Here is a 142,009-nt window from a genome sequence, read left to right on the forward strand (position 1 = left end):
ATATAAAAATTTATTTTTAAACATGTTTAACTGCGATTTGAACTAAGAGGAACGAAAAAATTACATTTGAGAATTTTTTTATAACGTTTGCATGACAGATAATTTTTGTAGGCACATTCCTAAATCTACCCCATTACCCTAAAAAATCCTACCCCCATTCAAAAAAATTGGAGATCAATCGCTCCAACCCCCCTCCCTACTTAGACTGTTTCTATACGATGATTTTTGTTTTAATTACTCAGTTGGAGACTGGATGTTATTAGAATTAGATAAAAGTAATTCGGTTCTATAGGGTTTAAATGTGGTGTTTAGCAATAATTCTTTAAAATGAGCTCTGTATCTAACAATGGACTCTTTTAATTATCTCCAAATCACTGATTATATCTTGATCATTATTAATATTATCCACATTAAAAAAAACATCTTCTTTAATTAATCAAGATAAACCATCAGGAATTATCTGATCTTTCCCCTTTCTATAATATAATTTGTTTAAAATTATATCCGGTTAAACAAAAGGCCATTTTTGTTACCTTGGTAGCATTTCCGGATGTACATCAAATAAATTAACAAGCATTTGTTATTTATATAAATCTCAAACATCCTACCAACTAAATATTCTCTCCAATATATACTTTCAGCATTTGATCATACTTTGAATATGAATTCAATAGGTCTCACGGCCACCTTCTTCTACATGGAACATAACTTCTCCCATATCCTTATTTGATGCATCAGTCATAAACAACTTCCTACCTCTATCATAGGATGCTAAAATAGGTGCATTTCACAATCTTCTTATAATCTCACAAAAGATTACTCTTTCATTAATCCCCAGTAAAAATGTTTTCTCTTCTTAAGCATATCATATAAATTATATGCCAATTTCGAAAAATCTTCTATAAACCTGGAATAATAACTCATGATTCTCAAATGGTTTACTAATAGGCTGAAGTTTATCTTTAATTGGTTGTATGTTTTTACTACTTATTAAGTAACCCAAATACTTAATGTTTTCTTTATCAAATTCAATCTTTTCAATATTTCATATTAAGCCAAATTCTACCATTCTTCAGAAGCATTTTTCAATTTTTTAAAGTGATCCTCAGAATTCTTACCAAAAATTAATAAATCATCTAAATAATAAATGACCCCATTTATATCAGAAAATATTTCGTCATGGTTCTTTGGAAATACGGAGTTGAAACTGTCAGAGACAGCTTACGAAATTTTATAGATTCCTTAGAGTTAGTGTATTTGTAAATAAAGTGAAGATTTGTGTATTTCCGAAAATAACTTACCATTTACAACCTTAGCAACAATGCTACTTCTTATCCTTGGTTCATAAAAACTTAAGATGTTGATTTTTTGTTAATCTTTCTGCAAAATAGTAATTATCCGATCGATGATAGAAATATTTTAATTCTGTAAATTTAAACTTTCTAAAAACACATCTCCTTTTACGATTAATTCTATGCTGCGGTATTTCCAGCGTCTACATGACAGGATTTTCACTGGATGCAAACCCCCTTCAAAAACCTTTGCCTACCCCCCCCTAAAAAATTCCCACCACTTCGGCGGCGGTGTCTCTTTATCATTATTTTCACCTATTTATTTATTGATACTCTTTTCAAATAATTTATAAAGGATAACTTAAATTAATCTATCTCTACTACCAACTATCGATATTTTGTGAATATAAAGAATTTATTTTTTAGATAATAAATTCAATTATAACCTCCATTATTTACAATGAATTAATTATTATGGCATTATGAGCTTGCTGAAATATCTAAACCTTTTAAATGTAATTTAAAAGGATAGTTTATTTGGAAAACAATGTGTATGATTGTTTGCAATATATAGATTTGGTAGATGAATTGTATTATAATAATACTATAATAAAAGTATTAATTTTTACAGCAATAAATTTGTCCTATTTCATTTCAAAATTTAATAGATAACCCCCAAAAAAATTTATCCTATCCCCATTAAAGCAGCTTACCCCCTACCCCCTCAAAAAAATAGGATGCAAACTGTTCCTACCCCTCCCGCTCATGTAGACGCTGGGTATTTCAGTTCCATGCATATGTCATCGAGTGTCATCAAATCGGTAAATTTATATTGATAGATAATACATATTTTGAATTTTCATATATAATGAGAGGAATATAAATTTTAAAGAAAATTTAGAATTTTTATTATTTTCTGGGCAGTTAAATTGTCTATGTGTTTGATAAAGGCCGAATTATTTCAAAAATTTTCAAAAATATTTGTGCCGTTAGCTATTAAGGATATCTATATATGTTTTCTCTATATTTAATAATCTATATCAGATAAATTGTAGATGCTATGATAGAATGAAAAGATCATTAATAATCATTATATTTTAAGTTAAAAAATTAATAATGCACTCTATTCTAACACAAGAAAATCCTTAAACGTTTACATTGGGTTATGTTATATGAATTTAACAAAACTTCTATTTTCCATAAAACTATACATAGCATGTATATCTAAGCGGAAATTTTTTTCCCAGAAAAGTGTTATTTCTACAACTTTAAATCATTTTTTGAGTGCGTTTTTTAAAATTAAAAATTTTGTTTTTAACGGAAATGTATTACAATATGTTTAGAATACCTATTTTATGAGTTGTAGATAATTTTAACGTCAACCTTTAATTTATAGTTTATATAAAAAATATAGGGGAAAACTAATATAAATTATATTAAGTTCAAAACTTTATGGCATTTATTTGAAATTCATAGGGTAAATATTCCAAACTTGATGGAATACATTTCCAGTAAAATCAGATTTTTAAAACTTAAAAAAACGCGCTCATTAAATGATTCAAAGTTAATAACACATTGCCGGAAAAATCATATTATCGCTATCATATATATTTATATAAATTAATTAAATATTTAATTACGTATAGGCAATATCTCTAGGAATAAAATGTTTTCTCTATTTAATTTATTTATTTTGGATTTACATTATAAGAACTAAAGAAAATAAGCAAAAGGTTTTGTTATTCGACTATTGAGTGCAAAATTTAAATCCAATTTTTTTTTTATTTCTTTAAATAGTGCTTATAATTCCACCCAGGAAATTAAATTAATATTCAATAAAGGTTTTAAATTTAAAAATATTTAGAAATTATTTTGTATAAATAAATATTTAAATTTTATACCAATTTTACATAATAAATATATTTTTTTTCTTCCTAAGGCCCAAAAATTCCTTCTTAAAGACCCCAAAATTTTTTAAAATCGAGGACCATTTAGACTTATTGGACAGTCTGCCACTGATGATAATTATAACCATAGGCGTAGCCAAAGGGGTGCAAGAGGAAATTCCCCCCCCCCTTCAGAAATTTATCACTTTTTGTAAATATCATTTTTAGCTAATAAAAAATATCCCCCTTAGTCTTTCCCCCCACCCCCTGACCCTCAAATATGTATGCATATATCTTAAATAATAATTTGAAAGAAAGAATGTAAAAGTTGATATTTTTTTATAAAACTATTCATCATAATTTATAGATTTTTGGGAAAATAAATTTATAAATATATAAAATGAACCAAAAATGTTTTTTAATAAATGGAATATAAGCTAAAGATAAGTCTTAAGACAGAAGTGAAATGTATTATAATTATTAATAATAGATCAATTAAATTACTAAATAATATAAAATATAAAATATTATTTTTTATATTTAATTTATTTATCTTAATAAAAGTAAAATATAATTATAAAACTATTGATAAAATTAAATCATAAATTAAAAAAATATTAAAGCACAATACAAACAGTGGAATATTATATGTCGTAGATTTACAGTATATCTAATTATCAAATGTGTTGCGTTATTCCTTTATTTTATTTTTTGTTTTTTTGCATTTGAACTTTTATTATTTTTGTTATAATCTAATTTTATTTTATAAACGGCGTAACCTTACTTTTTTAATATTATTTTACTTTTTTATATTTGTTTATATTCTAATTTATATTTTATAAAAACGTATAAATACTTTAAGAAAAGAAAAAGAAATTAGTCAATAAAGTTAATAAAATATATTTTTACTGACTCGAACCAATCAAGTAATTTTTACCAATATAGCGAATTATATATTTTACAGAAAACTATAAAATATTGATAAGGACATCAGAAAATATCTTAAGACATTGTGGGATGGTGAAGATTAAATATTTATATCATTTTTACTTAAAATAATTAGATGGCGTTAAATAATTGAATGCAAATTGTTGCTATATTTAATATCAAGAGCATTAATTAGTAAAAATTGTTAAATTATTAACTGTAATATATTCTCTAATTGTCAAATATGGTAAAAGTGGAATTTTACCTAGTATTTTATAACTAATTTTATATAATAGAGTAAAATCAACTATATGTCTACTTACTTTTTATAAATAAATTTCTTATAATTGTTTGGAATAAATTATTACCATGCTCTTCTTATATTAAGGTATATACAATACAAGTAATTTATTATATTTTTATTTTATATAAACTAATAAAAATACAGGCTTATTTTTTTTATTAAAATTTGTAAAAATATTTTATGACTATATATAGACTAAAGTAATCCCCAAAAGGGGGTCTGGAGGCGAAGCCCCCAGTAATTTTTTAATCCCCCCCCTTATGAAAATCCTGGCTACGCCTATGATTATAACAGATCCCGAAATTAAACAAATCATAAATAATTTAAGCAATGGATTTTAAAAATATTTAGTCACATCTTAGAAAAAAAATCAATTTAAGCTTGATTTCTAATTTGCTTTTTTTTGAAGATTGACTATAACAGTCTTTTAATGTTTTCGATATTAACCAGGTTTTCCTTTTTAATGCTATAGTGGAAGTATAGATATTTATGTGATTTCAATTTCATTCTAAAAAAAGTTTAAAAATAATTAATACGAATTTGAGTTCCCATTATTCCTATATGGGAACAATAATAAAATTATTTATTTAACAACAAATTTAGTCATATTTTTTTAAATAATAACTTGATACAAATCAGAAATTTTACTTAAAAATATATAAATAAAATATTATATATAATATAGGCGTAATGAAAAAAAAAACTTAAATATTAAATAGAAAAAGATAAGATTGAACACAAACAAATATGATAAAAATAAATATTGCAAATTAAACATAAAGGTAATAGTAGCATTTTTCCATATGTATTATAAGAATTAAGAGTGATAAGTAATTTTTCATAGAAACACATGCAATATTCCATCTTAGCATTTCTAATTGTGTTTTATGCTTAAAATATTTAATATATGAAATATTTATCAGACCCTATTAATTTTAACTTTTACAAAATCGTTTTTATTTTAGATTATATATTTTTTTTAACATAGGCTGCCTTTGACAATTAGTATTAGCTAAATATGAAACAAATGACTATATAAAAATCCAATATTTATGTAAATGTAGAAAATTACATAAAGCGACATTGATTATCTATTATAAATTTAAATTAAAATCCCATATTAATGTTTTAATTATTTTTTTTAAGTAAATTTGATTGTTTATAAAAATTACATTGAAATAATCTGCTCCTAAAATATATTTGCAAAAAAATAATAAAATATAATTATGAGTATTTATCAATTATATAATATATATATATGTTTGTACATAATGGCTCAGTTTTAATAAATATTTCTAAGATAACTTTATTTAATGTTGTTAAACGGCTCAATTTGAATCGATTTTTATAAACGGCTAACTCAATATTTTAGTCAGAAATAATTTTTTCTAAGCCTCGAAATTTTGCTAATATATGTTTAAACCTTTAGGGCATCTATGAGCATAGATGATATTTTTCTAGTTAAAATGATGAGTTAGCCGTTTTTAAAAATAGGTTAAAATAGAGCCGTTTAACAACACTAACTTTATTATGCATATACTATATTAATTTAATTGTAAAATTTTAAACAATATTCATGTATCTTAGGTTCTAGTGATCAATTCTCTATACAAGCTTTCATTTTCCAATTCGTTTAATTTGTATTTAAACGTAAAATAAATACTTATGTATATGATATACGTATTATGTAATGCTACATATAATAATCCTGCATAATTTGAATGTTAATAAGTCTGCAGAAACTCTTTATATAATTAGAAAGGTGAAAAAATTTCTACACAATAGAAGTATTAACTGTTAAAATAAAATACAATTCACATGCTAAAAAAACAAAAGAAAATAAAAATAAAGAACAAGAGTCGTCAACAAATTTAAAAAAAAACAAAAATAATTGATCATGCTTTTAACATCGAATATATTCTTTTATGACAAATGTCCATAAATTTCAATTTCAAACTGACAGTTACAATAATATATCAATTCGGGAGCCAGGTTATCCAAAAAAAACTAACTCCCCCAAATATAATCTTCAAAATGATTTTTTTTTGCGTTTTATACCCTTTACATAAATTTAAAATTGAATTTTTGATATAAAAGAGAATGAATACTTAATATTATAGGGGTCAAATACAATATTACATAATTATTTTCATATTCTAATTCTAATAAGATTATTTAGGAATCCATAAAGATCGACAGAGATTCAGAATAAGAAAGAGCATATGGGTAAAGCCCCCCCCCATTCCCAATTCTTACGTTTACCTCAGTAGGTTTTAGCTAAAAAGGTGTAAATTAAATCTAGAGCCCGGCCGGATTTGCAGAGGTTTCTACCATGTACGCATTACACACAAAAATAATATTCTAGCCATAGCTATAATATATAGTCTACTAAGACCTTTATTCATAGAATACAAGTATATAGGCATTGATTTAATTTTTTATTGATATATATCAGAGACCTGCAGGCTAGGCCCTAAGCTCGACATAAGTACCCATCGGGCCATATTTTTTTTTTTAAATATACCCGGGCCGGGCCTGAAATTTTTTTAAAAATATCCGGGCCGGACCATATATTTTAAAATCAAATATTTGAAATCCTATTATTAACTATAATAAATCAAAAATAAATATGATATATTTTAAAAAATACCGGGCTAAACCTAAAATTTTTTTTAAAAAAAAAGCCAGGCCAAGCTTGAAAATATAAAACCTGGGACAGGCTTGGCTGAAGAAAATTTATGAAAAAAGAATCCGGGCCATGGTAACTCTGCGGGTCCCTGCTATATTTCCTTTAATTAATTATTGTTATAATTTTATTTAATCGCATTAATTAACTATTTAAGAAAGGGGCTTGTTGCACCCTATTTAATTTTAGCCTTACGACTTATAGTCAACAAGTTAAATATCGAAATAAGAACATTGCATTTTATGCTTGACGAATTTCTCAGTATTTTTATTTTGGCAAACTCAGTAAAGGTAGGATTAAGGTATTTTTAATAATATTACTATAAGAGCCCTTACCGTAAAAGTCAACAATGTGTCTGCCAAATTTGGATCTGGTAGACTAGAACCTATTTTTTTTTTTAAATACTGAAATGATTCAGATTTAGGAAAAGTTACCAGTGTAAAACTCATTTATATTTTTTCTTTTTTTCTTTCTTTCTTTCTTTTTTCTTTTTTTAGTTATTTCTCCGTTTTATTATCTTGCCTCCATTAGATGAACCAATATTAAAAGCACTTGACATGATAACTGATATATTAATTATATCATGAAATAAAACTAATTTGGGATATTATTTAAATCAAGCTATCTAGAAAAGCAAATTAATAGTTTTATATATTTTTTTCCCAAGTTTGGGTATATAAGATTTTGTTAATTTGAAAAACTGATTATATTTAGGTCAGTTGTGATCTTGGTATGTGATATCTAAATAAAGATAAGCATCATAGAGATTTTAAATAAACCCTCTTGAGAGGTGTGAATATTATTTTTTTTATAAGTGGAAATTATCAGCTTCTATATCTATTTTTTAGTTAACAGAATGACCTCCTTCCACATCCCTTATAGGTTTTAATACCTCGTTGACATACAGTAAATTTTAAAAATTTTTTACAGAGAGTCTTTCAATCCTCTTCATCATTCTTGTAATCCGAACCACAAGAAGCCGAACCACTAGAAGAACCACTACCAGAAGTTGAATCGATACCTGATATATTAATTATATTGAATAATAAAATTACTCTCTAATTTTAGTTACATCCATTAATTTCTCAAATTAAATTTTTTTTAATAATTATATTATATCCTTGTTCGGTATAAGATTTTATTAGCATAAAAACAGGATTATATTTATGCTAAATAAATGATCTTGGCACGTGTATAAGAAAGATAGGTCCCGCTTAGGCTTTTAATCTAATCTTTGACCTAATAAGTTTCATTTTTTTTGTAATCCGAATTATTCGGGTTTATTTATTGTTAACAAAAATAAGAGAAACCTCCTTCCATATTGCCTACAATAGGCTTTAGTGCCTCGTTGATTGATAAACATAGTGAATAATTATTATTTTACCCAAATCATCTTTATCATCTTCATCAGTATTATAAACCATATTGCTAAAATCTGATATATTGATTATATTAAACAATAAAATTACATTTTATTTATATCTATTAATCTCTCAAATTCAAATTATATAATAGTATCGTATCCTTCCAAAGTTGTTGTTATAAGATTTTATAAGCATAAAAACCGGATTATATTTAGACTAAATAAGTGATCTTGGCCCATGTCTAAGAAAGATAGATCCCGCTTAGTTTAATCTAATCTTTGGCCTAATAAGTTTCATTTTTTTTTGTAATTGGAATTATTCAGTTTCAATATTTTTAATTTATTGTTAAACAAAAATATTGCATATTTTGCCCTTTTCATCTTAAAATGTAATTAATAACTCCCCGTATAAGATTTTTTTTTAGCATAAAAACCTCTTTATAAATTATGTGATTTAAAAATGGATAACCATTATTCCATAAGCAAATACATATTCATACCACAATATACTTTATACTACTTGTAAATAAGAGTGGGTTTTTTTTAATTCATGTTCTAAAATATAATTAATTTACATTCACAATTTTTTGATTGCTGGTAGTAGAGCAATGATCATATAAACTATTCATTTTAAAAATATGTGCAAGGGACCATTATAATTAACTTGCAATTAATATGTAAAAATATCGTTGAAGGCAAGAAATTTTTTTAGGTGGTAATTATTAAGGGGAATGTGGTTTCCAGTGAATATACTGTTATGTAGACTCTTTTCATTTACAGATAATTCTTATTCTCTTTATAAGTTATATCTCAAGCCGAAACAATAGAAACTCTTGAATAGCTCATATATTAATTATATGATGAAATTAAATTATTTTGGGTTGTTATAAACAATCTATTTATCTATAAAATTAAAATTAGCTTTAGTTAAGTTATATTATATCTTCTAATCGTTAGGGATGCAAGATATTATTAGCTTAAAAACCTAAAGCCAGTCATCATCGAACTTTTTATTTTATTAAAAGATGTACTAATTTACGACCCTCAAAAATCTAAATTCATAATATAAATTTATTGATATAATTTAGATAGCTTTAAAACATGCATACTAAAATAAATTCGTATAATCACACGAACCAATATTAGCATAACTTGCAGGGTTAGATGTTTTAATGGAAATGTGAAAGTTAAATTATTTTATAACACAATTACAATTCTGGCAATCAGACAAAGCAAATTATAAAAAATTATTTCATTGTCATGTTGCGAGTAAGATTTCAATATTAAGCTGCAGCAGTGTTTAATTTTTTCAACTGGGGGAATGGAGGCAATTTTTAAATAATTTTCTTTAAATTATCAAATAAATGAGATACTAAAGTTAGTAAAAAAATATATTTAGGAGGAATTTACTAAAGTTTTGAGGTTTAAACCTCCTACGCCCCCCCCCCTAACAAGGCTACTGCCATTCTTAGAATAGAAATAAGCAAAAGATTGGAATCAGTTTACTGAAGTTATCAATGGATTAGTTATTATATAAGAATAAGAATAAATTATTTTGCCTTAATTTTATTTAAAATATTATATTCGTCACACTTGTGATATGTGATAATCTGGAGAAAATTAATAAAAGACTACCTAATCTGATAAAGTATTTTGATATTAGTTGGTGTATTACTTAATAAATTTTGTTTAACAATCATTTAAGGAAATTATTAATCATAATAATTCATTTTTTGTTTCAAATCGCATAATTTAATTAGCCGATAGACGCATCAATCCTATTTTGAAATTTTTTTTACTACCTAAGTTCTCCTCATTTATATCAGTTGCATTTTCATCCGAAACCATAAAGATTATAAAATAAAAATCAATTTTAATTTTATATTGTTAATATTATTTTTTCCTGGTTATGAGGGTGTAAAAATTTTGATCAATCTAGAAATCGACAGAGGATTGGTATATATTAAATTTAATTAACTCATATTATCCTCACTAGAAGCCGAATCACTAGAAGTTGAACCACTACTAGAAGTTGAATCGATATCTGATATATTAATTATATTAAATAATAAAATTAATCTCTAATTTTAATTACATCCATTAATTTCCTAAATTAAAATTTTTAAATAACTGTATTATATTCTTCCATAGTTGTTCGGTATAATATTTTATTAGCATAAAAACCGGATTATATTTATGCTAAATAGTGATCTTGTCACATATCTAAGAAAGTTAGATCCCGCTTAGGGCTTTAAATCTAATCTTTGACCTAATAAGTTTCATTGTAATTCGAATTATTCGGGTTCAATATATTTAATTTATTGTTAACAAAAATAAAAGAAAGCTCCTTCCATATTGCCTACAATAGGCTTTAGTGCCTCGTTGATTGATAAACATAGTGAATAATTATTATTTTACCCAAATCATCTTTATCCTCTTCATCAGTCTTATAACCCGTATTGCTAATATCTGATATATTGATATACTAATTAATAAAATTATTCCCTAATTTTATATATATAATCTCTCAAATTAAAATTTTCCAAAGTTGTTTGTTATACGATGCATAAAATCCGAATTATATTTAGGTTAATTAGGGGATCTTTGTACATGTCTAAGAAAGATGGATCTCGCTTAGGCTTTAAATATGTTTAAATATTTTTATTATTATTTGGGTTCAATATATTTAATTTATTGTTACAAAAATATTAAAAAAAACCTCTTAGAATATTACCTCTAATTAGTTTTAATGCCTCGTCTCGTTGATAAATATAGCAAATTGGAAATTATTTTTTTTACCGAGATAATCCTTTTCCTCATTCCAAGCCGAACCATTAAAAGCCGAACCACTACTAGAAGCCAAACCACTTTTAGAACCTGAACCTATATCTGATATATTAAATATATTAAATAATAAAATTTTATATCATTAATCTCTCAAATTAAAATTATATCATTATATTATATCCCTCCAAAGTTGTTTGGTAATATTTCAATATTTTATTTTATTGTTAACAAAAAATACAATATTTTGCTTTTTTCATCTTAAAATGTAATTAATAACTCCCCTTATAAGATTTTTTTTTTAGCATAAAAACATCTTTATAAATTATGTGATTTAAAAAAGGATAACCATTATTCCATAAGCAAATATATATTCATACCAAACAATATACTCTATACTACTTGTAAATAAGAGTGGGTTTTTTTTAATTCATGTTCTAAAATATAATTAATTTACATTCACAATCTTTTGATTGCTGGTGGTAGAGCATTGATCATATTAAATATTCATTTTTAAAATATGTGAAAGGGACCATTATAATTAAAACTTGCAATTAATATGTGAAAATATCGTTGAAGGCAAGAAAATTTTTTAGGTGGTAATTTTTAAGGGGAATGTGGTTTTCAGTGAATATACTGTTATGTAGACTCTTCTCATTTACAGATAATTCTTATTCTCTTTATAAGTTATATCTCAAGCCAAAACAATATTAGAAACTCTTGAATAGCTCATATATTAATTATATGATGAAATTAAATTATTTTGGGTTGTCATAAACAATCTATTTATCTATAAAATTAAAATTAGCTATAGTTAAGTTATATTATAATCGTTAGGGATGCAAGATATTATTAGCTTAAAAACCTAAAGCCAGTCACCATCGAACTTTTTATTAAATTAAAAGATGTACTAATTTACGACCCTCAAAGAAAATCTAAATTCATAATATAAATTTATTGATATAATTTAGATAGCTTTAAATCATGCATACTAAAATAAATTCGTATTATTACACGAACCAGCAATATTAGCATAACTTGCATGTGAAAATTAAATTATTTTATAATATAATTACAATTCTGGCAATCAGATAAAACAAATTATAAAAAATTATTTCAGTCATGTTGCGAGTAAGATTTATTAAGCTGCAGCAGTGTTTAATTTTTTCAACTGGGGAGAAGGAGGCAATTTTTAAATTATTTTCTTTAATTTAGCTTATAAAGAAGATTCTATCTAGTTAGTAAAAAAATATATTTAGGAGGAATTTACTAAAGTTTTGGCGCTTGAACACCCCCCCCCCCCCTCCACCTTTCATGTCCTTATCCTCACCTAAAAGTCTATTGCTACGAAAACTTGTTTAGATTAGAAATAAACTTAAGATTGGAATGAGTTGACTCGAGGTTATCAATGGAATAGTTAATATATAAGAATCTTAATAAATTATTTTTTTGTATAATTCTATATATTCGTCACACTTGTGAAACCTAGAGAAAATTAATAAAAGACTAACTAATCTGATAAAGTATTTTGATCTTACTAGTTGATGTTTTACTTCATATATTTAGTTAAGCTGGCTTTTATGGAAAATATAAAATCATTTTTGAAATCGCATAATTTAATTAGCCGGTAGACGGGCTAAATAAAATCAATCATTTTTTTTACTCCCAAAGTTCTCCTCATCTATATTAGTTGAATTTTTATCAGAAATGCCACCACTAGCAGCGGTTGTTGAACGGTTAACCCATGCTGATCCTTAAATATTTTAAAATAAAAACAATTCTCTAATTTTATATTGTTAAAATATTATTTTTTTTGTTATTAGGTGTAAAAATTTTGATCAATCTAGAAATCGACAGAGGATCGGTAAATATATTAAATTTAATTAACTCATCTTGATATAAATAATACCCAAAGTATTTAAAAAATTTTTACGGCTTATATGTTAAATTTATTATCTAGACAACTGTCGAAAAAAAATTTCTCAATAAGACTCTAATAGGAATATTACTATACAAACATAGCATATAAAAAAAAATTTTTTCGATGTAAGGTATCATTAAAAAGTTGAGAATTGAAGTTATAGAAGAGCTAGCAATTTCTAAAAAAATATATGAGATAAAAAATAAAATTATTTCATTCATAATGGTATTTAAATAGCAAAAATTAAAATTAACCTTATTATATCCTATCATATTTGGAGTTGTGAAAATATAACTATCATAAAAAACCATCCCCAAAAACCCTAATATATTTTAGTTTGATGCTTGCCATATAAATATTAAAAAATTATTCTGAATTTTGTCATGCTTTTTAAGGCTTTAAACATGGACCAGGCAGGCATGTCTGAGTGCTGGGTTGGACAAAAATTCTTTATATTGATACTATGAACATTTATTAAAATTTATATTTTATGAGAAGAAGAAAAAAAAATCATTTTTACTACCATTTTTTTTATGGCCACTTTTTAAAATAATATTTTTTTATTTTATAATGATCATAAATAGAGGCGAGATTTTTCATCCTTTGGCACACTTGCAATTTTTTTAACAGAAAACGATCATTTTATAAATTAGCGACCCTCTCTTTTCCAAAAAAATGATGGAATTGTATAAATCTCATTATACTTCTTCTCTTCTCTTCTCTTCTCTTCTCTTCTCTTCTCTTCTCTTCTCTTCTCTTCTCTTCTCTTCTCTTCTCTTCTCTTCTCTTCTCTTCTCTTCTCTTCTCTTCTCTTCTCTTCTCTTCTCTTCTCTTCTCTTCTCTTCTCTTCTCTTCTCTTCTCTTCTCTTCTCTTCTCTTCTCTTAAAATATTACGTAAGTCTGAAGATTCTGCTTATATGAACATAGATCTAGACATATATTATCGAAATCTCGAGGCTTAGGTAATATTTTTCTGGCTAAAATATTGAGTTAGCCGTTTTTAAAAATCGGCTCAAAACGAGCCGTTTAACACTAATTAACACCGTGGCGAGGTATACAAAATATACTGTATTTTTGTTCAATTTTTATATGCCTCGCCGCAGATTCATCGAGCGAATGCAGGGTAAGATAATATATAAATTTATTCTTCGTAAAAGCAAGCTTAATATATTCAAATATCAACTCTACTCTAAACATTATTATTATTTTTTGAAATTAATAAAAAATTATCTTAGAAGCTAACTCCCAAAGCCATTAAAACTCTGACACACCCGAGTGTACTTTTCGATTTTTATTCTTTATTCTTTTCAATGTAAATAAAACGCTTTTATAATTTATTCAAGCTACATAAAATAGACCTTCCAGCTGTTATAAGATTAAATCAGTAAGTCACATTGGCTTTGAAAACAAGCCAATAAAAATATTATATTTTTTCATCTTGAACTACTTATAAGGATGAAAATTAAAAGATAATGAAATTTATATTAATTATTTATGTCGCATAATTTTACTAATGCCACAATTTTGTTTTACCTATAGAATATTATTCAATTTAATTTTTTGATAATATTAATGACAGTTAATACTAAAAACGGTTCGTTTATCAAAAAGTGTGTGCACATTGAAATTAAATAGTCAATAGCATTAGTTGTAATAAAAGCCATTGAAGGGTATTTGCCTCTCAGTGACTATAATGTATTCACACTTTTTAATGTATTTAAGTGAACGATTCTTTAGCCTAGTTTAGTATTATATGTCACTAGAGATTATATAAGTTTGAAAAAAACTATATTTAACCTTTATTAATTTGGGGATTAGTAGACACATCACGATATAAGAATGAAAAAGTCATAGCCAATAGATACAAATTGATCATGGTATTATATATATTTTTTTATAGTTATAATATAAATATTTTCTTAAGCAAAAAAAATTTTTTTTTTACCTAGATATTTTTTTTTCCAAGAAAATAGGTGCAAAAATAATATATTATACATAACTCAAATATTAACAGATCATCAAATTTTTGAAAGATGGTTGTTTAGGTTATTAAAATTATCATATTTGTATTGAAATAGTTTATATTATTTTATTATTAAACATTTAATTTTAAAACAAAGGTAGAATCACAAATTTGCAAGTTTTCATAAATATCATTTTAACAAAAATTACTCAGCCTACCCCACCCCAAATCCGTCCCTCCATAAAATATTAAATAAATAATATCCTTATAAATATTAATTTAAGTTAATAATATATTTTTTTTAAAATATGAGTAATTATGTACAATCAAATATAATGTAAATTAATATTTTAATCATAGCGATCTAATGACTAACTTTTTTTTCCCCATCATGTTTTATATTCCTTTTCTAATATAAACTAATCTAATTCCTTGTAGAGTAATCCAAGGCTTATATATTTATATATATATGATTTGAGTAAAACCCAATGAGGCAATTTAATAAAACATGAATAAAAAAAAGTACCATTCAAGTGTAATTATAACGTATTATTCAAACTCATACATACAATAATTTTGACAGCAATAGGTCTTATCATCTTTTATTACATACTATTCCTTGAAGGCACCCGGACCTTCATTCTATATAGTTTAGGTGAATAAAAGAAGTAAAGAAAAAATAGCCATTTAAATGCTGTATAACTCATACAATATTTATGGAACTCGTAAAATTTAAAAATTTTTAAAACATTATCTTTGACATTTTTTTCTACAACATGTAAGACATTGGTTAAACGATTTCCTCTGGCATATAAAGTAAATCCTTCGAGCGTCTACAGAACAGAAATTTTGTTGGAGGCAAACTCCTCTACAAAATATATTCCTTTCCCCCTACCTCCCTTACCTCTACACCCTAACCAAAATCCAACCCTATGTTATTAATCAAAAAAATTCTTATAATGCGCCACAATTTATAACATCCCCTCGATGAAATTCTAATTAAAGAACCTTGAAAAATAAATTGTCGGTGATCTAGTTATTATTGAACTTGTTATCAGTCACGATTGTGAATTTAATAATTCAAACTGTTCTAAAATGTTATCTGTGAAAATGATTATATAAATAGTCATCTCTTCCCCCCCCCCCCATTCTCCCACCAGATTTTTAAAATCATAATTTCTGACGGTTCGGGCCCCAGAGTTAGAACCGAGCTAGAAAGTCACTGTAATAAATAATGATCATGAATAGAATTTAGTTTATATTTAAAAAAATAAAACGAACTCATAGATTATGTAAGTTTTTTATTTCATAAAACGTATTTACAAACCTCACCTCGTTATTAAAGTTATTCTCAGATCTATTCAAAAACGAAGAGAAAAAAAAAGATATGACTCTTTTTTTTATTAGATTAATTTAATTTAATTACGTTTACGAAATATTTGCATTATTCAATTCTCTATCAAATACTAATAATTCTTCATAAAACTAATAGTATCATTATAAAATTCGTATTTGATTGATGTAATTTTACGAATAGAAAATTATTCGATTCGTTCAAAAGACTCAAATACGAATAATAATTCATTTTTCGTGTATTCATTTTTTTAAATATGTCTAATTATTTTAGAGCTATTGAGTTGTGTCATCTTTAAATATAATTTGTCATATTCTTTCAGTTATAGGAGCTAATTAAGTTTTGACATTGATATTTGTAGTTATAAAATTCCGAGTATTTTCATTTTCAATTCTTCTTTCTTAAGAAAATATTTGGTTCATGTACGTTTGATTTCTTAGTTAATTTTTTTAAAATAAATTATACTTAAACCTGTTAGCCAATTAGGAAGTAGCATGATGGCGTGTAGAAATTAATTAACTTGAAAAAATTATTTCATTATTTTTTAAACCTTATTTCATTATTTTTTAAACCTTATTAACCACATAAATTAAGAATTTATTGAAACAATTTTGATCAATTTGATATTTATTATTATAAATAAATATATAAAAAAATCAAAATTTTTATTATCATAAGATATAATACATCAAAATAAGTAAAAATAAATTAGCTAAGAAAATTTTGGATGCGTTTACAGTCAAAACAAAAATAAAAAATAAAATGGTACAAATAAAATAAATGGGCCATTCTCAATTTTACACGTTTGTTTAATTTTATCAGATTTCAAAATATTATCTCAATAAATATAAATAAAATATAATATTTCATTTATTACATAAAATGTTTATGTTTTTTATATTTATATTAAATAAGAATAAGGGCAGCATAAAACCAAAAATATCTTTATAAGAAAAAGTTAAATATAATGAAAGATGAAAAAAAAAATAATTTTATAATTATGAATAATTTTTAATAATGAATAAAAATTTTAAAAAAATATAAAATTTAACAATCAATAAGGGCAATAATAATATATAAAAAATTAACTTGAAAAAATTATTTCATTTTTTTTAAACCTTATTAACATATAAATTAAGAATTTATTTGAAACAATTTTGGTCAATAGATATTTATTATTATAAATAAATATATAAGAAATCAAAATTTTTATTATAATTATCATGTATAAAGATATAATACATCAAAAGTAAAAATAAATTAGCTAAAATTTTGGATGCTTTTACAGTCAAAACAACAGTAAAAAATAAAATGGTATAATAAAATAAAAAAAATTGGGCCATTCTCAATTTTACACGTTTGTTTAATTTTATAGGATTTCAAAATATTATCTCAATAAATATAAATATAATATAATATTTCATTTATTACAATGTTTATGTTTTTATATTTTATTACAAAAATATAATGAAAGATGAAATGATAACTACGATAAAAAAATAATTTTATAATTATGAATAATTTTTAATAATGAATAAAAATTTTTAAAAAATATATATAATTTAACAATCAATAGTAAAAGGGCGAAAAATAATATTATATAAAAAAAGAATGCCATGTATGTTGAAGTAAGGTGAAAAAGGGAGTGTTTCGAAGAAACACTTGTAATGTGATTTCAAACCGAAATTTTTGTTTGAAGGAAAGGGACTCGACTCCCGTCCTTATTGAAATTTTAATACCCAATTGATTTAATTAGGGATTGGGGACCTGGGTTTCCCAAAACACTAAAAATTAGAGAGATAAAAATAAAAGAATTTAAAAGGGACATATATTTAGTGGATTTTTTGATTTCTTGGAGTTCTAAAGGTCAGAGTTTCTATTAGCAGGAAATGAGGTAACACATGACAAGTCTTTTGCCGAGAAGCCAAGATGTTAAAGACATACCATCGGGTACCTTACCATCCACATTTAGGAGACCTAACGGCTCAAAACTATTGGAAAACTGGTCTAAATAAAAGATTTGCAGATCTATTTAGATTATCATGTCGCATAAAATGGCCACTGACTTTAAGGCAAGAGAAATGATGTCTAAAAAATGGAACTACTTGTTGCTACCAGCACAAATGTCAACAGAGGGGATAAGACAACCTAGCCTATTGCCAATGGCAATTTGAAACTCAAAGTTTATGTGTAACATTTCCTTTTCTCCACTCGGGATCGCGTTTCCATTCATGATCGTTAGGATTTTTTTTTCGATTTAAGGTTAGTTAGATAGGGGCACAAACAAAGTTTTTTAAATGCACATTAAATCATGGGAACTAGAAAAATCTTTAAATGGCTGGAAATGGGGTGCTGGGATACTTGGAGAAAAGCCAAGATTGTTTGGCCGAAGTTAAAAGTGGATCGTTCAACTCTATAAGCGAGGAAATATAGTCGTTAAAGGATATCCGTGAAGAAAAAAAGCAGGCAATTGCCATTAAATTGGGAGGCTGAAAATTCAAGTCCTCCCTGGCAGCAGGGGAGGCAAATGACCAATTAAAATCAGAAAACTACTAGAAGGGATTCGATAAAATGTTAAAATTTTAATTCGAAGGACTTAAGGAAGGAATTATATTGGAAAGTCGGGGAAGATTTTAAGATGTGCAAGAATTTAGGTAAGAAAAAACATTTTTTGGTGAGGAAAAAAAAACTGATGCTTGGGAAGATGAGAAAGATTCTTTCATGAATTAAAAAGTGATTGAATCAGTCAAAAAAATTTAAAGGAAGTTGAAAAGCCGATAGGAGAACCTACTGGGGGAGGGATAAAAACATTATTGTCGAGGAAAGATATTTCACTTTTTTTCCTATTTAAGGAAAAACCAATTTTTGAAGCTTCCATTTCAACGTACTCATGGCCAACAAAATATTGGGTAAAGATCCGTTAAAAGAGCCATTGTCGAGAATATCATAAACCAAGTTCTAATTTAAAATAAGGTTTAAATTTTTGATCAAATCCTGACTACCTATGGTAAAGAGCAAGGGACCTAGTGAATCATTCTGATTCTCCTCTTCAGAGGATATAGGAAATTCAGCTTGAGTAAGGACCATAGCAGGAATTAAGGAAATTCGAATCTTTGGGGAAATGTTGTAAGAAAGAGCGTAAAAATGATTTACTAATGCTGTTGAAGGCATTTTTGAAGTCTAACTTGCAGAAAACCTTATCCGCTTAAGTGTTTATAAGATATGCACTAAGTGTGAGGTCACTTCGCACCCACTTCTAACTCCAAAACTGCGAGGGAAAACTTTAGACAGAATTATCCTATTTACTATAACATTGGCGACTAATCTATGAAAAAATGAACCCTATGGCTATGGGTCTAATGCCACCATCCAGCTTGGTTAAAGAAACAAGACGTGCACCAAAAACAATAGGGCGTATACAAAGAGGAACTTCGCCTATGAGGATATTATTACAAAGTTCTGTTAATAAAAACCATTATCAAAACTTGGATTAAATCAACAAAAAAATCTACAAAAAATTCTTTTATTTTAATTTGAAGGGCCTAGTGTGAAGATCTTCTTGAATTTCTAGTAAGACTAGCGACTGAAAAAAAGCGTTCACTTGGAATGTGCTGGTAATTGGGATAATAATATTATTCTGGCTAGCACTGAAAGTCTAGGGAAGCTCTAATTTTCTCTTTTCCAAACGTATAGAACATTTTATACCCTTAAAATAGAAAAGACTATAAAAATGAAAAGTAAAATCTTGTTCTAAATCTTTTATATCCTTGTTTTTAACCTGAATATTTAGGCTTATCAACTAATTTTTATACATTATTTTCTTCAGAATAGATGTTTCTTCTCGCATTTTATCTTTTTCCATATCTTTATTAGCAATAATCCGTTGACATAATGATATAAAAATTGAACGGGATTGAGGCATATTCTTTATTATAATATTTTACGGTATTTAGCTTTTGAAACCTAGAGTTTAGTATGGCTAATACCTTGTAAATAATTTTGTTAAAAGGCTCGATTTTTAAACCTAGCCCAATATTTTAACCAAAAAATAAGACACAAGCCGCCAGATTTTACTAATAGATCTCCAAACATTTCTATCATCTATGAGCAAAATCTATAAGCTTGCCAAATATGCTTGGCTAAAATAATGGGTTAGCCGTTTTTAAAAATCAAGACGTTTTGACAATACTATTTTTGTAAAATATTTTTAAAAAATTTGCAAATATAATACTAATACTACTAATTGTCATTTTATTTCTGAAATTAGCTGTTTAGGATCATTTGGAAACTTTAAAAAAATCTTCTTTCTTTAATTAAATTTTTCTCCATTTCCTATCAAGTTTGAAATAAGGAGTCAAAGTATCAATAATCAATAATATTTTTCGTCATCTAAAAAATTTATAATATTGTATTTTAAAAATATTAACCAAAAGTCTCGTATGTTGTGCAAAATAAAATTTATATTGTTTTTGTTTTAAATATTAATTGTAAAAAAATAAACTCTAACAGATATTATTTAATACAAATAATAGTATTATTAAAAAAATAATAAGATAAAATGGTATCAAAACATATCTGATAGTGGTTGTTAAATAGTTCGTTTTGAGCCGATTTTTAAAAACGGTCTCAATACTTCATCCAGACATATATTACCCAAGCCTGAAGATTTTGCTCATAGAAGGAACAAAGATCCAAACATATATTGTCGAAATCTTGAGGCTTAGACAATATTTATCTGGCTAAAATACTGAGTTAGTCGTTTTTAAAAATCGGCTCAAAACGACCTATTAACAACATTAATCTAATTTAAAATATATTCAGGAAAAATCTTATCTATTTACAAAAAAATAAGAAGATATCATAGATTAAGATACCGCTGTAAATTTTTCAGACAATTTTACCATGAAGTTTTTGTTTTATATAATAATTTATACGAAAAATTTATATAATAAATATAAATATGAGAAGTTAAAGACTAAGGTGTCCGAAATTTTGTCTATGAGAGAGGACCAATCATAAAACATTTTAGCAATAACTAACCTCATCCTAAAGAGTTGGTTTCAGAGAAAAAAAACAATCCTTCCATAAATCGAACCAAAAACTTTCTACCCCTCCATAGTTTTCATATGTCTAGTCCTTTTAAATCACAGATGTCTTTCGAAAAACGGTGATTTCAATTGCGTTTATATTATTATTTTTGTTAAAAATTTAAAAAAAAAAATTGAGAACCATTAATCGGTATTGGAAAATAAAACAGCGACCAGTCGGGCCTTTACCACGATTAAAATTTATTAGGGTAGATACCTGCAAAGGCCAGCCGTACCCTGCCCGGTCCGAACAGGCTTCGGCCGGGTATAATATTTAAAAAAAAATTGGGTAAGGGCTAGATCGGGCCTAATATTTTTTTAAATTATTCGGATCGGGTCGGGCCTTGGAATATTTTTTAACTATACTAAATTTATCAATGTTATGTTGAATTTATGTAAAATAAAATTATGTGATTTTTTTTATTTATAGAAACTAGAGGCCGTATGACTTATTTTGAGTAATTATAATATTTTAAAAGAATTCAATTTCTATATTTAAATTTCGGGCCAGGCCTGTAAAATTTTTCTAAAAAATTTCGGGTTTGGGTCAGGCCGGCAAAACTCAAAAAAAAAATTTCAAACCGAGCTTGAAAAATTAGGCAAGATGCAGATGTCTAGTAGGTACTATGTTGAAATTTTTAGGTATTTAAAACTAATATAGATGATTTAAAATTGAGAGATTAAGAATCCTCATTGATTCCATAATTTAATTCCATTATAATATAAATATTTTTCCTTTCACAATGTCAAGTAATTTTTAATTTTATATAAATACGTTATTTTATAAGAGTTTTTTTTGAAAATAATAATATTTAAATCTCAAAATAATATATTGAATCAGAGTGCTTAAACCTAAATTCTGTACGTTTTACATCACATAGATTAATTATTGGTATATTTTGCCGCGACAGGTCCTGTTCAAGTACAATACTCATTTTTTTTCTTATTTACATAATATTGGGATAGATAGGTTTAGTCGGCTATCACTTGAGATATTATATTAGTTAATTATTTTTAATATAAGGATATTGTTTCTAAATTTGGATAGATTTGCTTACGTATATTATATTACCGTAATATTATTCGGGCCTAATTCTTTTTAAAAAAATCGGGTTCGGACCGGGTTGGGCTTAATATTTTAAAATAAAATCCTGGCCGGGTCGGGTCTGGCCTTGGAAATTTTTTTTATAGAATACTTAAATTTATCAATTTTATATTGAATTTTTTTTATGTGAAATAGAAATATTTGATTTTATTTATAGAACTAGATGCCATATAACACATGTCTTTTATTTTGAGTAATTATAAAAATTAATTTCTATATTTAAATAAGTTCGGCCAGGCCGGTAAATTTTAAAAAAATTTCGGGTTCGGGCCGGGCCAGCAAAACATTTTAAACAAAATTTGAGCCGGGCCGGGCTTGAAAAATTAGGCCCGATGCAGATCACTATTTTAAATGCCCTAAACATTTATATTTTTATTTTAACGTGTCTTGAACAAATTTTATTTTCGGCTAACCAAATGTAATACCTCCAATATAAAATCAGGTTTTTTGAGATAAAATATTTATCAGAATGTTGGAACTGTTAAATCGTTTCTTTAATGAAAAGGCAAGATATGATCGAAAAATAAGATATTTAAAAAGATGAAATAGATGGTAAAATTATGAAATATTAAAGTGAAATGATGGAAGAAAGTATTAAGGCACTGGGTTATTAGAATTATAAATTTTATTTTTAAAAAAAAAATTCATATAACGAAAAAGAACAATTAACTGAATTATATAACCTAAAAATAAAAAAAAATTGCATTTTAGGAACAGAATTAACTTATTTTTAAAAATAATATTTATAATTAAATTAATTTCCCAAAGTTTAAAAAATTATGATTTAAAATTTTTCTTTTGTTATATTATCAATTTTTATTAATTTTATATTAACTTTATAAAAATATAATTTTATTTTTATACAAATAAATATTATAATGAAAATGAAAAATTTTATTATTCCCCCCCCCCCCCCAATATAAAGTGGATCCTTTATTTTATTGTTTTTAACTTCAAGATTTACAACTGAAAAGAGAAAAAGAATACAAAATTTACAAAATTATTGAAAAAAAATTAATAAGATTTGTATTTTTCTTAAATTAATTATTTATAAATTAATTCTTTATATCGTGTTAAATCATAGATAACTTACTTTAAGTTTGGATTTAAAATATTATTTGCGATTGGGTTTATTATTCTTTGTAAATCATTTTAATTTTAAAGAAGAAAAATATAACTTCAATTCATATTAAAAAGATTTATTTTGGGAGAATTTTTTTTTTAAAATTAATAAATATAATTTAAAACATTTTAAAATATAATAAAATTAACATTTTTTTAAAAAATAATTTAAAAAAATATAAAATAAAAATAAAATATATTATATTATATTATATGAAAACATGTTAACTATTTTTCCAGTATTGGTCACTTTTATTGCTGTATGGATTTGTAAGCATTTTATAAATTTATATACTATTTATTTAAAAAAATTTTTAATTTTAAATATAATATTATTGTTACTATATATATATTTTTTAATTATAAACAAAAATTAATCAAAGGCGTTAAAGCAGAACCTTCTTCTTTGGGTCGGTATCATGAGGGTCCTTCCTGGACAAAATCTAAGATACTAAACTCATCCTATGATTCCGTCCGTAAACCTTCAATTAAAAATTTTTCTCATTATCAAGTAGTCCCATCTTACCCCGAAGAGCACGATAGTCAAACCGATGAAGAAAATAGAAAATCAATTAAAACCAACGAAATATCGAGGAACCAGGGCATACCTGAAGGGTTGATCATGCTGCAAAAAAGGAGAGTGGCAGCTGCCAAGAAAGAAAACCTTCAAAAGAGTGGAAGTTTGGATGAGGTAGCACTGAAAAAAAATTACAAAAATTTCTATACCCCCATCGAAAGCGAGAATAAACCAACACATTCTTATCAGGGAAGAAAAGTGTTCCCTTTCCAAGCGGCTTTCGAAAAAATGAGTAAGGCCGAAGAGCAAACTTCAAACCAAAAACGATTCGAAAATTATCGGAAAAGATTGCTAGACGGATATTCGGCCGCTAGCAAGGTCAAGCATGCCGAGGCAATTGCTAAAGTTGTAAAGAATGATATAAAGGATTACCAATTTGACATAATTAAACATATCAAAAATAGCCAAGAGAATAAGGTAGGACGCCTCTCGGTTTCCTCCCCATCCTATATGGGTGATGTTATCTTGAACCAACCTCAAACCCAATTCACTCCACTATCAGTTATCGCTAAGCTGATGCCACTGACATTAGCATCTCACGCGGGTAGAGACTTTCGTTCGCCTTATAGCACCAAACCCAAGATTCAACGCCTGGGATACATGAACGAGAATCAACCCTTCGAAACAGTCTTCAATGTTGATAACAATAATAATCCAATAAATTTACCTCATTTGGCTTCCTCTTACAACTCTTACATCCACGAGGATAGGTTTTTTCCCAATAATATCAATATTATTTTAATTGACTATTTCTTAATACAGAGCTCGCTAGACCACTACCCCCCCCCCTGTTTTTAAATTTTAAGAATGCCAGTCATTTCATTCCTCTTCCTCATGCAAGAGGGTTCCTGTTTGAATATGATAATAAGTACGCTTATTTAGATTTTAAAGATATAAAAATTCCCGATTCTAATAACAATTAAAGTCCCATAGAACATTAATCGATCAATTTACATAAAATTTATCACGTAATTTTATATAAAAAAAATAGACCCCAAGAACAAGAGCAGGATCATATTCCAAGCGAATCCCAAGGCTATGACGGGGGAGTTCACCGTAACACGCATCCACATCTCAATATTCATCATAATGGTGGGCATGAGAATAACAATTATAATCACAAGACATCAGGTGGAGAGGCCGCAGTCTACGACAGAGGTCACGGCCGGGACTACGCTAATTATGACGACAATCATCAAGGCGTTCGTCCTCACATTAGTCAGCACGGTGGTCAACACGTTGCGGATAGGGGGCAACAACACTCCTCCAAACCTCGCTGGGAAGGAAATCCGGTCGAATCGCACGGCCAGGACGGACCTTTTTATAAAAAATCCCCGGCCGTAATCTACGACGCCGAAAATGGGTATGGACACGATTCTCATGGTCTAGTGGATTCTTACGAAGTAAAGGAGTTTGGCGGTTAAACAATAATGTATATATATATACTACTAGATCGTTCATTCATTAAATGCATTTTAAAATGTCCATAGATCAGCTGTAGCGCCATTTTGTGGTTTGCTCGACGATTAAATGACATTAAATTGCGTATATTTTTCTAATTCGTGGTAACTTAACCGTATAAAATTATACTTTTATCAAAATACAACATACATTTAATTAAAATAACCGACGAAAAAAAAATATTTCAAATTTTAATTATATTTTTAAAAAACCAATGCATAATATAAAAATTATAATTCATACTTATAACACATATAATGATAAATAAGGATAATTAATCGAATCAAAACTGCGCTACAGCTGAGTCCTATTTAAGGACACTTTTAATTAATGAATCGTCAATCTAGCAATAATACATCATTGTATTTTAACCACCTAACTTAAGTCTTTTTTTTGAATTCTATTTAAAATCGTATATAAGGTAGAATGTATTTAAAACGGTTTTTTTAGTAAATATATAGAAATTATCATAAATTAATGAATTTTGAATATACAACCCAATTATTTCAATAATTCTTGCCCAAATTTAATTAGGTTGCTGACTAAAAATATATATAATAATTAAAGCGAACTTCTTAGTATATAGTCTATAAATAAATATTATATAGGCATCATATTCAATTTTAAAGCTGATTTTTAGGCATTATTTGATCTGGGCATTCAATGTAATCAAGGATTTTTTTTTTCTTGGATGTTAAAAAATTTATATTTTATCTAATCTAAATATAATTCTTAAATCACTAATGAAGAAAAAAAACATATTCAAAAATTTTCGCTCAAAATGATCTTAAAGCTATTTCCAGGCAGAATGTTTTTTTTCCAAAGCTGTTTTTCTAGGCATATTACTCAGATATTCCAAACAAAGGATAATAATCTGGATTCTTTTTAAAAATTCTAATTAAGAATGGGGTCGTGTTGTTATACCTCTAGATGAGTCGATTTTCAAAAAAGGATAATTAAATATTTTATCCAGAAAAAATATAAATGTGATAATAGAAGACTATATATCAAGGAATTTAAAGTTCGAAAATTTTGCTCAAATATATAGCCCCAAGGTTTGAGACATCTATCAGAAAAATCTCAAGACTTAGGCAAATATTTTCCTGGTTAAAACATTGAATTAGCGGTTGTTTTTAAAAATTTAGCTCAAATCGAGCGATTTAGCAGCACTATTTTTAAATAATATTATATTATAGACTAAATATTATCTTTTTGTATGGGAATAAATAAATTGTTCGAAACATGCCTAGAAAACCGCCTTAAAAACGTTCTGAAATGGCTTTGGGATATATAATCTTATAATATTATATTTTAGAGATTTCCCCAACCTTTTAGTGACGCTATTGTGTTGATTTTGTTAAACCTGATAAATGCTTTTAAAAATAAAAATCTAATTCATCTCTGCTTGCCTCAAACTCGGACAGATCTTCTTTTGGATTCCGTGTTTTTTAATATATTAATTCGTACGGGCTGGACTTGAACTTCTATATTGGTTTTATTTTATTCTCCTAATCTTATATACAAATATTTCCTTGACGAACAACACCAAAGGATCTTATCGAAGTAAGATCTATTTCTAAAATTTAAAATACGCATCGGGTTTAAAAAAATATATATACCTAGAGTGAATAAAATATAAACTCGGATTTGAATCGGTATAGGACAATACCTTGGCAATTTTATCAGATTCCTAATGCTTGTGGTTTCAAAACTACATTTGATAAAATACTTGCTAATTCCAAAGCTAACTCATCTCTAACAACCAACCAATTTATCCTGTTATGATTAATGCTTTTGGATATAATTATTTTAACTGAAGAAGCCATTTTTCTTAATTTTTCCCCCAGGGAAGTTAATTTTGTCATATATCAACGAAACCTCACGTTAAAAAAATGATTAATTCAATTTCTGCACAAAAATAAGGTAATTTTTTTTTTATAAACAGCGAATATATTGGCAATATTTTTTTTTTATTTATAAAAGTTTATTTTTTGAAGAAAAATAAAATTACATTAAGTTTTCAGTTTATAATAAGTAGATATTACTTCCTAGTTAAGACTGAGAAATAAATGTAGAAAGGGTGAATGCAAAAGTTAAGAACATGATGGGGCTGCTAAATAAAATTCCAAGCATATATTTCTATACAGCCTCAATTCTATTTGCCGTAAAATCTTAGCGAAAACCCTATAAGCCATTGATGTCGGGCATTAAGTTTAGTTAATTAAATTTTCTTCCCGTTTTAAAATAATAATTCTTCATAAGATATATTTTAGTAAAAAAAAAAATAATTTCTTAAGCCTCAAATATTTAGAAAATAACAAAATTTTATTTCAGTAGAAAAAAGAAAAAAAACTGATTACTATGCGAAATATTTATTTTCTTACAAAAAAAACACTTTTTAATAAAAACTTTCCATTAGAACGTAATGCTGGAAAAAGATTTAGGATTCGGTGGATTTTGCAACGATAAAGAAAACGGATTATATGCTGACCAGGCCACGAAATGCCAATTGTTCTATGCCTGTGAATGGGGCCGATCTCATCAATTCACGTGTCCTTATGGAACCGCTTACAATACCCTCAATTATAAATGCGATTGGAATTATAACGTTGAATGCTAATTTTTACCACATTAAATTCTACATTTAGGCACAAAAACTAAAACCAAAAAAATTTATTATTTAATTTAAAATTAATTAATATTATACATTTAATTTGATATTTCATTTGCATGTTTGTATCTTTTTTAAAAAAAAATTATTTTAATCAGCGCAAAGTTCTAATTTAATTTTCAATTTCAAGTGTAGTAACCTTGCCAAAATTTATGACAAATAAAAAATAAATAAAATATGTTTAGATAAATAAAATTAAAAAATAAAATATAATATTAACAACATAGATTATTTCTGTCATCGAATATTTAATGAAATGCAAAAGGGTAAATCAAATAATCCTATATAACAAAAAAAAATTCCATAATTACCATGAGCCTAATCAAATGAGGCCAAAATTCGTGAAGAAATAAAATATATATAAAATCCTGTGTCTTCGCTCTACTGCCTATTTATTTGTTGTATAACCCTGCATTCACATTTAACGCGCATTCTTGGTGAAGTATGCAAAATACGATATAAAATTTAAATAGTTTGCCTTAATTTTGGTATACCTCGCCGTGAATTCGCGGTTCTAACTGTTTTTCTTATCGCTAAAAAGGGAATCCTTGCGAAGGATTTTCTCCCCTCTCCCCAATATTTATCCCTATTTAACATGATGCATGAATAAAATATTCTAAAAATTGGTCTAAGTGATACATTTATAAATAGTTTCAGGCTGTGGGGACGCTTGGATCCTAGGCTATTCAGCCCTTTGTGCCCTTTTCCGGTTTATTTTTGTACACATTAAATAATATAATATACTCGTTATTTATATTTTTTTCTTCTGTGTACAAATAAAACAAAGGCATGGTAAATCATAATAGCCGTTTTTCTTCATTTTTTGGTGGGAGCAGGCAATATAGACGGCTAAACAGACGGATGTTTAGATATAATCCAATAGTTAATACGACTTTCGATTATTTTAGCATGTTACTATGTAAATTTATTTTCTTGGATAGACGTGGTTTTGAACTGTATATGGATAGAGATATTTTAATAAAGTCGCATTTGATTAATAATATTGAAATGTATTACGTTTATTAAAATAATGTATTTATAGCCCTAGTCTCAACCTCGTTTGAAAATAGTTTTGTCTTTAAAAATGTAATTTTTTTATGTACTGCATTTGTTCAATTTTAATATTAAAATTTTTGAATTACTTTAAACTTTATAAGAAGGACTAAGGCCTGATGCCAGATGTTAATATGGAGGGATTTGATTTATAAAAAAAAGGCATATCTATAATTTGACATTTAATTTATAATATAAAATAATTGGTATTTGTCTTCTAGTTGAAGTTAAGTTAAGTTAAAGGGCATTCATTCTTTATCACTAATTTGCACCTGTATCTAGATATTAAAATGTGGTATCTGTATCTGTATCTAGATAGATTTTTTATTAAATAATCTGTATCTAGATCCATTTAAAGAGTATCTTTTAACAACTCTGCTGATTTGGTTTGCTTGGTAGGAAAAATTGGATTTAATTTCCAAGAGTTTTTATGAAGATTGTTGAGGGAATTAGGGTTGTAGATATGAAAGTTCAGTAGGTGATCTGTAAACGTTATGTCCATCTGAACCATCTCATCTAAATTTAAAAAAAATATATAAAACTATGCAAGAAGAAAATTTAATGATTGGTTTTTGCATCTTAAATTGATCTAACATTTTTTTTCCAAAATGTACTTGTAAATAGATGATATATATTTCAACCTAAAAAATAATATTATTTTTAATATTACCAAATATTAAGTAAATGAAAATAAGGATATACTACAATTTTTTTTTCAATAAAATGTCACATTCTACAAATTTATCTATTATTCCACTGACCTGAATGAAATTTCAACAATAGGAAATTTAATGTTTGGGTGAATGTTGTTGTTGATCTTGTGAGGATAATTTTAAAGATTTTTTCAAAGCCATATCAGGGGTCTAACTTAGGGTCCAACTGAAGGGAATCGCCATTACACCCCGGGTGATCTATCTATAAGTTTATCTATAATACCATGACATGTTTGATTCGGTCGATGGTATTTAATACATACACAACCTAAATGTCAATATGAAATCGTTTTCTTCTTCTTATTGTATAATTAAAAAATTTTAAAAGACTACAAAAGTAAAAAAAAAACATTATAAAATTAACATATTATATTAATAAATAATAATTATGAATATATTTTTTTTCGGATAATTAAATGGAGGTCATTATCGTATCTTTTATATTAACCAAAAAATTTTTTTTTGTATTGATTAATTAAGAATTTGGAATAACCATCAATATTAAACGATTCCTGAATTTTTATCTTCGGGGGTTTAAAATCACTAATTTTTTTTTAAAACAAAAAAATCCTTTGTTTTGCAATTATTGTGATTGCGGGTAAAAAAATAAAATAAAAATAATATTAATAAATGTTATTAAAAAGACACAATCAAATTTCTTTTTAATTATAAATGGGGAATTCGATTTATCGACCTGATCCCGATTCACCGTGGTCATATGTTGTGCTTGTTTGTTCAATGTTAAATCACTTCGTATTATACGGAACAGGAATGTCATTCAGCGTGTTTTTTAAGGCTCTTATAGATTCTTTCCAAAGTAGTAGAGCTACAACGGCCTGGTTTAATAGTATTCAATCTGGGGTCTTTAACTTTTCAGGTACACACACATATATATAGATCTAAATTTTTTTTTTCGAATTTAATTATTTTTTTTAAAAAAGAATAAAATATACACTTTTCATATTTAATCTCTTTTAGATGCAAAAAAAATTAGAAGTATAAAATTAATTTTCTGCATATTATATGGGATAGGTTCTAAATCGCAAAAATTGAGAATCTTGCTGAATTTAAAATTAGTATTAATAGATGGTAGGTTTTTTTAATAAATCGCTAAAAATGAAGGAAATATAATGAATGCTCCCAATTTTGTTCCCATGAGTCAGGATCAATGATGACGATATTTCCTCTATTTTTAGCCATTTTTCAAAAAAAAACTCAATTTGAATACAAGTGTTTACTTCTCCTAGCATCGATTATTATTACAAAATTACTTTCAAAATTTTCCAGGGGATATAAGCGAAATTTTCCAATTTTTAGTGAACTGAGACCTTTTGCATTGAGAGGATGTTGTTAAACTGCGCTCAATTTTTTAAAAACGGCTAACCCAATATTTTAGCCAAAAGATATGCGAATCTGGAGATTTTTGCTTATAGATGGTATAAAGGTTTGGACATCTATTTAACGAAGTCTCGGGCTTACGCAAAATTATTTTTTGGTTAAAATCTTAATTTTAATTTAGGGAAACCGAGCCGTTTGATAACACTATTTGCGCTTACATAATAACTAAGGGATAAAAATGTTAATATTCTAATATCATTCATTTTTTTATGCATAATACCCCACACGAAAGAAGAAGAAAAATAATTATACTATTTATTTCATTAAGGCCAGTGGCGTAGCTACGGGGGTGGTTTTCGGGTTTGGACCCCTCCCAGAGCAAAATTTTTTTTAAATTATACGTTCAAGAGACTTAAAAAAAGTCACTTTATATCAAATAAATACCATTAATATTTATATTTTTCTGGTTTCGATGTATGTGGAAGGATATTATATTACTATTCTGGATAATATTAATATAAAGTCATTGAGAATAATCTACTAAATTATAACAACATATTATTGATGCATTTAAAAAATAAATTTATTATATATTATCGATAATATGGTGTAAGATAAACCCGGCCGAAGGCCGGAACAAAAGGGCCAAAGGCCCGTTAAAGGGGGTCTGGGAGGCGAAATTCCCAGGCTTTTATATGTATGGACCCCCTCTAAAGAAAATTCTTAGCTACGCCACTGATTAAGGCTATAATTCGAAATTTATTTATTTTTTTTAATTATAAAAGTTTTAAATACTTTCATAAATTTTAAAATTTTTACATGAAATTTCATAAGTTTAATTTAAAATATTTTTATGTTTTGGACATTTTTTTATTTTTATAATTAAAATATCTTTTATATATATTTTCATTAAAATTAAGAAAGTTTGTGAATTTAATTATTTGATATTCTGGACAGAGCCTTAAATCAAAAATATAATTCAATCAGATTATCAATCATTGACGTCGAACAGGAGACATGATAATTGCTAGTTTTGTTTTACCGGTACATGTCCTTGTTGGTTTATTTGCAAAATCAAAAACTCATATTCCACATTAAAAAAATATATAATTTCATTCCAATGAGGAAATAAATTGTACTATAGGGAGACCCCAATAAATAATTTTTCCTTTACTTCCCAAAAACCTGCGCATCTTAACTTCCACTTGATCCACAGATACTCACTATCCTCGGGAGAGGTAATAAAAATCCCCAATAATTTCTTAGAAAATAATTCTCCGGAACTGATTTTCTCAAAATTTTTAAACATATTATTTTTTTTATCCCATGGATATATTTATAGAGAATTTTTTTCTCCTATTTTTATTAATTTTGTAATTTTTAATATCTTAAAAAACGGGGATTTTTTTTTCGGGGAATTATTTTCCTAGATTCCTCGGGGGAGGGTAGGTATTATAATATTTTAATAAATTAACTAAGTAAAAATTATTTACAAGAAGAAGAAAAAAAAAACTATTTCAATTATTTCTGATTTTTTTTTTATTTATTAGCACTTAATTTTTTTTTTAAATAAAATAAAATATTTTATCTATGATTGCCTCTAAAAAAATATATATTTTTATAATTGTATTTATAACTCCCACATACATTAATTTAAATGTTTTTAAAAAGGTTTTAGATTTAATAATTTTTTCAAGTTTAATATGCATATTTTTATTTAGTACATCCATAGTTTTTTGGTTGGAAGGCATTTGCTTATTTTAAAGACTTTTATATAAACAAATAAAATTAATTAAATTATATTTACCGTTGTTCGAAATATAAATGAAATTATTTATGGGAAAAGGAGGAAAGGGGGTGGAGGGGGGGGGGGGGGTGGGGAGGGGGTGCAATATTAGGGTTCCCACCATTCTTCGAATTCTAAATGGAAGTGTCCCGGTTTACCTGATGTTTTTAAATCCTGATTTTTTTTAAAAAAAAATAATGGTCGAAAAAAAGAAATTTTTATTTTTTGACAGTTATATATAGAGGGGGAAAAAATCAAATTTGAATTTTTTTTTTGTCTAATATATTTAAAAAAAATTCTTTGGCTTCATTCGTAAAATCGAGAACGTTGCCTAAGGCTAATAAAAAAAATTGAATGTCATTGGCGAATGGTGATTGGTTGAATTGAATAAACGTTGACCAATGAAACTTCCAAGACTGACGATTTATTCATTTAAATGTGAATCAAAACAAATCACGCGATAACACGCCATTTTGGTTTTCCGTGTAAATTGATAAAATTAAAATTTTTGTCAATTTAAAAAAACTTATATTTTTGAGTATCATTTATTTATATTAAAAAAAAAATTAATACGGAAAATAAAATAGGGTGTACCATCAGCTGATTTTTAATTAACGGTGCTTCATGCATTTTTAATAAATGAATCACCACTCTAGGCAGACTGGTCATCAAGGCAATGCAAAAAAAGGATCTATTAAAAGTCATAATAGGTCTCCGCTATGTGCGTCTCACTAGTTCTTGTAACCAAATGCGAACAACTAGGGCTTCTTTGCCTCAATTATCTTGCTAATATCTTCATATACTGTATCGCCGATAATTGGTAGATATGAGACTATAGGGCTAAAAAAAATATATATAGCTAAATTTTATATGATTTATTTTCTCTGAAATAAAACAAGGTAACATTTGAAGGTAATGCAAAACATAATCATTCCAAAAATTAGTCATTTTTATGATGCCCAAGGAATTTCTAATTAAGAACTCCTAGACCTATAATAAACGTATATATATACCTCACAAGTTTTATTTTTCTTATAGTTGTTATCTACTACATTATATTGAGTTATTTAAATTTGAAGGGTCATTTTAATTGGTTGGTATTATGCTGAATTAGCTATTTTCCTAAAATATTCATTTTAATATTTTTTTTAATAAATAATTTATAATTTTCCTTATAGGTAAAAGCGTTGCAAGTTGTATTGTACTCAGAGGATAAAGTTATCCCTATAATGAAGGTATGGAAATGGGTGTTTGAAAGACGATTAAGTGATGTAGCATGCTGTATATGGGTAAGGACTTTACTAGAAAGATTCTGGGATAAATAAAAGGATAGTTTAGAATGATTAGGCGAGACTATATACCAGAAGTCATTTTCTGATATTTAAAGAAAAGGCATAGGAAGAGCATGTAAAGGTGATAAAGATTAAGGAATATGTATGATATCAACGAAAGATAATTGGGAACACAGCAGGGATATCTAGATGTTTTAAGATTTAAGTAATTTTTTTTAAAATTACCTTTTATTTTTGCATTTCTCAAGGTTAAAATTACCATAGAATTTTTACCGATCATTGTATTTTGTGTGATAGGGGAAAGTCAGAATTAGAAGCATATTTGTCATTATTTATGGTTTGAAGGAGGACTATAAATTGTAGACGTTTTAAGTCCACTATTTCAGTGTAAATAAACGATTTTGGGTAACTTTGTGATAAAATAAAAACGACCTGAATTTTGAGAGAAATATGCAGTGTTTGGTAGATAAGAGATTATACCGGAAATTGTGGCCTAGAAATTGGGGGTGATGTACTATTGACTTACTAAGACGAGGGAAACGTTGGTAGTATAATGAATACTTAACACTCTGTGCAAGACCCAGAAATATTAGAAAGAGACAAGGTGAATAGGTTGAGTCTGAATTTATTTAGAGATCGTAGGTAAAGGTGGAGAGAAGACTTCCTGAAACAAAAAGATGAGAACTTAAAAACAAATGATAAAATTATTCAAGATTTGAGATTTCTGAATGGAGCTGAATATGATGAGAGATATTAATGAGTAGAGGAGAAGAATACAGGTGTAAATAGTTTCTAATTTATGTTTAAATGGATAATATCAAATTTTCAATATGATTTAAGTATATAAATTTATTTTTTTGATATTTTAAAGGTCCAATAGTCAGCTTACTACTGAAACGATACAATTGGAGGGTATTGCTTATTTCTGGAGGTCTCCTTAATGGACTCGGTCTTTCGCTTTCCTTTTTCGCTAACTCTATATATTTCTTGAACATATCAATAGGATTCTTAGTGGGTAAGAGATTATACTTTATTATTTCATCCGAAAATTTTAGAATTGAGTTGTTTAACTCCTATAATTATATATACACTGTATATGTTACTACAACCTACAATGTTTGTAATCTAGATAAAAACTTATATTGTCTAAATTCATATTTAAGTTAATCCTTGCAATTTATGTATATAATTCAAAAATTCTTGAATAAATTGTCTGAAATATTTATAGATAGCTCTTTTTCCAACATTAGAATACAGTAGTGTTGTTAAACGGCTAAATTAATGTTTTATTCAAAAAATATTATGCAAGTCCAAAGATTTTGCTCATAGTTGACAGGATTTGAACATCTATTAGCGAAATCTCGAGGCTTAGGCAATATTTTTCTGGCTAAAATATTGAGTTGACCGTTTTTAAAAATCGGCTCGAATCGAGTCGTTTATCAACATTAGAATACAGCGTCACCTGAGAATTATATTATTCTATCTCCATTTCATTAAAGGAAAAGATTCACAAAATGGCTATTTTTCGTCTTTAAATTATTTATTTAACACTTTTTAAATTTGATAAAAAAAATTTGAAATTGTGTTATTTTTTTTATCTTCAAAATTTATAAATTTCGTCGCCTGAGAATTATATTATTCTATCTCCATTTCTTTAAAGTAAAAGATTCACAAAATGGCAATTTTTCGTCTTTAAATTATTTATCTAACGCCTTTTTTAAAATTTGATAAAAAAATTTTGAAATTGTGTTATTTTTTTTCAAAATTTATAAATTTCGTCGCCTGAGAATTATATTATTCTATCTCCATTTCTTTAAAGTAACAGATTCACAAAATGGCTATTTTTCGTCTTTAAATTATTTATCTAATACTTTTTAATTTTGATAAAACTACATCATTTGAAATTGTATTATATTTATTTATCTTCAATATATAAATTTCGTTGCCTGAGAATTATATTATTCTATCTCCATTTCTTTAAAGTAAAAGATTCACAAAATGGCTATTTTTCGTCCTCAAAAAGCGAACCTTAATAATTGTGATCTAAAAATTTGCTATTTGATATTTTTTGTCTGAATAAATATAGAAATTCTCTTGGTTTATTTGTGAAAAGTCGTATTTTATTAGCAAGATTTCTTTAAAATACAAAAATGTTGAAGGCGAAAAATGCCCGTCTAGTAGAAGTCATCAACTGGAGTGAATAAAAAGTTTTTAAAATTGTTTGTATTTGTTTATCTTTTATAAATTTCAGCCTGTGATTATTAATATTGAAATCTCTATGTCTTGAAGGTGAATGATGCACAACACATGTGCTAGTCTTCATATGAGTGATTTGCCTAAGGCCTTCAAGGTATGGTTGTCATACCATTTGAGGTCTTAAACCATCTATCTTCGAAATGTATAAATTTGATGGTTCGAGATTGTTTAGTCTCCATTTCTTTAAAGTAAAAGATTCACAAAATGGCAATTTTTCGTCTTTAAATTATTTATCTAACGCCTTTTTTTAAATTTGATAAAAAAAATTTGAAATTGTGTTATTTTTTTTATCTTTAAAATATATAAATTTCGTCGCCTGAGAATTATATTATTCTATCTCCATTTGTAAAAGATTCACAAAATGGCTATTTTCGTCTTTAAATTATTTATCTAACGCCTTTTTTAAAATTTGATAAAATCTTTTAATATTGTGCTATTTAATTTTTTTTTCAAAATTAATTAATATATTTTTTAATAAATTTCATCCTTTGAGAATTATATTATTCTAATCAAAAAATCTTAAACTTTTATAATATATAAAATTAACTATAGCTAGACCTGTGCGCCGGCCTGCCGTTGCTAGGCCACCAACCATTTTTGGTTACGCCGAAAACGCCGCCGTTTGAGAAAATCACGCCAGCGCGCCGCCGATTTTTATGTTGGCGGCGCACGGCCGGCGCAGAAATTTCTTTCATATTTTACTTTTTATTCCATTAATTTTTTAATGTCAATCAGGATTTTGATGAATTTTTATTTTCTACTATTTTAAAATCATAATTATATTGACTCATTATAGAAATCAATCAATCAAAAATCTAAAATTCCAAAAGTTACCATAATTTTACATATTTTTAAAATGGATGTATCTACATTTAATAATTCTATAAATAATTTTAGTATCCAAACTGATAATAAAAAATCCATAGTCTGGAAATTTTTTGCAAAAGAATTAGAGAAATTATTACTGCTCTAAGATATAAAACTGCAGAGGTTGAATTTGAATTCGAGGAATATCAAAGAAAATGTCTAAGTACAATAGATTTAACATTCGGACATGTTAGATCTTAACCGTTTTCAAATTGGCAATTCCAATTCTAATGATAATAATAATAACAATAATTCCACAAATGAAAACCTTAAAATTAAATGTCCCAAGCCCAACACATTGGCATAGTATATTAATTATGCTAGAAAACATATCTGGATTAAATAAGGATTTAATTAATAATGTTTTGAAAAGAATTGGGAAGCACTTTCTCAAATTATGAATCTGAACTGGTAGAAAAACTATTAGCATTTCTTTCAAAATTTTCAGTATAAAAAGGGCCTCTTTAAACTTGACGTTACTTTTTAGAAGTGAAATTGAAACACATTTAATAGTAAATGATAGTGATAGTATTGAAATTATTTTACTTAAGGAAAATATACTAAAAAAATTTGCCTCACGATTTCCGGTTTGTAATCTGCAAATAATATTATATAAGTATATTCTTTTATTTTTTATTTAAAATTATCTAGGTATTGACTTCTCTTTTAGATCCAAGATTTTAAAAATTGACAATTGTGTCAAAGTATTTAATAGAGCAAAATTGCTCAGCTTCAGAATTTTCAATAAAACATCTTAAACTTATAGAGAATGATGATAATCAGGTAGTAAATATAGCTAATGAGGATGAAGATGAATTATTAAATTCAAGTTATTGGACAAAATTGGCAAATAAACATTCAACAAATATAAATTATGATTCCAAGTTAGGTGATTTAGAACAAGAATGCCACAGTTTTCTTGGAGAATGACATTCTCAAGATATGGACGTTCTAAATTTTTGGAGAGAAAAGATGAGTGAACTTCCCAATCTTTCCATTCTCGTCAAAAAAATTCTTTGCATTCCGGCGAGTAGCACACCTAGTGAAAGAGTTTTCTCTACCGACGTTAAATTCAAGGAGATCATCATTATGTCCCAAATAAAATAATTTTTTACACATGATAATTATAAAATTACAAAATAGATTTTGGATATAATAAGTTTTCTATTAAATGAATATTAAAAAATATGCCGAGATATCTGTAGAATAGCGTATATTTATTTGTTTTTTTAAAAAAAATTAATAAGCAATTAAAAAATTTATGTTATAAAAATTTATAACTGCGCCGATTTACGCCGTTCGGCGCGCCGCCAGCCGTCGATTAGATTTTTGAAAAATAAGATCTCCTTATTTTTTTCCATTGTTAAAATTGTATAAAAAAATATCATATATTAAACATTGTGCCAGATAATGATAAAAATTATTATTTAACATTACTTATAGAAAAATAATATTTTATACACTGATAATCAATTTTATAAATTAATTTTTTATATACTCCATGAAAATCTTATTTTTAAATTTGTAAGTTAGAATTTAAGTCTGTTGTCTTGTTTACATTAATTGGTAATTATTGTTATTTTATTATACAATAATAATTTTGCATTTAAAGAGAATTTGTTTGAAGATGGAATAATATTTCTTAAAATAATAAAAATAAAATTTAGTATTTATTCTATCTCCAGTTTTATGAGAATGAAAAAAAACGATTTAAGAAAAAAATCATGGTAATTTACATAATAAAGTGCTTAGGAAATAGCAAATCTACACATGCAAATCAAAACATAAACAATACATTTTTAAAATTAACTTTCCTGTAAAGTTGGAAAAAGTGGAGATAAAATAATATGATTCTCAGGTAACGATTTATTATAATTCATTTAACAAATCATTATCATACCAACTTTTAATATTTTATTAAAACAAGATTTTTTTAAAAACTATTTCAGTCTGATTTAGTCGTTTTATAAAAAAATTTTTTTTTTAAATCTAATAAAAATTAAAAAGGATTTGGATATGGATGCATGCATGTATCATCCGTAGTTGCCTTGGGGGCCTATTTTACCCGTCCAGCTGAACGTAGTTTTGCTCAGGGAATGAATTTGGCCGGCGGTGGTCTAGGTACCCTTGTAATGCCGCTTATATCTTATAAATTGATAGCTAAATACGGATTTAGAGGAGCTTTTCTTATCATTGGAGCCCTCATGTTTCAAACAATAGTTTTTAGCTGTCTTATCCTGCCTTTTACCGCTCGTAGTTTACACTCAATTAATAAGGTTGTGGCAGCAATATTCTTATATATATACATTTGCTAAAACCATATGGTATATACCAGTTAGCAATTTATATCCTGGAAGGATTTATATTATTACATTATCCTTATTATTCAAATAAATTGCATGAATAGTAAAATCTTTTTGTAAAAACAGGTCCGAATTCCTATAGTGATAGGTGAATCCCAACCAATCATCCATCACTATAATTTCATAAAATTTAATATCGATTATTTAATGCCAAAACACCCCATCAAGTAGAGCTTATAAAATTAACAACTATAAAGTAATTAATATTCTAAGGTAATAGAATATGATTGTGCTGGTTAGGGCATGTTTAAGAGATAAAAACTATGATGCCATATTTGAACCTCCAAATTTTAAATTTAATGGGAGAATGAGTTGCGATGAAAAATATCATATTTTATTTTTCTTTTTTGAATTTTGTTCGATCAGCTTTAATGTTAGTTACATGAACGCTTTTAATAGTTTAAATAAATTAAAGTCTATTTGGTTTTCTTTTCAATATTATAGGCAGAGTTGTTAAGGAGCGGTGCTACAGAAACGGCGCTACATTTTTTCAAAAACACATGGAGCACCCCTCCTTTTAGAATTGGAAAGCGGGAGCTAGCTCCTTTTAGGGCTGGAGTGGAGGAGCGCAGCTCCACCGCTCCTTTGAATTTAATGTATAAATTAAATTATTTTTTAAATATTAAATAATATTTATTAATTAATGTCACAACGACAGGTTTGTCATTGTGCATCAAAACCTAAATATAAAAATAGAAAACAAATATATATATATATATATAAAAGAAATTAATAATAATTAGGAATCACGAAATCATAAAATCAACTTTAATTCTTTATTCAAAATTATAATAGTAAAAATCATAAAAAATTAAATAAAATAAAATAAATATAATTAAAAAAGTTAATAATTTTAAAAAAATCAAAGATTTCTTGTATCGTAAAAATTTTCTTTTTTATACTCTTTTCAATTTTCTTATAACTAATCATAACTATTCAAATATAATCTTTTTATCACGCGTTATAACAATAAATCCACAAAAATTCTTTATGCAAAATACATATAAAGTACAACAAAATCCAAAAGAAATCTTTATGCAAATTAAATCTAACATTTACAACAATTAAAATTCAATAAAAATGAAATTTTATTAAATTTAAATTTATCCATTATTAAATGTTTAGCCGAGTTTTATATTGGTTTTTCATCTAATCATTTTAAATATTAAACATCAAGTTTTCCTTTTTATATTGAAAATTTTTTGGAAAATCTTGTAAGTCATATTAATATTCGTTTCATAGATATATAATAAAAAATAGTTTTAGATATTATGAATTTAGATATCATAGATGAAGAAATCGAATTTCCACTTCCATCATACAAAAAATATTTTAAACTTCTAAAAGATGTTAATCCAAATGATCAGACAAATTACGGGCAAAATGTCTTTTGTGTTTAAATAAAACTATTTAATTTTTAAAAGTGAGCAGCTTCAATCTAAAAAGGAATCTAAAAGTAAAAAATCTATCTTTTAAATACAAATTAATTTGGAAGATTTTTTTCGATTCCATGAAATTGATCATCAGGAAGATAATATATTGGAAAAATATTTTTTAAATAATGATACCAAAATTACTATTTTTGATATATTCCCTGAATTAAAAAATATCTTTATAAAATACAATACCCTGCTTCCCTCTAGTGCTCCTGTGGAGTGCCTATTTAGTATTGCAAAACAGGTCTTAGGGGAGAGGCGTGGATGTTTGATAGATTCTAATTTAAATTTATTACTTTTAAAAGATAATAAAAGGTTACAAATATTTTGATAGATAATTTCATATATTGATAAAAAAAATAAGATTTTATTTCATATAACCTCTAAAAAATGAAAATCAAAGGAGAGATTACGGAGTGGCACTCCATTACTTGAAGCGGGAGCTAGCTCCTTTTAAAAATGTAGTAGCGAGAGCGGGAGCTAGCTCCTTTGGAGAAGGTAGGAGCGGGAGCTAGCTACTTTTAAAAAGGAACGTTAACAACTCTGATTTATCGGTTTTTCTAAACGCATAGGAAAGCTGTTATACAGATTTATCGCGATAAACCACATGTTTTGTTTACTAATTAACTTTAAACTTTCCTATATAAATTTAAAATGTTTGTATACTAATAGGTTAGCCGAGGTAGAGGGTAGTTGGAGGCAAGGAAAATATAAAAAAAATCTTAGTTATTGTAATGTAAAATGATTTATTTAATAATTTAATTTTAAATGAAACAATATGGTTTATCGGGCCATTTAAAATTTCAATTTATCTATTAATTAATTTCAGCATATTTGTATAGAAAAAAAGCATTTTTGCGATAACTTAATAAGATTTTAATAGAAGATCTTGTTTTCTATAAAATACTTTAAGTTTAAATAAATTAATAAAATATAGAAATTATGTCGATATAATACCAGGAAGTGATCTTGTTAGGTATTTGCTAAATATCTAGTAATATAAATGTCATAACCATAATATGATTAAGTAGAGTATAGTAGTTAAGAGATAGGGATTTAGGAAAGATTGAATAAAGGGTGACTTAATAATCAAAAGGATGCCATATTCAAGATTTACTGTGAATTTAATATAAAGTAAATAATGAATCTATAATTATTTTTATATGATTTATATTTATTTTGATTGTATTAGAGAAGGGCTAATATAGATATGTTAGAATCATTTTAGAGCTTAAGAACTGAGTTAATTTGGCTGATGAGTATGTACTAAATTTGGAGGGGGTGGAGAAGGCTTGATATGGATTAGTGCGAGTTCTTAATATTTTAATAGATATGCGTCAATGGGGCTAGGTTTATTAATACATATTAGTTGACTATTATAGTCATTCTCAATAAAACTATCATGTATTAAATAATCAAATAGGGAAAATTAAACACTTCATATATTTATTCTAGACACTGACAAAACCAGCTCATTTAGGGCTAAAAATAGACAATCAATTAAATTTAAATTTATTATTAGTGACACCCGAAGTATTGTTAAAGTATTTTGATCTATCAAATCATATGTTTCTTATCTATATATCTTTTTTTTGTAAAAGTTTTAATTTTATTCTATAAAGTTGCATTGTCAGTCAGCTCGCATAAAAATTAGTAGGATTGTTTTTCTATAAAAATAGAAACTAGACTTAAATTTTAATATATTTCTTACCTTTCATTCGTAGTTAGTGCGAAAATACTTTTTATTTTTGTATTCTCCGTCGCGAATTCGCACAACTGTGAATGAAGAGTTGCATTGCTTACAGCAAGGATTCGTGGACAAGTATACGAGATATGCTGTATTTTTCGTATATTTTTATATACTTAACCGCGAAGCAATAACAATTAATACAGGGTTAGGCTGTGATTTATAGTGAGTTTTTATTTTAAATATTATCAACAACTAGATTTTTTTTATATTTATATTGAATCTTTTAACATTGACGCCATTCATTATCATTCCAAAATTTATGCGTTCGAAAATGTCATAAAAGTTATCGCTAACCACTATAACTTTTCTTAATAAGTGATTGGTATCAATTTTTAAAAAGATACAAAATTTTAATAAAATATAGTTTTTGTTAATAAAAAATAATATTAATGGTCGATTTTTGAAAACAGCCCGATTAAGATTTTAACCAATATAATATTATGTAAAGCCTAGATATTTGGCAAATAGAGGTCGAATCCTTTCTACCATCTGTGAGCAAAATATCCAGGCTTAAATTTGATTAAAATCTTAATAGGTCTGTTTATTAAAATTGACCTAAATCAGACTGCTTAACAACATTTCCTCAATTTAAAAGATACAAATAAAAATCGAACCCGATTTTTGCTCTAAAAAAATCCCTACACAGAAGTTATCTTAATGCGAATAGATTCAATTAGTTTGATTTATATGTTTTTATATAAAATTATTTATTTAATATTCAAAAAGCCTAAGTCTCCATCTCGAAAAAAGTTTTTGAGAAACGCGGATGATATGACGGAACCTAAAGTTCTTGATGGAATTAAGAGTGGTACCAACGGAACAAATATAGTCAAAATTGCACCCCCGGAATTGAATAGCATAACTGACGAAGCAACGCAGGCAAATATAGATGAAAGCGATTTAGAGGATATTGATAAAGATCAGGTGGTAGATTTGGGTGACACTAACTCAATAATAAGTAACTAGAGATAACTTCATACGAATTAGATTGTATTGGTAAAAAAAAAAACTTTAAATCTTAAATATTATTTTTAATGAATATGATATTCAAAATGTGGTTAAAGGTTTTAGTTCCAAATTTATAGTAAAGTAATTTACACGCAAATAATATATTTAATCAATTTTTTTAAAAAAACATAATATTGTGTTTCTAGACCTTTCCATACCCTTCCCTACTTTGCGCTCGCCACGATTACTTCTTTACATGGCCCAATCAGCTTTTTGGACCGCTTCCGTATTCATAGTCGTTCACTTGCTATTCGATTTTCTAATCACTGATCGGCACCTTCGTCCCCAGGTCCGCGCCGCCTTTCTTTTCACAATCCTAATGACCAGCATGTTCGTGGGCAATATAACTGGGGCCCTTTTAGATACCTGTTTTATGTTTTGCAAAAAGGGTAAGGGTGGCAAGGAAAGAATTTCCTCCAGTATATGTTCTTCAAATACTTTCAATTCTCTTTCGAAACGTTCCACTGAACTCCAACGCCCTAACTTAACTAAGAGCTGGATATTCATTGTCTGCACTTTAATCCACGGGGCTATCGCCACGCCTCTTTTTTTGGCCACTCGCAGGTATGTTTATTATAAAACTAGTCTACTAAATAATTCCTATAACCAATAACATTCTAACCTTATTTTATAAAAATTTAAGGTATGACCTGCTTTGTATTACGGCGGTGGCCTTCGGAATCCCTTGCGGAATTAAATTAGCCTTAGTTCCTACTATCTGCGTGGACCTATTTGGATTGGCTCATCTATCTCATGTTTATGGATATAGCATGATGGCCTCCGGAGTGGGTATTTTGATAAGCCCGCCTTTAGGAGGTCTTCTTATTTTAATTTTTTTTAGTAGTATATTAACTCAATATCATTATTCTATGCTATTATACATGAATCTTGAAATCATCCTATAAATAATTTCTAATTAGAGCTTCTATTCATTCTATTGTGGATATCTCTTTCAAATACTCCATTATTTAAACATATGCTTAAATTTTATTAACTTTAATTTAATTTGTCTTTAAATAGTTATTTAATTTAGATATTCTTTATTTTACTAAACACTATATAAATTTAATTAAATAATTCACATTATGCAGGTTTAACAATTTTTCACCCCTGGTTCAAAATACTCTATTCTTATATGTTGTATAAACTTGCTTGACATAAGAGATTGCAAAATAGCTTTAGGCCGGGTCTGGTATGGTCTTTTTTTTAAGAAAAATAAGGTCAGGTCTCTATCTCTTTTTTTCTTTCTCTTTTACCATAGATATCTAAACATTTATAGAAGTTAAACTGTATCACTGACTTATATATTTACATTTGAGTTTTATATGTTAATGAATACTAATTATAAAACACCACTCAAGTCTAATTATTTATCTATTCAGTATCTTTTCTCAATTTTACATCCGATCAAGGTACGGATACAAATTAGAAACAATCTCTGCCTTTCCTGCCTCAATAAATCCTTCTATTGGATATTATTTTACCCTATTTCATTTTGTTGTATCTTTCTATTAACTCGACTATCTCGTCTAATCTCACACAACTTTCAATTAAATGTATAATGGGCAATTATCACGTGAAAACATTGCTCTTCCATATGCTGAAGCATTTTTACATTCTTGTTTCCACTCTTTTATATTGATAGCTCTTGTTATATTTATTCAAAATATACATTTTCTTACAAGATTCTCGCAAGTCATAATGGATTTCATTTTTAAAATTTAATATGTTCATCTTAAATTTCTTTCTTCATATAGATCACCTTTATCCACATCACATTTGATAAAATTTTAAAACTTTCATTTATGATAATTAATATTATTTCAGGGATTTCCTATATAATAAAAAAAATATAATTTAATTTTTTTTAAAAATATTATTAATTTTTCTTTACTATGTTTTCACCTCCTTCAATCAATTTTATAATATTTAGATTTGTAATTACTACAACATATTCCCGAATTTGTTTGTTTTATATTGGCATAACAAATAATTTACTCGTATTATATTTTTCCTCCCAACAGGATATTTGGTCGATAAAACCAAGAGTTATCATGTTACATTTGCTCTGAGTGCCATTTTATCCGTTATATCTGCCATTTTTTTTACCATTCTTTTGATTATCGCAAGCAATCAGAGGTCCGTAAGATATTTTAAAGTTAGTATCGTACCAAATGATGATGAAAATTTTAAAGTTCAAAGAAGTTATAATGATGGTATATCACGACAAAGGTTATATTTATGATTTAATTTTATAATAAATAAAAAATTTCTTTCGGGGATTTATGAATTTAAATGTATATATAAAGTTAAGAAATAAATCGTAAGAATAATTAAATCAATTTATCTCCAATGACTATTATCTTTTCATCAAACCTCTTTTTCAATTTTTTAGTTGGTTTTCTTTACTAAAAATCTCTCACCTCGATATAATTAGGAACTACTTTTCTTGTGTCCCAAACACTATAACAGACTTTTCATCAACTTTTTCTTCCTCACAAGTCGCAACCCTTCAACCCTGCTAGCTTTTATCATTTGCTAATATGATTCCTTTTTCCTAATACTGTCCTATTTTTTTAATAGTCTAGCCCTTTCCATCACTTCGTCTTAGTATAGTCGTTTAATGGCTAAATATCGGCTAATTTCATTATCTAGTAGTGCGAGCCGCAGAAATTGTTAATCCGTTACCTTAAGGCATTTTAATTCATATTAGTTTCTTTCAAATTTGAACTGCCATATTTTTAAGAAAATAAAACCCAGAGATTAAAATATTTATGATTATATCACGATTTTCTACTATTATCCTCTTCTATTTATTAATTTTTATGAATACTTCTTCATCATCTGATATATTTGTAGAATTTTATTCCCTAATTCTTTTCCTACTTTAAATTTAGTTTTAGTTCCCGTGATCGAAATATATGTATTTTCAATCTACCACGTTTCTTATCAAGGTTTTCAACTAAAACGGGAGACAGGGCTATTCTGTGAAATTTTTGTCAAAAACATCATAAGTCCTAAAATTATTGTTGTAAATGAATTTACAAACCGTGAGATAGTCCAAACACCTATCTAACCTTATATATTGATAAATTTCTTACAAATTTTATACTTTTTTTTCTCAAGATTGACTCTAGTAAAAGTAAATTTTTTGCCAACAAGCTCCAAACCAAGGCTTGTAGATTCAGTTATTTTATTAGGTATCCCATAGGATTGTAAAATTTTTAATAAATATTTTTTATTTTTTCCTAATTCTATTTCATTATCATATAAAATTGATTTCAGTATATAATAGTAGCCAATGAATACTTATTATATATTATTATATAAATATATTATAATATAATATATCATATTTGTAAGCATTTGATCCAACTAGAACACTACTAACCCCTAGATATTAATATCATTAAAACATGATATATGAATATGAAACTTTCTGAAATTCTAAAAGAGGGTTTTAAATTTCATATAATGTCAATTTTATTTTTAAACTCTTTATTTACTTTTACCTAAAAAGGCACATTTTATAAATAAAAAGATTAAATATCTGAGGGGTATAAAATATTTATCGCCTCAAATATACATATTATACAATGCTATTACATGATTAAATTTTGAATTTCTAAACATGTCTGGTTTTTAAATAAAATTCACTGAACCGACAAGCTCCTTGCGCCTATTAGCCCTGGTTTCCCCTAGGTTTACTTAGATCAATTTAGAAGTATGCCTTACAATACCTTTTGTATAGTTAATTGTATAAAATCATAACCAATCTTTTCTTTTCATTTATTTTTTAACAAAACTCTAATCATCATGGTTACAGAAGTAGTCATATTTTAAAGCCCCCAGCATGAGTATTCTAGTCTCCTTCCAACAGTATTTCTTCTGTGGATACTAACATTTATTTCCTGCCTTATTTTTTTTCTATTATTTTATGTTTTTTTTACAATATAACATAAAACAAGCGAGGTGCTTTATGCTGCAAAAGCCTTTCTCATTTAGAACATTGCTGAATTCTTTATAAAAATTCCATTCCTTTTATTCAGGACCCATTAAAATGGAGGCAAAGAGCAAGTATGGTGCATTTGCTTCATTGAAATTTCAGGAGGGGTTGGGAATACACTCTTAGCTACCTCTCTCATTCCTTTTCCATTTTGTAGAATTTTTAAAAACATAAACATCCACTGACAATATAAATTTACCATATTTCTTGCATACTCAAATCATGTTTTTTAAAATATCTATTAACAAGGGTTTGGAAATGGAGTGCCCCACTTGCGCAAATGTTTAAAATGAGAAAATCAATATTAAAGTTTAAAATGAAATGTAGGAAAAATATTTGTCAAGAAATAATTTATCATAATAATCAATTATAGCTTAAAATATTTTGCACAAAATATTTGAATATAAAATTTATTTGATAAAAACAAAATGTAAATGAATCAAATATAAAACGCATTAATTTATTATATGTTCAAAATGCTCCATTTACATTTTTTTTAATTAGAAATAATAAATAAATTCAAAATAATAACATCGAATCATAGAAATTAACACTATATCTTAATTTTTTTTTCTAATTTATTCATATAATAATGATATTTACAAGAATTCATCATAATTCATCGTATTTTTTAGAATACAAACCATAAGGTATTTTATAATTTAGACTTTCCTCAAACTACTAATTTGAAGAATCTTTTGGCCTGTATAATGTGAATAGACTCTTGGAATGGTGTTTATGTGAACAATGATAAAATCTTTATTATATGATAAAAATCTTTTTTTAGTAAATTTATCCTTTCAAGGAAACTAATATGTTTATTACTTATGTCAAGTATTTGTAAAAAAAAATATTATCTGCAAACTCTAACTTTAACATTCACCCCTACAAAGATATTAAAGTATAGATAGTTTTTTAATTTAAAGGATCTTTTGTCCTTCTCTAACATGGAGTCCGAATCATAAATTTACTACAGAAGCTTGCTACGCTCCAAAAAGCCCTCCTGAATAATTTTACTCTGATCAACATTAGCATGACACTGAAATATACATTTATTCGAATGATCATTATGAATAATTCTTGTTCTTTTTATATCTTTAATATTAATATAGGTCTCACCCATTTCTCTTAATTTTTTTCCTATCAATGGCTTTACTTCTATAAGTTAGAGAGCTATATACAGTGTAAAATTTAAATTCAATTTTTATATCAATATTTAATGAACAATACAATTGCTTAAATTATATTTAATTAATCTATATTTAAATTATGAGTAAGTAGATTAATAAAAAATTGTGATAAATTTTAATTAAATACAATTACTTAATTTTAAATTCAATTTTATGTAATCTTTATTTAAATTATGAGCAAGTAGATTATTAGAAAATTATCATAAATTTTACAATTATTTAATTTCAAATTAAATTTTTATAACTTTATTTAATAAGCAAGTAAGTCTTAATAAAAATATTTGATAAATTATACAATTCAAATTCAATTTTAATATCTTTATTTAAAGATTACACATGAAAAGAAAACTATATTCAGAATACTAGAAAATATTATAAAAATTGCCTTGACATTATAATACTTTGGGAATAGATATGGAATAAAAATATTTTACGATTCAATATGGAAAGCAAAAAATTATAAAAGAGGGAAATACAACACGTGATTAAATAAGATAAATAGGATAGGTCATGCATATAAAGCAAAAATTACATAATTATTTATGTGCAAATAGCACAAAATTGACAGAGCCATACCTTCGGAAAAAAAATTAATATTTTTCAATCTAGTTTTTATTTTTATATATATGGGGAATAAATAAGTTTTTATCCACTTCTAACTCAAAGATTTTAAAAATGTAGAGTGAAGCACTCTCTAGACAAATATCTGCATTTCTCATTTGCTATTCTAATGTTTGAACTAATTTTTCTCAGCTTTCTATTAATCATTTGATGCTTTAGTTAAGGAATACGTAATAATTTAAATTATTCACTTTCTATAAAGCACCTAAAAAAATTAAATATTTCGTTTTAAAAATTAATGCTAGTCAACCTCTCAATTAGCCACAATTAGCCTAGACTTAAACTTGATGGTTATCGAGCTCTTCATTTGGAAATTATTTATTTATATATTACACACCTTATTTTCCTACATAACAAATAATAATTGAAAACATGATTATCGCCACAAAATATTTTTTACATCATTATAGCTAGAAGTCATCAGATTATCAATTTCTTTATCTTTTAAAATTGCAAAATAATATATATCATAATTAATTATTTCTAATAATAAATAAATATGAGAAATATTTTGATTCACTATATTATGGATTTCAAAATTCTTATAATATTATTTATAATTTTCTATAGTTGGAATTTTTTTTTACGTTTCTTTTGAACCCATTATTATAATATTTATTTATCGCACGTATATAAAACCTGTTGGTTCGCAATGTGTTTTAAAATTATATTTTTTTAAAAATTATTATCCAAAATTAAAAAACTTTATATTATATATTTTTTAAATTATTATAAATGTTAAAATCATTATTTAATATAAATTTTTTAGATTATAATTTTCCTCGCCAAATATTATGTGACAAAAATTTTTAGATATTGTATTTGTGAAAGGTTTGTTTGTTCTAATCATGTAATAATATAATCAAATTATATAAATAAATAGAAAGAATTAAATTCAAATTTTTATCCATTGATATATATATAATAAATGTAGTATCTATAAGATGATCATGATTAAATTAAATATGGCATTAAAATATAAAATTTGTGTGTTAAAATAACTTTTAACTCGTTACTTTTTTGAATGTAACAACAAAAATTAACTAGTCGCTTTTCAGGTTAAAATATCTTAAATATTTACAAATATCTTGTTCATTATCTTTATTTGATGAATTCTAAAATTAAAATTACTCTTTATTAAATAAAAATCTCACTAACATCTAAAACCACTCTAGAACCTTTGTTTAGACAAGGAAACCTTATTCTTAGAGATAAACTACGAAATTAATTCAAATATAACCATCTTTAATATAAAAAAATATAAATAAAATTATATCTAAATGTATCACTAAAATAAGATTCACTCTAGATACTTCATTATATGTTGTATAATTAATTTTATTATATATTATATAGGCAGAGCTAAAATAAAATACATAGTCTTAATATAACGTCATTAAGTATTTAATCTTAATAATAATTTTATTTTACGCTATGAAACCTGTTCCACTATATTTTTTTATAAATAATATAATATATATTATAAATATAAAAAATATATATTATTTATTACTAAGTAAACATTTTATGAAAAAATCTTAAAGAGTATCGAAAATATAGAAAAATAAAAATTTAAATATTATTTTTCATTAAATTATAAAAATATAAAAACTACAAAACAAAAATTAATTTCAGGCACCCCGAATATTTATTTTTTTAATTTTAGGCCGGACCCGGCCCAAATTTTTTTAAAAAATAAATTTTTCGACCCGGTCTGGATTATTTAAAAATATATTACGGCCTGGCCCGTCTCTACTCCATCCCTCCCCTACCATATATCTGGTGGCTGAGACTTAGGACCGGATTTGTAGATCTCTTATAAACTCGTTTTTAGAGTATAATATATTTAAATAAAGAGTTAATTAAAAATATGCGTTTTTGTTTTAATAAATTTATAAATATTTCATCCAGATCAAATATGATAAATAGTGTAAAACATTGATGATTATTGTGTGTTTTTCCTTAAAATTACAATAGCGTAATGATGACGTGTTAGTTTTCTTTATTTGCCTTGCTCAAGTTATTAAATAAATATAAATATTAATTAAATGAAGCCAAATATTTTGTGTTGCGTTTGGGGCTACGACCGCGAGCGGTTCTACCGTGAGATAGGGTGTGGGATCGACAGAATTCGTGGGACCGGGATTTTCAGGTTGGTTGACGTTGGGACCGGTTTTTATCTTAGTCATCATTCAGGATAATTTTAGTAATTTACTTTATTGTTTAAATGTCACAATTCACAAAATAATAAAAACTGCGCACAATAATTATTCATAAAAGAAATGTATTTTAAATTTCACAAAAACAGAAAAATCATTAATGGTCAAGAAAAAGGTATTTTTCCAACCTCTATAATTTTTAAAACAAAGAGAAAAAAATAAGGTTGTTATATAATCGTGATACATTAGAACCAGTTTCAAATGCAATATAAAAATAAGGTATAATATCAATTTCATAACAAAAAAAAGGAAGATGGGAAAACAAAAGAAACAAGTGGAGAAAAACGTTAAGAAAAGAAATAAGTTATACGGGACAAGTGGGGAGATAGAACATAACACTCCTCCCCGCTTAAATACGACTACCCCGGGCGTCTGCGCCGATTTAATTCCCTAATCGAAAAAAAACCCGGCATCGCCGCACCGCTGAGTTAGAGTGGAGTTACTTACGAAAGTAAACCCTACCTTAAGTCAATAAAATAAACAAAATGGCATTCGCCGCACCGCTGTGTCAGAGCGGATTTTATTACGAAGGTTAACCCTAGCTTAATTCCAAAAGAAACCAAGACGGCATTCGCCGCATCGTCGTGTTAGTGCGGATTTTAATTTAGAAAGTAAACCCTACCTTAATTTTAAAAAGAAACCAAGACGGCATTCGCCGCACCGCTGTGTTAGAGCGGATTTTAATTACAACTAAATTTGAAACACGTGGAAGAAATAAAAAAAAGGATTTGTTACATAACAGGTGGATGACCACAAAAAAAAAATTCATGTAAAATACAAATAAAATGATTAAAAAAAATAAATAAATAAGGGTGTTTTATGGAAATACAGCATTCTCCTCCCCGCTTAAATTCGGCTACCCCGGGTAGGGGGTCTAAACGGTCATGTGGGTGCCTCCTCGTATTTTTGTGGGTTTTTTTGGTTCGTAATCGATACGTCTCGTCCTTTGGGTTGGGGAATCTGAGAGTTCTTTCTTTCCCTTCGTGAGTGAGCCGGTTGTGATGGATTTGTAGCCTTCTGGAACAACTTCGTACGGAGTGTTGTGGTTTGGGTGGTCGTCTATCTTAGCGGGATTTTTGATGGCTTTGTGACGATAGGGGATTAACGACTCGATCCGCTGTTGACCAAGGTGATACGGCGTTTCGGACTTTTTAGCGAATAAATCGTCTCAAGGGGTCTCGGTGCTTGGAGAGTTTGTGGGGTGAGAACCTGATATTTCCCGAAGGAGGTTTAACGGACGTGACTGTAGAGCAGGTACGTTTCTGGGTTTGGCGGTGGGAAGTATTTTTATCTCTATTTTACTAAGAAAGTTCCCTAAGGTATCCGAATATCTTTGTTCTAATGGTAGCTCTTTTATTTCAGGAGTCTCGGCTGTAATATCTTGTATGATTCTGGGTATTTCATTTAGTATATCCTTTCCGATTATGGAGGTGTGGTTGTCATTTGTTACTAGTATATTACCCGAATATGTGCTGTCATGGTAGTTTATTACCGCAAGGAAGTGTCCTATTGGGTGAATGGCGTGACCCGAAAATGATTTTAGTATTATGTTAGTGTCTTTGAGCGGGATAAATTTGAAAATCAAATTATAAGTTTGTTTACCAATAATGGATACTTCTGAGCCAGTATCTATTTCCATTTTCAACGGTATATTATTTACTTTTATCGTTACCTGGAAAGAGTGGTTTTCATCGACATCTGTTTCCTTTGTCATTACATTTATACGTCTGTATTCTTTATTCTCGTCCTTCTTAACATCGGGTAGTGCTTGGATACCTGGTGGGTAGGATATCGTCGAGACAATTGGTTTTGGGAGTAACATTTGTGGTGTATAATGTGATGGGTTATAATAGTTTATTGTTTGTCTCATGGGGCAATTTGACCTGTAATGTCCCCCGTTCCCGCATTTGTAACAAGTAGGGTTATCATTACGTGGGAAATTTTGACGTGGGGGTTGGTAGTAATTATCATATGTTTGCGGGGTGTTTTGTATATGAGTATACTTTATGGGTACGTTTTTTTGGTTGCTGAAGGCGTTGTTCGTTGGATTATTTTGGTTAAGAGCTTCGGCCATTTCCCAGGTTTGAGCAATTTTTAATTTTCCTTTAAAAGTTTCATTATCGGATGTGATCACCTGACCACGTATTCCGGTGGATTGTATCCCTGCTCCGAATTGAGAGGACAAGAAGAGGTCCCAGCTGGGGCCTAGATCGCATTGCGAGGCCAAAGCTATCAAAGCTTCTGCTTATTCAGTAATCGTTTCGCCATCTTGCTGGATGCGTTGACAAAGCTTGTTGATCGATAGTCCTTTATTGTTATTATTGTTCCCCAGAATCGTTTTTACGTCCTCTATTGAAAGTTCTATCATAGGTCTTGGTGCAAAAGCTAACTTTAATTTTGTATATAGGCTGTGACCACACGATGATAAGAATAAGGATAATAAATTTGACTCAGGCTGATGTCGGTGGATGAGCATAAAACGTTCGGGGTAATGGTCCGTTGGCTCTTCCGGGTCGTAGAATATCGAAAGCACGTTGGGCGCCAGTGTTGCGTTGTTACGATCGCGAGCGCTTCTACCGTGGGATAGGGAGTGGGATCGACAGAATTCGTGGGACCGGGATTTTCAGGTTGGTTGACGTTGGGACCGGTTTTTATCTTAGTCATCATTCAGGATAACTTTAGTAATTTACTTTATTGTTTAAATGTCACAATTCACAAAATAATAAAAACTACGCACAATAATTATTCATATTAGAAATGTATTTTAAATTTCACAAAAACAGAAAAATCATTAATGGTCAAGAAAAAGGTATTTTTCCAACCTTTATAATTTTTAAAACAAAGAGAAAAAAATAAGGTTGTTATATAATCGCGATACAATCATTCTTGAAACTGGTTAGAACCAGTTTCAAATGCAAAATAAAAATAAGTTATAATATCAATTTCATAACAAAAAAAAAGGAAGATGGGAAAACAAAAGAAACAAGTGGAGAAAAACGTTAAGAAAAGAAATAAGTTATACGGGACAAATGGGGAGATATAACATGACATTTTGTGCCTAATTTAACCCAAATTTCTAATTTAAAATGAAATTAGTTTATTTTTGTTGAAAATAGTAGGCTTTAAGTTTAAATAAATCATGGTACAATTTTATATTTTCTAAATTTCCTTCAATTTAACATCACACTTATAATAATCTTAAAAATTTTTAAAACTATATATCAAAATTTAACGCGTTAATACAATTTTAAAGTAATATAAAACTGGATATAAAAATTTTAAATGTGTTATAAAAAAAATAATAAATATAAATTGTAATTGAAATTGATATAAAACAAAAAGTCAATATATTATCAATTTTAAAGAATATATTTTATTATTCATACAGCACTTTATTACAGTCTAACTCTTACACATAAATAAAGTTAAAATGAAGAAAAAGCAAGATTTAAAGTATATATCTATATATATTATGAATACATAATTTTATTATTCATGGAATATAGAACTGGAATAAAATATATGCGCAATAAATATAAAAACAATATAGTTTTATTAAAAAATGTAATTTTAAAATATTATTAGCGATTAACAAGAAAATTTAATAATCAGTTACCTTGATTCAAATTATTTATATATAATATTAGCAATTTAATAAATTAAAAAATAAAATAATTTTTAACATAACTTAATATTATATCATTAGTATGATTCAAAATTGTTATAATATTATATTATATATTCAAATGTTTTTTTATATCCAATTAACTTTTACAATTAATACTTTAAATATTTGATTTATAGCCTCCAAACAATACCAGCTAATATAATTATAGATAAAAGACCTTTAAAATGTAAGGTACACTACAGGATGGTCTCAGACCCGACGGTTTACCTGAACCCCCCTGGTCCAATGGGAAATCACGTTATTAGAAGCAACCTGCATCTCCTCCTTTCCTTCATCAATTAATTCAAAACCTCTTACTTGTGGGGAAAATAAAAATTTTAATAAATATTCAAAATTAAATAACTTTTTATTTCAGCCAATATTCATATCAACTAACGGCAATTTATTACAGTATACGTATTTTTTTAAAAAAACTTAATCACGAAAAATTTTTAACATAAACGAAAATCGCGAATCTTTATTTATTAAACAAAAACTTTTTAAACACTTGTTTTTTAGGTACATATTCATCATATTAAGCTCTTTTTAGAACCTTCGATACTTATAATATATATTAATATATTTATCTTTATTTAGTAATTTAATATTACTACAAAGTCAATTTATAAAAAACAAACACTTTATATGGATTTATTTATTTCCTTGACACAGCTAATATAATATTACAAATAAAAGTCCTTTAAAATATAAGTTAAAATATTTATAATATTATATAAATCAATTTTATAAAAAACAAATAATTTATGTGGATTTATTTATTTCCTTTATGACACGTTTTTTGTAATATTTTGGCCAATTGTGAATCGACGAATTTTATTATATTTTCAATTTAATTTATCATTCATTTTCATTTATATAAGATGGAATTATACATAAAATTAGCTTCCTTGCTATTTCTTCATTTAGTATTTGCCGGTGACAATAATGTTGTTAAACTTGACCCGAATAATTTTGAACAAGAGGTAAGTGGTGATTTTAAGCTTGTGGAATTTTATGCTCCTTGGTAATTTTATACATAAATTATTTTAAATAATACTGAATTGCAGGTGTGGACATTGTAAAAAATTAGAACCGGAATATAATGCTGCGGCAGACCAACTTAAAAAAGATGGCTTACATGGATTCATAGCCAAAGTTCTTAATTTTCTTTAGGATATAATTACAGTAATAATAGGTTGATTGTGAAGCAAATGCAGATCTTTGTAAAAAACATGATGTTTCAGGTTATCCAACCTTAAAAGTATTCAAAAATGGCGTTTATGATTCTGTCATTTCTGATATTCCAAGAGATAGATGTTAATATTTTTTTTGTTTTATATTTTTTATATATTTTTTTAGCTGGCCTGATTAATTTTATTAAATTCCACACAAGTCCAAGTTATACTGAAATAACTAATAAAAATGAAATGGGATTAAAAGATGAATATCAAATAGTTGGTAATTTTTTCATTCATAGTATTAAAATAACTTATTATATTAGCATTGTCTACAAATGACAAAAAATTGGAGGATTTTAAAAATTTGGCCAAACACTATAAATCTAATTATAAATTTGCCATTGTAAAGGATCCAAAAATTATAGATAATTTAGAAGAGTATTTAAATTTATTTTGAAAGTTATTACTAATTTCTTTTAGCAAAATAGTAATTTATGCACCAACTGACTTGCGGAACAATTATTTGCCCAACTCATATATTTCTAAATTAACATCTTATAATGAAATGAAATCATTTATCGACTCCAAACTGTATATTATTTTTTAAATGAGTATATTTTAAAATACATTTATTAGGCCTGCTTTTGGTGATCCTAGAAATATTCAAAATTCTAAACTATTTAATGAACCTTCTTGTGTTGCATATTATTTTATTGATTATAAAAACAATCCAAAAAGTATTTAATTTGATTATTATATATAATAATAATAATATTTAGATTCCAACTTTTGGCGTAATAGGTAATTTATTAAAAAATAAATTTTTTTTGAATGATGAATTACTATTTATGTGAATAAATATGATACTCAATGATAGGTCTGATTTATTATTATGATAGCTAGAATTGAATGTGTTAATTTGGTTTATTATTATTTTTCAGAATAATAAGAGCCCTGTATAACAATAGCATTGATAGAGCTAGTTTATCTATGGGTGTTAGTCATTTTGTTGAATTGGCTCATGAAATGGAACTATTTGGATTTGATGTTCCAACAGATCATCAACCAACTTCTGAGAACATGAAGATTAAACCAAAAATTGGATGTTTCAATAATAAGGGGCAGAAATATGTCATGGAAGAAGATTTTACGTTAATACTTAACATTATTTTCTTTACTTTATTTAATATAGTGAATCTAATTTTGCAGAATTTATTAAAAAGTTTTTACATGGTGATATTAAACCTCATTTAAAATCTGAACCAATCCCTGATCCAAATAATGCTGGTGTTAAAGTAACTTAATTTCTCTTATATCTGATATATATATATGGTCGATTGTAGTATTTCTTATTAAATGTTGTCTATATACTAGAGATCTGCAAAGTTAGGCCCAGCCCGAGTCCGCAGACTCGTGCCTAATTTTATTTAAAATGATCGGGTTCAGGCTGGGCCTAATATTTTTTTAAAAAATTCAGGTCGGGTCAGACTTTGGAAATTTTTTTTAAATTTATGAATTTTTTATGTAAAATAAAAATATTTGATTTTATTTATTGAAATTATTTTGAGTAATTATTAAAATTAATTACTCTAATAAATTTGGGCAGAGCTGGGCTGGTAAATTTTTTTTAAAAAATTTGGGCTGGGCTAGCAAAACTTTTAAAAAAATGTCAGGTTCATATCAGGCCGGCAAAATTTTTTTAAAAAAATGGTCTGCAAAAATTAGGCCCGATGCAGATCACTACTATATACTATGTGATTTATAAGTTATTCAATTTACAATTACCTCTATAATTAATTTATAATGATATATTATTATTAAATGCAATAACTTTATATTCAAATAATATTGTATTTTAAATAAGATAACTTTTATAACATTACAATAACTTATTATATTATAAACTGAGACAACATATCTTAATTTTCCCCAAGTTCAAGTCTACATTGGTAATCATATTTTGGACTTGAAATTTTTAGTGTTTCTATTATTTTATTAGAATGTATTTGAACTTTTCTTTTTCTTCCATGTTGGAAAATAATTTAGCTTCTTTTATTATTCCTTTTCTCTATTGGATTGCTATAAAATATCTGCATTAATATATAATGCTTACTTGATAATTTATATGCTTATATTGGTGTTTTGCTTCTTTGTCTGTTGTAGAATAATTTAATTATGGCTTGTAATATTCCTGAGTCCTAGGATATTACATACACTAGAGACCTGCAGGCCTAGCCCAGATATCCAGGCTGGGCCATATTTTAATTTTTTTAAATACTCTGGCTAAGCTGAATATTTTAAATCACCATTATTAACTAGAAGTTAAAAATAAATATATCTATTTAATAAAATTTGGGTGGACCTGAAAATATAAGACAAAGGCCAGCCAAAAAAAATTTTTAAATCAGGGCCAGGCCATGAATGGTACTTCTGCAGATATCTGACATATGCTATTGTTAATTTATCTCTATTATTATATTAATATATTTATTAACTGTTCATATTAGTTTTTTGCTTTGCCTATTGTATAATAATTCATTTAGTGCTATTAAGCCTACTTGTTAATCCATCTCCCTTACCCTGTTTTCACAGTTAGTGCCCTAAATATACAAAAAATGATATTTACAATCATTTTTATATATGTCACTACAAATTTGTGTTAAATGTTAGGCAATGTTATTATTATATTTTTGTTAGTTAGATGCACTTACTAGTAATATTAACTCTATAAATCCTTATTTTTATTTATAATCCCTGGTTTTTGGAACTTTCTATGTGGCATTTATCTTAAGGATTTTAAAAATTCTTTTCTGTGGATTCTAAAAATTTCATTTTACGATCTAAAATAACTTTTTTTCTTTGTTGTATTTTGCCATAAAGTATTTAAACATTTTATATTTTTTATTGAATAGTCAGAATCATCAGTCAATATTTTTATTGTAATTTTTTTCATTGATAACATATGATGAAATGAGTTGATTATTATATTTTATTGCTACCTTGATTTTATATATCATTTTCATATTATATATCTGCCCATAATCTTATATATCATTTTTGTATTGTATATCCACCCAATAAAATAAATCAAATACTTTTTTTTATGTAGCGCTTGTTTGTGGAATATTCTTTACATCTATATATCTAATATAGTCCAAATGAAATTCTTTTATAAATATTTTTATAATGTCACCCATTTCTAAAATTTATTTAATTTTTTTAAAAATAATTTCTATAACTGTCTAATAGTTTACATAACCCATATACTTTATCCACAAAATTTTATATCCATTATTTTATATGGTCAATGGCTTTATTATTAAATGCTGTCTATATATACTTTTTTATAATTAATTTACAATGATAGCTTATATTCAAATAATATCTTATTACAAATAAGATAGCCTTTATAACATAATTCAAGAATTTTTTTATATTATATAATGAACTGAGTCTAAAAATTTAACAATTTTTTAAAACTTTTTGATTGTTTATAGGTAGTAGTTGCTAAAAATTTTGATGATATTGTTAATGATAAGACCAAAGATGTTCTTCTCGAATTTTATGCACCCTGGTGTGGACATTGCAAGTCATTAGCTCCAAAATATGATGCATTGGCTAAAGAGGTATATTTTATTAATAATTATTATCTAAACCAGGGTTGTTAGTGTTTATCCTGCAAATTTTGCTTGTAGATGGCATGTTTTAGACATATTCTAGTGAAATCTCTAGGCTTGCACAATATTTTTCTAAATATTGTTAGTCCTTTTTAAAAAACAACAGACTTATATATTTAAATGTCTTTATTCATAATGAAATCTATAAACAAAGATGAGACCCTTATTAAATTAAAGAATTGGCATTTGCAAGGAATTATAATAACTAAATGGATCATTTTGAATTTATAAAATTGTATACTTTTTTCAGGCTCAATTTATACATGTTAAATTGTTAATTTTACTCTTTAATTTTAGTTAGAAAGTGAACATGATATAGTCATTGCAAAAATGGATGCAACAGCTAATGATGTTCCATCGATTTACAAAGTTCAAGGGTAATATCTTTTAAACAAAATTTTGATTACAATAATATTTTTCTCTATTTTAAACTAAATGTTTAGATATCCAACTTTATATTGGGTTCCTAAGAATAAAAAAGATTCTCCCATTCCATATGATGTAAGTCTTCAAAATATTGAACCTATTTCAAATTATAACAATTAGTTTTAAATTCTAAAAAAATGTATACATATTTTAAATAAACCAAATAGGGTCCCAGAGAAACTGACGGAATGGTGTCCTATATAGCCAAACATGCTACAGATGAATTGACACATGTGGACAGAAAAGGAAAGCCTAAAAAGAAATCAGAATTATAAATTATTTTTATAATTATATCTAGAAGTATTTTTCAAAAGATTAAATCTGTTTAAATATTTATATCTTACATTTAAATATATATAATATGAAAGCGGTTTCGGGGATTTATTTAATTATGGTATAATGTATATAATATATATTTTTTAAGAACATTGTAAAATATTATTTGTAATTTATTTTCCAGCTGACATTTATTTTACTTTCCTCTCTTTTTTATATGAATGCATATATTTTTTTACAATTTGATACAATTTTATAAATATCAAGAAAATACCAATAAATGTGACATACTGTGATGATCAAAATTTTTTGCAATAAAAATATATAATATATTTAGTATAGGCTTGCTTAAGTTCCAAATCTCCTAATATTTGAATACAAGTTATTGGATTATGAATAGAGGTTATTGTGAATTATTTAATTCTAACCATTGACATTTCTCCAATTTGTTGACTTAAACATTACAGACCCAAACCGTTATTGGCTAGTGATAAGTGCTGTTAAACGGCCTGATTACTTTAGCCTAAATAATGTTTGTAGGTTTCGAAATTTGGAAAATAGAGGTCCAAGTTCTTCTACCACCTATGTGCAAAATCTCCAGGCTTCTTAATATTGCTTTGGGTGCTATCTTTATAGCGCCGATTGACAACACTAGCCATGCACGTCAATTTTCTAAACCTTAACCATATTCTATCAAAAATAAATAATAGTGCGTACAAATTGAGCGTTTCAACGCAGCGTTTTAAAACGCATATCAATAATTTAAAATACAAAATGCAAACGTACTCAAATTAAACGAATGCAATTAAAATGCATTATTTGCGTTTTGAAATGTTCAATTTGTGCGCACTATAAGACTCGCTTATTTTTTAATATATATTAAAGTAATCACGTGATCGAGTCCGATATACTATATATATTATCCCACCAAGTTGACCTTAGAAAAGAACCCGGCCCTTGCTGGATTTGAACACGTCTGCTAACTAATCGATTTTTTAAATATTATATAATAATAAATAAATGACGTGTTTAACACGTTGGACGTGCAGGGTCATTAGCCATCATTATCTATGAAAGTTCGGTTAGGTTCAGCTGTTTAAAATTTTTATTTAGAAAATTTAACCTTATTTTGGGTTTTGAAATGTTAATCATATTTATATCCAATTTTTCTTTATTAAAAATAGAAAGAACGATATGCAAGGAATGTAAATTGATTTTATTGGGAAAATATTCAATATGCAACACTCGATATGTTGACAATTTTTACATAATTACTAAAAAGATTTGTAAATTTAATGTATATTTTAGTCATGCAACACTCAATATATTGATGATTTTTTAATTAGTTAAAAAGATTTGTAAATATAATGTATATATTAGTCATGCAACACTAAATATTTTGATTATTTTAATTTTCTTTTTAATTAGTTAAAAAAGATTTATAAATTTAATGTATATCTTAGTCAATCATTGGTATTTTGAAATAAAATATGTAATTATATAATTTGTTTATCATAAAGGCTTTACTTAATTTAAATTTAATTGTAACAAAAACAATATTATTGAGACCTCTTTTAATATAGAGCTTTTAGTTGGAATTGCCAAAAGTAGAAATTGCGTTTGGACATTGGCCCCAGTCTATTTTTGAAAATTTATAAAAGACATCCTTTCTTGATATACGCTAGAAAGATTTGAGGTCCCTGAAGTTGGCGGAACGACCTGAGGATCAATTAACAAATCCTATACCAATATTTAGAGTCTTAATTGATCTTCGAACAGACATCAGCGATATAAAGATAATGAGTTTTAAATATAATAAGGAAAGTGAAATTTTGAAGATGGCGGAACGATTTGAGGATCAATTACAGAAATTTATACCATCGTATAACCCCTTAATTGATCTTCTATCCGGACAGAAGCGGAAAGAAAGTGTTGGCACTTTGCTACTTATGAAAATATAAAAGATCATGTTCTGAAACTTGACAATTATTTAGTATTCTAGATTTTGGAGGATCAATTGACTGGCTGCACATTGGCATAATCTTCGGTAATGGATCCTCACTTTCTAAAAATAATTACACTAACTCACGTTTTTAAAACAACGGTTTTAACTCGTTACGGTTAATGATACCGATATCCGGTTTAGAGATTTTTAATGCATATATATTGAATACTAGATAATTGCCAAGTTTCAAAATATAATCTTTTTTATTATCTGTTTTGGCAAAGTGCCAACACTTTCTTATTTTTCTCATAACATACGAACGGTTCATTCCACTGTTTTCCGGAGAAGATCAATTTTTGGGCTACAAAATAGTAAATGCTTTGGTAATCGTTCCGCCAGTCAAAATGCACACTTTTCTTACTTTGTTGATATCTCACTTTTCCGTTTGAAGAATACGGTGGATCAATTATGGCACTAAATATTGGCTTTAATGATTGCTCGAATTTTAAATTTTGGCAAAATGTTAAAACTTTTCTATTTAGCTTATAACTCACAAACGGTTTATTCCGCTGATATCTTTGTTTAAAGATTCTGGAGGATCAATTAACGCACTACACTTTGACATAATTTTCGCTAATTGATCCACATTTTTTTAAAAATAATTCCGCTAACTTCACGCTGTTAAATAACCGGTTACGGTTATTGATACGGATATGCGGTTTGGATTATTAACATACATATTGAATACTAAATAATTGTCAAGTTTCAGAACATTTTCTTTTATATTTTCGGTTATGGCAAAGTGCCAACATTTTCTTATTTTGCTCACTACTCAGTAAAGGTTCATTCCGCTACTATCCTGATAAAAGATTGATCAATTAATGGGCTACACCCTCAAATCGTTTCACCGGCATCAAAATTTCACATTTTCCTTATTTTGCTTTTAACTCTAAACCTTTGACCACTGATGTCTGGTTTGAAAATCAATTAAGACTCGAAATATTGGCATATATTTTGATAATTGAACCTCAAATCCTTCCGCCAATTTCACCGCCCTAAAGATTTGTCCAACTAAAGATCAAAAGATTTTTTTTATTATATTATGATTCTAGAATTGTGTCTTTATTATAATGAATATTGTTAAATTAATTTTTACATATAGATTTTGATCTATTTAGCGTTTCCTAAATATTTTTGAAGCTTTTTAATGGATATATATATTTAATGTTATATATATTATTTATATTATAATGATTTAACCTGTGTGTCTTAAGTCAATCATTGGTGCTTTTATTTAAATTGTTTGCTGAATCACTATAACCTAACATTTTAAAAAGTAAATTAATTTGTAAAACAATATATTCCAACGTGTTAATAAAATTTCATTTTTAAATTTCTCTCCTACCCCTATGCAAATTTATGTCATATTAATTCTCTTATGAATTAGAATAGGAACCTTTTTACTCAGGTCAGAGTGGTATCAGTAATATTGATTTTTATTAAAACAATTATATAAACTTGGAATGAAAATAATATAAATAAATATAATTTGTCGAGATTGGTGGTAGTGATCTGTATCGGGTCTAATTTTTCAAGCTCGGCCCGAAATTTTTTTAGAAATGTTTTGCCGGCACGAACCCGAATTTATTGAAATATGGAAATTTAATTACTCAAAGTAAAAGATATATGTTACATGGCGTCTAGTTTCTATAAATAAAATCAAATATTTTTATTTTACATAAAAAATTCAACATAAAATTCATAAATTTAGATACATTTAAAAAAAATTTCCAAGAACTGGCCCGAATTTTTTTAAAGAATATTAGGCTCGACCTGATGACCGTACGGGATGGGCCTTCTTTTGCAGATCTCTAATTGGTGGGGTATAAAGGGATATTTTGGTATTGACTATTAATCCACCGATGAAAAAAATATTTTGTTAGGTTTACTAGCTGCAGTTATACAAAGTACTTTCCTAGCTAAATTAGGAAGTTGTCGTTTTTTTCCCAAAACGTTAATACACTCTATTCTGGTATAGTATGTTGAATACTGATGATTGGTTTATATTAAATTAAACTGCTCAACGTCTGAATTTATGAATAACTGTGTTGTTTATATCTGTTTTTTTGTTAGCATCATTTTCATAATTTATTTGAGGGTTTTCTATCTATTACGAGATATTTGTTTCAGATGCAGTTAAAAAATATTTCTTTGAACCGCATATGCTAGATCAGGAATTAGGATCCCTTAAATTTGCAAATAGTTCCTATCCCAGATATAAAAACATTTCATTTCATTATTTTGAGAGAAAAGAAAGCTTAAATTTAAAATAAATATGTTAAAAATTAATTAAAAATATAAATAGTTTTAGGCCAATAATTTTTTTTTCATTATATAAAATATAATTTCATATGTTTTTATGAATTATATGGGGTTATTTTTAATTTTCCTTTCATTTTTTAATTTATCAATTTATCTTTTCTTAAAAATTAAAATCTTGTATATGAATTTTCAATTTATATTATTTCTTATTATAAAATATATATTCATATTATATTGTAATTAAACCGCTATTTTAGTTATACGAAAAAATATCCAAATTAATTTTTTTTTAAATATTCCATCTTACGGAAATTTTTTTATTAAATTTTTCTATAGTATATTATTATTATTTTAAAAATTGTTTAATATTATATAATTAACTTTTTATATTTATTTATTAATCAATTTTTATACAATAGATAATTATTTTTATATTATATCTATTTATTATATATATATTATTTAAAATCAACTCCAAACCACTATTTCAATGTCCATAAATTTATTTCCATATTGTTACATGTTGTATATAATAATGTTTTATTTCAATTAAAAGTTTAATGTTTATAAAGGCATTAATTATTGTCATATTATAATATATTTCTTTATTTATTTTTGTCTAAAGCGTTAATATATATCTACATTTAAATGATTACTGTTTAGGGCAATAATTGTAGATCGTGATATGTAAATTGGAATATTAAATTATGTTTAATTTTGATATATATATATTTTAAATGAAAAAAGATAAAATAAAAACTATTTCTTTAAATAAATCCATTATGATCGTTTCTGTATCTCATAACCTTTATTAACTGCAGATTCCAACACTTTTATCGACCAAATTCTAAGGGCAAGATTATCCCTCTTGCTTTACATATAAAACACAATAATATATATACAAATACTCATTGCAGTTATGCCGCTTAGAAATTATTTTTCTTCACACAAGCATTAAATTCCAAGATAAATACAATAATTATAATTTTGGGAAAGAAAAAAAACCAATGAATTATATTATAATTTGATTTCCTTTTATAGGGAAGTATAAAAATAATTCTAAACAATATTAATCTAAAAATATATTTTTTAAAATTATAAAAACCATAATCAGCACTAAAAATAAAATAAAAATAACTCAAAAATTGCAATCATAATGACTTCACAAAACCAAATTTTATAAAACTAAAAATAAACATTAGCATTGCATAACGATCATTCACGATGATTAATGGAAAAGCCTGCCGTCACTCACGAGAATTCTCACGTGATACAAATCTTAAAACAAAGATAAAAAATTGTAATATAATATCTTCTCGAAAATATCTATAAAAAACGTCCAAATATGTCAATTATAAATCGACAGATTCAACAATATCTTTTTGAAAAATTTTATGTCTTGCAATATATATTTATATGCGATTTAAATGTAAAGAAAATTTTATAAATACATTAAATATTTAACCTTAACATCGTTATAAACTCTTAATAAGTAGTTTTAATTTTAAGAATTCAAAATTGTTTTTTGTTAGGGAGGCAGGGCTTATCATTAGGATCTTATAGAATATCTGCTGGTCACTTAACACTTACATACTCTTCTCATAATGAAGTGAATTTTAAGGAATTGTTGAAACTTTTATATAATAATAATGATAAGATAACTATTATAAAGCTTTTGAAAGCTCTGTTAAAAATACCACCTACCTTAGTCTAAGTATTCAAAATGAAATAATAGCCATATGTAATAGATTCATATTGAAAGAAATTTCTACAAAATTGAAAACATCACCATGTTTTAGTGTTTTGGCGGATAGATATCAAATGTTGGTAACATAGAGTGGAATCAGGTGATTTCAAAATGATTTAACTCTTTGTTCAATTTATTGACTTACATAACACTAAATCAAAGACGATAGTCAAAGAAATTTTAGCATCCCTTCAAGACGTAGATTTAAATTTAAATCTAATGAGAGGCCAAGGATATGATGGAGCTCCTTCGCTGAGTGGTCACGTTAAAGGGGCGCAGTCAAGAATTAGAGAGTTTTATAGCACAGTTCTATATGTTCACTGTAGTTATCATTGCATAAATTTGATGATATGCATGCGAAATTCGAAACAAACGGAACAGTTTACGTAAAAATATTTTAATTTAATTGGAATTTATTAGATTTTATTATGTATTATAGTTTTCTTTTTATAATTCTAATATATTTTTCAAAATTTAGAAACGATATCGTCGGTTTGTGACTTTTCACATCACCCAAGAAGAGAGAGCTTTTTATCCGAACGTTATATGATATTGATTCAAATAATGAAAAAAAAAACTAAAAAGATTTTGTCCAACTAGATTTATTGAAAGACAACAATCAGTAAAACATTTCATCAAATTATATGAATTATTTTTGCAGCGCTCGAATCCCATATCAAGCAAAGAATCAATTTTTAATATCAATTTAATGTGTATATTTTTTATTTAATTATACATATGATTTGATTTTAGCAAAATGCTACAAAAATTGATTCGGATTTAAGGGAAGTTATGAATAGGGCAAAGGATATTGTTGAAATATTAACAAATATCAGAGTTTGTCCTATGTAGACTATACTGGAAAAGTCGCAGTGCATAAGATAAATGCCGCCTCTTATTTTTTAATTTCTTATTTAATATTGTTGAATGTTGATGATGTACAAGTCAGTGTACATTGAAAATTCTATCAATTTTTACTAATATGATGTATTTAAATAAATTTATAATTTTTTAAGGAATTTTGTTGTTTATTATTCCTTTATCTTTTCTTTTTGGTAAATTATTATGTTATATATTATCATAAAAAACTCGTTAGTTTATGAATATAAATATTTACGTTAGGACAGGTCTTCTCTTAAAGTTTGAGTTAGGATATGTCGGGTCATTCCTTAGGTCCACTCCAAAATAAAAAAACAGGAGATTAATAGACTCTTTCCATTTTCTAACTATGGCCAGAGAGTTTAAAATTATAATTAAAGAGTTATAAAATTGTATATACAAATAAAAATAATTATTAGTAAACCCTAGAGCTGGACTAATTTTAAGATATTGAAGAATCAACAAGAGGTGTGAGCGGGGCTAATTTATTTATTTACGAACCGCCAATTTACACTTATACATTAAAAATATTCACGCCCATTCACATTTTATGTTAAATTCGTTTAGCCTAACTTATCTTTAAAGATAATATTTAAATATAATATATTCTACCTTATTTATATACATAATTTTAAATTGTCTCTTTGTAGTAATTAAGAATTGACTAATCAAGTCACCTTTATAAATAAAAATTCCTTTTTAAAAGATGAAAAATGTAAACCAAATTTCAGCAGATTTTGGTCTGAGCCTGGAAGGTCTTTAATTTTTTATCAAAGAAGCAATTAAATTATTTTTGCCCTTTTTAATTTATAATTGGATATTGGTTCATTCCAAGTATATCTAGGCTATATTTTTTAATATTAGATTATATAACTTAGTTTAGAATAAGATTATCTTAAAATCTAACTTTTATTTTGTATATTCATTAGATGACTATAATATTTATTATGCTATTGCTATAATAAAAATAGAAACATTTAAAAAAGTAAAAAGATATTTATATTTAAAAATAAATAAATAAATAATTAATTAATTAGGAAAAATGAGAAATTATGTTTGATTTTATTTACTAAACTTAACAATTCGAATGTACAAATATTAGATATAAAATATTCTTAAAAAAAAATTTTTTAAAAATAAAATAAAATATAAGCGTATAAAAATATAATTAGAAGCAAAAAAATATATTTTGAAAATGTATATGTAAAAATAAAACAAGTACTTAATTGAGGACATGCAATTATATTGCTAAAGGAAACAAAAATACGCAGGCAATTGTTTAAACAGGACACTATTACACACAGGGATCCAAACCGAAACGAATATCGGTTCGGTTCAGGTTCAGGTTCGGATAAAAATAACGGTTCAAAGTTCAGGTTCGGTTCGCCAAAAATAAAAATATCGGTTTGGTTTGAACCTCTAAAAATTGGTTTGAACATTTTTGTATTCAAACCTACATTAAAATTGTGTATAAGGAAAATTTTTTTTTAATTTCATAATTAAAATAAAAACCTTCATTTTTATTAATTGCACATTTTAAAATAATATTATTTATAAATATAACAAATAAATATATCATAATTTTAATATGAACAATTACTTAAATTTTTTTTATTAAGCTGCACAATTAATATATTTTCAAAATTCGTCTCACTCAAATTACATCTATAAGGAGATAATATAAATTTATTTGTTGAAAAACATCCTCCCACACTAACTTGGGTAGCTGGCATTGCCAGTATGATATCAGATTTGATGTATCATTTATAAAACTATATGTAAAAATTTATATATTAGATTTAATTTTTTTCTAGGCTATTATAATTTGTAAGCTTAAAATATTTAAAAAATATTGTAAAATGGCAATATGCTAAAGTTTATAAAAATTATGACTGAGGTTTATCAATCAAATGTGATTGATAATAATTTTTAAAACAATTTGAATATAATTAATATTTTTGCAATATACTAGTAAAAACTTACACATATTTTATAAGCATAAAATAATGAGACTCGAACCGGTTCAGAGGCATTTTAGCGGTTCGGTTCAGGTTCGGCTAGAAATTTTTTAGAGGTTTAGGTTCGGTTTAGGTTCGATAAAAAATACCGGTTTTTAGCGGTTTAACGGTTCGGTTCAGGTTCGTTTGGATCCCTGATTACACAACTGGGTTTGGACCTCTTCAAGAGGAAAATAATGCAGATTATACATTCAAAAGCTTCTAAAATTTATATAAAATACTTTAACAAATGTTAAACAGTGACACTCATGTATTTTATCTTAACTTTAAAAAATTGTTATGTTAAACAGTGACACTCATGTATTTTATCTTAACTTTAAAAAATTGTTTTTTTTACATCCTTAAGCTATGGCGTAACTTAATATATTTCAAATGTAATAAGAATTGTTTCTTTCTTTTTGTTAAAAACAACTTTTATATTTTAAAAATCAATTTGTTTATAAACTAATATTAAATTTTATATTTTATAAATCAATTTACTTAATAAACTAATGTTCAATTTTTTATTTTAACTTTAAAAAAAAAGATCAATTTATTATAAACTACATTAAATTAAATTGTCAATATATATAGGAAACTATTTTGAATTATGTGATCATATATTTTTTAAATTTAAATATCAATAAATTGACGTAATATACGTTTGTAACATTTGATTTCTGCCTTTGATTTCTACAACCTTTCCATGGTGGCAGCATCCTAAATTAAAATTTTCTAAAATATTAAATATAAATTAACTTCTTAAAATTTTTATAAAATCCAATACTATAAAATAGAAAAATTCAAGGATATTTAAACAGACCTCAAATAATAACGTTAATATTATTATTGAATTTCCAACATACACAGGTAATGGCGATGTTTTTCTAAGTCGTTTCGAAGACATATTCAACGATGCTCAGATCTCTGATATCGAAAAAGCAGGATCCTTCACAAGAAGACTACCAGACGAAAAATACATCAAGCTCAAATCAATATGTTCACCTACCGATTTCATCAATCCATCGATATTGATTGAAAAATTTAGGTTATTACACCCGAGGAAATCTACAAGTTCGAAATTGTTATTATTCAATGCAGCTGTACAAGGTAAAAATGAAGGTTACATCAATTGGGTTAGTAGATTATGTATTTTACAAAATGAATGTTCGTTAAGCGATAGTAGAGTCATTGAAAAAGTAAAAATTTCATCAAATAGCAGAAGTATCAGGCAGAAAATTACGTTGAAAGAGAATATTACGTTAGCAGAAGTCTTTAGTTTAAGAGATGATTTTGAGGAGACAGAATTAAAAGAAAATATAATAGCTAAAGTTGAAAACATTTCTTTAAATGAAAAGACTGAAGAAGAAACAAGCGTAAAACATTTGGAAAGACAAAGAGGCATAAAAGTTGAAGAAAACAAACAGGTGATCAGATACGACGATAGGCATATTCCACGATCGAATAACGATAACAGACAACGATGGACAGCAAGAGGCCATGACTTTCAAAGAAATATTTATCAAGGAAATAGTTATAACCCCAGTTACCAAGGAAATAATTACAACCCTAGATATCAGAATTATAACGCGAATTATTACAACGTCAGAGCAAACTATCCAGGATCGTACAATAATTCTTCGAGATTTGATAATAGAGCTAGTTATAATAAAAATGACTATAATAATTATAGATTTAATAATGATTATAATTACAGATATAACAGACATTATAACGATTCAAGATGTATTCAAAGATATAATGATAATCATAATATTGGAAATCGAGGAACTAATCAAGTATGCAATTGTAAATATCATAACAACGACAATAATCAATCACGATATACAAATAAAGTAAACACTGTAAATATAGAAGAGATAAAAGAAGATAATGACAAACTAGAAAGAAAAGAATATAATTTATACAATTTAGACAATTTAGACATAAACAATATGGATACCGATAATAATTACACAGCTAACGATGCTTATAAGGTCACGGTATATTTGAACGACATGCCTATTTTGATGCAGATCGACACCGGGTCAAAGTATAGTATTCTACCGATTCATATCGCGAAAAAGATTGGAGTAAAAATCTTAAATAAATCAGATATTAAATTAACTGGTTATGATGGAAACACAATAAATGTATTAGGAACTACCAAAGTCAAGGCAAAATTCGAGGACAAAAGTCAAATTTTAACTGCTTATGTAGTTCAGAGTGATAAGATTGCATTGTTAGGAAGGACTTGGATAACAGTTTTTGGGAATATACTAGATAAATTTGTGAATATTGTCGAGGATGATTATGATATTACCATACAAGAATTAATAGAGCAATGTAATTTTGTAAATATAATCGAGGAAAATAGAAAAGTAGATAGTAAAAATTATGAAGGTACATATTACAATAAAAAGTATGATTATAAATATTATAAAAAAAACTTGAATAAAATTGAATTATGTAACTTAATACCAAATACTAAAAAAAAAATTAATTCTTATAAATTAGAAGAAATAAATCATTTGATAACAATTGGAGAAATAATAGTTATTAAAAACAATAATGAAATAAAAATTGAAGAAAATAATAAAATAAAAATTTTTATAATTAATAAAAAATTTAAAAAAACTTTGGAAAAGAAAATTAAAACAAAATTGATTAAATGTCGCGATGTTGAAAGAGAGATTAGGAGTACGATATGGAGATCATATGTTGAAAATGGAAGGAGAAAGAGAAATTTTGTTATAAAGAACAAGTTAAAGAGAAATTATGATATAAATAAAGTGTTTAAATTGAAAAATAAAGGTGTAAAATTTAAAAAATGAAAATAATTAAATAATAAATAAAAAAAAAATTATTATTATATAAAATGAAACAATTCCAAATATTCTATTATGATTCTTATTCTTATGAATCATTCTGATAAATTATTTACTTCTTCTAATGGTGCAACAGTTTTTAAAGCGAATGTTAATAATAATGCATCACCTTATACATTGAATTTTAGAAGGGGAGGTGATGAACCAACAAACCAAAATGTACAAGTGAATGATCAGAATCGCAACGTTCAAAGACCAGTTAGAAATAGTGTGTTGCCTAGAAAATTTTATAATGAATTAAATTTGATAATAAATTTTTTTTTTTTCCTCTTCCTTATATTAAAACAAAACTAGTTTTTTTGTGTGTGGAACTAAATAGATAAAACGTACAACAAAAAAAGATCAACGAAGGGGTTAACGAGCAAGAATGACAAACGACAAAATTATAGACAGAGGGCAAATAAAAAATAAAAAAAAAAGTGTGAAATGTTAAACAGTGACACTCATGTATTTTATCTTAACTTTAAAAAATTGTTATGTTAAACAGTGACACTCATGTATTTTATCTTAACTTTAAAAAATTGTTTTTTTTACATCCTTAAGCTATGGCGTAACTTAATATATTTCAAATGTAATAAGAATTGTTTCTTTCTTTTTGTTAAAAACAACTTTTATATTTTAAAAATCAATTTGTTTATAAAGTAATATTAAATTTTATATTTTATAAATCAATTTACTTAATAAACTAATGTTCAATTTTTTATTTTAACTTTAAAAAAAAAGATCAATTTATTATAAACTACATTAAATTAAATTGTCAAGTTATATAGGAAACTATTTTGAATTATGTGATCATATATTTTTTAAATTTAAATATCAATAAATTGACGTAATATACGTTTATAACATTTCATTTCTGCCTTAGATTTCTGCAACCTTTTCAACAAAATTATATTTTTAATATTGTTTGTTGAATATGAATATTAAAAGTTTACTGCTGTTTATATTTCTGGAAATATATCACGATTAAATTTATATCCATTATTAAATATTAAACTAATACTAACCAAAAATTATGCGTAAGAGTTTACTGCCCTTCTTGAAGCTCCTGAGGGTTTAAGTTGTAAACTATTATTAGGTGAAATGATAAAAATGCTTTTAACGCTACAAAATATTTGTGTGCATCGTTAAACGTTAATATACCCTTCCATTTAAATAATGACGGTTTAAGGCGATAATGTTAATCATGCTATATATTAAATTAAACTTTGATATTATGAAAATTGAACATATTAAACGTTATTTGTATATATATATATATATATAAATTTACCAAAGAGATAATATATATATATATTAATTTATCAAAGACATATATATATTTAAATCTTAAAAAAATACATTATAATAAAAAAAAACTACTACCGACGACTAGACATTCTTAAATACTACAATCGACTACTAGCGAGACCATAACAATTCTCAGTGCAATACCACCCCTCTTGCATTATGGTGGAGATTTTCTCTTCATCACTCCTCCTTTTAATTTTTCCTGAGTCAATGAAGAAACTGTTAATTATTTATATGGCACTTTTACATTCTGATTTTCGTTTGAGCTCAAATCCCCCAGCCAGGTGTTTGCCTTTATTCTTCATATATCATGTTTAATCAACTTTGATTTTCTAATATTTTTATTGGTTGATATATTTCTATTGGAAAATTTGTCATCAATTTTAAATCTGCTCTCTAAATAAGTGATTTTTAGTATCCTTCCCATTTGTAAACTTATTACTTTGTTTAATTTTTTTTATGTAGAAGTATTTTGTAGAGCAATTGCTAGTAGTTTTAATATAAATTTTGTGTTTCATTTTTGATTGTGCAAAATGAATAATATCCCGTAGATAAATTTCTTTATTAAATTAGTATAAAAGAGGGTTGGTCTTGTACTGAAAATTGTTATGGTCTCCCTAGTAGTCGGTAGTTGTATTTAAGAATGTCTTGTCGTCGGTTGTAGTTTTTTATTAAAATGTATTTTCTTTAAGATTTAAATATCTATCTGTCTTCGGTAAATTCTATATATGTATCATTTCTTTGGTAAATTAATCTAAATATATATATATCAACTAACGTTTAATATGTTCAATTTACATGATATCAAGGTTTAATTTAATATATCGCACGATTAACATTATAGCCTTAAACCGCCATTATTTAAATGGAAAAGTATATTAACGTTTAACACATTAAACAACTTTGTTACGAATATGTAATACCTTTTATCATTTCAATTGTTTGAATGAATTATATATTTTTTTAAACTATTAATCTCAGTAAATATCCTTGATGAAAAGCTAAATATTTTTGAAGTAATGAATGATGCCAAAAGGCTTCTTAGATTATAAGATTAAGTTGAGACACATGACATGGACATCTTCTAAGTCAACTTTAATCATTTTAAGTTCAAATGACAAACTAATTATTAAAATTGAAAAAATTAGGCTTATTATCAATGACAAGTTCGCTATTGAATCAAATCAATATTAAAAATAGCTATCAATCTAAAGCTGTCATAAATTCCTGTCAGCAGTTGACTGTCACCGAAAATATTTTTTAAATTTGTATAAAAATTTAGTCATTTTTAGAAGCCTAATATGATATTCCAAGCAGTAGCCCTCCATCAGAGCCTCTCAGCAATTTTATTGATGCATTAAAATCGTTTCAACTTACATTAAAATTATTTAAATATTCATAAAATTTTTAGAACTTTTTATTATAGAACTTACCTATAAGTAATTGTACAAATGAAAAATTATTTTCTACTTTGACTACCCAAAAAAGATATTTAAAGGCAACCTTGGGTCATGGGGTAGGTCTTAAATATATATAGAGTCATTTCAGATCTTTTTTTTTACATAAAATTGAATTCAAAATATTTTTATTAAATAAAAACAAAAATTATGATAGTTTTTTTTTTATCAAGCCATAAGAGTATCCAGGATTTTTAATAAGGGGGGTGACGGTTAGATAAATTTTTTTACCATGAATTTTATTAGAGATCTTTAGGTCCACTTATTGTAGGCCTTTGGACATATTAGATTTTTATAAAAATAATTTTGGGTCTTCACTTTTTTTTTATTAATTAAAATCTTTTTTTAAAATAAATTTTGAATTATAGTCGTTATTTTAAAATGTTATGAAACTTTTACTAAATTTTCCTTTTAAATTCTCCCGTATAATAATGATATTTCGTATATATTTTTGAGGAGGAGAGAGGGGGGGGGGTGTAGGGTAGAGGGGGGATTTTTAATAGCTTAAAATAATATTTACAAGAACATGCAAGTGCGATGAGGGGTAAAATTTTCCCCTCTCCCATTGTTAATGCGCCTGATCTCGTCAAATATTTATTGTTGCAATATATCAGAGTTTAAAATAAATCATTGATCTTTGTTATAAATTAAAGATCCCATTGTAAAGAAAAGAAGAAGATTTTGTATGCATAAAAATCACAAAGATTCTACTTTATAAGTAATTTTTTTTTGATAAATATTGCATAAAATTGTGTAATATGAAAAAAATTGGGTCATATTAAAGCTAATAATGTATGATCAGATGAAATGTGTTTCAGGTGATTCTGATATTTCTCCAAGAGCATATAAAATAGGCTTTTCTAGATCCAAAAAATTTTGTAACAGCTCGATGTCGAAGGCTCTATTTTGTCGTGCAGGCTTTTTGCAGTTTATTTTTTCCTGTAGCACATTCAGAAAATTCTATCTATTTAGATATCTGAACATTTCATACACTATGGAAATTTTTTCTAATCACAGTCATTAATAGTGATAAATTGAATAGAATTTTTTTTGGTTGATAAAATTTTCTTATATTTATCAGTGTTTTAAGGTTAGATATAAGAAAATAAACTTTAAATTTTCTTGAGATTAAATATTAAATGTACAAGAAATAAACATTTTAAAATTAATCATAACTTTTTACTAAAATTTAGATTAGAATATAACATATTTGAAATGGAATACTTTGCAAATCATAATTCATGAAGCCCTTTTATATTTTTTCAAAATTCTATGTCAGAGAAATGTTATCTACAATCTCTAAGAGATTAGGAATTTCTCTGCTGGGTCAGTGGATTTCTCTCCTTTTCCCATCCTCCCCTGGATACGCGCCTGAATCCTTTTATATTTTTAACCCCCCCCCCCCCCCTTTCCACCCCCACTTCCAATTGGTTACTCGCCTGAAATTAAATATAATTTGCTTTGGTAGAGGAAAACATTTTTTACCTCCCCTTTTTTTAAATATAATAATTTTATGATCTAATTAAAAAAATTATTAAAAATGTCAAATCTTGTATTTTAACTAGAATTAACCTGATAATATTGTTAAAAAATTTAATATATAGAGAAAGTAGAAAGAAAAGGTGAATTAGGATATACCTAGTCGAAGGTCGAACAAATGGACTGAAGGCCCGTTAAAGAGGGATCTGGTTGCGGGGAGGGGGAAGTTAAACCAGGCTTTTATAGGTGTGGTCACGCCCAAGAAAACTTTCTAGCTACGCCACTAATCCATACATTCTTGAATACAATTTCCGGTATAAACGTTCAAAATTAAAAGAAAATGCGTAAGCTTTAAAAATTTTCTAAAAATTAGGGTTAACTAGTCATGAATTTTTGTAAAATTAATACGACATGATATATTCACTTGTATTTGCATATTATTTCGATTTGAGGAAATAGAATTCAAATATTTGATAGAGATTTTAAAAATAGAAAGTAATGTTATACATGCAGAAAGAATATTAATGAGAACATTCATTTGGTGACAGTTTTTTTTGTTAATTTTGTCTTTGTCAAATTCTTATGAAACTAATTTGATCTATAAAATACTAAAGATTTTTTTAAAATTAAAACTCATAAATTTTACGAATAATTTAAGTTGTTATTTATAAAAATATATTATTACATTTAAAAATTTTAATAAAAAATATTGAGATCAAAAATCTCGAGATAGTTCTGATTTAAAATACACGGCGCCTGAAAGTAAGCCCAGTTTGCGTGCGGTCACTATCGAGAAAAACAATGTTTGGAGGGCCGGGCCAGACAAAATGTTAAAATATTTTACGGAAAGCGTCATTAAATGATTAAAAAATTTCATGAAAATATATGCTAGTTGACTCTTAATTCATTGGATATCCTTGATAATCGATTTTTCAAAACACATACCTATATTAGCCTTTACTCTACTCTATGTTCCTCCTTTAAAGCCAGTGTGGACATGGATTGGGAACTCTTTTACTCAGACTCAAGCCGAACATAGATCCACCCGGTATCTACAATTTATAATTGATCTTTAACCGGAAGTAAAAAAAATGTCAGGTTATGCCCAAATTTATTTTTCTCTTTCATTTTAATACCTAATAATACATTAAGATACAAGTGTCACATGACTCGTTTTTTCAAATTTTATTTTTTAGATGCTTAATAAAAAAAAATAAACTCCTATTTTTACATTTATATATTTCATTCTATTCGATCGATAGTTTCAAATATCTTGCTCTTTTAATTTCTCTTTATATCAGATTTGGACTCTTAGAAACTAAACTCATAACCGAACCCGGTAAATTTTATCGAATTCAGAACCCGGTTTGAAGTAATCAATCATATGGTTTTTGAGAATGAAAGCATTTTCTTCGAAAATACTCACATCCTTTTTGTATGATATTTAGTAGGTAAATTCTCCATGTAAAGATTATGCCTATCGTATATTGACTGTATTTGATTAGCCTTTTTTTTTTAATCTTGTCTTCTTTCTGGCTTTTAAAAAAAAATTAGTGATGTTAAACGGCCCAATTTGAGCCGATTTTTAAAAACGGCTAACTCAGTGTTCTATTTAGAAAAATATTATGCAACCCCTAAAGATTTTGCTAATAGATGACACAAAGGTTTGGACATCCATTAGCGAAATCTCGAGGCTTAGGACAAAATTTATCTGGCTAAAATATTGAATTTATTCGTTTTTAAAAACGGCTCTAATCGAGCCATTTAACAACACTAAAAAAGATATATATAGCCCTCCTTATTTTTTAACAATTTTCTAATATTTCCTTCATTTTTAGTGAAGGGTGGCGGAAGAACATTTTACTCGATATCCTAGATTGTAAATATGTATATTTTGGCCAAATTATACCTATCATTTTCATTTCAATCTAAGTTATACTATCAAAATCATAATTGTTATTACATTCCATAAAAATGGATTGGTTTAAAATACCAAAAATCTTAATATCGTGGAGGAAGTTCAGCAGGAAAAAATGGCAAAAAATTTGGATACACATGGCTCTACAGTTTGAGAGAGCTTATGAAAACATATCTAAGATACAATTTAAAGTATATATGAAAAAATAATTTTTAACCGAAAATGAAAAGACCAACTTTAAGAAGGTTTAAATGGATTTATGCAAAATGAAGCATATTTGTCAAATAAAAAAAAATATTAAAAAGAAAAGATATCAAAACATACTTATTTAAATGAAAACATGTTTTTTTTTCATTGATTTTATATAAAATTATTATAGTAGATGGTGCTAAATATTTTGATGTTAAATTATTATTCATTTACCTTAATTAATAAAGCTAAAAGTTATTTTAAATGTAATTCCTAAAAATGTTATGTTTTTTTCCCAGGCAAACTTATTAATAAATTATATCCATATCAAATCAACCAAGGTTTCAACCCGACCCCTTTCAATTTTTCTTAAATTTTGCATACTTAGTAGTAAATACTATATAACTAAGAAAAAAAATAACATTTTACCTTCCAAAATAGAAAAAAAGGTATTTTTTTTCAAAATTTTTTCCCTGTAGATGGATTGGATAAACATGTCTCAAGGAGTTATGACTCTTAATATGGCGGTTTATAGAGAGTTACATAGGATGGGGGAAGTGTGATTAATTTACTATAAATAAAAAAATGTCCGCTTTTAAAAATAAATTCTTTTTTACAATAATTAGCAAACATTAAAATAAAAATTTATAATTGAAAATCAAATTTATATTTAGAGAAAAAATAATAATTTTCAAGGTTTTTATCATACGATAAATTCTGCAAATATTTATTATTGAATCAAAAGGGAAAAAAAAATCATTTTAAAATATAATAGCATTTATTATTATACTTATTTATTTAGAAATTCTTATAGAATATATCAAAAATAAACTGGAAAAATGTAGTTAATTTCTTTAAATAGCCGGTACATTCTACCCTTGGCAGCTCTATAGGGCGTACACATTGAACGTTTCTACGCAGCCTTTCAAAATGAGAAAAAATAAAACGTAATCGCAGCTATGTTTAAATTGAACCATTAATTTTTTTTAATATGAAACGTCTAAATTCAAAACAAAAAAAAAGAATGCTGTCCAATTTAAAAGAATGCTTTTAAAAATGTATTATTTGCGTTTTGAAACCGTTGAGATGCTAAATTTGTGCCCACTTTTAGATAGTTATAAGAATCTTATTATATGTATGGGGTTAATATGTTAAAATTTCGCATACAATTAATAATATTAATAACATTTATTATTATACTTATTTATTTAGAAATTCTTATAGAATATATATTAGAAATAGACTGAAAAAAATTGTAGTTAATTCCTTTATATAGCCGGTACATTCTGCCCTTGGCAGCTTTAGTTATTATAAGAATTTTAATTATATGTAAGGGGCTTATATGTGATCTTAAAATTCAAATTTTGGCAAAATGGAATTTTTTTAGAATTCTAATTTTTTTTTTAATTTCCATTTTCGAACCTAGGCCGGAGATTGACAAAATAAAAAATAAATAATTTAGGTCCCACCCACCTTCATTTGATATTTATTTTTAAAGAATTTGGCCATTTTAAATAATTTTAACTATATTTTATAAGTATCTTAAAAGTATCTCAAAAGTATCTTAAAAGTATCTCAAAAGTAAATTTAAAATATGAGCCTTCAAATGAGTTCGGAATATTTCCTTTATAGGATTTTCCACCTTGGAATACGTGCCTGTAATTTAAATTTATTAACCCCGACCCTTGTTTTTAATTTAGAGGAGACGACAGAATTTTCGGCGAGTTAGGTATGGGTGTTATTGATATTTTTCTTTTCTTTTCTTTTCTTTTCTTTTCTTTTCTTTTCTTTTCTTTTCTTTTCTTTTCTTTTCTTTTCTTTTCTTTTCTTTTCTTTTCTTTTCTTTTCTTTTCTTTTCTTTTCTTTTCTTTTCTTTTCTTTTCTTTTCTTTTCTTTTCTTTTCTTTTCTTTTCTTTTCTTTTCTTTTCTTTTCTTTTCTTTTCTTTTCTTTTCTTTTCTTTTCTTTTCTTTTCTTTTCTTTTCTTTTCTTTTCTTTTCTTTTCTTTTCTTTTCTTTTCTTTTCTTTTCTTTTCTTTTCTTTTCTTTTCTTTTCTTTTCTTTTCTTTCATAAACTAAAGTCCGGTATAAATATAAATGACAATTAAATTGAGTAGACTGTCGATCGTCAATAAAATGAAGATCCCAAAGGGGTTCGGTTCGAACAAGGGATTTTAGGGCTCTCTCCTAGTTTCGTGTCTTTTACTTTTTAGGATTTATTTTAGATCTTTTCTCTCCTGAAAACAAAGATAATATATATTTGAACCTGTCAATATTTGTAAAGATTTTTTTTTAAATATAATTTTAAACATTTTATTTTTGTAAGGAAAAATCTAAGTAAATATTTAATGTCCCTTAACTGAACATTTTATTTTAAAATAAAAAAATTATTAACAATTTATTTATTTTATGTCCTAAATATAGCATAAAAGTAAAAATAATCAAAAAAAATTAACTGTATTTTAATTATATATTTTTTATTTTTAATATTATTTCCTTCAAATTTTAAATATTAAAATAAAAATGAATTCGATACTTAATATAGCAATTCTTATATTCGTTCAATTTTTTCGATCTCATTCAAATAACCAAGTGCAATCCCTAGGTTTTAATAAAATAAAAATTTTTTAAAAAATTGGTAATTATTCAAAATAATAAAAAATATTCAAGAAATATGTGAAAAAGTCAAAAAATCTGGATATTACGATGCCAATATATTTGGATTTGAAGAAAAGTAAATAATTTATAAAATATTTTTTTATAAAGAAAAGGGTAATATAGCGCTTAAGAAAAACAACCAATATAGGCAATTATTATTTCATCATATAGATTATATTAATTTTTCAAAGGTTGAGGGGAGATAGATGTATAATTGCACTAGTTTTAAACCATTTTAAAATCATGGTTTTTAGCCTAAGAACAATCATCTTATTACTTGGTTTTATCTATAAAATACCCCAATGCTTAGCAGATTTCTTCGCTATGGCCTCTGTAGATTCACATTAATTAGTCTAATTTTAAGCCATTGCTTAACTATAAGTTATTGGTTAGATAAGGGAATATTTAATGCTTGTTAGAATTATATTAAATTTTTGAATAAATTTTGCACAGGCGCATAATTATATGAAAGTGGGGGAGACCCCATTTCCAACTCCCGCAAACTTTCCTATTCTCGTAAATATCATTTTAGCTAATAATAAATTTTCCCCTACATTCCCCCTAAAGTGTATACCTTATATCACTATAAAGATAAATTTGAAAGAAAAATTAGTAAAAGTTAATAACCTTTTAAAATAAGGACTATAATCAATATACAATATAAGCATTTTTATAAAATATAATATAGCCAAAGGCCTGCAATAAGTGGGAACTAAAGAACCTCCAATTTTATGACAGAAAAACCCATAATATTTTTCCCTCTTATAGGGAATATTCTCAATACGCCCATGATATCACATAACTTATGATATAATTGTTTAAAAGAATAAATATTATCATTATATAAAATATTAAATATAGAAACTTAGAGATATATGTAGCGGCAGTTGAACCCTCTCTAAGAGCAATCATAAATTTGGAGGAGATATTTAAAAACGTGGGAAGTCCAGAAAATAGAGCTTATCAGGCATGTAAAAAGAAGATTCAATTCATCGAATTCGTTCAAAACGAATTTGAACCCGCTAATCTTAGGATTCGAGTTCAAAGCGATGTAATAAAAGATAAATTAATTATTTAACCATTTAGAATCGCTTGCTTGCAACATATATTTTTATTATATTTACCTTAATTAAAAGTTTTTTAAAAAAATTTGAATCTCTCTTTTTTTAACTAAAATTTATAGCTACTATTTCCTCGAAATGTAACGAAATCTTATTGTGTCAAGTATTTAGCAAATTCGATGCCTGAAATGTGCAAAACCGTTAGAGACGAAATAGGGGTAAAAAAATTTATTTTTTAGCTACTATGGAAGTTACAAATTTTCTCACTGAATTTAGCACTTAATATTTTCAAATTTTCGTGTTCAAGAGCATATGCTTGAAATCTTTAAACATTTATAATCATATCTTTTAGAAAAAATTCTATTAAAGACTTTATTCTGCCAAAAATTGTATTCCAGTATATGATTGTACTTACCCTACGAAATCTATATCAACTTTAATTTAAAAAATATTGAAGATATCTAGACATAATAAATAGTCATAAAACTTACCCATATAAGAGTGTTTAAACTTTGAATTTAATTTACAAATAAATGATATATATTTTAATAAAAATTAAAATTCTGTCTTGTAAAAATCATTTGAAAATTTCATCAAAACTTTATTTCGCATATAAAATTTTTAATAATTAATTATTTCAAAAGATTTTTTGTCTATAGATGTAGGATAAAATTTTAACCATCTAGTAGATTTAATTTTAAAATGAGATTAAGTGATTTTCCAAGCCCCGGGGTTTACCTAACCCCAGCTTTCCCTTCATCATGCTGAAATCAGACAAAATCTGTTTTTTTTTTAAAAAATTTACTCCTATAAATAATTTGAAATTTCAAAGATTTGAGGTGGGAAAAAATAGTGAGAAAATTATAAACCTTTATTTCATTTTTTAATTTTATATGCTTTCCCTGACAATGATAACTAAAATATCGAAACGTCATTTTTAAATTTATATTTTTCGTCAAACGTATTTTGCCCTTTTAAAAAATATACATAGTGTTGTTAAACGGCTCATTTTGAGCCGATTTTTAAAAACGTCTAACTCAATATTTTAGCCAGAAAATATTGCCTAAGCCTCGAGATTTCGCCAATAGATATCCAAACCTTTGTTATCGTGGAAATGTTTAAAACAAAAAATATAAGACAAAAATTTCTAATAAATTATTAAGTGGGATTATTTAACGTTATTTTTTTTTTATCAAAGGGTAAATTAAGATTTCTTTTGGGAATTTCTTTATTTTTAAAGAAAATATATAATTAATATAATAGTATAATTTGTACAAAATCATTTAAGTTCATAGTAAAGACTAGTGTAATGATAATTAGATTAGTAGAGTAACTAGAGATTTGACCGTGCCAAGGTCAGTTAAATATACAATATTGACATATTTTATTAGCCCAGGCCAAAAAACAAAAATTAAATTTAACTGCCCGTTTAAAAATAAAATTATTATTATTAGTTCTATTGACTAATATTATATAGTTATATTCAGAATAAAATCGTTTTTTTTGATAGTTTTAAAAAGGATATTACTGTATTAGTTAAAATTATAAATATACATTTCAAGACATATTTTTGTGTCACTTTGAAGTTTTATTTAAGTTTTGTCATTGACATCATGTCGTTTTATTTTTATTCTTATATTGCAAGGATTTCGGACTTATTTAATATTTTCCATTTTCCGTTATAGTCATTATACTTATGAAGGAAATAAAAATTATAATAAAGTTTTGCTAATTTATTTTTTTGGATTGTTACATGTTTCATCATCCAACAATATATAAAAACTTAAAAATTTAGTAATCTATATATATATATATAATTTTTACTTACATTTTCATAAATCAACCCATGATTATCTAATAAAAATGTTTTGAACTAACTAAAAAAATTGTTACTAATAACTTTAGAAAAATAATAATATGGTATTAGAGGTCTGCAATGGGCGGATTATAACTCTCCCCACACTTGCCCAAACTTCGAAGGGGCCTGGTCGGGGTTTTTTTAAAATATTTTATTACAGGGTAGGTGGCGAAGGCAAAACGAGCGAACAGACTTTTAATTTATTAAAAGTAATATATTTTTTTATTTCTTTATATTGCATTATTATATATGTTTAATTTCTAAATCATGCATTAAAATAAATAAATAAAAAGCCAAAACCAAGCCATTAAAATAATTTTTAAACATTAGGCGGGCCGGGTTAAACAAAATTTGTAGATAATTGGGTGGCCGATAAATTAAAAAAAAATATATATTATAAGGAGGTGGGAGGGTTAAAAAAATTGCAAAACAACATTTACATCTAGTATAGCTACTCAAAAGTAACGTCGTTACATTTCGCGTTTCTCTGCAAAAAAAAATAGTAGCATCATTATGTTTACGTTTTACTTAATTATGGTTGCAAATTGTTCTCCTTTTTATTTCATCTATCTTCTTTTTTTTTAAACAATTTATTTTATAAATCTTGCTGAATTATTTTACCAAAGTTTTTATTCGATAAACAAATATTATGATAGGAAATTGTTCAAGGTTTTGAAAATATGCACTTTTCTCTCAAAGAATTTTGATAACTCATCATCCGAATCATTAGATATAATCTTCATTTAAAAAAAAACAACTTTTTTTCTTGCCTATATTTATGATGAGTCTTGAATTTCCTCTTATAATATGTTTTAGCAATATCTTAAAAATTGAAAACCAAATACTGTATGTTTTATTCATTTGGAACTTAAAAAAAAAGGTAATGAATGAAGATAACAATTAATATAATAATATCCTAACCAGCAATACTCTCTAATATAAATAGTGAGTATCAATAGATCTAAATATCACTATAATATAGTAAGCATGTTCTTAGTGTGTGATTCAATGTGTTTTTTCGGATTACCCTAGCGCTTAATGAAATTCCATTTTACACAAAAAAAAGGTATCATGGAATTTTATTATTTTTTTTAAAGTTAAATCTCCCATCTGAGCATAGAAATTTATTTCTGAATTTTAACGCTAACCGAACAACTATATACTAAATTTTATTTTAAAGAAATTTGTTGAACTTTGTGCATGAGCTGTAGAAAAAAAATATATTAAGAGCGCCTATTTTATATAAAAGATTTGGTTCAGATTTCTAGAAGAAAAAAAATTATAATAGATTTATGTTCGTTTCAACTTAAATTGAAAATTTTATAATTAAGGTCCAGAATTGTTTCAGGTTAAAAAAGCGGTAATAATGGATTCATAAGTGATACCGTAATTATTATCACCTTTTATACAGGATAGGGTGGTGGCAACTCTTATATAGCTCTACGAATAATTTCAATCTGTAGTCAATTTTTTATTTGTATGCATAATTAATATCATCCAATATATCTTTGTCAGATCTTATTTCATCTTGTAGTGACATAATACATTTCAATACTGAAAATAATATTTCGATCAAAAATATTTGTAACTGAGGACATTCATGGTTTGTTGCTTAATATAGATAGAGTTCCCCGGTTGCTCTATTTTTATAAAAAAAATAGGCGGAAAAAGAAACCAAAATGATTTTTGCCAAAGACCTTCAAAAAGCGGGCTTAACTATAATATAATTTATGAGAGTAGAAGGGCTTTTTAGCTTTTTTTCTTCTTCTGAATTTTGGGTTAATTAATTATATACGATGGATGCAAAACTAATTTTCTTTATATCGCCATTGATTTAGGATTCCCTTATACAAATATCTTAAATATACCAATCTCTTCAAAATTTAAAAGGCGAGAGTTATACCTAGAGCTGGAGTTATAAATAAATCAATCAGCCATTTTAGAACCATTCTTTTTTTTTAAATTTTTAGGTTGTATCCTGGTTTGACTTAATTTTGATATTTAATACCGTTTATCCTAGATTAAACAGATTATAAACTAGGACACCCTTTTCTCGTTTTTATTGTTTTTTTGTTGTTTTAGTTGTTTTTTATATTTTCTTTTACTTAGTCAAAGTTAGGCTGCATTCAAATAAAATGATATATATTGATTTTCATTTTTAAAAAATTATAAGTAACGTTATAAGGCTCTATAAAATTTGCCGGAAGTCAAAATGTTTTGACTTCAAAATTTGCCGGATCGGTTTTAAGGCGGAAGGTATCGGAACGGACGCACTTTGAACATATATATCATCTTTGATGAGATTGACTTTTGACGGAACTGATGTAAAAAACGGATCCTCTTAAGAAAATATTGGCAGCAGCACCTGTAGAACAATCTAATATCATCAATTTATTTAAAAGCTGTTTGATAGATAGATTCAGCACGGCTGCACGCCCGGCCCTAAGTCGGCCCCGAAAACAGGGCAGGCCCTTTTTCGATTTTTTTAAAATTACCATGGCAGGGCCGGGCCGCATATTTTAAATCGCCATGATTAAATATAAAAATTAAGAAATACAATATATTATATAAAAAAAATCGTTCCGGGCCTGAAAATTTTTATTTAGAAAAAATCAGGGCCGGGCTGAAAATATCAAATCCGGGACGGGCCATGCTAATGGTACTTCTACAGGTCTTCTAATATACGAATCCCGGGAAAAAGCCTGTGGAAAAAAATAACTCGACAGGAAAAACTGCGAAAGAAAAACCTGACGGAAAAACAACTGCGGAAATAAAATCGGCTGAATTATAAATTTAAAAATAAAAATATGTGGAAATCTTTATTAAACACTATTTAAATGGTAAATATATTATATATTAATAGAGATTCATTCAATCATTCATTCATTCATTTATGCATTCGTTAATTCATTCGTTTGTTCATTCACTCGTTTGTTCATTCATTCCTTCTTTCATTCCTTCATTCATTCTTTTATTCATTAATTCGTTTATTCATTAATTCGTTTATTCATTAATTCGTTTATTCATTAATTCATTAATTCGTTTATTCATTTTCGTTTATTCATTAATATTCATACATACATTTATTCATTCGTGCATTCATTTACTTATTCATATATTCATTTATTCATTCATGCATTTATTTATTTATTCATGCATTGATTTATTCGTTCATTCATTTATTCATTCAAATATTACACGATGCATAATATTTATAGAATATAAATAAATCTTAAACAAATTTTCATCAGTATTTGCTAAAAGAAAAATAAAACTAAATTAAGTCCGCAGGTTTTTTACCTTAAGATTTTTTTCCCGCAATTTTTTCAGTGGAATTTTTCCACAGGCGTTTTTTACGAATAATTCATATAATTTTTTTTTAATGTGAGAATAAGCAAAATATTGTAAAAAAAATAAATTATCAAAACATCATTTGTAAAAAAAAAATATATTATCTTTTATAAGGTTGGATTGTCTCAAATTGGTGAAAAAATACATAAAATAGCAAAAAACAATGTAACCGAGGAAGTTGACGGTTTGGTGACTTTATACATAGGCAAAGCCTTTATTACCGGAAAAAGTCACGTGGTTGTAATTGATTTCTTGAATATATGTCCAGGTAATAAATAGAAAGTTATATTTTTGAAAGATAAAACTTATTAAATACTATTTTATTAAATTAGTCTCCCCAAAAACCATACTTATGAATAGGGTAGATGCAAATGCATTTTCATCTAAGTCATCTCGACACATTGGAGTTAAAGAAAATATTTTCGCTCCGACTTCTTCAGGAACTTCTGGCTCTGGCAATAACATTGTGATAAAGGAAGATCAAGGAGCTAAAATTTTATTTCCATCGGGTTCCGGATATAATGAGTTTATCCCAGACTTAAAATCATCACAATCTTCAGGCTCTGGGAATATAAACTATAACAGTGAGATCAACGTAGCATCAGGAGATAATATTGTTTCGTTGACAACCAGTGCCTATAATATGATTAGCAAACAATCGGATTATTACACCTTTAAGGATTTATTTATAGAGTCAGGTTCTGGTAATTTAAACAAAAGAATTTCGGGCTCAGGGAATATAAACGATAACAAAGAATTGGGAGATAATATCGTTCGGTCAACAACCACCCTAATTACTGAACAATCTGATTCTAGACCAGATCTCTCACAAAATTTTAATCATAACTCCAAGGATTTATCTTCAGAGATATCAGGCTCTGGGAATATAAGCGAAAGCAACGTTATTAATGTAGCACCGGGAGATAATATTGTTTCGTCGAAAACCAGTTCTACCCGAGAAACAGTTGCAGAACAATCTAATTCTAGCCCAGAACCCTCGCAAAGTTTTATTAAAAATTCAAAGGATTTATCTTTAGAGATATCAGGCTCAGGGAATATAAACAAAAGGATATCTGGCTCAGGGAATATAAACAAAAGGATATCTGGCTCAGGGAATATAAACGATAACAACTTTGTTAATGTGGCTTTGGAAGATAATATTGTTTCGTCGACAACCAGTTCCACCCACAAAACAATTGACGAACAATCTAATTCTAGCCCAGACGCCTCATCGAGTTTTAACCATAACTCCAAAGATTTTTCTTTAGGAATATCAGGCTCTGGGAATGTAAATAAAGGGTTATCGGGCTCAGGGAATATAAACTATAACAACGTTATTAATGTAGCATTGGAAGGCTTTATTTCGTCCACCACTAGTTTTACCCATAAATCAATTGACGAACATTTTAATTCCAGTCCAAACCCCTCAAAAAATTTGAATAATAACTTCGAGGATCTATCATTAGATTTATCAGGCTCGGGGAATATAAACAAAGGGATATCGGGCTCAGGGAATATAAATGATATTAACGATGCTATTGTAACATTGGGAGATAATATTGTATCATCGACAACCAGTTCTACCCGCGAAACAATTGTCGAACAATCTAATTCTAACGCTGAATTCTCGCAAAGTTTTAATAAAAATTTGAAGGATTTATCTTTAGAGTTATCAGGCTCTGGGAAAATAAACAAAGGGATATCGGGCTCAGGAAATATAAACGAAAACAACGTTATTAATGTGACTTTAGAAGATAATACAATCGATAAACAATCTAATTCTAGCCCAGACCCCTCACCAAACTCCAAAGATTTTTCTTTAGATATATCAGGCTCTGGGAATATAAACAAAGAGATATCAAGCTCAGGGAACATAAATGATAATAACGATACCAATGTAGCATTGGAAGATAATATTGTTTCATCGACAACCAGTTCTACCCGCGGAACAATTGTGGAACAATCTAATTCTAGCGCTGAATTCTCACAAAATTTTAATAAAAATTTGAAGGATTTATCTTTAGAGTTATCAGGCTCTGGGAATATAAACAAAGGGATATCGGGCTCAGGGAATATAAACAAAGGGATACCGGGCTCAGGAAATATAAACCAAAACAACGTTATTAATGTGGCTTTGGAAGATAATATAATTGATGAACAATCTAATTCTAGCCCAGACCCCTCACCAAACTCCAAAGATTTTTCTTTAGATATATCAGGCTCTGGGAATATAAACAAAGAGATATCAAGCTCAGGGAACATAAATGATAATAACGATACCAATGTAACATTGGAAGATAATATTGTTTCATCGACAACCAGTTCTATCCAAAAAATAATTACCGATCAATCTGTTTCTAGCACAGACCCCTCACCAAGTTTTAACCATAACTCTAAAGATTTTTCTTTAGAGATATCAGGCTCTGGGAATAAAAGCAAAGGCATACCTGGCTCAGGGAATAAAAACGATAACGACGTTATTAAAGCAACATTAGAAGACAATTCTGATTCGCCGACAACCAGTTCTAACCATAAAACAATTGATGAACAATCTTATTCTAGCCCCGATCCTTCAAAATTTTTTAATAATAACTCCAAGGATTTATCATTAGAAATATCAGGCTCTGGGAATATAAACAAAGAAATATCGGGTTCAGGGAAGATAAACGATAATAACAATACCAATGTAACATTGGAAGATAATATTGTTTTATCGACGACCAGTTCTATCCAAAATATAATTACCGAAGAATCTATTTCTAGCCCAGACCTCTCACAAAATTTAAACCAAGGTTCTAAGGATTTGTCTACAGGGATATCTAGTAATATGAATAAAACTTTATCTGACTCAGGGAATATAAACAAAAATATGGTAAGTGAGTTAGAAAAAAATCCTGAATTGTTTACTTCAGATGTTAAAATGACTACCCAACAATCGAGATCCAACCCAGATCTCGCTATGTCAGGCACAGCTGTTGGTATTACCGATACGTATACAACACTGGGAGATAATACCGTTTCGTCGGCAACCAGTTCTAATTTACTTTATTTGAATTCGTCTAAAGTTCCTACAAAATCAGTAGAGTTTGGTTTTAACCAAAACGACGATATACAAAAAATAAATTTCATGATCCTTGTTGAGCAATCGAATAATGATTCCACCACGGCTATTCAAGATTTAAAAAATGTAACAATAGAATATAGCAACCACGAGGCAGGAATAAATTCAACAATTCCAATGCAATCAGAAGAAGAACCCAGCTCAACTTCAAGACCTTTTATTGTGGATGAATCTTGGGATGATGAAATTGTCGAAGTTCCAGGTTTTTTTTTCACTCATTAATTCTAACATAACTGATATATATCTTTTTTTATTTAAAGCTTTTGATGGATCTTTAGATAGTGAAAAAAAATGCACCGATGAAGGTAAAAATAATGTTTTGAAGAGAATCTTAAACTCTCAATATATTGTTCATAATGAATCAACTTTATAGATTTGATTTTTTTTAAGGATTTAAATCTATAATATCTTGATTATTAAATGTCATATTACTCCCCCTCACTTTATATAGGGAACACGCAAAATTAAATTCTTTTTTTTTAAAAAATAGATTTTTTGGGGGGATTTCTTCGAATTTTTACTCTTTTAAATTTTGGATTTATTAAATTAAACCTCGAGATTACTGTTATAGGGTTCTAAAATTTTAAATGGAAGCGGAGTTCCCTATTTTATTTCCGCCCGATATTTATTAAAGATTTGTCTCATTTTAAAAAATTTTACAAGGAGTGGGAGTGAGGGGAGTTATGTTATTGCTTGCTAATAGTTAAATGATTCATAATAATTAGGTAGTAATTTATAATAATTTTAAATGCAAATAAAATAATTATGATTTCTAATATATATATATTAATAAATATTAGAAAATGAACCGATTGATTTTAACAGGCTAATACATCTCAAGAATGAAACTGGAGAAATTCAAGGTAATTAATTATTTATGTATATATTTTTATTTTTAGTTAATGATTTACTATTTAAAAAAAAAGGATCAATGACATATAATGATCAATTTTGCGAATTAGTTGAAGGCAAAGATGGAATTTATGATATTAAACTAAAGTATAGGAAATTAAGGTAACACCTTTATTTTCACGAAACATTATATTGTTATATTAAACTTAAATATTGATGGATGAGAGCTAGACTCAGAAATCGAATTTTTAAAAAGAAAACAAATCTTTGATTGTTTTCTTTTACATTTAATTATGAAATTGTGTTATTCGAATTGAAGCATATTATATCTATAGGCATCAGCTAGAAAAAAGTATTTAACTAATAGAAAATAAGAAACGTAAATTATTACTTGTTTACGAAATTACCATGTGAAGAAAAAAAAAGTATATGCCTATTCGTCAAAACTAGTGTTGTTAAACGGCTCGTTTTGAGCCGATTTTAACGGCTAACTCAATATTTAATATTGCCTAAGCTTCGAAATTTTGCTAATAGATGTCCAAACCTTTGTTCCTTCTACAAACAAAATCTTCAGGCATGCATAATACTATTCTGGATGAAATATTGAGTTAGCCGTTTTAAAAATGGGCTCAAAACAAGCCGTTTAACAACACTACTCAAAAGATGTCGTCTTTAACGCTAGCCATATTGTTTTTAGGATACAATTTTCATATTTTATAAATCATTTTGATTAAATTAGAATTTGTATTTGGTTTAACAAATATATCCTTATTTAATAACATTGTATCTTGTGGAGGTTTTTGACCATGAATTTGTTCCATTGGTGGTTCCTTTTTGGAAGATAGTCGATATTTTTAATTAATTATATTATAACTAACGGCTAATCCGTCAAGAATGACGGGCAATTCTATATTTTTCCTTCTTATAATAAGGTGAATTCAGAAATTTGGGAAACGGTTTTCTTTTGAAACATAAATAATTTATAAAAACTAATCATTATTACAAATTTTTTTGAGATCAAATCAGACTTTTTAAAAATTTGTGAAAACATAATAATGATAAAATATATATAAGAAAAAATATTATTTTTGATAAAAGAAAATGTAAATTATGAATAATATTGTTAAAAATATATTTTAGGTATAAAAAACCGATAAATAAATTGCGATAAAATATCATCGAATTAAATATCTTACATATATAGGATTTTTTAAAAATGTTAATCAAATATCATCCATAATCTATCCGATATAGACAATTTTTCAATAAGTTGCTCTTCCATTAGGGGATTAAATCTTTTAATAAGTCAATCAATTTTATGATATCGTATTTCTGAGTTAGCCTGCATTTCATGATGGACTCCCACCCGGCACGATTTAACAGCTGATCGATTTTTAGAATCTGTTCTTGAGATCAAATTCATTCTTATAAATTTCAATTTTATTCTTTAATTCCATTCACGATGATAATATAAGAATTATTGCTTTCAATAAAATTGATCTCATAAATAGATTTAAAAAAATTAATCAGCTGTTAAATCGTATCCAGCCTTACACATTTATTCTCCATAATATAGTTAAATATATATGGGAAAAATCTCTAAGTATGCAATGCTTCCATGGCTTTTCTTAAAAGTATTAATCTTTTCATATTAAGATTTAATTTCTGAAATTATGACCCTCAGAAACTAAATCTCCTCTGACAAAAAATGGAAACTTTTTTTTATGAAAGATTTTTATAAATAATTTGCATTTATCTCTTATATTTATAATTTTTATAATTTCGATAACATAAACAATATTATTTTTTGAAATTCTACCTTTAAGTTATTTTGTAACGGGAAGAAAATTTTTTTAAAATCTTTTACATATTGTTTTAACCCTTAGTTGTAAGATAATTTTTTGCCGATGGTTGTTATAAAATTTTATAAAATAATTTCAATTAAAGAAATATTTGAATTATTCGTTATATTTTAAAGATATTCATTTTGCCGTTTATGATTCTTTATTTATACATATTATAAAAATATATAGGAATATCATTCTAACTTCAATCACCACCTACAATTGCGCCAAAATTATAAGGGCCAGCATTTTAGCGGAATTCAAGCCCCATATTATAAATAATGAGAAAATTTATCAATTATTTAACGAAAAAGATCTTAGTAACATGGGCTCCCTATCCACGTTAGGTTATAAAGATTACAAGCTAGAAATTTCAGATCAACTGGTAATAATATACATTTTATATTTTAATCAATAATATTAAGTTTTAAAAAATAAGGATAATGGCATAATTTTTTTATCTTTTAAAACCAAATAATTTCCAGCTTGAATGTCAAATCAATTATAATCAAATGGGTCATCGTCACATTTTTATCGTGAATTATAAAATTCCAATGATGGGTATGATCATTGGTATCAGTGACTATCAACAGGTAAAATAATGAATTTAGCAATTTCTTCTAAAAAATTGATATAAATCTAAATATGGTATAAATATTTCATAGCATAGGTCATACCATAAATTCAGCATATATAATATTTAAAAGTTTAGTAGTGCATATTTTTCTATTTTTGTGTGAAAATTTATCGAGAAGGCATTAAGCATGTTCTTTTGAATATAATAAATCTTTAAAATTTTTATGTGCGCTATACTAATTTGAACTTTAAAAAAGATAAAAGTAATACCCCAAGATGATGTATAGGCACGCAAAGACCCCTCTGAGCCTCTCCTTTATGAGTTTTTTATTGCAAAATAAATTACTTATATATTTTTCTTAATTATGGCTAATAGATTATAATAATTCAAAATATAAATATTATTTTTGTATTTCTTTAAAAAACAAAAAATTTGTAAGTTTGGTTTTCTATATTGCAATAGCTTTATTTTTTCTCGGAAACTTAATATAACTTATTCCAGCATGGTGTCCAACAACTAATACAAAGCCGGCCTGGTTTCCTCCCGGTTCGAAATCCGAATTGGCCTGAACCGGACCTATTTCTTAAAAATAATTTCAGTTCGGGTACGACAAAAATTTTTTGGGTCGGGCTTTTCGGGCTGGGTATAATGATATTTAGGCCAGCCCCTAAGCAGATCTTTATTGTCAACAAAGTTGTTAAAGGAGGCACTATATTTTTTTAAAAACACCCCGTACTAAAAAATGTGACATATAAAGATATAAGATGTATGATTTTTATTTCCTCTTACATGTTTTTTAGGTAAACTTCGAGATCTCAGAGCAGGGACTGAATTTAACATTATTAGCTCCAGGAAAATCTGCAATGAATAACTTTTACGAGGATTTTGTTGTCGTTAGTATCCACCTATTCGCAGTTGATGAGGTCACTTTTAAAGGAAATCCTAGAATGGCAGTTTCAAAGATTTTAAACAGATGCTAACAACAAAATGCATTTTTTTTAAAAAATCTTAGAATTAATTTATATATTTTTTATTCATTTTAAGAAGTTTAATTGTCATATATTTTAGATAATATAATTTATCGGCATTATTTTAAATTCGAATTATATTTATTTCATTGCATTTTTATAACAGGGTATATTATATACTTTAAAATCTAATTCTCTGAAGAAATAAATGATTTTTTAGTAATTTAAACCATAGATTGTTGATTTAGAAAAGCTAGAAATATAAAATCTTTAATGGCTCTAATTTTTTTTTAATAATATAAATTCTTGATAATAATATCAGGGACTTGCAATGATTCCCAAAAGTCCAGAATTTCCAGAAACGGGAACACCAAAAAATATCTGGATATATTTCTGAAATTTCAAGAAAGTATATAGCGAATTATCATGAAATTGGGTGATATTATAAATAAAAGACTATAAAAATCTTTTTTACTTTTCAATATAATTTTTTTTTTTAAATCAATTCTGATTATAATTTAAGAATCAAATCGCTTTTAACTTTTGCTTTTGAAAATTGTATTTTAATCCTATCCTAAATATTTTTAGGTATGTAAATTTCTAAAAATTGATAACGTTGTTTACTTTTGTTATCCTATCAATTCTATGGATATGGATAATTAGTTTGATTGAATTAATAATTTTGGTATATTGTAATAAGTTGTTTAAACGGCTAAACTCAATATTTTAGACAGAAAAATATTGCCTTAAGCCTCGAGATTTCGATAGTAAATGTTTAGACTCTTGTTCCTTCTATGAGCAAAATCTTCAGGCTTGCGTAATATTTTTCTGATGAAATATTGAGTTAGCCGTTTTTAAAAATAGGCTCAAAACGAGCCGTTTAATAACACTCATTGTAGGTTGTCGAAACCTCATAAAATATCCATGATCTGGGGCTAATTATCATGGTTTGGGTTTTTTTTAGTCCTTCGATATTGGTTCAGGTTTGTTCAAATTTTGTAATGAGGGGTTTGTTATTTTTTATTGAGAAAGTGTTGACTGTAGAGTATTCAGGGATGAGCAAATATTTTTTAAAAAAATATATAGATACAAATATAAATAATAAATATAAGTTTTTAAGATACAGATACAAGATACTTCAAAATGATACTTTTAAAAAATTGACTTTACCTTTTAAGCATTGTGTTTAAAAAAAAAGATATCTTATCGCAAAGCTAAACAGATGTTAAACTTGGGCAGAATAGGGCAAAATAGTTGTTTACATGTGAATTTTAATAATTATTTGGTAAATTTTTTTTTATAAATATAGACAAATTTGTCTAATTTGGGCTCTTGATAATTTGGGCGGCTCCCTAATTTAACCAAAATTGTTCCAATCAAATTCCTATTAACTACTATTTGAAAATGCCTTGTAAATTGTACAATAACTGTCAATGTCTACTTTGAAAAGTGGATTTTTAATTTTTTTTTGTCCATACATATGCATAAGACCCCTATAAATTAAGCACCTGTTGATTTTTGTCGCATTCATAATCTAAAAATTTATCATCTTTTTAAAAACGATTCCTGTCAAATAGCACAATTATAACGAGATATCGTTTATTTTTAATTTTAAAAAAATTGGGGGTATACAATTTATAGATAATCATACTCAGATTCAGACTGGCCAGAAGGTCAAGCTGTTATTTTGTCCACGAGGTCGCAAGAAAATATCCATTCTTGAAAAAAAATGAAAAATGAGATCGATTAAAAAATAAATATAAAATATATTATAAAAAATGGTGAATTTCATATCAAATCAACTAAGCTTTCAACCCGATCCCCTTAGAATTTTTTATGAAAATATTTTGTATATTGGTAGTATATACTATAAACTAAGAGAAGAAAATAATTATAAAATTCTCGCTTCCTTACATCACAAGAAATAATTGAGTTGGAGCAATAATAATAAATTTTATTATGTAGCTTAATAAGAGATCTTTAATATGACAAATAAATGGAGGTGATAGAAACCCGATTAATACCAATAACCGGAAGTACAAAACCGGAAGTGGCCATGGGAAAAAAGTATTATTTTTTTTCAAATATATTTGTACAAAATCTTAGACTGGGATGGGGATCTAGGAGTTACGAACCCTAAAATTTATCAACTTTAACACAAATATTAAATATCATCATATTTTAAATTTAATTTTAAGATACCCGAAGACTGAATAGACTTTCATTTTAATTTTTCCTGGAGGATTTAAAAGTATAAAAATAATAATTTTGTATTTCAGGAAATTTCTTTTGTGTCAGAAACCTGATTTCAATAATGATTTTTATCATGCTTAGTGATATAGTCGCGCACAAATAATATTGTTAAGCGACCCGAATTGGGTCGATTTTTTAAAAATGGCCTGATTAAGGTTTTGGCCAAAATAATATTAGGCAAGCCTTGGATCGAATTTTTTTTAAAAAAAACAGCTGATAAATCATATGATGGATAAAGGGGATCATTTATATATTCAACATTTACAAATTGCAGCCAAATTATTAATTAACAAAAAAAAATATTTTTAAAAAGAAATTAGGCTATACAACGCCTGAATTATAACATAATATATGTAAAGAGGATTATACTTTCATTCGTAGAATAAGAGTGATGAATATATTTCAAAAATTGGCGGAAGGGGGAATTAAATTCATTAATATCCGGCAAATTAATGATTATATTCAAGATTTTAGCTTTTAGAATCTATCTAGAACCTTATTTGTATTTTTTCTTCTATTGATTTTAAAGGTTTATTTTTAAATGGCCATCTAGGACTTTCATAGCAAATATTAAATTTGCCCTTGTCCTAAAAAAAAAATCAAATTACCTATTTCTTTTTTAAAAAAAGCTATCATTAGATAGAACCATCCCCCCAATTATTTTTGGCACTGTCAATATTTGAAGGGACAAATTTCTAAGGACCCAAATATTATTAAATCTAACAGTGGATATTCCCATAGCAGTATTTTAAAACGTTTTTTTTAAAATTAGTTTAAATATTTAATGTTCTATAAACCTTCATAAATTTAAAGGAATTAGTTTTAATTTAATATTATTTTTTGAATGTCCTATTCTTAAATTATAACTAAATATATATATTTTAACTAATTTGTTAACTGTATTTTTAATTAAAAAATAACTTTTATACTATTTCTTAAATATAACCTAAATATTCTTTTTAAATTTTAACTAATATTTTTTATAAATTTTAATACTGATTTGATTCTTTAGAAAAATAAAAAATTTAAATTTAAAATAAAAAAATATTGAAAATGAATTCTATATTCAATATAATAGCAATAATAATTTTCTTTCAAATTCCAATATCCAATTCAAAAAATCAAGTCATGTCAGGTTTATAAATAACCCCAAAATTAATTTTTTATAAAATACGATATGATTTTTTTTTTAAATCAGAAATATGTGGAAAAGTCAAAGAATCTGGATTTTATGATGCCAATATTTTTGGATTTGAAGAAAAGTAAATATATTTTTTTTTAAAAAATAATATTTATAAAGAAGAAAAATATGAAGTGCTCTTGTTTTTGCGATAAAACGGATAGGGAGTAATTTTTGATTTTAAACAAGTCATGATTAATGTTGTAAATTACAAGCCTTAAGATTTTGCTCATAGGCACAAAGGTTTGAAAATCTATTAACAAAATCTCGAGGCTTAGACAATATTTTTCTGGCTTGAGTTTTAGCCGTTTTTAAAAATCGGCTCAGCCGTTTAACAACACTAGTTGGAAGTCGATTTTTTTTTTTTAAATTTTATTAATTACTTAAAAATTATTATATTTTTACAGTCAAATTGGCCTTATCTCTTCTTGCCCACCCAAGAATGCTCAATATACCGTGTTTAAGCTTCGTTTAATAGTTTAATTTAAATATAAGATTATGCAATTGGGTATTATTTTAACACTTTATTCATGAAACACCCCAAAAGAGAAATATACTTTTTTGTATGTGATCGTTATACCATTTTCTTTCATTTAAAAAAATAAAAATAAAATGATGTTTATTAAAATATCTAATAGAATGAAGGTATACATGACAACCGGATTCTTATTGGAATTAATTCACAGATATGAGAATGTTTACGAAACTAAAAGCCACACGCAATCCACTCTGAGAGCTATTATAAATTTAAAGGATATATTTCAAAACAGGGGAAATATGACAAATAGAATTTATAGGGTGGATAAAAAAAAGATTGAACTCATAGAATCGATTCAAAAACAATTTCCATCCTCCAATCTCAGGATAGCAGTTCACAGCGATGTACAATTATAATCAAATAAATAATTGTTTTCTTTTTGTTTTTAGTTTTAAAAATGGCTTTTTATAAGTTAGAATTATTATATAAAAAAGAAAATTAAAAAAAATATAATTTATAGCTACGATTTCGCCGAGATACAATGGAATCATATTGTGTCAAATCTTTAACCAGATCCATCCCTGAAGTATGTAAATCCCCTGGTAAAGAAACTAAGGTAAATATTATATTTTTGGATTGAAATTTATTATACATATAATTTAATATTAATATCAAATAAAATAAAATAAAATTGCAAAATTAATAAAAAATTTTAATAAAATTTAAGGATCAATTGTTTTGAGGTTGAGGATGAGATCGGATGTAAAAATCCCTCTCCCAATATCCAGAATTAACTTTTTTTTAAATTTTTCGTTATCGTTAAAATCTATTAACCGTGGCTGACTCAATTTTTAATCTTAAGTTTTTAATTTCACACTAGATAATATAGTTAGTTTTAAAATATACCCTTTTTCTTTAAAAAATTAATTATATAGTTATATTATTAAAAAAAAAATTTTTTTTGAAAATTATATAGGATGAGATGAGGATAAGGGGGGAAGGAGGAGGGGATTCAAATTTAAAACGATATTTGAAACGGAAATTTGATAAAAAGGTGGTAGGAATTTCCTCTCTCCCCTTCGGTTATTCCAATGATTCCTTTTCTTTTACTTTGATATCATTATCATGAATCCCACAATAATATGATTAATAATATATAGTAAATTAGTAACCCTTTTATTAAAAACGGTTGAGTTTCCTGGGAAATTTTAAAATGGGCTCTGGTTCCTATAGTATTTTAAAAAAGAGTTTTGGATTATGGCTTAGATTTCACTAAATTTAAACTGGTTCTGAAAGTTCCCAGCTCTGATTTGTTCCATTTCCAAACTCTGTTCATATGAATAAAATATATATTTTTTAAGTCCTTATATTGCTATTTTAATAGGTTGGATTGTCTCAAAAAAGAGAAAAGGTACATCAAATACCAAAAAGCAAAGAAACCGATGATGTTGAGAGTTTAATAACTTCATATATTGGCAAAGGCACAATTAAAGGAAAACGCCTTTTGGTTGTTATTGATTTCTTAGATATTTGTTTGGGTAAGAAATTGAAAAATCTAAAAATAGACAGATAATTTAAAATTTTATCACTTAATTAGATTCCAAAAATACGGAAGATTTGAATAATGTAGATCTGAGTACGTTGTCAACCAAGTTGACTGAATACCTTGGAGTAGGAAAAGATGTATTTGAACCAGCTTCGTCAGAAATTCCTGGTTCAAATAATGATAAAAAAATTATCGAAAAGGAAGATCCAAGCTATACTCTTTTAACCGCATCGGGTTCTGGAATTAGTAAAAAGCTCAACCCAGAGTTAGAAAAAAACCCTAACCTCTTTGAGTCAGAAGATAAAGTTTCCCAACAATCTGGGTCCACCCCTGACCCCAATACATCAGGCACCATTTCTGAGGATAGCGATACTATTATTGATGAATCTGGGGATGATCAAATTTTGGAAGTGTCAGGTTTTGCTCCCAATACTTCTTTATCCGCTTCGGGATCTGGAATTAGTAACGATGATCTCAGCCCTGAGCCAAATAAAAACCCTGACTTGTTTGCTTCAGAAGATAACGTTACCCAAGAATCTGACTCTACCTCAGACCCCAATACATCAGGCATTTCTGGAGATAGCGATATTATTATTGATGAATCTGGGGATGATCAAATTTCAGAAGTATCAGGTTTTGATCAAACCGATACTCTTTTATCCGCGTCGGGATCTGGAATTAGTAACGATAATCTTAGCCCTGAGCCAAATAACCTCGATTTGTTTGCTTCAGAAGATAACGTTACACAAGAGTCTGGTTCTACCTCAGACCCCAATACATCAGGCATCATTTCTGTTGATGGCGATATTATTATTGATGAATCTGGGGATGATCAAATTTTGGGAGTGTCAGGTTTTGGATATTATTATTGATGAATCTGGGGATGATCAAATTTTGGGAGTGTCAGGTTTTGCTCAAACCGATACTCTTTTATCCGCATCGGGATCGGGATTTAGTAACGATATTAATTTTTACATAACTTTATATGATAAATTTTTAAAAAAATGTAAATATAGCTTTTGTAGGATCACTGGATAGTGAAAGAAAATGCACAGATGAAGGTAAAAAAAAATATTTAATCGAAAGTGAATTTGATTCATATAATTTTTTATATATTTATTTTATAAGTAATAATTTGTAATAGTCCTAAGATATTGAATTTGTTCTCGTTTTTTTTACAGTATATTTATTTCAAAATTTCACAAATAGGGTAATGATGTATGACGTTACTTGCTAAACAACCATCAAAATTTTCTAAATTGCAATTAGACAATTTCTTTTTTAATACATATTAGCGGAATCATGTGGTCTAGACAGATCTATTAAATATCACAAACCCCCCCCCCTTCAAAGGAGGAACCACTAGTTGACTCTAAAAAAAGTATGACCCTTACTGGATTTGAACCCCCAAAACTATCGGATTTTGATACATGTACTGAACCAACTAGGCCATAGACGCTACTCTGAAACATCAACTTTTTTGCATATTATAAGGATAAATTTTAACGCTATCTAATATTTTAATTAAAACACATAAAAAATCAAAACGTATAACGCTATACATCATTACTTTCACAAAATGAAAGAAAGAAAGAAAGAAAGAAAGAAAGAAAGAAAGAAAGAAAGAAGGAAGGAAGGAAGGAAGGAAGGAAGGAAGGAAGGAAGGAAGGAAGGAAGGAAGGAAGGAAGGAAGGAAGGAAGGAATGAAGGAAGGAAGGAAGGAAGGAAGGAAGGAAGGAAGGAAGGAAGGAAGGAAGGAAGGAAGGAAGGAAGGGAGGCTCAATTTTGAATATATAAAAAATTTGTAAAGAATTTTGAAGTAAAATAACTTATTTATAAATCTAAAATTTTATAAATGTAAAGTAAAAGAATTGTCAAATATGTTAATTATACTAGATCTTAAATATTGTAGATTTTTTAAATTATCCTTGGCATAATACTATAGAATATTTACTGTATCATAACGCTTTTTATAAGGAATCAGACAGAAATGGAGCTTATTTATAAATTTTAAAAAGTTTTAAAAAGTTTTTTTTGAGGTCTTGATAAAAAGAATAATTGCCTTTACACTTTTAGTTTTATTTTTTATAAGATTTTTTTTGTGAGTTGAACAATTTATAGTAAATAGGTAATAAATAGAATTTTTTTTTATATATAAAAAATGAACGCTTCTTTATATATATATCATAAATTATTATTCTGAAGAAAATGATCCAATTGATTTCGACAGTCTATTGAGCTTAAAGAATCAAACTAGAATTGACGAAGTTCAAAGTAAAATTAATTTTTTTTAAAATTAGTTTTTTTTTAAAATTATAAGTTTATAATTTCATCTTTTTTTTATAAAAAAAAAATAAGAATTTATACCATATGATGAAAAATTATGCGACGAACCCGTTGAAGGCAAGGCCGGAATTTTTAATATTCAATTATATAGTAGACGCTTAAGGTTATATATTTTTTTTAAATATTTCTTCCTGTAAGACTTTGATGCCAAAAACTAATTATGAATTTGAAAGTGTAACCTTCTAAAGATATCGACTCTAAGATTATTATAAATTTTATTCGTTTTTCGAAAAAGTAATATCGCATGGTTCGAATTATTAGTATAAGAATAATGTTTTCATTTGATATAAATTTGACAACAACTAAAAGATATAGAGGCCTGCAGGCCTGGCCCGACCTTGATACATGGGCAGGGCCTAAAAATTTATTTTTATAAATACCCGGGTCGGGCCGAATTTTAAAACCGAATATTTTTTAAATCGTCATAGTTAAAAAATTTTTTAAAAAAATACGGGTCAGGCCGGATCATACAAATGGTCTATCTGCAGGTCTCTGATGTATATATATTATTTAACTTGTTATAATTTTCTTTGCCATTTTATAATAAGTTGAGTTTGTAACTCAAAGATACTGCACAAAAGTTTTAATCAAATTTTTAAAGGAAGGTAGAAGTTAGTTGGAGGTTTTGGTAATTGATTAATGTTGAAAATGATATCGTAAAGTAAATCCATGGTTTAATATAAGTAATATTTTATTATATATATGATTATAAAAACCTACTACTATATGGTGTTGAAATAAAAACTTAGTAGTGTACTTTCCATTATAAAAGTTTTTAAAATTTCTAAAAAATATTAATAAATTGTAAAATAATTAAATTATTTGCAAGTAATTTTTAATTTTAAATGGGAAAAAGGCAATGGTGGACTTATTAATATATAATGTACGCATCAACGAATCCTGAAGGAAATATATCCTTCTCTTGGAAAAATACGTATTTTTTAGAACTGCAGTAGCATGATTTTGTTCATAGTACAAAAAAATATATATTAATGCCCACCCCCTTATCCCCTTAAAAAATTCCCGGATCTGCGTTTGATAGTGCAAATAATTATTATATATTCGTGAGTAAATACTCTTCTGTGTCGAAGAACTGCGAATCATAAATCAGCGCGGCCCCCTATGAAGATCTAGAAGAAGAAGAATAAGAAGTTAAAAAAAGTTGATCAAGGCCAAGTTAACTCTTTGCTAAACCCTTAAAATAATTTTGACATCTTATAAATTAAAAGCTTTAGAAAATTTTTAACTGGCCCAGATCGGCCCCCAAAAAAATATTTTTCGGATTTTGCTTTCGGGTTTTAGGGTCGCCTCTACCTTAAATATGAATGTACATCATTATTTGCATTCTTTGTTATCAAGATATATTTTTTTTTACCGGTTCAGTTATTCATATAAATTATTTAGACTCGTAATTATTGATTTAAATATATATATATTTAGGAATATTATTCTAACTTCAATCACATCCTACAATTGTACCAAAATAATAAAGGCCACCATTTTAGCCGAATTTAAGAAAGATGGACTAAATAATTATGAATTATTTAGCAATGACGATTTTAATAACATGGGAACACTATCTATGTTAGGCATACAAAATTACAAGCTTGAAGTCTCAGATCATTTAGTAATTAATGTATCCTATTTATTTATAAAAAAAAATTTTTTTTAGGTTGAATGCCAAATCAATTATAATAATCAAACCGAAAACCATCCCATTTTTATAGTCAATTATAAAACGCCATTCGTTATTAATATTGTTGAAACTGCTAAATATCAACAGGTAAATAATTTAGATAACAAATCTTATAAATGAATATTATTTACTTTCAATGCAAGAAATATATATTAGCAAAAAAAAAATTATCATAAAAATCTAAGCGCGGCATAGGAGAGATCGAGGGTGGTTGAACTGGGATATCAAATGCCATCATTTAAATTAATTTTTTAATTTAAGTTACTCTAGGTTATTTAAATTTTTCCCTAATACTGATAGTAGTTTGCATCTATAAAAAAAATATTTTCAAATAAATATTTTTGTATATCAGATATAACAATATGTGCTATTTTTGCAAGATTTACACTAAATTTTAAAGAAAATATTAATATACAATGAACCTTTATAAGCAAGCCCATTTTTAAAGAAAATTTTTACAAACATTCATAGATGTCTAGATATATCATAATTACTAGATCTATTTCCTATGAGAACAAAATTAAGATATTTGAAACTTCTAATACATGATCATAATAAATTTGAATTATTTTATAACTATGATTTAATTTATTTTTTAATATATATTTTGGTTATTAATGTATGGTTATATTTGAAACAAAAGATATTAAAAATATTCTTAAAATATTAATCTTAAGAAATAAAATGACATTTTTGTTAGGCAGAAAATTCAATGGTTTTAAAATTCATTTAATTTTTTTGAGCAAAATCAACACTTTTCCGAAAATATGATAATATATGAGTAGATTGTGAATATACAAGTATATAGTTATAAATATGTAATTAGTATTTACCAAGATATAAGAATCTACGGAAGTTAAAATTTGAGTCTTGTGTAACCTACAGTTGCAAACACAGTTCTGAGCAAACTAGTTTTTGCCCCCCCCCCCACCACTTCCAACTATGATAATATTTTTTTATCATGTTTTTTCACATAAGAAAATATATTACTAGGATATATCTTTGAATAGTATATTTTAAAAAAAAGAGGTGTTTTTATATAATAAAACCTTCCCTAAGCTATGGGATATAAGGGAAAAATGAATTTACCATATATATTTTATCTTTTTTATAGGTTAATTTGGAGATCTCGGAGCATGGATTGAATGTAACATCGTTAGTTTCAGGAAAACCTGCCAAGAATGACTTTTACAAAGATTTTATAGTTATGAGTATCCAGTTATCCTCGTTGGATAAGATCTCTTTTAAAGGAAATCCTAGATTGGCAATTTCGAAAATTTTAAAAAGATGCTAAAAACAAAAAAATTAAAATATAAAAATATTTTAGATAGTTATTTATTGGAATTTTTGTACAATTTGAGATTAGGTTTGTTATATATTATTTTATTTTTATAAAATAAACAGGGTACACACTATATAGGCTGATAGGCATAGCTACTTAATTGTAGCTAGCTATACGCGGGAATATAAAAACTTAAGGTATAATGGTATTAAATGTTTTTTTTTGTAATATATAAAAGTTTAAAGTTCAGCTAGCCAAAAAAAATTATATTTAAAGTTAAGATTAGTTTAAAATATCGTAGCAAAATTGTCCGATATTTACAAAGTAGTGACTCTATACATACCGGAATAAGATTGGAATCGAGATGCTTCAATTTAATACCAAAAAACGGATCCCTTAAATATCCGCCTATTCCCTATCAAAATTATCTGGAAATTTTATGAAACAACATCGCCAAGTTATTCAACTATTTCTGCCCAAAGTGATAATTTTAGTAATGTTGAGAGAGGTATGCTAAAATTGTTGGAGCCAATGTATGAGAACTAACAGTGTCTACATGGCCGGGGTTGGTAGGAGACAAATGTCTCCAAAATGTATTGGCATTTTGGTGGGTAGGTATTTTTGGGGGTAGATTTTTTTTGAGGGAGTAGACATTAATTTTTGGGGGCATTGATTTTTAGGGGGTAGTTTTTGAATTATATTCTTTTTAAATTCAATAATTGATGCGATTATGATGTTTATTGTTGATTTTATTCTGACAAATAATATCAATTAAAAAGAAACAAATAATAAGAAACTATAAATTTTTTTCTTTTTAAATTTTAAGCCTTTTTATTATTTTTTTTACCATAATATTTTTTCAATTTCACACATAAAATATTAATATTATTCTTATTTGCTAATTTCCTAAAAGTATAGAGGTTAACATACATATATGATTAATTTTAATATAAATTTCAATAAGAATATAATAAATCATTTAAAATTTTGCCAAATTATTTATTTAATAATTAGCATACATTTCAAAGTTATTGAAGATTCCCAAATTATATTTTCTTCTCTAATTAATCCCAATGGAGTTACCCAAACAGCTTTTCAATTCAATTATTAGCAAGAATTAGAGATTTAATTGTTTTTTCTAGCCTAAATAGGACTGAAAGGAAGTTAAAAAGTTTGGTGTGAGATTACAAATGGTAATATCACTCTAGAATCGTGGTTTGGCTAATATCGCGGCCGAAGGCGGCGGAATCTTTTTAGGGGGGGGGGCGGTAGATTTTAAGGGGGGGGGGGTTTGCCTCCATCAAATTTTCTGCCATGTAGAAGCTGAGAACTAAGACAAAGCATCTCCTGTAACATGGAAATAGTGATGATTTTATCAAAGGTGTTAATTAATTGCTAGTGTTAGTATAAAACTAATTATGAAGGTCACTTAATAAATATTCTTATTTTATATTGATGCCATTTATTTTATTTGCAAATATTATTCGATTGATCGAATAAAACAAATTAAATGTGTATTCACATTTTCTATATAACATAATTGTTAATACTAGTTTAAGCTTTTAAAATACCAATCATCTTAAGAAAAATTTTTTTTAGCTGCTATATTTCAACAACTACAAAAAACCTATACGTTTAAAATTAACCCTTGGGTTATAGTATAAATTTGAAAAATCTTTAAAACTAGATCTTTAGTATAAACAACATGTGTATTTTGTTTTTAAACAATATACCTAGAATATTTCTTATATATCTGCATGATTTTTTTGTGAGCAGTTTATTCCTAAAATATTTGACTTTACTCTTTTAGTACTCGCTTACTTTCTACAAATTATATTAACAGGTGCAGTTTTTAAAAATATTTACATTCTTCTGGAACTTTATTTTCATTATTTTACTTTATCTTATTATAAAAAGTTTCCGATTACTTACCATATTTTCAATTTCAATATTCTCTGAACCTTGTTTTTCGAAAAATTTATTAGGTTCATATATTTCTTTATTTTGATCTATCTTTTTTTCCACATTTATTATATCTAAATTTTCTTCTTGTGATTCTTGATTTATCTTTAAATTTATCATCTTTATATCTTCCAGTATCATAACAATATTATTTTTCATAGTTTGGCGTTTAAAACTAACTGGCGCATTTTCATTTCCTTTATATGATTATAAAAAAGTATAATTTTTCTCGGCTTTCCCGTTATTTGACATATTTCTTCTAACTTCGATATTGGTGTACTATATTTAATATCTACACTATTCGCATCCCTTAAAACACATCATTATATATCAGATAATTAATATTTGAGCTCTCCCATCCTTTCAGATTTTATTTTATTACCATAATTTGATTTATTTTTAATTGCCATATTATAAATTGATCCTAAGGTTTTTTTCAAGGTAAATCATCCTTATTTTTTTCCCTTTCGCCACCATATAATCAAATATCTGGACAATCTGCTGCTTAATGTCCAATATTTAGGCATTTAAAACATGCTCTATCCAAGGCATTCTTTCTATCATACGTTGTTATATTCATTATATAGTCTATTATATAATTGGCACATAGCAATTCTCTGAACTCTGACCCATATTTCCACATATTTTTGCGACACTCTCATGAGTTACTCTATGATTGCAATTCTGGCTATTCTGTCCATATTCTTCACAGGTTAAACTTGGTTAATTTTGCCCCATCATAATTGACTGACTCTAATTATTTTCTCCTCGATACACATTTTTCCATTTCATTTTATTCCTCATTTGCCCCTTTATCACTTTTATATTCATTTTTAGTTTCTCCATTTCTAACCTAAGCATTTCTTTCTCCATTTTTTTTAACTCAGCTTTTTCCATTTCTTCCTTTATACTAGCAATATTTTTTTTATCTCCTTCTTTTCACATTCTATCCCTAGATATCATGATTCCACAAAGTTCAGATAAACAAGTGTATCAGTATTTCAAGTAGGAGAATGAGGTTGAGAAAATACACATAGTATTATTGAACTCTAAACAGATTTAAAACATAACAAAATCGATAAAACAGTTTTTTAAAAGGCCCGATAATACTAATACAAATACATTTTCTCCAAAAATATCAAACCATACATTAAAAGTGTTGATTTTGGCATTTTTTTTTATTTAAATAATTGGCATATATTTAAATATATATATATATATATAATATTTACAAATTATAATTATTAATAATATTTTAATTTAATTTTTTTTTAAATTTTATCAAGAAAGCATCCACAATTCTTAAATTGAATTGGGGCTTTATAAAAGGCTATTATTTTAATATAAATGAACCAAATAATTATTAGAGAGTATGTAGAAGACATGGTATAAAAGAAAAAATTATATTTCATATGGTTTATAATATCTTTTTTATATCTAAAAAATTAGAATATAAAATCAAAAGGTTAAGTTATAAAAGGAAAAGTAAAATAAAAGTATAATTGTACAATTTGAATAATTTAAATATATCAGTAAAGATAATTGTGTGATAAAAAATTAAAATGATTTTAAACTTATTTTTTTTTAAAATGATGTCAACGTCAAGCATGTTCAACTTTTTAATATGAATGATTTTTTTTATTATTACTATCAATTATATAATTTTTTTTTATTCCGTATTGTAAATTTAATTAAAATATAAATTTAATGATATTCAATCCGCAAGTTGGCGTTTTTTTTAAAAAACAATTGCATAAAGTAATATCTACATATAAAAGATAAAGTATAAAATAAGTTCATTAACCGGTAAAGTAAATTGTGAAGATCACAAAACGCAATATTATTTTGTAATGTCATATGATATTGAATAGTAACCAAGTGAATATTTTATTACAATTGATTTTATTATTATTTGATCCTGATATGTCTAAAAGTATTACAATAAATTCTTTATATAAATTTATATATCACTGAGTCGTTAGAATCATATCTTTGTTAATATTTCGGAAACAATAAAAAACATTTATTCATTTTATTTTTTTTTTGCGGGTAATTAAATAAATATAACGTTAAACCTTATTAATTTTTGTTATCGGTAAAATATGATTTTAGTATGTATAATGAGACAAATTGAGGTAAATACAGTGCATCAGCCAGTCAAACAATTTGTAATATTCTATTATATTAATTGCATAAAATTCATGCAAGTCGCAAAACGTTTATATTAATATTCACTACATGAAAATTAAATTCTGTATTGATTATAAATTGTGAGGTATATGTATGCTATTCTTTTACAAACATTATGTTTTGGATAAAATTTTTATCACATTTATATTGTAATTAATGCAAATAATGTAATAAAAAAAAATTCTATCAAGATTGCAGATTATTAAATTTTTTTATACAAGGATATATGTATATCCTAGTGAAATTATATTTCTTATCCTTTATTTCGCCTAATTTGCCAAACTTGATGATAAATTAATGGGAAAAATATCAAGAGCAAAGTAGAGGAAAATTATTTTAAAATATAATTATAGTTTAGGCTTTTGTATTTAAACATAGATAAGCCTTAAAACTTATATTTATAATCTAATAATTTAAACAGTAATTTTTTTTCAATAAATTTTTAAGTAATAATTTTAATAAAAAAATATATAAAACAAAAAAATAAAAAATTTTTAAAATAATAATACGCCAACTAGTGGATTTAATATTATAGAATTGTATTATAAATTTTAATTATTTTAATATAAACCATAATTTACTTTGCTATTGTATATATTTAATAATTTAAATTTTTATAAATTATTTATATTCCAGTACATTGAGTTATAATTTACCATAAATTTAATTTAAAATAATTAAATTAATATGTAAGTAAAATATTTACTTATCTTGGACATCTTATAAACAGAAATGACAAATACATTAGATATAAATAAAATTATAAACAAATGTGATTAAACGTATATTATACAATGGAAATTTTTGATTCAAGTTAAATTATAAATTTATATTTTAACCTTTAGGAAAAATTGAAACCAAATAATTTTCACTATGATGTCAATTCTACAAATTCATTATCATCATGGACCCAAATAAGAAAAATAATTACATATAATTATTTTAAAATTTACTACTCTCTTTATTTTACCTTACATATTATTTTTTAATAACTTTTTATCTCTAATTATTATATTTTGTCTCCTCCATTTTTTTCTTACTTTAATTTATCCTCCATTTTTATTTTACTATAAAATTTTTATTTTTTTAAAAATTTATCCTCTATCTTTTCTTTTATTTTTTTACTTTACCAAAAAAATTTTATTTCTTAAATTTGAATTTTAAAATAATCAATAAAATAAATAAATAAAAAAGTTGTTTCTAATTTAGAAATGTTTTTTTTAAATTTATTTTTTACATAAAAACCTACATTTTCTAAAACACGTTTTCTCTTTTTAATACTATATTTGACCATACTTTATTACTAATTTTCTACTAAAATTATATATCTTCTATTATCCACCATTTTTTATTTCTCTTTTTACTATTATTTATTTACTTAGCTACCTTTAATACATTACCCAAATATTACTAATTTATATAATTAATTTATTATTCAAATTTTATATCAAAATTCATTAACCACTTTTTAAATTAATATAATAATCATTTTATATATCATAAATAAATAAATTTATTTTATTTAAAATTTATCATCTAGTCACCTATTGATTTAAACCTAAACTTGGAAATCTTTAAGTATTTTTTATCATTTTAAATAATTTATATTTTAATATTTTTAATTTCTTAATTTTTTAAAAATACATAGAATAATTTTATATAGAATAATTTTATATAGAATAAACCATATTACATTGAGTACAAGGGAACGTTACATCACTCTAATTATAAATTAAGCTATTATTTTATAAAACTGGAAATTTGAGCCTAACATAGATAATTACATCATAGATAATTGACAAAAAAATTGTGAAAATATTTAATATTTTTTAATTCTTAAATAAATAACTATCACAATGTTTCTAGTTGATTTTTTTTAAACAATATAATTTAAATTTATTAACTACTTTATTTTTTCTAATTATTATTTTTTATAACATAATACCTCTATTTCTAAGATATATAATTATATGAATATAAATATAATTAGACTTTTATCTTATATTATTATCTATCCTTTAGTTTTTTCACTCTACCCAAATGAAAAATTCTTCCCCCTTTTCAGGAAATCTAAAAATGATCTCCTTAAATACAAGATCTCTTAATAATAACAAACTTGCACAATTAAGAATTCTTCTAGACATCCTAGAATTGCTTGTATTCAAGAAACTCATTGGACAGACTCATGTAAAATGCAATGTAAAGTATACAAATTATTTTCGTCAGGAGAAACAAATATTAAATGGTCTGATGTCTGTAATTATAAAAGATAACCTAATTGATTACACTTCAGATTTTGAAGTTTTAAATAGTAGAATATGTAGTATTAGACTTAATACGATATGCAAAATCCTAAATATCATAAAACCCCTGCTAATTATCTCGAAAGAAAAAATTTTCTTCCTACCCTCTTGGAATATCTAAATAAATTTCCAAAAAGAGAAAATTTATTAATTGCTGGAGATTTATATGTCAAAATTGGACGTTTAGGAATTAAAAATCACAATTCCTTAGGCTCTGCCGCTCTTATTATAAAATCTGATACTGACGGCAAAAAATTACTTGAAATTTGTCATAACCTTAACGTTCGAATTGCAAATACCTTTTTTGAACACTCAAACCCTAAAGAAATTTACACATGTTTTAATTCTTCTCATAACTCTTGGTCCCAAATTGATCATTTTATTTGTTCTAAATCTACAATTAGTTGGATAACTAATATCAAAGTTCTTCACCAAGTAAATTTTAATTAGATCATAAAATGATAATGTGTTATCTAAAAATACATCCAAAAATCTAGTATAAAAGGAAAAAAAATAATAAAAAAATAACCCCCAAAAAATAAAATTAGACATTAATGCCTTAAATGATCAAAACATTAAAGAAAAATATATAACGTCAGTCAAAAATCATATTCAAACCAACAATTAACAAACAAATCTTAACATTAATATTCTTTGGAAAAATACTTCTGATATTTTTACCAAATCAGCTACAATTCTTTACACACTAAACAAAATATCCTGACTGGATTTCATCACATTCAAAAAATCTTATCGCCCATCTGATTTACAACTTTCAAAAAAGAACTCATTCCAAAAATTATTTATAATGATCAAATCATTACTAATACACACGATCAAATGAAATTATGGATATCTCATTATTAGAACATTTTTATTAAAATAAAGATATTTAACATTATGAAATCTATTTAAAAATAGTATATTATAAATATGTTTCAATTATTTATTTATATTCAAGATACTTAATTATAACATATTTTATGAAGATAATGAAAAGTTTTGGATTTACCTCTCATCAAAAAAAAGTAATATTTGTTATTCATACCTCATAAGATAGGAAAATTTCTTATTCGCCCATTATCAAGTAAAGAAAATTATAATTCACCCGTCATTCTTGACGGACTATCTTCTCGATTGTATATATTTCGATAAAAATTGTATTTGTATCCATACAGTAATAAGGGATTATAAATTAAACTTAAAAACTATTTAAGTGAGGAATCGATTAGATAAGTAATTCTCATAAGAGATATATAGTAGGTAACCTACTGGAATTTCTGATTTTCTAAGAATATCTTCCCTAAGTTTTTCAGTAATTGGAGGACTTCGTTTCCTAAAATTTTCATGAGGTTAACTATAGACATGAAAAATATATTAATAAAATTTGAAATTTATATCGTAGATGTTTTTACATAAAAATATTTTAAAATCTTTACTAATTGATTTTTTTTAAATAAAGTTGAAAAATGCCCTATGAGGTCATTAAATCAAAAATTCATAAAAATTGAATAAACCTTAAGATTTTAATATTATTTTTATATATGTACAATGCAGACCCATAAAATATTCCTTTTTTAAAATTGTTATTTAAGCATAATTAGGATAGATGCCTTAATATTCAGTATTTTAAATAGTCTTTTTTGGTGAAAATATTTAAAAGCGGCTTTATAAATCTTACACTAATTAAAGAAATTTAAAAAAAACTTAACAAACTAGATATTTTTTTCTGATGCTGAACCAAAGTTTTATTTTAAATTCGAAATAATATAAGAATATTCTTTATTATTAGTATTCCCATTCATATAGTAATTTCTGATAATGTAGGAGTTGTTCAAGAATATCTTGAGTTTTCATAATTTATAAGAACTAGCTCTAGTGACTATCTATAAAATAAATATCATGAAAAGGAACTCTGAAAAAATATAAATCTTTTAAGCATTTAAAATTTATTGTATACATTTAAAAAATTAAATATTAAAAATATATATTAATGTACAAAAATATTGAGAATAATTGAATGTATATAAGCTTGCAAAGTATTCATGAAAAAATATAATTAAGGAACACATAATAAATTTAAAATGTGAAATTTAATCTTCTTTGGGATCGAAATAAGTTTTCAATCACTTCATCAGCACTTGTAAATTCCCTATGATAAGAATATTAAGAAGGTTTAACTATAATTCATTCTATTTTAAGAGATAGTAATTCTCTGGTATGTTACTATTCTCTTAAAGAAGAAAATGTTTTTTTCATAGAACTACTAATGCCAAAATATATAATAATTTTAATATATTAGCAAATTAGTACCATAGTTTGCATAGCTAGTAATGCCTCTTGGAATACATCTTTACAATATAAGTGGGCCAAGTATTTATTTTTTTCTATCAAAATTTGAAATAGATTCGGATGGATTCTGTGGTTATTATATTTGCCTATTTGTAAGTGTTACCTGGTGAATCAAGAATCTTTCATACATTTGAGTAATAAAAGTACCCAATAGGGGGATAAAGAAGTTTAGGATAGGATTAAGGGATAGATGGATATGGGTTAGAGTTAATTAAAAGTTTGAGATATATGGACTCGGGTGTTCTGATATATCATATCTGACAGGTCATGTGATTAATAGACGAATCTTATTTTAATAAAAGGGTTGTCTTGTCACATTTTATCGCATTTTTTTGTCATATTTTGTGGCAAAGTATAATCCGGATTTGGAATCGAACTCAAGACTAAATACTATAATAACCACCCCATGAGAAATAAGCGAGATCAATGCAATAAGGCAATTTGTGATCTACAACTTGCTAATTAATACATTAAAATCAATAAATAAATTAGTGTTACCGTATTATTTTATAAAAATAGGTTATTATAACATTATACTGAAATATAAAGTTTAAAAAAAAATCCTGACTACTCTTAAAATTATGACCATTTAAAATGTTTATTTAAACATTTGGTAGATAAGTATTGGCGCAACTACATTTCTAAGCAAGTATTCCAAGGTTAGAAAATTAGCACTTAAAGTAAAAATGCCTATATCACCTTATATATTGATAAAATGAAAATGTCTTTAAAGTCGCAACTATTATTATCAGTATTATAGATAACCTGTTTTTGGTCGAAAATGATTTGACATCTTACTCAAAAAAAACAAATAGCATTTTATAATGTTTTTATCATAGGAAATTTTAGATAAATAATTATCAATTAAAGAGGAAAATGATAGCTTAATTGATTTTTTGAATTTATGTCTCACCCACACATTTATAACTGGTAATTATGATGCGAAAAATTTAAAGGAGAGAAAGAAATGTTAATGATGAATTTGAAATATACAAAATGTCTTTTTAAAATTAAATTTAAAAAATAAGATAAATCCATGCAAGTTCAATTCTACATGATAAATGACCTGGTAAATGAAAAATAAATGGAGTTTATTTCTCCCAACGGTTTCAATGTTATTTTATATAATTTTCAAATATTTGCGTAATAAATAGAAATATAGGCAACTTAAAAAACGATATATATATTAATATACGATTATAAATATAAATATTGAATAAAAAAAATTGATAAGAGAAAATATAAACTTTATAATTAAGATGAAGGGTAAAGGCGTTTAAAATGATTATAATTAATTAGCTAAAAAGTTAGAATTTTCTATATCCATTCATTTCCATTTTACGATTTATTTTAATTTTTTATAAGTTATTTAATCATTTATAAATAAATTAAATTTTATAACAAAATTTTAACCCTCTTTTATAATTTGAGAATTATGAATATTTATTATGTCCAAATATTATTTCAATCATGATTTAATCAATCTAGAGCAGGACTTGCTAAATCATACACGTAATTAATGCAGTTAATATGTAATTTCATGGCTGTGTATGATTGGTTTTTAAGATTTATGCTAAGAAATCACAATCTCCCTAAGATCCAGTTTATATGCCTAAAATATTTATCGAATTAATCAAAATTAAGTTTCAATTTTTATATACAATTAGCTTCCAAAGCATTTTGATTCTGAACAATAAAATTATTCTATACGTATCATTATTAATAAATAAAAACGCATTTCAATTCATTTATTAAAGCCTAAAAAAATTAATGGTTTAGGGAAATCCCTTGCAGTGTGCTTAGCCCCATTATTGGGGCTTGTTGGTCAATATGTCAACTTTTACAAAATATAAAATTTTAAGAATATGATTATATTCTTAAGAATATTTATAAGACACATTTATAGAGTATAGTTATAGGTATCGATTTATATATTGCTCTTTTTCTTTAAAAAAACACAGGAGTTATAGCCAATTTTTGCAAAAATCGGTTCGAATAGCCCCAGTCTCCTATCTACTTGCAAATTAAAAAATCGGTTCGAATAGCCCCAGTCTCCTATCTACTTGCAAATTATATATCCTTGCAGTTAAAACGACATTTTGAATTGATAGATATCCTTGAATCGTATTCTTATATTGACTTTTTAAAGGTCATTTTTTTTACCGACATAAAATGGGCTCCTTTCATATAAATGCTATTGCCATTGTAAATATACTATATGCTCCTCGTTCTAAAAAAATATATGTATTATTAGAATTTATCAATATTTGAGGATATCTTCAAGCATCTTCTTATATAATAGAATTTAGTGGAATCTTATAGTATTAATGCTTTTATACCCTTTATAAAAAAGTAAAAAATCTGTAAATATTTAATGTTCTTTAACCTCTTAGAAATTAAAGGAATTTGTATCAATATTATTTTTCCCATGTCCTAAAATTTATAACTAAAAATATAAAATAAAAAATTAGGTTTGATAAAAAAAAAAGCTTAATTGTTAAATTAATTCATTAAAATTTGCAATAGCCATTATTATTTTTATATTCGTTCATAGCAAATATTTAATGTTCCTTAACCTCTAGAAATTAAAGGAATTTGTATCAATATTATTTTTCCCATGTCCTAAAAATTATAAACTAAAAATAAATAAAAAAAATTTAAGTTTGATTATTAAATTAATTCATTTTTGCAGTTATAATTTTTTTAAAAAAATTTTAAATTTTAAAAATGATAATGAATTCTATACTCAATATAGCCATTATTATATTGGTTCAAATTTTAGTAACTCATTCAAAGAAACAAGTCTCCCACAAAAGTTTATACGATTAAATTCTATTTTTTATTTAAAAAAAATGACATTTATTAAAATAATATTAACAGAATTATGTGAAACAGTAACAGAAAAAGGATTATATGATGCCGATATTTTTGGATTCAAACATAAGTAATAAAAAAATAATAATAAATTGCATTTTATACAAGAAATCGCGTTAATGAAAGTAGTGTTTTTTTTTTGAGTTTTGTGTTAAAGTTATGACATCTTTTTATTTAGGATAAAATTTACAATCAAATAGAAACCTACAATTTCATGTTAAGTAGAAAATTCAAGTGTTGGAAGCTTTCCAATTTTTAGTTATCCGCGAAGTGGCTATCACTATTTAAAGTATCTGCTAGGTGAAAAGGCTCGAATTTATGTTCCATCCATTTCGCTTTAAATTACAATTAAATTGTATTCGCCACTCCTTTCAACAAGGTCAAAATTAAAAATTTTATATACCCATTTTGGCTAACCCTCCTCCTCCCCACATAACTCTTGTTGAAGGGCTTTAAAATCCCTTGTCTACGAGTCTTTTGCCGAATAATAACGTCCAGTTCTTTTTTAGAAAAAATTTATTGTATTATTCATTTTTAGGGGGAAGCGGGGAGTTGACAGGGGTTACTATTATATTAACTTAAGAAGATATTTTTTTAAAAATTTAGAAAATTTACAGATTTTCAATGATGGTGCAAAATTCCCCTCCCCTCTCCTTTACTTGCTCTCCTTGATCATATCTGATGATTGTTTATTATTTACATATTAAATCTATAAGTCTATAATCACTAAAACAGGATGTATAACTATTCCCATTTAAGGTAAAATCTTTGAAAGAGAAAAATTATAAGGGGGAGGGGGGTTAAAAATATTTTATCCAAAAAATTTATTTCCGATTTTTAGAAAGTCTAAGGGTCTAAATATTATTAAAATTTTTCTATGATTACTAATGAGCTGTTTGACCATTTATATATACAAGCGTAAAATCTTGAGAATTTCTTTTTTTGGTTGGTGGCAATCACGTGCTTGTTGTTTATTTTTGTTTTTATTTTGCCCATTTCATATGAAGGACAGTTTTAACTCAAATCATTGCTTATGAAAAGCAAATCTGCTTTGAAATGTATCCTTAAGTGAAAAAAATCATATTGTTAGATGTCATTTGCCGTCAAAAAAAATGTCAGGACTTGCATGGAATTTCGAAGAGATCCTCTATCTGTTTCCAGCACAAAACAGTGAATTATTGTTAGTTGCTGTAACAATAAATTGCCAAAAAGTACGCTGAGGATCCAATCAATCTCGCCAGCATTACACCATTGAAACCACTATCGAATTTTCGGTTATGCTTGCCTTAGTCATTGGCAATAAACAAATCATAGGGACAAACCTTTACTTTTTCTGGAATAAATATATATATGATAATTCATAAATTTATTAGCTTAAAAAATATCGTATCCGCTTTCCGTCCGGTGTTTCAAAACCACTTTTTTTTTGTTTTTCAAATTATTTTGATTCTTCGATTTTAATAACAAATTTTATTACAAAATATGCAATATTATTTTATAATAAAGAATTTAAATTTAATAAATATAAGCCTGCCCTCCCCCTTCCTGCTCTTCCTGCCAATCCTTCCTTGCCCCAGCGCCCCAAGGTACTTAAAAACCACCCAGCCACCCTATGTTAAAATTTTAAAACTCACCCACTTACACCTCAGTAGTACGTGAGATGGTAATATTAGTAATATTTTAACGCTGTTTACGTTTATTCAAATGTCAAACAAAGAATTAAATTTAAATATAATTATAATTATAATTGTAATAATTTTTTGATATATATATTTTTTTTTTTTAAATATAGAAATACAGAATTGAAGGTATATATGTATGCTGGATTATTTTTGAGAAATATTCACCGATACGAGGCTATATATGAAAACAAACCCTATTCTTCTCTAAGAATGATCATAGATTTAAGCGAAATATTTAAAAACAGGGGAAACGAGGCTAATAGAATTTATCGCGTAGATAAAATAAAGATTCAATTCATCAAATTTATTCAGGAAAACTTTCCGAATTTTAGGATCAAAGTTCTAAGCGATGTAATATTTTTTTTTTTTAAAAAATAATAATAATTTCTTTTGTTTATTTTATATAACATAACCACGACTTGTGTAGATTTTTAAAAATGAGACCCATTTAAGATTTTAGCTAAAATAATATTATGATAGGATTGAGATTTGGCAAATAGAGGTCCAGATTTTTATGGCCATCTATGAGCAAAGTCTCCAGGCTTGTAGGCTTTTTAACAAACTTCTAAGCAAGAGCGTTATTTTATTTTTATTTTTTTTAAAATATTTAAATCATAGATACGATTTAAACCATATGCAATGGATCAATATTGTGTCCTATCCTTAACAAGTCCAATCCCTGAAACGTGTAAAACCTTTGAAAGAATGTCGGTAAATTAAATGTCTTTATATTTATTTACACCCATTATAAATTATATTTATTTACCAAAATAAAATCTGTTTTGTTTCTTTTATATTATTATATTTTCGTAAATTTAAATTTTGAGAATTAAAATTATGTTCTTGTGGACAGAACCCGAATATACTTACAGAAATGAAAAATCTCTTCCCTCATAATTTTTTGCGTTCCTGTTTAGTTCAGAACTGCGAGCAAAAAAAAATATATTCTCTTTTCATGTTAACTCTAGTGTTGTTAAACGGCTCTATTTGAGCCGATTTTTAAAAATGGCTAACTCAATATTTTGTTTAGAATAATATTAGGCAAGCCTGATTATTTTGCTGATAGATGGCACAAAGATCTAGACATCAATTAGCTAAATCTCAAGGCTTAGGCAATATTTTTCTAGTTAAAATATTAAATTAGCCGTTTTTAAAAATCGACTCAAAACGAGCCGTTTAACAACACTATTAGCTCCTGAAAGTGTTCCCTTATAATATTTGATTTTATTTCTGCTTTATTGCAGGGACCCAAACCGAAACGAATATCGGTTCGGTTCGGGTTCAGGTTCGGATAAAAATAACGGTTCAAGGTTCAGGTTCGGTTTGTAAAAAATTAAAATATTGGTTCGGTTCGAACCTCTAAGAACCGGTTTGAACACTTTTGTATCCAAACCTACATTCGAATTATGTATAGGGAAATTTTTTTTTATATTTTATCATTAATTTAAAAAACACATGTATAAAACCTTCATTTTTATTAATTGCACATTATAAAATAATATTTAATTTATAAATATAAAAATAAGAATAAGAATATATATCAATGATTAATTTTAATATGAACAATATTTTATTTTTTTTACTTAAATTTTGTTTATTAAGCCGCACAATTAATATATTTTCAAAATTCGTCTCTTTCGAATTACATTATAAGGAGATAGTATAAATTTAATTGTTGAAAAGCATCTTTCCACACTGACTTGGGTAGCCGGCACTGCCAATATGATATCAGATTTGATGTGTCATTTATAATAATATTTTGGATTTAATTTTTCTCTAAGCATTATAATTTACAAGCTTAAAATATTTTAAAAAAATGTTGTAAAATGACAATATACTAAAGTTTATGAAAATTATGACCGACACTTATCAATCAAATGTGATTGATGATAATCCTTAAAATAATTTGAATGTAATTGAAATTTTTCCAATATACTAATAATAACTTATATATTGTTTTATAAGCATAAAATCATGAGGCTCGAACCTGTTCAGAGACATTATAGCAGTTCGGTTCAGGTTCGGCTAGTATTTTTTTAACGGTTTAGGTTCGGTTCAGGTTTGATAAAAAATACCGCTTTTAGCGGTTTAACGGTTCGGTTCAGGTTCGGTTTGGATCCCTGCTTTATTGTATTATAATAACATTTTTTTACACTGTTTTATTAAATATTAAAGCCATTTCCTAAAAAACTTATCGTTCATATATGTGCGGTGGTATTGAATATAAATTTGAATGTTGTAAAAACACCTCTCAAAAATTAACTTGATAACATTTGTTTGTTGAAATTTAAAATTTTTTATTATACAATATGCACCATTTTTAATTATATAGTTATAATTTCTTAAACTCCTTAAAATCACTGATTTAAAATGATAAAATAACTTAAATATTCTAGATATTATGGGTTAATTCATTTAATCTTGTATTTTTATGTAAAATAAAAAAAGTAATATCAGAGACCTGCAGAGGTATCATTTGCACGGCCCGGCCCGGATATTTTAAAAATAATTTTTTATGCCCGGCTAGAATTTTTAAAAATTATATTCGACCTGGTATATACAAAAAATTCACCTATTCAATATTTTATCATATTTTTCTGCGATATTATCATTTAATAAGAAAGCATATTAGCTAATTTTGTTAAACGGCTCGTTTTGAACCGATTTTTAAAAACGGCTAACTCAATATTTTCGCCAGAAAAATATTACTAAGCCTCAAAATTTCGAATGTCTAGACATTTGCTCCTTCTATGAATAAATTTTCAGGCTTGCTTAATATTTCTGGATAAAATACTGTTAGCCGTTTTAAAAAATCGGCTTTTAATAAAATATGTAATATGATATTACATATTACATATTTTATTTATTTATATTCTAAACAGATACTTAGTATATTACAAATTGATACTATAAAAAATTTGCGTTAATAATATCTTGAGAATATACTATATTAATTGTATTTATAAAAAAAATAAAACTGATATTTTTATTAATAAAAAATATAACATTATATTATATAATAATGTATTTATTACCTATTATCCTTTGCGTATTTATTCCATAGCAGTATATTATATTATGTAGTAGATATGAGCGTTAGCTACTTTCACCCAACAATATATTTATCATAACTCAAAATAATCATTATAACCATATCTAATTGACGAATATAGCCCGGATATTTTTAAAAAATAAAATTTCAGGCCCGGCCCGGCTCTTTTTAACAAGATAAAGATAAAAATGAATGTTAATATAAATTATATATATTGTGTACTAAGAATATCATTAAAATATAACATGAAATTATTTTTTTAAATAATCTTTTAAAAATCATTACCTTAATTCCACAATCTCAAAATATTACAACGGTAGTGATTTCAAAGATAAAAGAAGGGTTGTGGGGAGGGGGGTAATTATTGGCTTACAATGATATTTGTAAAAACTTAAAATTTCTAAGGTAAACCCCCCCCCCCTTCCCTTCTTTGTCTACTACTATGATGTACATAAATTTATATATATCATTTTTACAGGTATTATTGTCTCAGACGAAGGAGAACGTGACTCAATCAATAATAAGCGATGGGACGCAGGAAGTTAATAGCGTAATAACTTCATACAAAGGCAGAGCCGCAATTGCCGGAAGTCGTTATAGGGTTGTAATTGATTTCTTGAATATTTGTTTGGGTAATTAAAAATAGATTCGTGGAAAATAAAAAGATTATACCAATTTTTTTTTTTAAAAACTAAATTAGATTACAAAAATACCACACTTAATAAAAGTGTAGATATGAATACATTGCCAACCATATCGACTAAATACTCTAGAGCAGAACAAAATACATTTCAGCCAACTCCTTCAGAAATTTTAGGTGCTTAAATTCAAATTTTACATAAGTGAATATATTTTTTTTAGATAGTAAAAAGAAATGCACAGATGATCGTAAAAAGTATTTTCACTAAAGTTATATAAGAAAGAAAGAAAGAAAGAAAGAAAGAAAGAAAGAAAGAAAGAAAGAAAGAAAGAAAGAAAGAAAGAAAGAAAGAAAGAAAGAAAGAAAGAAAGAAAGAAAGAAAGAAAGAAAGAAAGAAAGAAAGAAAGAAAGAAAGAAAGAAAGAAGGAATAAATAAAAATTATATAAGAGCGTTTAATAATTAAAATTAAAATTGTAGGGATATGAGATTTGTTCTAGTTTTTAATTTAATGTTTTTTATTAAAAATATTTAATCATTATATTTTATTTTTCAGCAGTGAATTAAAGATTTCATAAAATTTTAATTAATACTAATATATTGGTTTAGAAAAAAAAATTAATTATTTATGAAAAAAAAACATTAATAAATTTGTCAATATAAATTAAATTCCCTTATTATTATTAACTATAGATTTGAATGAAAGCTTAAATATATTTATTAGTTATCAGTAGCGAAATAGTATCAACTCTCTCAGATACTCATATGTAGTGAAGGTCAGCTGTCCGGCCTTATCGGTTTTGGACCGGAACCATACATGACAGATTAACGGACCGATCTTTTTTGAGGACCACAATTTGGACCGGTTTTTTGATTTTATTAAAGTCCAGACTAGTAACTGCTAACTCTATACTTCACCCAGAAAAATATTGCCTAAGCTTGTTTGCTCATAGAAGGAACAAAGGTCTCTAGACATTATATTATCAAAATCTTGAGGCTCAGGCAATATTTTTCTGACTAAGATATTGAGTTAGCCGTTTTTAAAAATCAGCTCGACTCGAAACGAGCCCTTTAACAAAACTAGTCCAGACCGTCCCTTTAGTAATATTTAAGTTTGCTTTACTGTTCAATTAATATAATTTTTTTGGTATATTTTATTTTATGTTATTTTTTTTTAGAGGAGTTATTTTAGCTTTTGCAACAAATCTTTAGTTCATATTTATTTTGCAATACAAAAACCGAAAGTTTTATCATAGAAGCATTTTACTTCTTATAAATCCTAATAAACAAGAAATTAAATTAGGATGCAAACAAAAATATTTTTAAAAATAACAAAAGAAATAATAAAGATCGGTCCATGACCTGTCCTTTTATTTAGGATCACAATCTGGATCGATCTTTTGCGGTCGGGTTCGGTCTCAGTGCATCGGTCAGGTCTAGACCAAAGACCGGTCAGTAACCTTCACTATTTAAAAGAGGGCAACCAAAAAAGTTTAACTTTAGAAATTATACATTTTTCCTCTATTCCAAGTCTTTATAAATTTTTTGAAAAAAAAATTATAACCTTTTAAACAATTTTTTAATATTATTATATTATAATATATTATTTTAGTTTTATTTTACTGTTGTTGAAAGAAATTCATAATAACTATATGTATATTTTTCTTTTTAACTGAATAAATTTATTAATGTATATAAAATATCATCAATAATTTTGAAGAAAATGGTTCAATTGATTTTAACAGATTATTTAGTCTGAAGAATAAAACTAGAAAGACTCGTGAAATTCAAGGTAATTAATATATATTTTTTAAAAAATTTTTTTTTATAATTACCTAATAGGGAATGATTATGAGAAAGCATGTGAATCGGTGGAAGATATGGAAGGAATTTTAAATTATGAAATAAATAGTAGATACTTAAGGTAACGTCTTTATTTTTTATTTTGCAACTTTGTACGTAAAATAGTGTTGTTAATTGGTTGGTTGTGTAAAACACAGACCTGAGCTTAGGTCTAAAAAATCGACCAAACCAGTTTGAGCACGAACCCGGGGTTCAGACCCGGGGTTTGTGCTCAGAGCAGGTCTGAGCACATATATGGGTCGTAAATTTTACTACCAAGCAAATTAACAACACCAGTGGCGGCTAGAAATTTTTCTTAGAAGGGGTCCATACATATAAAAGCCTGGGGGGCGCCTTCGGCAGGGTTTATTTTGCAAATCAATAATAGATAATAAATATATTTTTTAAATGCATCAATAATATGTTATTATAATTTGGTAGATTATTCTCGGTATTTATCGATATAAAGTCACTTTTAAGTCTTTTGAACGTATAATCTAAAAAAAAATTTTTGCTCTGGGAGGGGTCCAAACCCGAAAACCACCCCCGTAGCTACGCCACTGAACAACACTAACGTACATGCTAAATATCAGAAATAAATCTCTCGATTGGATAGTAATCAATCATATTCCTATTTTAATAAGAGATTATTTTTTGTTGTCGGTTACCCTGTTCTATACTAATTTTGTTATTCTTATTAAATGACATTTTACTCGTCAATTATTATATTACCACTAATAATCATTTACATAGGAATATTATTCTAACTTCGACCACCCACAATTGTAAGAAAATAATAAGTGCTACCATTTTGGCGGAATTTAAGCCAGATTCACGAATTGGTGGTTATGTATTATTTAATGGTGATGATATTCAAAACATGGGGGCACTAGCTACGTTAGGTAGACAAAATTACAAGCTTGAAGTCTCGGATAATTTAGTAAATAAAATACTCCTTTTTTTTAAAAAAAAATTGATTTATAAATTTGCCGTTTATAAAAAAAATTATTTAATTTATTTCTTAATAAAAAATAAGTTATAAACACAATTTTTTAGTGTAGAAATAACTTTTTATTTAGGAATGCCAAATCAGTTATAATAGTCCAACTGAAAACCGTCCCATTTTTATAGTCAATTATAAAACTCCGTTAGCTAACGATGTCGTTGAAACAGCTGGATATCAACAGGTAAATAATTTAGATAACAAATTCTATATACGAATATTATTTAATTGATCTAAGCATGGTATAGGAGAGATCGAAGTTGGTTGAACTGCGAGAAGTAGTATCAAATCTCATCATTTGAAATAATTTTTTAATTTAAGGTAATAGGTTATTCAAATTTTGACCTAATATTGACAGTAGTATCTATATATATATATATAAAATATTTTCGAGTAAAATGTTTTTGTATATTAAGATATTAAAATTTTGATTTTAACAATATGTGTTATTTTTGCAAGATTTTATAATAAATTTTAAGAAAATATTAATATACAATGAACCTTTATAACAAAGCCATTTTTAGGGAAAATTTTTACATGCCTTCATAGTTGTCTAGTTTATATTTATATCGTGATTAGTAGATCTAGTTCCAGTTAGGACAAAATTAGGGTATTTGGAACTTTTAATACATGGTCATATTGAATTAGAATTTTTTTTTAAAAACTACGATATTTAATTTATTATTAATATATATTTTGGCTGTTAACGTATAATAATGTTTCAAACAAAAAAAAAATTAAAATTGTCGACATTATATTTCACCTTCCCTAAGCTATGGGATAGGGAAAAATGAATTTCTTTTTACCACATATATTTTATCATTTATTAGGTAAATTTGAAGTTCTCGTCACATGGATTGAACGTAACATTATTAGTTCCAGGAAAACCTGCCAAGAATGAGTTTTACGAAGATTTTGTAGTCAGGCATATTCAGTTATCCTCGTTGGATAAGATCTCTTTCAATGGAAATCCTAGAATGGCAGTTTCGAAAATTTTAAAAAGATGCTGAAAACAAAATAGGGGTTTAAAAAAAAAAATTAAAACATAAAAATATCTTCGATAGTTTAATTTATTAGAATATTTGTATAATTTCGAAATTAGATTTGTTTTATTTACTTTATTTTTTATAAAATAAATAGAGTGTACACTATATATATTCATGTGAAATTCTTGGAATTACCCCTTCATAATTGGTATTTGTTCATAGTAAGAGTAGGCTGAAAACAAGGATAGGCATAGCTACTTATAAATTGTAGCTAACTATACGAGGGAATATAAAATCCTAAAATATAATGGCATTAAAAAAAATTTTTTATGAAAGTTTGAAGTTCAGCTAGCCAAAAAAAAATTATATAATTTTTTTTATTTAAAAGTTATATAAAAATTATTATAGTGATTTAAGATTAATTTTAAAATATCGTAGCAAAATTATCTCATATTTACAGAGTAGTAACTCTATGTATGCCCGAATAGGATTAGATATGGGACGCTTCAATTCAATAGCAAAAAACTGGTCCCTAAAATACCCGGGTACACCATGTCAAAATTATCTAGAATTTTTTAAAACTTTTGACACAAATAAGATTCTAGGAATAACATTATCAAGGTATTCAACTGTTTCTGTCCAAAGTAATATTATTAGTAATGTTGGGGGAGGAATGCTAATAATTGATTGAGCCAATGTTTGAGAACTGAGATATGGCATCTCCTGCAATATGGACCAAGTGATGATTTTATCAAAGGTGTTAATTAATTGCTAAGTGCTAGTATAAAACTAATTATGAAGTTCACTTATAAAGCAACATGATCTCTTATTTTATATTGACGTCATATATTGGGATAGATTCAAATATTATTGGATTACACGAATAAAATAAAATAAATTAATTATGTATTCATATTTTCTTTATAACAATATTACTAATATTAGTTTAAGCTTTTAAAATACCAATCATCTTAAGAAAAAAAATATTGGCTGCTATACCTATACTTCATCCTTGTAAGGGTTAATTTAAGTATATTTAAAATTTATAATTTGAAAAATCTTTAAAATTAGATCGTTTATAAACAACGTGTATTTTGTATTTGAACAATATACCTAGAATATATCCTTTATACTCCATGATTTTTTATTTGTAAGCAGTATATTGCTAAAATATTTGACTTTACCCTTTTATTACTCACTTCCTTTCTACAAATTATATTAACAGTTGCATTAATACTAGCTGATGTGTCCATATTATCCACAGGTAAAACATGGCCCGTTTTGCCCGTAAAAATACTGACTCCCATTATTTTCTCCTCGATGTACATTTTTCCATATATTAATTTCATAATTAGGCGCTGTTTCATTTTATTTCTCATTTTCCCCTTTATCTCTTTTATTTTTATTTTTGGATTCTCCATTTCTAACCTAAGCATTTCTTTCTCCATACTTTTTGACTCAACACTTTCATATCTTCCTTTATTCTAGCAATAATTTTTTCTATCACTTTCTTTACACATATCACTATATACATAATTGATTCCACAATCAGATAAACAAGGGTAACAGAACTTCAAGATATTTTAAAATATAGTAGCAGAATGAGGGAGGGAGAATACATACAGTATTATTAAACTCTAAACAGACGTGAAAACATATCGAAATCGAAAATTTAAAAGGCCCTCTTAATAATAATACAAATAAAGTGTTAATACATTTCCCATACAAATTATTTTCTACATTTTTTGTTATTTAATCGATTATCAAATATAAGTTAAAGACGCATATAAATTTGTTTATAATATTTACAAAATATAATTATTAAATGATAATATTTTAATATGATTCTATAACATAATTATATTTCAAAATTTTATCAAGAAGGCATCCCCAATTCTTATGCTGAATTGGGGCTTTATTTTTTTTTTCTCTTTACTTTCACTTTTCTGGTGGTAAGCTCCTTCAACATCTCTCTCCCCTTTATGCTATTCATACAATCTCTTCTATCTAATTTATACTTCTTTATATTGGTTTTAACTTTATGGCCCCATTGAAGTTTTGGTCTTCCTCTTTTACGTTTGCCCATCACTTCCAAACTCTCAACCTTATTTCCTATGTAGGATCATAGGCCTTCTCATTGTGTGCCCATACCACCTAAGTCTGGTTACCACTAACTTAGTATTAATGGGCACTACCCTTAGTATTCTTGTACTGCGCACTTTATACTTTCTTGTTACCCCAGCAATCATCCTCAGCATTCTTTATAGACTTCTCTCGTCTGATTCCTTGGTTGGCCATATTTCTGAACTATATAGAATAGTTGACTTTCCTATGGACTGTAAATTTTTCCCTTTAATTTGTGTGGGCTATTATCTTAATATAAATGAACCAGATAATCATTAGCGAGTAAAATGATTTTAAAATGATTTTTTTTCAAATGATGTCTAGCATGTTTAACCTTTTAAAATAGAGATTTTTTTTTACAATTATTATTAATCATTTAATCTTTTTTATTCAGTTCTATTTTTACAAAAACTGTAAATAAAAAAATTAAAATATTTAATAATATTCAATCAGCAGTTTGGCGTTAATTTTTTTTTTTTAAATCTTTAAATCTAAACGATTTAATAAAGTTATATCTACATTTAAAAGATAAAGTATAAAATAAGTTCATTAGACTGTAAAGTAAATTGTGAATATTGTAAAATGCATTATTATTTTGTAATTTATATATAAAAAAGACTTTCCTCTTATTGAAGCTATGAAAATGGAGGAGGGGGGGGCGGATCTAATTTTTATAACTATATAAAATTATCGTTCTATTGGTAAACTTGGAGATTTAGGAGCATGGATTGAATGTAATATTAATATTTCAGGAAAACCTGCCAAGTTTTACGACTCTATAGTAGTTATAGTCCATTTATCCGCATTAGATAGAATCTCTTTCAAAGGAAGTCTTAGAATGACGATTTTAAAAATTTTAAACAGATGCTAAAAATTAAATTAGGGTTTTTAAAAAATTATATACATAAATTAAACAACTATGTTAGATAGTTTAATTTATGGGCATTTCAGGTTCCATTTCTAATGTCAAATTCTTGGGAGTAATAAATTATTTTATAGACTACATGATTTGTATAGATTTATCGCAGAAAAAAGGATCCTGTAAACAAAGACAAACATAGCAACTTATAAGATGTAGCTATATTGTTGTTAAACGGCCAAATTTTTAAAAATGACTAACCCAATATTATAGCCAAAAAATACTAAGCCTGGTGACGAATGGGTTAAAATCATTTATCCACTTATTTATTTTTATCTTTAGAGAGAAGTTAGCATTTACTATGATTTTATAATTTTTTGGAGTATGGATTCAGGTCTCACCAGTGTCTACACCAGCGGAGTGTTGTAGCGGTTGAAAAAAAGAAGAAATAGATTTAATTTATTACATAAAATGTCAGTTATTTTCTGACAGGGGAATGAAGTTTTCCTTGTGGATAGGGGAAAACGTGATCATCACATGTTTGGTTTTTAAGGATTCCTTTGTTAGCTATTTTGGAGTGAAAATTTTGGATTAATTGGAGCTGATGTCAGCTGGGAGAAATGAGGAATAGACCTGTGGGAGTGAAGAACATGTGAAGCGGGATAAATATGATTTATAATATTTATATATTCTTTTTTAATGGATAGATAAATATGAATAAATGTGTTATGAAGAAATATGGATTGTTTTATGGATTTATTTTATTGGTGCACGATGACCTCAGGATTGACTTAGATATTAATGCGGCCACAATGCAATGTAGGGGATAAGAAAGTGATGCATGTACAGAACCTGGAAATTCAAGAGTTATTTGTTATAAAAAGGTAAGAACCATTTTTTTCAAGTAATTTTGAATTTTACCGGGAAACCACAACACCAGTACTAGAAACTATGCAGAGGAAAATGTGAGATTAAGAGGTGAGTTTAAAGGTTCCTGTAATTTCATATTAAATATTTAACTTAAAAGGTGTAAGATAGAAAGTATGTAATGAGTATTAGGCAGGAATATGAAAATAAGATCAGGAATTTAAGACAGTAATATTTGGTATATTATATGTCTAGATGTATATTGTACATCCAAACGATCTTATTATTTGGTATACCTTAAAACTCATTGAATGGTGTCATAGGTAATCCGTCATAGGAAGATAAAAGACCTCATGATCAGAAGGACAGAAAGGATTGCTAAATATTTAAATATTTAAAATTTAGGAAAATATATATATGGAAATAGACTTTTGTAATAAAGTATGTATTATATAATTATGCATTTTGGGTTTTTAAAGGGATGGACATGTGTGGGATCATTTATTATTAATTAATGTTAATATATTGTATTTGTAATTTAGTTTCAATTAAGGTTGATATGTTATTAAGGGATCAATTGAGGGTGAGTTAATGTTGTTTATTTTGAAGTAATTAACCATTTTTATGAAATAGGGTGTATGTGAATTACACATATGATATATTTAATTATGAATGATAATTTGAAGGAATTGAAGTATGATGAAGTCAGAATAATATCTATAATGTTAGATGTGGATAGTTATTTCGATTTAGTGTCTGCATTTAGTATATATATAAATTGGATAGGAATTTATATGATATATTAGATGATGTATAATATTTTTTTTTCAAAATTATGAAATCTTTAAATTTAATATATATTTATTTTTAAATTATAAAATTTTATAAAAAGTTATATTTGCAATTATTAAATTTTATAAAAAGTTATATTTGCAATTATTATATTATTTTTATGGTATGCAATGATGTGAAGGGAAAATAGATAAGGTCAGCCAGTGTTGATGGGTAGCCTTGAGGTGAGAATATTGTTTAGTTTGCATACTGGAGAAAGTTTTTTTCCTGTAAATTTTTTTTTGTAAATTTATGCTGCATAATTATTTTTTTGTAATAATTTTATAGCACATTACTATTTACTATTTATTTATGAACATTTTTTTAAAGAAAAGACTCAAATTATTTTATATTGTGAAGGTATATTAAAAATTCTTTACATATATATTATATAACACATTATATTCTCAATTTTTGTTACTTTGCATTCTACATTTTTGTGAATTTGTGCTAATTGTGATGGCAGAGTTAGGTAGAAATGGTATATTTTTCTTATGATACTGAGTAATTCCTAGATGGAAAATATTGTATTTTCTACATATTATATATTTTTCCTTCCTATAAAATATTAAATTTATTTCTATACATATGTTTTGTAATTTTATTTAAAATCTTTGTTCGGCAAAGTTTCACAATTATTTTTAATACCTAAAGATGAATTTTTATATTCATTTTAGGAGATATTTTTAAAGATGTAGCTTTGTTTTTTTTTCCACATGACAGAAGGAAAATTACATGTGTTGAAATTGCATTTCACACACAGACTATGTTCACATTACATTATTATATGTAAAATCATTATTTCTTAATTACCATGAATCATACCCAAATAATGTATATTATAGCTCATATTTCCCAAATGTCTTAAAATGAATGAATTATTATGTTTTGCCGATATTACATTGTCCATATTAAGGTTCCATAGATTATAAAGGCAGATACCCCAATGTACATGTCATTATTGATAATATGTGTTTTCGCGATTATATATTGAAATGTATCGGAGATATTATATTATAATCGTCATAAGGGAAGTCGATTCGATGAATTCTTTGAACGTCTTCAAGGCGTCCCGATACAATTCAGAGAGGTGATTCGTTACAATTCAAAGTCGACACAATTCAAAGTCGATACAATTTAAAGTCGATACAAATTAAAGTCGATACAAATTAAAGTCGATACAATTCAAAGTCGATACAATTCAAAGTCGATACAATTCAAAGGGGCGATTCGATACAATTCAAAGGGGAGATTCGATACAACACCTCCACAGAGAGAGGAACGCTGGGCTTGTGAAGGGTGGGCGTGTTGTAGCGGTTGAAAAAAAGAAGAAATAGATTTAGTAATGAAGTTTTCCTTGTGGATAGGGGGAAAACGTGATCATCACATATTTGGTTTTTAAGGATTCCTTTGTTAGCCATTTTGGAGTAAAAATTTTGGATTAATTGGAGCTGATGTCAGCTGGGAGAAATGAGGAATGGACCTGTGGGAGTGAAGAACATGTGAAGCGAGATAAATATGATTTATAATATTTATATATTCTTTTTTAATGGATAGATAAATATGAATAAATGTGTTATGAAGAAATATGGATTGTTTTATGGATTTGTTTTACGGAGTAGTGGAGGTTTGCTTGTAATTTTTTAAAGGAGGGTAGGAGGTTGGCATTTAAGAGTGTAGGCTAGGGGTAGGATTAATTTTTTCGGGGTTTATCTATTTAATTTTTAGTGGCTTAAAGTTTTGCTCTAAAAATTAATATTATTATTATAAACCTATATTATAATACGATATTGCTAAACATCCACCGCCTACAATTATAGACATTATTTTTCAAATAAAACTGCCTGAATAATTTTTTTGTCATTCCTTTAAATGTAATTTAAAAGTGTCATGAATACATTATTATAATGCATTCATTGTAAATGAGGTTTTTAATTAAATTACTGTTCTAAAATAACTTTTTCACATTCACAATATTTTGGTAGTAGGTAGTAGAGCATTAATAATTTAAGTTATTCCTTTTAACATTATAATTATAGAGGTATAATTAATAGACGGCTAAAATTATTTAGTGGAATGGGTATAGGTATTTAAGGGGAGTTTGTATCCATTAAATATCCATTCATGTAGATGAAGATCTCACCATCATATACAATTAAAACTTATATTTGATGTAATTATTTGTCCAGCATCACCCCATTTAGCTCCCTCCCTTTTATTTATCAAAAACCAAAAATAGAAAGGAACTCACTTCATAGGTAACTCTGAATACCGATTCATTATAGCCCTCTCTCACTCACTCTTACTTTGTTTTTAATTAGAAATATATTCTTATCATTCATTTTACTCATTACATTAATCCACAGATATATTCATCATCCTAATCTCCACATTTTAAACTCATGGTAGTTGGTATCCTGTCAAATGCATTTCCTTATACGGATTTACCTCTCCATTAATCTTATCTATTGTTCTGATAATATTAATTTATATTTGTTAATATTTATTCCTATCTCATATTAAATATATTTAATTACATTTATTTATCACATTCATCTACTAAGTTATTTTATCAATTAATTTCGATTTCAAGTTTTCGGGCGTAATGTTTACTTATTATTTTTAAATTTTTTTATCTACCATTTTCAAATTTCTAGTCAAATAGTAACTATTTCTGAAACTCCTTGTCCAACAGGGAAAGGCCAACAAGCAGTAACAGATTTTATGGAGTTAGAAGAGCCGAGTATTTGCTATTACAGACATAATGACCTGAAAGAAATATTTCCTCAGAAGCAATAAAATTATTGGATTCAATGCTTATTCCAAATTCTTTTTTTCTTATTAGAATCTATTATTTAATTATGCAACTATTTTATGTATTACTTTTCAAAAACACGTTGACTTGATTAAGAAGATGAGAATAGCGGAGAGCATTTTATTAGAACTCAAGGAAATTAGAGCTAATGTTGATGAAGAATTTCATATTTTATAAGTTATTATTGAGTCAAAAGCAGAGTTATACGTGTTTAATATTTGTATCACTTGACTTGCAGCAAGGCAAGCTCATCTTTAAAACATTAATATAGGATCGGTAGAAGAGTATTAAAAACAAATGTCCCTCTCTTAGATACATTTAAAACCCAAATAAATAAATGGTATTTAATTCATCATGCAGCACTTACCAATCTGCAAATATTACTTCCATAAAAGTCTTACCAACCTTTGTCAGATGATAATAGAAAAAAAAAATATTTATTAGATTTTTATCATAAAAATGTTAAAGTGTCTTATGATGTCTTATTAGCTGAATAACTATGTTTGAAGGATTAATAATGGTTGATTATCCCAAAAAATGTTATGGATGCCTTGGATTATTTCAAACACATTTTAGATTATATTCCCAATGTATTAAGATGGTTATATGTATTAGCAACTCATCCCATAATAAACTAGAAAGAACATTCTCTTTTTTAAGAAGAATAACAGAGCCCTGCAGTAATACCATTTGTATAGCACGGCCCGGATTTATTTTAAATTTTTTACGACCACCAGGTTTTTTTTAAAAAAATTTCAGGCCGGGACCGACTTATTTTTAAATAAAATTTTCAGGCCCGACCCGGATTTTTTAAAAATAAATTATATTTATTTTTGATTTTTAGAGCTAATAATAACGATTTCAAATATAGGGTGTTTTAAAATATAAAGCCCGCCTCGGATATTTCTTTAAAAAAAATTCAGGCCCTGCCCGGGTGTTTTTTTTCTGAAAAATTTTATTTTCATATAACGCCAGTTATATCCGTTTAATATTTTTTAATTCACATTTATTTTATAGTTTTTTATATGCCGGTTTATACATATAATTTATAATTCACCACATTAATTTAAAATTGTGTATTAGAAATAGTTTTTACTCCTAATAAATTTATGCTTGATATTTTTGAAAAACAATAATACTTAAAAAAATTTAATATCCCCCCCCCCCAAACCAAATTCCTGCATACGCGCCTGACACAGATATATTCAGCGCTTCTCTTACTAATGATTACTTACACAAATAGGTTTATATTTAATTCTATCTCCTTACTTAATATCTAACGTAATTAAGAATGATTATGAAAATTCTCCTAAAATTTATATAGATGACTCACCATGTTAAACATTTTTAAAATTAAAAAAAATAAAATAAGGTTCACATATAAAATTACCATATTTTTTATATAAATACATTTAAAATTTATTCACACATAATAATAATTTGAATAAAATTATTAGGAACATATTAAATATTTTTAAGCTGTCATTCCACTTTGTTGACTTTATTAGCTGCAAATATAGCTTCTACAGGTATCTTTTTTGCCTTTTGTCTTTTAACATAAAAATTGAAAGTTATTTTATTTTATTTAAATAATATAAACTCCCTAAGCTTTAGTAAAAAAAAAAAATCAACCACTTTCAATCTTTCGTGAAACATAATTTATGAGATTTTTTTAAAAATAAAAGACTAGAATTGCACTTATAGTTATCTCCGAATCTTTTAGGCCTTTTTTTACTATTATTTTAGCTAGAGTCCGTTCATATTTTTTTATTAACCAATGAATATATAAATCATCTACTAATATTTTATGCCTATATATCAATTTAATTACATCATAAAAACTTAATATTATTTAATACTATTTAGACATGATCTAACTACTTAAATTGCGAAGAATTTGAATATAAATATGAACCCTTGCACTTTTGAATTATACTATTATAATAAAAACATAAAAGATTTATTAACTATGGGCCCAAATTTTTTTCAATAAATATATCTTAGAAGAAATTGCTTAACTTTCAATTTTTAAAGTATTAAAGCATAAAAATTCACTGTCATCATTAAAATCAATATCAACATATTTTTAAATTAACTTAAATCTCAAAGAAACCCCGGAATATTAAAATATTCAATCTACTGATAAGAACTTCATAAAACTAGTTTAAAAAATTTTTAATTCTAGATTTTCGCTGCATAATCTGTTCAACAAGGACTTGGTTCTGATTCTGATGATAGTTTAGAAATAACTTATTAACAATCATCCTACGAATGCAAACATTAATCATTTTTATCAACAGACTTCGTTATTTGCCACAGTCCAATTTTCAGGTGGAATCACCTCCTTCCCGATAGACTAAGCTAGAGTGATAGATATCATCAATCCCATATTTCTTTATAATTTAATAAATATAGGTAAATCCTGTTCACACCTATTAATACAAGCAATAACAAATTTTACCAACTTCATAGTAACGAAAGATTACTCCAGAAAAAATTTCATTGATCTATGATGTACCCCATCAAACACTATTGGAGCTATTCATATTCAAAATATTATTTCTAAAATAATTTTCAAAATAAAATATCATTATCAGATATTTTACATCCTCCCAATAATGATAGGGAGTCAACGAAGGCTGCGAAACTACAAGTCATGCGGCGAGATTTACCCTATAGAATATATCAGCAATTCATTTATTTATCAAATTCGGCATTGCAAACCGTTTCAATTCTTAATTGTATTTATAGTTTTTCAGAAAAATATTCAAAATTTTTTTATTACATATAAAATCCATCAATACTACGTAATAAAACGCACAATTTAATATTAAATCAGAACTTTATACTTTTGTATCTAGCAATAAACAAAATAATACTAAATATAAAGATTACTCTTTACTTTAACCTTAACATTTAATATTTGTATGGATGACGCTACATTCTCAGGCCTATAAATAAATAAAGCCTTCAACATTCGCCTTAACGATTAAATCGACCATTAAAAAAAATGTAACATTTATTACAAAATAGAAAATTTATATGTTTAAGCAGTCAGTGAAAGTTAATTTTTAACCTTATGAAAAATGTTGAATAGACGAAAATTAAAAAATGCTTTTACCTCTTAAATGGGATAAGTCATTTAATTCTTCTATTTCCATTGATTTTTGAGATACTCTTCTGCAAAGTCAAATTACAATCATTTATAATATTTTCATCTAAGCATTTTTTACTAAGCTAGAATCCGATCATATTTTTTTAGCGTTAATTAGCTCTCTTCCATAATATACAACTTGCTCTTTTATTCTTAAATGATATCTAAAACTCTGGATATATAAATCTGGCTTGATGAAAATAAATATTTTAATTTTTATATAAGCATAATATTTAGCTCGGGCTCTGATGTAGCTGTGGGTCCAGCCTAATCTAAGTCGACACTTTTTTGGGCGATAATCAGACCAGCAGTGGTCACAACGTTAGATATGTGCCCACCCCAAAGATGGAATTGAATGAAAATGATTGTTCTGTCCAAAAACATATGGGATCGCTGGAAAAGAATTATGTATATCCTACCAAATTTCTTACATGTTGGCAACATAAATTTTCTAATAAACTCCTTAATTTTTTATTTATTGTATTCATATTTTTTTTTTAAGTTTTACAAAATGACATTACTCGAAAAATATTTAAGACAGCCATTTTTTTCATTGAGGCAGTGTATTTATATATGAAAAAATATGGAAACATCATTAATTTAAATAATTACCTGGCTAAAAATGCTATGGCCCAAATTATGATGATCAAAAGTAGTATGCTAACCAACGATAGATATATGAGGTTATTTCCCTTAACCAATACTTGAGACCATGTATCTGGTTCGAGTATTTTTATAAGGAGTCTGTTCGTTTCCCAGGCGTGCATAGTATTCACTTCTATTATCTCACAACACCAAGTTCCAGAGTGAGCTATTGAATCTATATTTTTTATTTTTATGTAAGGCACTTGAGACGGTAATTTTTCTAGCATGTAATCCTTGAACACGGTGTCATTCAATTTCCATATTTGATTGAATTTCGGTTTTTCACCGCCGCCGGCATGCTTAGATTTGTGATAGATTTCTTTCACAACGTTTTCAATATAACCGCCAAAACAGGGAAGTTCTAAAAAACCGTTTCTAGAGGATTTGATGTAAATATCAGGCGTTTTCGATGAAACTATTTGTCAAATTTATTTTTATAATCATATTTTCAACTAATTAATTTTTATCAAGAGAGTTGATCATTTATAAAAATCCATTGATATGTCATATATCGCTACAGAAAAATAATAGAAATGGGATAATATTTTCTTTAAAAAAATAAAATATTTTTCACATTTACACATATATTTTTTTGAGAAAATGAATGTATCTTTATAAGTATTTTTATCTTCGATTTTCTGTTACTAAACGTCTCGATTTGGGGAAATTTTTAAATATAGCTAACTCAAGATTTTAAACCAAAAGAAAGTCACCTAAGCTTATAAATTTTGCCCACAGGTGGCAAAAAAGCCTTGACATCTATTGACAAAATTTAAAGCTTAGATAATAATATTTTAGCTAAAATCTAAATTTAGCCATTTGTCTATAAAGACTTATTAACTTTTATTGTTGAAAATTTTTTTCTTCTTATTTTGTAATTTTTATATACCTGTTAAAGTGTAAAAACTAGCTAAGATTTTGCGATGTGAGTCATAAACCAAATAGCAATTATAGACACCGCTATCACTGTTGCGCACATTTTGAAGAGCTTTCGGGATTTCGAAACATTTTTTTTTTAGAATTTAGTTTGTGAGAATTGAATTTATATAATTGTACATGTTATTATTTTTTCAAAATTTACTATTATTTATAAGCGACAATGAACTAAAATCATGTGTTATATCATAAAACATCATTGCTTTACTAAAAGTAAAATAACTTTGGATATGGTTTAACTTTAGTGTTCTCTTATGGCTCGATCTGAGCCTTTTTAAAAACGTTTAACTCATTATTATAATCAGAAAAATATCGCCTTAAGCCTCGAGATATCGCTAATAGATATCCAAACCTTTCTGCCACATGTTGGCAAAATCTTCAGGCTTGCGGAATATCTTTCTGGGAAAAATATCGAGTTAGCCGTTATTTAAAAATTTGCCCAAATCGAGCCTTTTAGCTACACTATTTAACTTACTTAAATTTTCCTTATCCATATACATACGTGAAAAGTCGTATATGAGATCTTTCCCGTTAAATAGCCACGTAAATCTAGTCTTTGGATGTAACGGTAGCACGTCATTCATCAAGATAGTTGGCAAACATGATAACAAAACTTCTTGACCCTCTTTAACTGAAGCGTAGTTATTATTCATTCCTTTAAATATTTAAATATAAAAACATACGTTTTAAATATTTAGATTAATTTATTTTGTTGAAAAACTTTGAAGCATCCCTAACAATTTAGTCCGCAAAATGGGGTTTAAAGTAACAGAGATGATAGTCGAAGATGTAAAACTGCAGACCAAAGTTACATTATCGAATAATGTATCGTTTCCTTCACACTTTTTCCCTCCATTTTGAGGGAACGGACTATCGCAATATCTTTTAGCCAAACATTCCATATTTTTATGTTTGGAATCCTTATTATAAACTGTTGTTTGTTCGGGAAGAGTTGATTTAGTTAAAGTATCTGCCTTTTTATAACACAGGCATCCCCATTGACCCCATTGTCCGTCTTTGGGGCAAAGATGAGGTAATTCGCAAGCTATAGTTTCAATCGCGGAACCTTCACATTCTTTACTTATATTTAAGAAAAAGTAACGATCTTTTATATTTTTCTTAAAATATAATATACTATTTTTATACTATGAAAAGAACAAAACGGACATGTAGTGTTGTTATAAGGGCTCGATTTAAGCCGATTTTTAAAATCGGCTAACTCAATATTTTAGCCTGAAAAATATTGTCTAAGTGAGATTTTGTTAATAGATGTTCAAACCTTTGTGCAACCTATGAGCAAAATCTTAAGGTTTGCATAATATTTTTCCTGATAAAATATTGAGTTAGCCGTTTTAAAAATCGGCTTAAAATGAGCAGTTTAACAACACTACGGACATGCATCATATAGACCAGTTATGATTCATAAGATACCTAGTTCCAGAAATTTATATAATCTATAAAATATTTACGGTTTATAAGTCTTACCACTTATACCATTTTGAAAATAATATCTAAAAAGCGTTTTCTACTTATCAAAGTTCTGCATTTCAAAAGAAGTTTACAAACTTTCGAAACTTTAATGAAAATAAATAAATAAGTTATTCTATCAATTAATAATAAAAACATGTCCAAAACATAATTCTAGAAAATTTTTCATAAATTTCAAAAATTTGACATATGATTTCATTAAAATTTTGGACACCGTTATATTATGAGAAAATTATATATTAATTTAAACGGTAAAATTTAAGTAAAACATAATGTATAAAATGAAATTATTAGAATACCTTATCAATTTTGGAACCATAAAATATATTATGATTAGAGGCCTGCGGTGGTCTGGTCTTTAACCGGGCCACCCCCGTTTTAAAACATCTTAAAAAAGGGGCTGATAATGATTGAGTGAAAAAAAATTAAACAATTGGTCGTCAAATATAGTAGCCAGGACTTTGCTAATTGGGGGGGGGGGAATCACTATTCTGTAGGGTTTTTCCTCTAAATTTTATTGGACTCTTCAGGTAAATGTTGGTCTTTAGCTATTTTAGATTTTTATAAAAATAATCTTATGGTTTAGCTTTTTTTTTTAATTA

General features: G+C 26.4%; 3 protein-coding genes across 3 annotated transcripts in view; 2 read left to right on the forward strand and 1 right to left on the reverse strand.

The window, feature by feature from the left end:
• Nucleotides 1-30,878: 30,878 nt before the first annotated feature.
• LOC135931953 (monocarboxylate transporter 14-like) lies at nucleotides 30,879-50,595 on the forward strand. The gene is made up of 8 exons (XM_065469273.1): nucleotides 30,879-31,146; nucleotides 35,557-35,700; nucleotides 39,816-40,084; nucleotides 44,084-44,315; nucleotides 44,512-44,929; nucleotides 45,009-45,181; nucleotides 46,390-46,597; nucleotides 50,428-50,595. Exons 1-8 carry the CDS (start codon nucleotides 30,942-30,944, stop codon nucleotides 50,441-50,443), a joined length of 1,665 nt encoding a protein of 554 aa, XP_065325345.1. The 5' UTR covers nucleotides 30,879-30,941; the 3' UTR covers nucleotides 50,444-50,595.
• Nucleotides 50,596-56,857: 6,262 nt separating this feature from the next.
• Nucleotides 56,858-61,930, forward strand: LOC135931431 (protein disulfide-isomerase A3-like). Its single transcript, XM_065468529.1, has 14 exons — nucleotides 56,858-57,092; nucleotides 57,136-57,223; nucleotides 57,264-57,384; nucleotides 57,428-57,526; nucleotides 57,570-57,684; nucleotides 57,727-57,837; nucleotides 57,883-57,983; nucleotides 58,026-58,047; nucleotides 58,188-58,397; nucleotides 58,439-58,541; nucleotides 60,744-60,872; nucleotides 61,221-61,300; nucleotides 61,367-61,424; nucleotides 61,517-61,930. Exons 1-14 carry the CDS (start codon nucleotides 56,950-56,952, stop codon nucleotides 61,622-61,624), a joined length of 1,488 nt encoding a protein of 495 aa, XP_065324601.1. The 5' UTR covers nucleotides 56,858-56,949; the 3' UTR covers nucleotides 61,625-61,930.
• A 74,693-nt stretch (nucleotides 61,931-136,623) lies between these two features.
• Nucleotides 136,624-142,009, reverse strand: part of LOC135930872 (uncharacterized) — a 6,519-nt gene continuing 1,133 nt past the window's right edge. The window contains exons 2-6 of the mRNA XM_065467669.1: nucleotides 140,641-141,024; nucleotides 140,395-140,574; nucleotides 139,873-139,971; nucleotides 138,951-139,398; nucleotides 136,624-136,733 (exon numbers count right to left, since the gene is read on the reverse strand). Of these exons, the coding sequence (XP_065323741.1) occupies nucleotides 136,667-136,733; nucleotides 138,951-139,398; nucleotides 139,873-139,971; nucleotides 140,395-140,574; nucleotides 140,641-141,024 (1,178 nt within the window). The 3' untranslated portion in view covers nucleotides 136,624-136,666. The remainder of the gene's footprint in view (nucleotides 136,734-138,950; nucleotides 139,399-139,872; nucleotides 139,972-140,394; nucleotides 140,575-140,640; nucleotides 141,025-142,009) is intronic.

Source organism: Gordionus sp. m RMFG-2023, chromosome 1 (assembly GCF_954871325.1).
Source record: "Gordionus sp. m RMFG-2023 chromosome 1, tfGorSpeb1-WG-v2, whole genome shotgun sequence".
Lineage (NCBI taxonomy): Eukaryota > Metazoa > Nematomorpha > Gordioida > Chordodea > Parachordodidae > Gordionus > Gordionus sp. m RMFG-2023.

What these genes read in the sequence shown, in the direction of transcription:
- LOC135931953 (XM_065469273.1), top strand. Translation starts at nt 30,942, where the DNA reads ATGGGGAATTCGATTTATCGACCTGATCCCGATTCACCGTGGTCATAT. An exon ending in ATCAATAGGATTCTTAGTGG is followed by an intron (nt 35,701 to 39,815) that starts GTAAGAGATTAT and finishes AAAATTAAAAAG; the next exon opens with GATTTGGATATGGATGCATG. An exon ending in GTTTACACTCAATTAATAAG is followed by an intron (nt 40,085 to 44,083) that starts GTTGTGGCAGCA and finishes ATATTCAAAAAG; the next exon opens with CCTAAGTCTCCATCTCGAAA.
- LOC135931431 (XM_065468529.1), top strand. Translation starts at nt 56,950, where the DNA reads ATGGAATTATACATAAAATTAGCTTCCTTGCTATTTCTTCATTTAGTA. An exon ending in GTGGAATTTTATGCTCCTTG is followed by an intron (nt 57,093 to 57,135) that starts GTAATTTTATAC and finishes ACTGAATTGCAG; the next exon opens with GTGTGGACATTGTAAAAAAT. An exon ending in TGATATTCCAAGAGATAGAT is followed by an intron (nt 57,385 to 57,427) that starts GTTAATATTTTT and finishes ATATTTTTTTAG; the next exon opens with CTGGCCTGATTAATTTTATT.